General features: G+C 38.9%; 2 protein-coding genes across 7 annotated transcripts; one reads left to right on the forward strand and one right to left on the reverse strand.

The window, feature by feature from the left end:
- Positions 1-3,023: 3,023 nt before the first annotated feature.
- rab6ba (RAB6B, member RAS oncogene family a) lies at positions 3,024-71,027 on the forward strand. Of its 2 annotated transcripts, none has more exons than XM_028444790.1 (8): positions 3,024-4,012; positions 33,081-33,139; positions 55,892-55,945; positions 56,211-56,337; positions 59,145-59,256; positions 68,190-68,283; positions 68,369-68,435; positions 70,476-71,027. In XM_028444790.1, exons 1-8 carry the CDS (start codon positions 3,766-3,768, stop codon positions 70,538-70,540), a joined length of 825 nt encoding a protein of 274 aa, XP_028300591.1. In that variant the 5' UTR covers positions 3,024-3,765; the 3' UTR covers positions 70,541-71,027. The 2 variants fall into 2 exon arrangements, with proteins under 2 accessions (XP_028300591.1, XP_028300592.1); XM_028444791.1 differs by having other exon boundaries at positions 3,029-4,012; positions 56,232-56,337.
- Positions 71,028-87,131: 16,104 nt separating this feature from the next.
- Positions 87,132-121,894, reverse strand: LOC114462116 (ras GTPase-activating protein-binding protein 2-like). Of its 5 annotated transcripts, none has more exons than XM_028444764.1 (23): positions 121,775-121,894; positions 120,984-121,102; positions 120,817-120,898; positions 120,494-120,667; positions 120,052-120,142; positions 119,015-119,143; positions 118,717-118,835; positions 118,128-118,281; positions 117,840-117,968; positions 117,523-117,641; positions 114,821-114,974; positions 114,533-114,661; positions 114,216-114,334; positions 111,514-111,667; positions 92,607-92,735; positions 92,309-92,427; positions 91,721-91,874; positions 91,433-91,561; positions 91,116-91,234; positions 88,420-88,573; positions 88,132-88,260; positions 87,815-87,933; positions 87,132-87,375 (listed from the first exon to the last, which is right to left on the reverse strand). In XM_028444764.1, the coding sequence occupies exons 2-23, from the start codon at positions 121,070-121,072 to the stop codon at positions 87,301-87,303; spliced, it is 2,769 nt and encodes a 922-aa protein (XP_028300565.1). In that variant the 5' UTR covers positions 121,073-121,102; positions 121,775-121,894; the 3' UTR covers positions 87,132-87,300. The 5 variants fall into 5 exon arrangements, with proteins under 5 accessions (XP_028300565.1, XP_028300566.1, XP_028300569.1 ...); XM_028444765.1 differs by having other exon boundaries at positions 120,984-121,080; positions 121,775-121,889; XM_028444768.1 differs by lacking the exons at positions 91,433-91,561; positions 91,721-91,874; positions 92,309-92,427.
- Between the last annotated feature and the right edge of the window lie 22,285 nt (positions 121,895-144,179).

The following is a 144,179-nucleotide window of genomic DNA, read 5'->3' on the forward strand; positions in this document are numbered from 1 at the left end:
AAATTCAGATGTTTAAATCTGTGCGTAGGACTGGATCCATACACTTATCCTTTCAACATCTTAATCAACATGGATGTGATGCAATTCATGTTGAAATGAGATTGCCTCTGGGATTCCCTTCAGCTGATCAGAAAAAGCTGCGATCTTACCACTAGTAACAGGAAAGAAGAGATTTTTAAACATTTTAGACCGACAGCAACATATAAGACGAAGATGATTCAACAGTGAAGATACTTGAATTAATATAAAAATTTATATAGACACAGTTCGCTAAATGGTTGACTGTGTTATGAAGTGAAAATTATATACTACTACTACTGCTAATAATAATAATAATAATAATAATAATAATAATAATAATCACAAAATATGACGATCTGATTTGCCAACATCAGGCTTAATGTTTGCCTCCATCTGATCATCAAACACTCTGTGAATGTGTAACAGATAAATGGGACGCTTTGGTACTAAAGCGATTTATCAAAGTGAAGTCAGTTTACCGGTACGTCAATCGCCAACTCCACCGCCTCCGCCCGATACGACCGCCCCACCCGCGACACAAATACACGCGCATGCGCACACCCCGTGGCCTAGACACCCTAGTGCACATTTGGCTGCGCTTGCTGCTTTACGCATTTCTCCCGCTGACCCTGCTGCCCCCACTCTGTTCAGGGTAAGGGATATGACCTGATGGCTCCTCATTGGCCTGTGATGCACTGGCTGGCGGAGATTTATCAGGTGCTGCATGCCCCCCACGTGGGTTTGGCCCGGGGGCTCGCCCTTGGGGGTCCCCTGTCCTGCGATGGTGCCCTTGGATTCCGGCGGGCCTGGCCGGGGGTCTTCCAGGGCGGGTGGTGCAGGCCGCGCCCTATCATGCCTGCAGGTGTGGCACCGGGTGGCCCCGGCTTGGGCGGCGCCCTAAGAGCTGGACTTTGCGGTGTGGCTGGGCCCTTTGGTGGGGGGGGGGCTGTCAAGGGCTCATCGCGCCGGCGGCATCAAGGAAAGGAGATCTGGCACGCTCTGGGGTGCTCGGTCGGTGCGCCTGGGGGCCGGCGGGGCAACTTGCAGCATCCCCTTGGTGTCCTCGGCAACTATGGGCGTGGTCATCGTCCCTGGGGGCACTGCTCTTGGTGCTGCTTCCATTCCCTGCTGGCTCTGGCCCCACCAGCAGGCCACTGTTTGGCACGGCTCTGGCCGTCTGCTGGGCGTGGGCCTTGGCTCCTCTGCTGGGGTCTCGGGCGGGGGGCTCTCTAGGCCCTCCCTTCCTGGGGTTGGGTGCTTGGATGTGGGGGGGGGGGTGGGGGGCGGGATGCTGGCGGGGGGCCTTGGGGATGGGGATTGGGGTCGGTGGCGGGATGGGCTGGGTGCTCGGCTGCTTGGGGCTTCCTCAGATGTGTGTGTGGGGGGCGGTGGCTGCCTCTCAGCCTGGGATCTTTGGGGCGTCTGGGAGGCTGCTCAGCTGGGGGGTGGGGCTCCCCTCCCTGGCCCCCACTCTTTCTGCTGGCATGGCTGCATCCGGGGGCCCGGGGCAGTTCCTGGGTTTGCGGTAGCGGTTTTTGCACATACTGTATACTGGTATAAGATGCACTGGCACGCCTCGGGATGTGGGATAAAACTCATACTGGGCTTAATTTTAGACACGTTAATCCCAAATACCTGCTTTAGGTACTACCACTCACTCATTCCCCCTGTCCACAGCCACCACCATTATAGCTAAGCTTCACACTTGTCACTATACTGGCTTGATTACACAACATAATAAGCACAATATGTTCTACAACTTCACATCTCACCCTCACTGTAAAATAATCTATTCCCCCCCACCCACCCACCCACCCCTCCACTTAGGTGTAACACTGCTCTCCCTTTTTATATCCTCCCTATAATTATTATTATTATTTATTTTTTTTTTTTTCTCACCTTGTCTGCACATGCTGTTGAAGGTTAACACTACAAGAAGTGCAATCTTTTAACAGCAATGCATATTTTATTATTGCAATTAAATAAATGAATTTATTTCATTGCATAATTGTGACCATCACCAGCCCTCCCTAATTGTGGTTGTGTATATTGTGCTTATTGTTGTGTTATCAAGCCAGTCTGGTGACCAGTGTGCGGCTTAGGAATAATGGTGGTGGCTGTGAGCAGAGGAGGAAGTGAGTGGAAGTTACATAAAACAGGTATTTGGGAACAACGTGTCTATGGTTGAGCCCAGTATGAGTGTTATCCCACAGCCCGAGGCCAGTGCGTCCATGACAAATGTGATTCCAAGAGCCGCTACTGCAAAACCCATGAGCCGCCCCCGGGCCCGAAGAAGCAGTCGGGCCAGCAGAAAGAGCGAGAGATCTAGGGGCCCCCGGCGACCACCCCACGGCCAAGCAGCCCCCCGAACGCCCCCAAGGTCCCAAGCCGAGAGGCTGCCATTGCCCCCCCCATACACACCCGAAAAGCCCCCAAGGAGCCAAGGACCCAGCGCACCACGCCACCGACTCCAACCCCCAACCCCCAGGACCCCCAGCCCCCCCCCCCCCCACCACCCACACCCCCGCGCCCAGCCCCCCGAGGGGAGGGCCCAGAGAGCCCCCCGCCCGAGACCCCAGCGGAGGAGCCAAAGCCCACGCCCAGCAGACGACCAGAGCCACGCCGAACGGGCAGCCGGCGGGCACCCGCCGGTGAGCCCAGAGCCAGCAGGGACCCGACCCCAGGCCAGGAGGACCCGGAATGGATGCAGCACCAGGAGCAGCCCGCCCAGGGCGAACGACCACACCCCAAGCCGCATAAGGCACCAGGGGGCCGCTGGGGGTCCCCCCGCCGGTCCCCAGGCACCCCAACCTAGCCCCCCCGGGCGCCCCAGATGCTGATGCCGCCCGCGCCACGAGCTTCAGTTCTTTAAAGCCAGGGCCCCCTCCAGAGGCCAAGCCAGACCTCCCTATAATTAAAGATTTCTTACCCTTCCTTAGGGAGGGCTGGTGATGGTCACAATAAAGCAATAAAATAAATCAATTCATTTTATTGCAATAACAAAACATGCATTGCTGTCTCATAATGATTGCACTTCTTGTAGTGTTGACCTTTGACAGCATGTGCAGACAAGTAAAAAAAAAAAAAATAAAAGAAAACTTTAGGTTATTCATATGCTGTGTCTGGTTCGTGCGGTACATACTTACATAGACATGACAGGTTCGATGTTTCACCAGACAACTCTTCTGGCTTGGGAGAGTGAGAAGAGGTGCTTATTTTGAATGATGTAGTGCAGTCCGCCTCCACTATTTATAGTAGGTGGGATTACCTGTCGCGGACGAATACGTTTCACCAGCCAATCAGGATTGGCGTAATGAGATAGTTGTTTCTGAGGGCTGCAGTGGAGCGTGCATCCCTAGTGAGACGTCTCACTCATATTACTCAGAGAACCGTGGTTATGTAAATAACTTAAAGGTATTGATTTATTTTTTGTTAATGAAGATAAAAATAACATCTTGTCATGTCTTTAACCACATTCCATAATAAAAACATAAATTGGCAGTGGTAAAATAAATGTAAAAGCGTTTCAGGTTCATTTAAAAAAAATGTGCATTTATTGCTCTTATTGGTATATTTGGAAATTAACATGTTAAAGGAATAAATGTTATGTAAAAATTTTAAATACTTCTTTGATTATTATTATATATACAGAATTATTATTGTTGAGTTGGGAACCTTTCCACTTCATGACGTCATTTTATAATATTTTATTTTTTGCTGCCAGTGAGACGAGTATATTGGCGCATGCGCACAGAGCTTATGAAGTGTCACAGCCACAGAGAGAGAGAGAGAAGAGCAGCTTCTCCTCCTCTTTCCTTCCTCCAACATGTCGTGCTGCTCCAACCGGGTCTAGCCAGTCCTCCTCCTCCTCCTCCTCCTCCTCCTCTTCCTCCCTCCATCCTTCTCTCCTTCCCTCTAAACATGTCTGTGAGCAGTGACTTCGGGAACCCTTTAAGGAAATTTAAACTGGTTTTCCTGGGCGAGCAGAGCGGTGAGTTATGTGTTCAAGTTTATTATCTATGCTTGCCCGCGCGTCCCTTGTTGTCTCATTGGACTTTTTAAACCTGTCCATTAACGGACTGTGTGGAGGTCTGTAAAGTTTGATTTATGATAGCTACAGTAAATGTATTAGTTTATTATAATTTATTTCATTAGTTACAATGTAAATAGTTGATTTTTTTTTATAGTTAAACCATCACCTATTTTTATCAATGGTTCCCAACCAAGGGTATGTGTACCCTGAGGAAACACAAAAATAGAAGCATTTGTCCAATAATTCCCAACATCCATCAACCTTATCCATCTGTAGTTGGGAGATACAGTAACTCTTTAAAATACATTCAAATGTAAAGTATCAGATCTGGTGATGGTGAGTTTTTGACAAACAGAGTGTGTGTGTGTGTGTGTGTGTGTGTGTGTGTGTGTGTGTGTGTGTGTGTTGTGTAGACACACCCAGGTTGTCAGCAGTGATGCGATCTAAAGTGAGTGCTGCAGTCTCTGTCCTGGCTTTGTTCCTTTGATGTTGCTCTGCTAATAATCCTTTGATACATAGATAATTGATAATAGATCCCAGTGTAAGATCCAGTAAAACCTGGAGTAGATGATGATCTTCTGTCCTCAAGCCCACACCCTCATTTTCTTTCTTTCTTTTTTTTAAACTGTGAAGCAACAGCTTTGTTTACAGTGATTATGTAGATCTATGTGAAGTGATCTAGATGTGTTTAGATCAGGGCAGCTCTGTTTAATGATGATCTCATTAGTCATTGTTCAGACACTGTCTTGGTCAAAGGAAACCTCTGAGAATGTCACTCAGCTCATTGCTCTGATTGTTCCAACTCCATTAACACAAACCTGATTTTCATATTTCAGTTTGTTAAAAGTGTTTCAATAGTTTTATACTTTAGCACCAGAAGCAACTTAATCATGTTAAGAACCCAAACATAGGAAAGGAAGGAACCATGAGGGGAAAACCTCATGTAGTATCAGACTGAGAGTAAAAAGTGAACATGTGATGTGATGGACATGGACTCTCAGCAAGAGAGACTTTCACTAAGATACGATAAAATCAAACATCTCTTTTCAAAACAAAAGCGTCCTTTCTTGTCTTCTATACGTTTTTAAATCCTTTTGTAAATAGGGCTCTTGTTTTGAAGTAAACCGGAAGTTCCATCAGTAGTATGATTGCAAAAAATATCAGAATCTCCAAAATGTGTGAATGAAATGTGTCTACGTGAGTTTTATGGATCAAATGAGCACATGATATTCTACTTGGTCACTTTCTCACTTCAAATGTTTTCAGAACTTTCAAAGTAAAGGTGGAAAATAGAACAGAGATATTTAGCCTCAGTGGGATTCAGTGTTTTAATGCTGTAGGTTCCAAATGCATCTTGGGAAACTTAAGTGGGAACACTTATTATCCTACTCATACTTATAGTATATACTCATTGAGGTTGTAGTGTATATCATCACAGTGATAAGTAAGTAAATAAGAACCCCTGAAAAACTCTGGCACTTGTTTTCTGTATTAAATCCATTCCCCTGTATAAGGACCAGATACTGAAGAAAAGCCATATGTGTGTGTGTGTGTGTATTGTTTTATTAATTTATTAATACTGATTGATTCGTGGCTCTCATCCTCCTGTTTGTTTGGTGGGAGGGGCTTGATTGACTCTTATGATGTCTATTTACTGCTAATCAAAAACTTAAAATAGCAAAACCTACCAAGTACAAATCAAAGGTGAACAATAATCAAAACAAGACAAACAGAAGAAACAGTTGCACTGCAGACAGGAACAGGTGGAGTGTGTTCAAACACTCCTGAAGTGGAGAGTGAAGGTAATCAGGACATGAGGCACACCTGCGAGGAGACAAGAGGGAGAAGGGAATCCTACTCGTTCTTTCTGCTCTTACACACTGATTAGACAGGACGTGTTGAAACCCACAATACTAAGTGGGGCTACGATATATAGTGCGACAAGATATCGCGATTTAAAAATGTCACAGTATAATTTGTCAATGGTTGAGGGTGGGTGGGTGGAGTCTGTTTTGCATTTGATTTACAAAGTGGCACTGTTTGCACTTAAAATAGGAAAATGTGGTCTTATTTACAGTATGTCATTATTTATTTGTTCTGTCCTTTGAGGTAAAAATGTCACACCCAGAGTTAATATGTAAGTACGTCTTAAAGTTAAATAAAAACTGCATTTTTTTGGTCTTTTTCCTTTTTTTTTTAAAAAAAAACACATCACATTGTATTGTTTTCATGAGCCCTGTATCTTATCATACGTATCTAAGGCTGCAATGATTAGTCGACATAATCAATAATGTCGACTACAAAAATTCGTCAACGCGGATTTTGCATCATCAGCGCTTCATTTAATATTGTAAATTTATGATAAAATCCAGCCTGTGATACTAGTGTTTATTATGAACAGTAAACCTCTTGAAATATGTGATTTGTATAACATTAATTAGACATGTCTTACCTTGTAAGGACTCTTTCAAACAAGATATTATTTATTATTGATTGAAGTCAAAGAAACTCTGTGATTGGTTTAAACCTCATTACCTCATAACCTGCAGGTTCACTCCAGCTTTTTAAAGTGACTTATTTACATTCTTTGTTTACTATTACTGCTCATTTCAACACAACTTGCACTTTAAGTTTGTGATACTTAATTTATTCATGATTTTATTGTGATTTTAATGATATTTTATGTTTTAAATATAACAACTACATTACAAATAAATGTTTTATGTCATTGTTTAAATCTCTCTCTCTGTAAAACATGCTGACACAGTACAACAGGGACACGTTCACAGATGGAAGCAGGTTCACTAAAAACCCAGTCTAAAATAAAATAAAAAAATAATCGTGACTAGTCGACAAATTGAAAAAATAATTGACAGTTGCATCTCTATATGTATTGTATCGTTACTTATATCGTCCCACTCTAACACAATCCCCATGAACCACAAACAGTAATTTATTTATTTATTTTAAACAAACAAAATAATAAAAGCTCTGAACTAACAGAACACATAGAAAAACTGAATGAGATTAAACCGAATGTACGAGTGAAAACATATTTGAGGAAACTAAACACCTGTGACTGTGGTGTGTGTGTGTGTGTGTGTGTTTATCCTTTGTCTGGGTGGTTTCCCTCCAGCCGTCTCATTCTGACATGTTCCCATTATTTATTAATGTGCACGGCTGGACTTAAGTGTGTCAGATATAAGACTGTGTGAGTGGACAGCTCCTGTATAATGTCTATAACCTGGGTATGTCCCAGGATAATGTCTATAACCTGGGTGTGTCCCAGTATAATGTCTATAACCTGGATGTGTCATGTGTCCCAGTATAATGTCTATAACCTGGATGTGTCATGTGTCATAGTATAATGTATATAACTTGGTGTGTGTCCCAGTATAATGTCTATAACTTGGATGTGTCATGTGTCCCAGTATAATGTCTATAACCTGGATGTGTCATGTGTCCCAGTAAAATGTCTATAACCTGGATGTGTCCCAGTATAATGTCTATAACTTGGATGTGTCCCAGTATAATGTCTATAACCTGGATATGTCCCAGTATAATGTCTATAACTTGGATGTGTCCCAGTATAATGTCTATAACTTGGTGTGTGTCCCAGTATAATGTCTATAACTTGGTTGTGTCCCAGTATAATGTCTATAACCTGGATGTTGGATATGTGTCCCAGTATAATGTCTATAACCTGGATGTTGGATGTGTCCCAGTATGTCTATAACCTGGATGTTGGATGTGTCCCAGTGTAATGTCTATAACCTGGATGTTGGATGTGTCCCAGTATGTCTATAACCTGGGTGTGTCTCAGTATAATGTCTATAACCTGGATGTGTCCCAGTATAATGTCTATAACTTGGATGTGTCCCAGTATAATGTCTATAACTTGGATGTGTCCCAGTATAATGTCTACAACTTGGGTGTGTCCCAGTATAATGTCTATAACCTGGATGTTGGATGTGTCCCAGTATAATGTCTATAACCTGGATGTGTCCCAGTATAATGTCTATAACTTGGGTGTGTCCCAGTATAATGTCTATAACCTGGATGTTGGATGTGTCCCAGTATAATGTCTATAACCTGGATGTTGGATGTGTCCCAGTATGTCTATAACCTGGGTGTGTCCCAGTATAATGTCTATAACCTGGATGTGTCCCAGTATAATGTCTATAACTTGGATGTGTCCCAGTATAATGTCTATAACTTGGATGTGTCCCAGTATAATGTCTACAACTTGGGTGTGTCCCAGTATAATGTCTATAACCTGGATGTTGGATGTGTCCCAGTATGTCTATAACCTGGGTGTGTCCCAGTATAATGTCTATAACTTGGATGTGTCCCAGTATGTCTATAACCTGGGTGTATCCCAGTATAATGTCTATAACCTGGATGTGTCCCAGTATAATGTCTATAACTTGGATGTGTCCCAGTATAATGTCTATAACCTGGATATGTCCCAGTATAATGTCTATAACTTGGATGTGTCCCAGTATAATGTCTATAACTTGGGTGTGTCCCAGTATAATGTCTATAACTTGGATGTGTCCCAGTATAATGTCTATAACCTGGATGTGTCCCAGTATAATGTCTATAACTTGGATGTGTCCCAGAATGTCTATAACCTGGGTGTGTCCCAGTGTAATGTCTATAACCTGGATGTGTCCCAGTATAATGTCTATAACCTGGATGTGTCCCAGTATAATGTCTATAACTTGGATGTGTCCCAGTATAATGTCTATAACCTGGATGTGTCCCAGTATAATGTCTATAACTTGGATGTGTCCCAGTATAATGTCTATAACCTGGATGTTGGATGTGTCCCAGTATAATGTCTATAACCTGGGTGTGTCCCAGTATAATGTCTATAACCTGGGTGTGTCCCAGTATAATGTCTATAACCTGGGTGTGTCCCAGTATAATGTCTATAACCTGGGTGTGTCCCAGTATAATGTCTATAACCTGGATGTGTCCCAGTTTAATGTCTATAACCTGGGTGTGTCCCAGTATAATGTCTATAACCTGGGTGTGTCCCAGTATAATGTCTATAACCTGGATGTGTCCCAGTATAATGTCTATAACCTGGATGTGTCCCAGTATAATGTCTATAACTTGGATGTGTCCCAGTATAATGTCTATAAAGGAAAGTCATCAGTAATGTGTGCTGTTTACTACTTTACCGTATGTTGTATATACTGTTTATTGGATCACATCACATTCCTTATCAGTGGGATTTGACTCATGCATGTTTTTCTACAGGTGAGATTTATTAAAAGTAAATAATTTAAAACATTTCTGCCTCTTTCTATATAAAAAACATTTGATTTTTCTCACAGATTCAAAATGTAATCATCTCTCACTGCTGAGTCATCACAACAGGATCCTCTAAAGTGGGCGGTGGCTTTAGTGGTTTGATGCATCATTACAGAGGAGCTCGAACTGTGAGTGTTTGGCTCCGCCTGCCAGGAAGTAAATACAGACACAGACACAGACACAGACACAGACACAGACAGACTAACTTTCCTCTTGTGTTAGCTTTCTGTTAGCATCTCTTATGCTAACGGGTCTTAAATCAGCTGTAAACAAATATCTATCATCTAATTTATTTCCTATCTCCTGGTTACCTTGTTAGGCTCCTTAATCAATGAAAATATAAGTTTTAATATATTTTCTGTGGACATCTGAGCCTTTTTTTGTGTCCAGTATTCCCCTCAATTTTTCAATTTTTTTAAAATAATGAAAGGTGTGAAAGCTTGATATGAAACATATTTAAATAACTGCATATGTGTAGAACTGTACATTGAACTGTAACATGGTTCCCCAGTTTTGTGTTAAATTATAATTGACAGTTTTATAGAATTTTCAAGGCATTCACAATTACAAAGTCAATGATCTGAACTCAATTACAAATTAATTACAATTACGACAGCAACAGATTTTTTAAAACTACAATTACAATTAAAAGTATACCAAAATTGTAATTATCAATTACGCGATTACAATTATAATTGACCCCAACCCTGCTTTTTGATTGATGACATTATGAACTGAACTCTTCCTACTAACAGATACATATTCTTTAGCTAAAGTGCAAACATTCTAATGGAGTCAGGAACCCTTTTAAAGGCAACACAAGTATAGAAACAGTCCAGGAACAATATATTTAGTAATAATAATAATAATAAAAATAAAAATGTGTTAAATGTGTTTGGATTAATTTTAGGTTTTTCTCGAGAAAGATGAACAAGTCAACCTTTGATGTTGGGAGTAATCTCTGAGCATTTAAAGTATCCACTAACCTTTTCAAACCCACGTTGTCAACAACAGAAAACGAGTGGAACTGAGCGACGCCTCTTGTTATTTCAGCTGTTCTGAGGAGCTTTGGTTGTAAATTCTTCCTTTAGAACGAAACCAAAATGTTTCCATTCCTCTTGTAGCCGCTGCATCGTGCACAGGTTCTTCAAACTCCTCCGTTTCTACCTTTCTCTGCTGGCTGCCACCATCCGCCATGTTTCCTTTAACCTCTGACCTCACACTGTCGCAACTCGCCATTGGCTCAACCGCCTGTAGCCAACCTAAAACATACTTTTTTTGCGCAATTGCTCATTAATTTTCAGCGTGACATAACGACGACGATATCAAGGCACCTGTAATACTGCCGTATCGCGATATCGTCAATACCGTACCATTCCTACTACCAAACCATTTTCCCACACAGACGGCACAATGAGTTGAAGAAGTGGCAACATTTTCAATAAAGAGGAAGTATAAGATGTTTTCTTGTATTTCTTTTGTATTTGTATATTATAACTTTCATTCATTCTGCAGAATGTACGATACATGCAGATTTATGAGGTCATTAATTGAATTGCATGCTAGCAGAGCAAACCCGGGGACTCAGATTGTTTGTCATCATGGAAAACAGACGGAAACATAGAATTCACGTTCTGAAACACAAGAAGCAATCTGAGAAAGGTCATTCTTTCTCTCCTTTTGTTTAAAGACAGGCCCCAATACGACAGAAGTGGATTAGAGACAATTTTGATGGAGAAAATTATTTTGGTCAAATCAAGAATAAAGTTGAAATGTCGAGAATAATTGGGAATATATTGGGAATTTTTGTCATTTTTTATATCGTGTAGTGAGCCCTATATCATATTCCATATCGTATCGTGAGTTTACTATTTTGTTACACATTATTTATATTCTCTATTGTACTACATTTATTGTGTTTTTTATCACTGAAGTGATTTACTTACTAAGAGATCTCTTAAAGGCATGGTAGGTGATTTTCAAAAACTAGCATGATTTTGAATGTAGCGTCCCTGACAGCTTCGCCTTTACCCCCCTCTCCTCTGTGCTCCGTCTCACTCACATGCATGCTCACAGCTGCTGCAGAAGAGGAGCTCAGATCATCACTTGTATTGTGTAGAAACTTCATTGTTTCATGTCTCATTCAGCAGTAAGTAAACACTAAACCTTATCAAAAATTTTACCAAAAACTCATGTGAGGGGTTGAGAACGAGCAGGTAGACAGGGAGACGTGATTGGTTAAAAAAAAAAACGATTTCTTTTTTTCCATTGGTGGAAGTTATTACAGGTTTACAGCTGCTACAGATGATGGATTTTCTGCGTTCCTTTTTCAGAGCACATAAGATCTTAGTTTCTGTCAGGACATAAAGAGAATTTCAACCAAAAACTTAAAAAGTGTATCTGGAGGAAATCGTCTATACCTAGCTTTAAACTGGACATTTAGCTGCTTTGCATTGAAAGAATCCAGAGTCCAGTGACTGTATGTATACAGTATGTTTATATCTGCTACACAGCTGAGTAGGCGTGTTTCTGAAGGCTCTGAGGAAAGCACAGCCTCAGTCATACATTCTGCTGCCCAAGCAGAGAAATGGAGAACATAATCCGCTCCGTGTCCCTTTGTGCACAAAAAAAGATCTAGGATGAAGTATCTGACAACTGAAGTGATGAAACAAGTGCAGCTTTTACACTCCTGTTTTACAGATTCACTTTTACAAAAACTGTATAAAGTTTCAACCAATTAAGTCCAAGAGAAGAACACAGTGAGATAAGCCTACGCTGTATCTCTAACCCAGCAGGGGATGGGACACTCCACTGGTTTCAGCAGGTCTCGCCCTGTGCAGAGATGGATTATCTGCAACCTTTGATTGGGTCTGCACCAAAAAGTGGGCAATTTTATATTTACAGTCCATGTCACACACACACGCACGCACACACACACACACACATACACACGCACGCACACACACGCATGCACGCACGCACACAGTAACAAAATATGTGCACTTTTTTATATATATCAAAAAAAACACAAATTAAAAGAACTTTTTAGAACAGAAGCAATATGATGAAAATTGTATGATTAAGAAATGGGGGTGGGATTAAATAAGTCTTTCTACTTCCCACTCTGTTTTGAGCAGACATATTATTACAATTATAAGTGTTCATGGATCTTATCTATTATTTTGAACAGCTCTAATTGTTTTTCTCTGTTAGAGTTTCCTTTTACACGGTTTTTTTTTTGTTTTCTTGTCCCTGCTCGAAAAAAACAAATAAAATGAAATGAAATGAATGATTTTACACATTGGGGCATAAACTGGTCAGGATATGACACACGGATTCTGTTTATAACTTTTCACAGGTGCAATCAGGGCGTTGAGGGGGTCTGGTTTGGGTCTCTGCTTTTTGCAGGTGATGAGGTCCTATTGGCTCCGTCGGGCCGTGACCTTCAGTTGAGATCTCGTTTTTTCTGATGAAATTAGAGACTTTAATCTTTCAGAATCTGGTGTCAGATTTTAGATATTATTAAAATATTCTGTGGGTCTTTAAAAATCAGTCAAAATGCTCTAAAATGGGCTGGCAGTGAATGAGTTAAACAGAGTCTGAGATCTCCAATAAAATGATTCTAAATTCCCGTCACTCAGGGTGATTTCATTAAATATATTTCAGGATTGAAACTTTTTCCTTGATGTGGGTGATGCGGGAAAAAAAAATTTAAAAAGGTTAATTATTTAATGTTTGCATTTATTCACCAGTTTCTGATATTGATACACAAATAGAAACACCAACATCCTGGAGCCTTCTGTTTACTTTTTGCTTTTTCTCAGAATTACTCAACTCTTAATATGTAATCATCCTATAGCATCACATAACCTTTCTTTTCTTTTGAAAGTCAATCCTATGCTGCATTTATGTGTTTTTCTTTTACAGTTTTTATGCCTGAAGCATCGCACAGAAGCTCTCGGTGAGAATTTTAGAGAAGAGCGAGGCTGAACATTTATCAAATCTGTTGAACTCGGTACAAGTGTTAAAGCTGAAATGAATCATCAGCAGACGTCTTGTAGGAGAACAGGTGGCACAATTTGTTGGGTTATTATAGCAATGGTCGGCATCTTGACTGCCACTTAAGCTTGTTTACAATATCTGCATTTAGGTAGAAAGGAGCTCTCCAAAAATAGCTTAGTTCATCTTAAACAAGATGGTTAGATAACGTATAACAGTAGGGATGTCCCAATACAACCTTTTCACTTCCAGACCAATTTTACTGCCTTATTGGCCGATTCAATATCAGCTTGAATCAAACACCCTTTTATTATTTATTACATATAATTTAATCTCAAACATAAGAATATTTTATACGTAACTGAAGAGAATAAATAAAAAATAACCTTAATAACTCTAATAAAAACAGATCAGGACATCCTTACTTACGTATAAGATGTGTACACAGTGTACGGTTACAATATTCTTATATGCACACAGTGGTCTTTAAAATCAAAGTATTACATCTTCATTCAGTGCTGTAATAAATCATAAATGCCGATAGTCCGATATTAACATTTTTTTTTTTTTAAATTTAGACTGACTGGACAATTTGGACCAAATACTTGATTAAACAAAAATACGCTCTCAGCTAATGATACAAAGCTGAAGCTAACCTCTGTAAACAACACCTGATGTTTGTTGTTGTCCAGAATCTCATATGCAGTGTTGGGAACGTTACTTTCAAAAAGTAATTAGTTATAGTTACTCACTACTTGTTCCAAAAAGTTACTGAGTTAGTAACTGAATTACTCTATAATAAAAGTAACTCATTACCAAGGAAAGTAACTATTTGCGTTACTGTTAAAAAAAAAAGTTTTTATATGTCAAATAATTCAGAGTTTTTAGACGCGTGTCGTGAAGTGCTTCATTAAATCTGAGTTGCTTACAACTAGAGATGTAACGATTAATCGCAAGGCAGTTAAAAATCGATTCATAGGTATCACGGTTGATATCGATTTTCTGAAAATTGAATATATATATAATGAACACTTCACATACACGTTCTTGCCTTTGACCACAATCAATATAAAGTAGTGTTTGTATCGTCACCTTAAAAATAACAACTTTTCATCAGACTGCTCCACGCTCGCCATCTCTGCTGATTCATTCATCCTGCAGTGTGTGTGTGTGTGTGCTGGCACATGTGTAAAAACACTAACTCTGATTGGCTACTATGAAACATGACGCCGCCTTAGCCAATCATAATCGCTCACCTTGTTTTTAACCCACCTCCTCACTACAGCTGCGTAAGAAGCCAGGGATGCATTTATTCAATCAATACATGTAACGCACCGCATTTAACGTTCAGTAACGATAACGCTGTTGTAACGGCGTAAACGCCGTTTTTTTAAACACTGTTATTCCAAACACTGATTATATGTGTCAACCATCCTCCCACCCTGGGATACTGACTGACTAAAGGTCCAGATACTTCAGATACATACTTTCATACTGGAGCGTACCTAGGGCCCTATTCTTAAGTCTGAACTTAAGTGTTTTTTCTCGTGCCTGCAGTTACGCGCCTCTCTCCTGTGGGTGCGTACTGCTGATCACCTCCACGATGCGGCACGGAGAAAATATAATGAAATGTAACACATTTTGTCCTGTTTAGAACATATTAGAAATTCTGATGGTCAATCCTTTAGCGCAGTGGTTCTCAAACTTTTTTGCCTGTGACCCATTTTTTAAAAATGTCAAACCATCGCCTCGTATATAAACTGTGAGAGAAGCGAAGTTGTGCATAAATTAACATTTCTGACTATTTAATCACCATTTCTGCATAAACCAGCAAATTAGTTTCATTGATGTGTTATTGAAAACATATACATGTTTATTATTTACAAATCACACCAAATAAAAGCTTTTAGGCAGAGTTAACATGCTATATCATTGTTTTTATTTTCTGTCATCAGTAAAACATAGCCTACATTTAATTACCTTTAAATCAGGCAAAAATAAGTGCATTTTAGGCAGTTAAATTAGCCATAAACTTATTTTTAGGAACTAAATATAGGTTCTTTCAGTTTTAACTTGTTATTCAAATCATAATTAAGGCTAACAAGACACAGCCCACTGTCTCCAAATCCTTGTTTCTGATTGGTCAATCCCATACATGGGGGAGCGGGGAGGGGAGGGGCCATTTCTACGAGCATGAATCAGTTTTGCTACAGACGTCTCGCAAAATGTGTTGCAAAACTCAAGCAGCGCAGATTCACACGAGAAAAGTAGTTTGTGCATCTGTAGCCGGTGAGTTGTGGTTGTAAAAAATGTAATTAAAAAACATGTGACTAAATGTTAGATTACAAGTTTGCAGCTGTAATTTTATGTGTAAATATCAGTCTGTACATTTTTTCCCAACATTTGTGACATTAAATTTATTTCACGTGTGTGGATTTTTTATACACACATAACATTTTACAAGCTCTCACATTTTGCAACATATCTACCATCATACTCCTCCACTTCGAACAAGATCTCATCCCCAACCCAGAGAAGGTACTCCAAAAATATATATTTTAAATCAATAATAAATCAGGTTTGAGAGCGTCTGTTGTTTTGAATAAATCCTCACATTGAGGAGGAAAGCTGTACAGAGTGTTGAACTTAAAACCACATGATGGTCTTTGTCTGTTCCATATGGGCATAAACACATGATCATACTGGAAAGGTTTTTTCAAAAGACCATCTGCCTCAGAGAAGGAGGAAATGAATTTCATATTTTGTTAAGTGCATTGAGATGACTTTGTTGTAATTTTCGCCTCATAAATAAAGTTGATTTAATTTGATTTGATGTTCTGAGAGCATTTGCCATTACTTTACAGAGTGAACCCTGAGTGGAAATGAGAGCGTTGACGATGTTGTTTTCATTCCTGCTGCTGTTTCCTGTCCTGGTGAGAATGAAAATCTAATTTCAACATTCAAGGCTGTTGGTTTGTCTGAAGCCCTGTGGCTTGAGAAAGACGGATGAGTTGTGTCGTCTTGTTTCCTGAGGCGATCACACAGAGCTCAGCAGTCATAGATCTCACACACTGGTGCTCAGCCATTGTTCTTAGCGTGCATTCCTTTCTGTTTATTTTGCAGTTGTCTGTAGTAAAGTCAAATAGTTCATTAGGCTGAAAAAAAGCTGGACTGGCTTTGAGAGGCTTTTTGTGCATTAGAGAATCAGATTTCTATAAAATAAAATGCATTAACCTTATAAGATCTATATATACTATATATACTTTTTCTATATATCTATTTATACTTCCAGATTCATAAACACTTTTTAACTGAGTGCATTCAGGGTAATGAACGCAGTAATCACACCCTGTTCCATTGTTTCAGTCATTCTTCAATGTGCAATATATATATATATTATTCCCATTGTTGCTGCAATGCTCTCCTATTGTACATTTTATTTTATTTTATTTTCATTTCATATTTTTTCTAGCTTATTGTGCTTTTATTTTATTATTTACTCTTGCACAACCAGAGTTGTCCTTTAATTTCATTGTACATTATGTATGATGACAATAAAAGCATTCTATTCTATTCTATTCTATTCTATTCTATTCTATTCTATTCTATTCTATTCTATTCTATTCTAAGCTACTAATGAAGTCTAACAAGCATTTGTTCAGCAATAGATCCTGATACAAGGGTGCACAGTGATGAGGTGAGAGCAGGTGCACGTGCGCGCACATAATAGCCAATGCAAACCTGATGAAATGTTGAAATATGTATATTTGCAATCATAGGATTTGGGGATAGAAGTGAATGGGAGAGTCCTATTGAGACCAGAGTTAGTAATTATCACAAATCCTTGATATCACGTCAAAAACTCGAACTAGTTCACTAGTGAGCTGCAAAAACTCTGACATGTTAACTAGTCAATCAGCAATTAAAGTCTCTAGTTAAAGCTGCAGTTTGTAGAATCCTCTCTCCGCTCCGTTTTGAAGCCGAAATCGAAACTCCCTTACGGGTTTTTTTGTGAAAGCTCTTTGCATCTTTTTCTCATTAGAGACAAATGTAGAGACGTTATCTTGTGTTATTGGAGATTTTTCTGGTGTTTTAGAGCTCGTCCCCACCATAGAGCTCACAGAGTCGTCTGCACTGATCCCAGCTGGCTGCCGCTCTGAGCTGACTGACAACCATCACTTCGCATCCAGACTGTAAAATTAATTCACCTTGAATAAACTTCTCTGAGGTTTACATGCGATTTATCCCGTCTTTTATCACTCCCCCTCTGACACCAGTGTGTGTGTGTGGCGGACCCTCCACAGTCACTGGTATCCATGAGGACACAAAGCGATCCATTCCACCTCAGTGTGTTTGTGCCTTTAAACTGTTGCTTCTACACCTCGCTCTGCCTTTTTCCTCTTCATTTGCTGTGTAACTGTTGTGTCTAACGACGCGATGGAGACTTCTGCTTGGACGTCCGTCATTACACTTTTACTACTGAGGATTTGTGAACGCGCCTGACTTCATTCGAGCAGCCAATAGTAACGCCAAAAACAGCTCATTGAGCACACTTGTTTTAGAAAGATCTCTGAAAGGTAGTGATAAGACATGTGACACACTATTGTTATTAACCTCATATTTAGGTCAGAGTTGTGTTTATTTTATTTGTATAGTTGGTGCAGGTATTAATAAACAACATTGACACATTGCTGCTTTGATTCTGTTGCACATTTTAAAGTTGTTATGACTAAAAGCTAAGGCAAGTCTTTCACTTTTCATTTTTCAATTTTACAATTTATTTTAAAGACATCAAATGGCAATATACTTCTAGTCATGTTTTGCTTAACTTGACATCATATTTTGATCATTTTTGATATTTTATATATACATGTTTGACCTCGGCGAATGGACATCTGTACATAACAAATCATTTATTTTCTACAAGTTTTCCAATTCAATTACTTCTCATTAATTTAATTATTCTCATTAAAGCCTTCCTCAAAAATCCAATTATTTAAGACGGACGTGTTTTTGCTGCTGTTTTTTGTGTGTTTCTGTGTTGTTTGTGTGTGTTCGTGCAGTCATGTTATGTATTTTGTTGATTAATTTATTTTGAGATTTTTTATGTGTGTTTTTGGAGTCATTTTGTGTATTTTGTTTACTTGTATGTGAATTTATGAGTTTTTATCTCATTTTGTGGGTTTTTGGACACATCTCGTGTTTTCAGTTGTTTTGGGGGCCGCACTAAAGTAGTCTGAGGGCCACATGTTGCCCCCAGGCTGCTTGTTGCCTATGACCCCTAAAGTTTACTGTGATAACTATAAACCATAAGAGTGAATGTGTACTAATTCCTCTATTGATGAAGTTGTGTTCTGCCTACTTCCCTGAGTCGTGGTGGATACGTTTGTCAATGATCAGGCAGACTTTTCTCCCCCTGTGACCAAAGAAAATTATTCAGTAAAATATTTATACAAATTCAACTGTTGGTCCAATCTTGACTGTCTGAACTTTGTTTGTAAGGGCACAACCAGGACCATAAGCATGTAAAATGGTGTGTGTCCTCCATAAAGCAGTGATATGTTAAACATGTTTGTTAGAGTGGTGGATTTCTTTCTAGACCATAGGTTGCAGTGTATGCAATGTCGGCCATAGAAAGCTGATTACGTAGAAACAGGCTTCAACCTCCTCGGACCTTCCTGTGATTTTTTATGATTTTTTTTACATTTTGTGAAAAAATATCTAATGCTCACACGTACAGTAGGTGGCGCAGTGTCTACAGTCAGTTATTTTTTATTGTTACGTGTTAGTTGCAGTAATATTGTATGGGTGAAATTTCAACTGAAATAATGTGAGATTACATGTTTGGCATGTCTTCTACACTCAGCCACTTGTTTTACAGGGAAAATAGTAAATGTGTGATGTTGTCACAAAACATCTTCATGCATGTGAGGTAGGGCTGGGCCATATGGGCCAAAATTCATTTCTCGATATTTTTTTCTCGAAATGGCGATATACCATAAAAATCTCAATATGTATTTTTTAACTCAAAGTCTGAACAGAAAGACAATTCTGGGTTAAATTTGCTAATGCAAAATGCTACACAGGCACATCAGCTGCACAATATGTGCCACTTTTGACTTTTTCTCCTCTAAGGCAGTGTTTCTCAAATGGGGGTACGCAATGGCACTACAGGGGGTACTTGTGTGAGCACTAGGGTTGGGTAGGCAGGGCATTGCAAATAGAGACCACCAATGTTGACACCAATGATAATTTCATATGTTTCTGCTGGCAAGTTTTAATCGAACAAAATCAAAAATGTTTGTGTTGGAAACACAGAAACACGGAGAAAATGACAACAACAACAACTCAGAACAACCTCAGTGAGGTGTATCCACAAAGTAAATCCAACCATTCACTGTGAAAATACAAACAATGTTCTGACCTTACCTTTGCTGAAGGTCTGGTAGCTCAGCAATGTGCTTTTGAGAGTGGGTGTGGCTTCCTCCTGGCTCCTCCTCCTGCCTTACAGCGGAGTGAGACTGTGCAGCGTCTCTGCCGTACCAGGAAATAGTGCTGTTTAGTCATTTGGGCTAAGAAACGCACAAAATGCTGACACTTTCAAACTTATAGGTACTGTCGGAAATGGAAAAATAAATAATTTATAATTATATTATAATTAAAACAAATAATCAAAATATCAATTCACTCTTGGGTAGGCACTGCCTACCTTGCCTACCCTGACTGCACGTCACTGAACAAAATACACAAAATGACACCAAAAATACACACACTAAGAGAGAAAAATATTATTATTAACCCACAAAATGACAACAAAGACACTAAATGAGAGACAAATACACAAGATCACGACAAAATACACAAAAATAACAGAGAAACATACAAAACGACATAAGAAACAACCAAATGACACCAAAAACACACACACTGAGAGAATAATGTAGATAATACCAACAACACCAAAAACACACAAAATGACGATAGAAATGATCTTGATTAGAACATGAAGTGAAAATATAAGCGTCAGTCTTGGTCCCTGCACACCAGGTGGGAGATGACCATAAATGATAAAAATGATAGAAATACATCTATTCAGGAGGCACTAAATACTGTTAAATGCCACTTATTTATAAAATTAGATTGTTTAAAATGTGTGTAATCACTCCATTACATCATAATGATCTATAGTTATTTTTTCACAGAATTTTGAGAAACATGTTCTCGTCGGAAAAAGCTGGTACTTGGTTTTAAAAATTAGAGAAAAGGGGTAAGTTTGAGAACCACTGCTCTAACGGACAGCATGTGTGAGTGAGTTCTGTAATGTGGCTTGTTTAGGTGAAGGTATGGGTTAGGACGCACTTAGTGATCATCTAACTGAGCTTTTCATGCTTTTCTGAGAAGTAGAGAAAGCAGCGACTCTTAAATTTGTAATGTTCTATATCGCAAAAAAATAAATCTCAAAACCCGCTGACTCTCAAAATATTGCTCAGGTTTAATGTGAGGTATTTCTGTGTCATATTTAATTTAGAGGCTCAGAGGCCTTAGTTCTGTTCCCTTACTCTGTATGTTCTGTTCTGTTACTCTGTGTGTTCTGTTCTGTTACTCTGTATGTTCTGTTCTGTTACTCTGTATGTTCTGTTCTGTTATACTCTGTATGTTCTGTTCTGTTACTCTGTATGTTCTGTTCTGTTACTCTGTATGTTCTGTTCTGTTACTCTGTATGTTCTGTTCTGTTATACTCTGTGTGTTCTGTTCCATTACTCTGTGTGTTCTGTTCTGTTATACTCTGTGTGTTCTGTTCTGTTACTCTGTATGTTCTGTTCTGTTACTCTGTATGTTCTGTTCCATTACTCTGTATGTTCTGTTCTGTTATACTCTGTGTGTTCTGTTCCATTACTCTGTATGTTCTGTTCTGTTACTCTGTATGTTCTGTTCTGTTACTCTGTATGTTCTGTTCCATTACTCTGTATGTTCTGTTCCATTACTCTGTGTGTTCTGTTCTGTTACTCTGTATGTTCTGTTCTGTTACTCTGTATGTTCTCCAGGACATTGTGCTGTTCTATCCTGTTAATATATTCATATAGAACTACTTACTTCCCCCTTCTTTTTTATTCTGTGCTAAATATTAAATCAGTAGCTCTCTCCAATGGGCTGAGCTCTCATCCTGGTGTTGTACAAAGAAGGACAGGAACATTTTTATTTTTACCCACGACATAGCGAGTCAAAGCTGGGCTCACGCACAAAGCTCTGGTCGAGTTCTGATTGGTTGTGAAGATGTTTCATGGTGTCAGAATCTGGGTGAGCTGTAGAGGTTTGATGACAGAGAGCACGGCTGCTGTAATGTCAACCTAATAAACAGAATAAGTGTTTTCTACAGGTTAGTACAGCAGATCTGATTATCAATATAACTTCTGGGGTCATTAATTATTAGTAACATATAAATGACAGCAAAAGCAGCAAAGTAGTTCATCATCACTTCATCTGTTTTCAGTCGTGGTGAGACTCAATAAAAATGTTTTTTCTAAAAATGTAATTGTTTAGAGACTCTGTAATTAACTAAATAATCTTGATTAATCTAAATTAATCTCATTACAATATTTGACTCAAGAACCATTTTTCTTAAATAAATTGATTATTTTGGTATATCATTGGATCAATGAAAACAATAAATGAGCTTTAACAACTAAATAGTGTTTATTATTTCCATCACTGAGTGCTAATATAATGTTTAATATGAATAAAGAATATTATGATTGCATTGTTCACAAAGCACTAACTTAAATTAAACTAAGATATATTCATGCTTTTCTGAGTTTTGTAAACTTTCTAAAACAAATGTGTTTTTGAATTAAAATAAAAAAATAGCACTTAGTCCAGAACATTCCAGAGAAATATAAACTGAACAGTGTAAAGACAGTTAGAATATCTGTGGATATCATGAAATAAACAGAGCAACTGATGAAGCTGATGAATTTAGTTTGAAATAGTCTTTTTACATAAAAGCTGATAAGTTGGGTCAGATAATGCTGTCTGTAGCAGCACTTCTAGCCCCGCCCACATCCTCTACCACAGAGTGGTCGACTGTCACTACAATCATTTATCACTGACTTTGTTCATTTGTCACTCATGGATTTATTCATTTTGGCTCCAGTGTGGATTGGAGACACTGTGTGCTCAGAGCATGTTGCAGATAGCACTGTCCGAGTGTCCTTGCTAATTGTCCGTGCTAGCTGCTACATGTTTAGCATTGAGGTGCTAGCTGAAGCTAGACGAGCTCTTTCACACAACTGTGCTTTAGTTTTCCATCCAATGTTTTTATTTAAGCTAAAATTTAAGTCCACAAAGCACAGCAACGACTTCTCCTCTGGCTCTCCTGTTTCTTGTGTTGTGGGCTGTGCATCATTAATACGGGTATACCCGTGTTATGGTCTGAGTTTACAGCCGTACTGAGATTCTATTACAATCTCAGTACGTGACTGCTACGTACTGAGGTGTACCCGTGCTGGATTATCCATGCACAGAGATTGTTGTATTGATTTAAAAAAAGCTTAAAACATTACATCAGTCAAACCATCAATATAACATCAACCAATGATAAAAAAAAAATAATATATGATTGTCATAATCAGATTTATATGAATACAACAGCTTATTATTATAAAGTTACATTAAGTTAACTGTTTTTTTTTTTTAATTGCAACGTATATTATAATCATGTTTTTTTGGAGAATTATTCCTATTCGTATTGACATTGCTGCATGACACACTATTACTTTACTCAAATTGTTGACTAAGATTGTCACTCAGATTTCCATACTGAGCTTGCCATGGGAAATTAGTAAAAGGAAGAATAAATTCTTAAAAAGTATATTCCAACGTGCTTTATTTTTATCCAAACAGAATACATGTAATAATAAAAAAAACTGCATAAAATAAATTATAAAACATTTTCTTTTTTTCTGGTGTCACGGTCTGAGTTTATTTCCTTACTGAGATTATAACCCTAACCCTAACATAATCCAATAAACAAAGAAAACACGTGTGCGTTCACTTTGAAAACAAAAATAAAGAAAAATTTATTATTTTTTTTCAGCAAAAATTCATTTTTCGTTAGTGCACATGTGCGCGCCTGTGCATACATGCGCATATACAATCTCAGTACGATGTGAACTCAGACCATGACACCGGTAGTGCGCATGCTCATAATCGATCTCAGGACGAGGTAAACTCAGACCGTGACACTGGGAACTCGTCCAATAAGAAAGGATTTGATTTTTTTTTAAAGCGATTAACTGTATTACTTTTTTTAGTGCATTATTTTTTTAAATAAATAATTCATCGTAATTAGCGCGTTAAATTCCCAGCCCTAGTTTTCAGGCCTTCCTTAACGATGGTGATAACAGTGTAAAATGTGATGTTCTCACCTCTTGACTGCAAACAAGATGTTTAGTGTATAAAGTTACCATGATAACAAAGGTTATTCTGTAAGACATGTTATAGTTTCAAACCAGCACACTGTAACCTAATGCTAGCAATATTAACATGTAATGGAGGCGCTTACAGCTAAATGTATGCAAACAGCCTAAGTATAGGACTGGAGGGCCGACATAAATCACTAGTACAACTACATACAGCAGATGAAGAGATACAATTGACTGATTAACTCTGAGTGCAGTGAGATTAAATACATTCTGGACTTCAATCTAAAGTGCTTGTGTGAAAAAGCTGCCTTTTTAACATGTCTTTTGTGCACTTATCCATCTCTTTGCCACTAATTGACACACTCCTTTCTGTAGTTGTACAGTTGAGATGAAGCCTAATGTGAGTCCAGCTGTGCAGGACCTTTACCGCATCATTAAACTGTGCTTTGAGCTTTGAGCCTTGATGAGCTGTTGGTGGAGTCGTGGTGGTGGTGAATGCGTGGGTTGGAGCTCAGCAGGTGCTCAGCTGGTCCTAATAATTGGCCTTTGGGTTTTTAGCTTTGAAGCTCCACAGTCAGAAGAGTCTTCATTAAAAAACAAGTCTCTAATTGGAAGCGTTCGACAGAGGATAGCCTGCCTGTGTGTGTCAATAGTTACTGACTTATGGTGTCTGCATAATGGTTATAGATTCATCTGTTTGTTACTACTGTATATCATCAATGGAGTCTGCAGAGTTTATGTACCAGGATGTTTTTACACAGATGTGTTCATTACAATAAGTAACTAGAGCACAAACCTCCGTCAAGGCCTAAATATCCTCTTTACCAACTATTGGCAGCAGTGACGTGCCGTGACCACTAGGGTTGGGTAGGCACGTTGCAAATCGAGACCACCAATGACAGTTTCATATGTTTCTGCTGGCAAGTGTTAATTCAATTCAAATCAATTTTATTTGTATAAAGCAATTTCCAACAAAGTCATCTCAATGCGCTTATCAAAATATAAGATTCATAATAAGAAAGAAAAAACCCAACAAGATCCACATGAACAAGCATTTAGCCATCTAACAAAATAACATCATAAACACCATTAAAGAAACATAAACAATTATTTAATATAGCCTCCATACTCTCCCAACAAGATATATCTCATGACACGACAGCACATCTGTTGTTTGTGTTGGAAACACAGAAACACGGAGAAAATGACAACAACAACAACAACTCAGAACAGCCTCAGTGAGGAGCATCCACAAAGCCAATCCTTGTACCATTCACTGTGAAAAGTATGAAACATGTTCTGACCTTACCTTTGCTGAAGCTCTGGTAACTCAGGTGTTGGTCTCCATATTTTAAAAGCTGTTGTTTTTCCTCAAAACAAAGTTTCTCTATCATCTCTAGCGCTGTCATCCTGACTGTAGTGTTATCCCGCCCACTAGCTAGAGAACGTAGCAGCAGCGGTCACGTGATATCAATTCACTAATGTACTGTGAACTTACGTATAGCATTTAGCATAGCGCGGTTACGTCCAAAGGCACCTAAATGGTTGTCATCTTGGGGACCTGACTGCGCATGCGCAAACACGCTATGGGAACGGAAGAAGAGGAGCAACGTGCCTTTGGGAGGGGGCGTGACCTCCCTCTGCCTTACAGCGGAGTGAGACTGTGCAACTGTTCCAGGAAATAGCGCTGTTTAGTAATTTGGGCTATGAAATGCACAAAATGCGGACACTTTCAAACTTATAGGTACTGTAGGCTATTGGAAACGGAAAAATAAATAATTTATAATTATATTATAATTATAACAAATAATCAAAATATCAATTCACCCTTGGGTAGGCACTGCCTACCTTGTCAACCGTGACAACACGTCACTGATTGGAAGTTATCTGGATCAGTGGTTATCAAACTTTTCTGGCTTTGTCTGACTAAAACATTTTGCTTAGAAAACTACTTAAAAACAAATAAATACCAGTTTTAGGTATAACCACTCACTTCTTCCCTGTGATCGCGGCCACCACCATTATACTTTAACTGGGTACTGTCTCCCACTTCAATTTCTCCACACTTGTCACCAGACTGGCTGAATGATTACACAACACAATAAGCACAATATGCACAACTATAACATCACATTTCACACTCACCTTAAAACAGTTAACTCTTCCCCACGCCTTCCATTTTCCTACCCTGACTCCCTCTTCCCTGTTCTCTTTCCCCCACCTACGTGTAACACCCTCTCTTTTTACATCTTCCCTTTAATGAAGTATTTTTTACCCTTCCTTGGGGGGGGCTAGTGATGTCACAATTATGCAATAAAAATAAATTCATTTATTTAATTGCAATAACAAAACATGCATTGCTGTCTATAAAAGATTACACTTCTTGTAGTGATGACCTTTGACAGCATGTGCAAAGTATATATATATATTTAAAAAAAAGCTATAGATCATAATGATGGAATGAACGAGTGATAACACACATTTTAAATAATCTCATTTTGTAAATAAGTGCAGTATTTAGTGCAGTGTTTCACAACCTTTTTTGGATTGTGACCACATTTCAATATCAAGAATTTTTGGCAACCCCAAAGACATTTTTTCTATAACTAGTTTTTGATTGGTTGAGCTCAGATATTTTTTTTTCACTGCATTTTAGTTGAACTAGATTTATATTTTACAAAGTGAAAGTATTGAAATACAGTTGTTTAAGATTGTGTTGTTTAAAAAAAAAGAATGATAATTAAAAAAATAAATAATGTGAACTCACTGTGCAGCGCTGTGGGGATGGGCCGGTGTGACTGGGCGTGTCCTATCTGCTCCAGGAGCAACGCTTAAAGATCTCATATCATGCTATTTTTCACCCATCTCCATTTGTTCTAAGAACCCCAAAAACATAGTATTTGAGGTTTATTTTCCCAAACTCGTCTGTTTTCCAGAGTTTTAGCCTCTGAAAAGTCACTTTCTGACCAACTCTACTCTGCATAAAGGCTGCTTTGTGTCCTACTAATGCATATTAATCAATGGGCGTGTCTATAGATGGGACACTGACATCATCCTCCCCGCACGGTGACCTAGGGCCAGAGGACGGCCCGTCCTCCTCCCACTCATTCCGTAGCCGAGCTCATGCTGCTTTATAAACACGAGACAGAGCATGGGGGCGGGGCGTTCACCGGTACATACATAGATTGTAGAAAATACATACATAGCACTGCGTGAACGATGCTGAAATGCTCACCTTCGTGGGCGTGTCTGTTTACATGTCAATCACGGCAGAGGGCTTCCTGGAGGCGTGGCTTCTTCAGCTGAGTGGCACGTTAAATTTGTCATCGAAGTGAGAACACGTCATCAAATTGGAGCGAGGTGTTTGGTCTCGCAATGCAGTAAGAAAGGAACAAATCACCCTCTAACTAACGATTGAGGGAATCAATGAAAAAAAACCCTTTGGGCATGTGTATGAAGCCCATATAGCACTTTATCATGTTTAATGCACAGAAAAGTTGATTTAGCGTAACATGGACCCTTTAAAATCAAGGCAAAAACCTGGGGGTTTAGTTACACTTTAAGTAGATTTACTTCTTTAATGTCCACCACTGGTCAGCAGACAAGCGTTAATGTCGAGCTCTGCCTTAAATGTGTTTACACAGAGAGAGAAATGAATAAACATGGGCTGCAACAATGGTTTATCTGTTTTTGATTCATGTGATCAGTGGGTTTATTGAAATTCCTACAAGACCCATGTTCTACTAAAACCTGATAAATAAATGAAATGCCCTGAGAGTGACCCAAAGTTCTGTTTTATTTCACAATGTGTTTTAGGAAAATGACGACTCAGCAGGATGTTCAGAAGGTTAGATCAGAACTCTGCTTCCTAATGTACTAAATGCAGAAAGCCTGCAGTGACAGTGACAAATAGTAAGTGAATTACTCAGTTGAGTAATTCAGTAGAAGCATGAAAATAACTAAATATGTTTTATTTTTTTATCACATGCTGGCCCTCAAAGCAAGAAAAACATCTCAAAATATACAGTTAAAACTAGTATCAAGGTACAGTTTAGCATTTAGCATTCTTTTCATCACATTTGATAATAAAAAACCTTCAGTGCGAGAGGTAATGTGTATCACACTCACAAATGTGAGGGAGTCAGTATCAAGTGTAAAAAACTATTACCACCAATTAATCCCCTATATAATGACCTGTACATTTTTGGGGCAATGCTTTATGGGGGTTGTAGTGCTTAGCTTAATGTGTCCATCACAATTCAGCAACTAAAAAACTATATTTGCTGTTAACTGATCCTGCCTTCACTGAACCTTTACCTGAAAATCATGGTTTTACACAGTTCTCTCTCTCTCTCTCTCTAAAAAAAAAAAAACATTCATATCGAAGCAGGTTATTAAACACAAGGACTTTAAATGTCTTCAATTTCTGTGTGGCAGGTTTATTCATGTTTAATCTTCTTCAGGGTCTTTATTATGATGCTCATTCTCTTTGAAAAGTATTGCAAAACTCACTGTATTACGTTGGTTTTGTTTCAAAAAGAGACCTGGACAGTCATGCACTTCATCAACTTCTTTACTGATAAAATTCCAACAATTAGAAACAAAGCTAATGTCCCCCCTGCAGCAGTGCTCAATAATTTATTAAACAAAGCAGCTCCTGAAACAACCCCAGCTTTTATTTACATAGTTTCACTCCAATTGTTCTATCTGAACTGACCTCAATAGTTAGTGCTTCTAAAGTAACCAACAACCTGTCTTTTAGATCCAATCCCACCTCCACTATTTAAACATATTTTTCCACTAATCAACACTAATATGATGAACTGGATAAACACATCTCTAGTAACAGTTTATGTACCACAGGCCTTTAAAACCGCTGTAATCAAACCTCTCCTTAAAAAACAATCCTTGATCCAAGTGACTTGTCCAATTATAGACCAATATCCAATCTCCCTTTTGTTTCCAAAATTCTTGAAAAAATTACCGCAGGTCAACTCATACCTGTCAACTCCCAAACTCCCATATTTTACCTCTATTTCCCACCACTGTCCCGTATTTGTATTATCCCATACATATCCTGTATATTAATGTAGTAATAATTAAAAGATACATAAAAACATTATTCTGCCTCTTTTAATTGAACGTTGTCACTAGCCTCACAAGAACTGCCACGTGAAGTGCCCTGAGTGGGCCTGAGTTCTTGTGGGATTAGAGCCAACAGCGCTGACAAACCCGGAAACAACTGAAGAGAGATGGACAAATGTAACAAGACGTTGTGGTGAAAAAACAAAGAACTGGTGTAAATATGTTGTGAAATGTGACAGAGAGTTTACCTTCCTAAAGAGCAGCAGGATGGGACACAGTTACACGTTCTGTAAGATTAATAACTGAGATTTTAACGTCTCTCATGGGGGAAGGAACAACATAAGCCCCACAAATATACACTGCTTTCAAAAAGTGCTAAAGGATATAAAGTCTGTAATAAATGTGTTTAATAAGTCATTAGTGAATACCAGAGAACCACATGAGTGAGCCTGAAAAATTAAAATAAAATATGTAATAAAAATAAAATGTAAATTCCTATTTTAAAGAAAACACAAGTGAAATTAACAGTAAACTTGCAATGTGTTGACTTACATGAACTAAGTATATTAAATGTGCTTCATATAGCCATTAATAATTTCATTTAGGCTGTTTTATAATTTAGGAATTAGAGCTGGGCGATATATCGAGATTCAAGATGCATCGGATTTTCTATTTTGGCGATATAGAAAATTACAATATCCCATAAAGCACATAGCTTATTTTGTATCAAATGCCTAGAAGTAGAACAGGAGGCAGAGCATTCAGCTACCAGGCTCCTCACCTTTGGAACCAGTTCCCAGTCTCAGTACGAGAGGCTGCTACTCTCTCCACCTTTAAAAGTAAACCCAAAACCTACTTATATGCTAAAGCGTATACCGTATTATAGCGTTAACCTAACCACTAGGCACAAAGCCCTAAACCTAAAAAAATAGGAACTGAAAACTAAGATTATATAGTAGAACACCAACACTATATTCAAACACAATCCACCATCTACACATACAGTAGCTCTAATGGGCTGCAAAGGGTTGTAGCCAACCCCCCACTTCTGAACCTCATTGTAGACCCATCACACTGCTTACACACCATTTACACTGATGTCTACCCCATACTCATTCTCATTCCACTCACACATAGTTTAGAACCAGGTGTTTTTTCAATGCTCAACTAGTCTGGAACACTCTGATGTTCTAGTTCTTTCTCCTGTTCCGTTCTTCCTTCTGTCCACTATTCCCATCCAGTCGAGGCAGATGGCTGCCACCTCTGAACCTGGTTCTAATGGAGATTTCTTCCTGTTAAAAGAAAAACTGTTAGATTTTTCTTCCCACTCTCGCTAAATGTTTGATCATGTGGATTTGTTGGGTTTTTTCCTTTTTCCTTTTTATTACAAATTTTATATTTTGATAGCGCATTGGGATGACTTGTTGTAATTAGCGCTATGTAAATAATTTATAGAATTGAATTATAGGGGAGCGAGACGTGACTTTTTTATTGTGTTGTAGAGACTGATGAACTGATCTGAATGATTTGTGATGTTTTTACCGCTGATCTGATTTATCAGGACTTGTTCATTTCGCTGGTATCCACCTAAAGCAGGACAGCTATGGAGCTAAATGAGCGTTATTAGCATGTAATCATTAGCATGATCAGCAGTTGTACATCAGATCATGCCAGGTAGATGAAGGTACAGACGCATGTAGTTATTCTCCCTGATTAAAACTCTATTTATAAACTAGTACGCACCCATTTCATTAACTGGTAGAAGACAGATTAGGTTCACCAACAGTGTTAGGATTTTTCCATGTAAATAATGAATGACTGATGAATGATTTGCCAATGCTGTCCCTATAACTAAAAGGGATAATCAGCTCCATGTAGTTTGGTCATTGTCTGATGGGCTTGATCTCGACTACTTTAATTTTTTGCATCAGAGTTTGAGGTAGATAGTAGATCTAATGCAGCGTCCCCAACCCTTTTTGCCCCACAAACCAGTTTAATATCAGACAATATTTTCATGAACCGGCCTTTAAAATGTGGCTTTTTTTTATTTAATTTTCTAAATATAATAATAAAGTTGAATCCACTGTGTATACAACTTTATTAACAAGGTTAAACAAGCCTTCAACATAAGATATAAATAATAAACAAATATAAATTGCATGAAACATACAACTCACCATAACGCTAAATCAGTGGGAGCCCTGAGCTTGTTTCTCTGCAACGAGATGGTCCCATCTCGGGGTAGTGGGAGACAATGACACTCAACGTGTGATGCTTCTGTTCATGAAGTCTTCTCTGTATTTTTGTTTTGGTTGCTGTCACTGCGGAAAACCCTGCTTCACACAGATAGGATGTCGGAAACGGCAACGGGGATTTCAGAGCTGTTGTGGCGATCTCAGGGTATTTTTCCATGACTTTACTCCAAAACACCAGCAGAGTTGGAGTCTCAAACATACTTTTAAGGCCTCTGTCATTTGCAATCTCTAGCAGTTGATCTTCTTGCATTGAGATGCTAGATTCCCCTGGTTTGTTGGAAAATGGGTCGCGGATCCAATCCTTGGCAGTACGTGGGTCTTTAGTGGTTGGGAAGTAAGCGCTTGAACTCTTTTAAAAGCAAAGACAGGTGAACGTGCTCCAGCTGGGAGAATGACAGCTGAAGCTCAGTCTCTACCAAAACCCCCGCTAATGTTTGAAACATTAGTCAAATACATCGTCCCCACAAATCCAGTTTAACTTTAAATAAGGTTACTTTATCTGCCAACTTGAAGAGAGTTGTAATTTTCCCCTGAAGTGACAGATTGAGTTCATTGAGTAGGTTGAATACGTCACACAAGTGACCCATGAGTTTTACTGGGCTTTATTTACCGCCGAGTAGTTCCTACTGCTTGTTTACAAGTTTATAAACATTGTTTTATTATTGTCCATAGTTCCTGTTATGAACATACAGTATACTGTATGTACATCTGAATGAGGTAACCTTTAAATAATAATATTAATAATTATAATAAATAGATAAATAATGAATGTTAACAATGTCAAAAATAATCTTTCAAACATTAAAAATAAGTTAGTTTTGTCTTTTGTAGTGTAATTACTTGTGACCCACATTATCAGCTGGTTAGAATTACTTTGTACTATGATTTCATAGTACAAGCAGTAGGAACTAATTACCGGTAAATATACCCCAATAAAACACTGGAAAACATAAACCAGGAATAAATATTTTCTCCCTGGTAAAGATAGTAGCTCTAACTACTGCTACAATGATAAACTTATTAACATTACAGCCTGTGCAGCAGTACGGGGGAAATGTACTATTCGGTCTACAGGAGCAAACAACCAAGTGTAGTGTGCAAACAAAATGACAACATTACAATGCACTGTGTTGATAGGTACCAGTAGGTGGGTTATTACTAAAAATGTAGGCTGCCTGGCACAAGGTATGAAATTAGGAAAATATTATTAAAGTATCATACTTTAATAGATTAAGATGCACAGTAGCTGGAAATACATAAAAAACACATCCTTTCTTTTTCAGAGAGAAGTTTGTAAGTAGACATACTGTATGTAGGGAAACTATGGGTTTATTTATCTTTAGCAAACCTTTAAATATTACTCAAAACAAAACCTTAAAAACTGCAATGCAAACAGAAGTTTGAAACAAAAAGTTTCAGTTTTATTGAAAACAATTCCCAACTTAAAGTGTAAACAGTTTCCTTACAAACACAAATGAAATTGAATACATCAACACTAGAATCTTGGTAATAGCATTTACACATCAAAAAAGGCTACAATAGCTCAAGGACTCAAATCTTTGCTTTTTAAAGGCAGTTTATGGAATTAGATTCTCATCTTGACGAGTGTAATTGCTGTCACAATGATATTCATTTGTTGCTTTTAAAACTCATTGAACCGTTACATTTTCCCAGAACTCTGCTTCTTTACTGTGTCCCACATGTGTTTTATCCCTGATACCAATAGCAACAGTAGCAGAGTCACAATTACATGGTGCCTTGATGCCCCGACTGACCTCTTTGTCACCCTCATACTCTCTAATGAGCTCCCTGGACAGCAGTGACATGCATGACAGACACCACAAGCACCAGTAGTCCCACTGTGGGCTTTTAATGGGAGTGTGTATACACTCAGATGGAGAAGCTGACGTTTAATTTCTACACTTTGTCTTTGTCTTCTTGCAGTTGGAAAGACGTCTCTGATTACTCGGTTCATGTATGACAGCTTTGACAACACGTATCAGGTGAGTGCTGCTGCAGACACACACATCCATCTATTAAAGCAAGAACCGTCTGTCTGTCTGTGGAGCACATACCTCCCTGACGCAGTGTCTGTTTGACCTGAAACTTTTTAAAAAGCTTGCACACATGCCGAGTGTGTGCATCCATTATCTTGGACTTATTTGGGAACGTTTATTTTCATTTTATTTTCAGATACTAGCAAAGTAGCATGTGCATGTCCCATAGAATTAAACCTGGGAAATCACACACGCTATTTTATTTTGCACCCACACATTTACCCCTTTATGCAGAGTACAGAGTGACGCATTCTCACACCACATGCCACACTTGACATTTCTCACGCTGATACTTCCCCATTCAATACTCTTATTTATTTTTTTTGTGATAATGAACTTTGGTCCTCACGGCTTGCCGTAGCTCGAGTAACTTTGATTGACTGACCGAGATAACCAATCCCAGACCAATCCATGTCTCCTGGTGCCTAAATCTAACCAACCACGGCAGGCATCACACAATAATAAACCAATCAGAAGCAACGTAAGGCGGGTCTTGACGAGCAGTGTCTAATGACACCTCACACAACACACCGACTCGTCAACTTGCTTTCAGAAAGAAAGATCTAGAGGACAGACTGTCTGAAATGGTATGTAACTACTCATTTTATTCACTGTTTATATTGCTGTGTGTGTGTGTGTGTGTGTGTTTGTGTTATAGTGTTAGTTTACTCGTGTAAAAAACTAACACTGCATGTGTTTTCTTCTCTTACTAGCTCTGTGTAGCAGAGCTGCTGCTGAGGCATTCTTAAAGAGACAGTGTCCTAAATGTGATTTACTTTAAAAACTACTTTCAACAACTCAGAGCTGCCCTGAAAGAAGCAACACTACATAATTTAATCACATTTCAGCCTTCATGAAGGAAAAAGTCAAAAGTGACACAAAATGTAATTATTGTGCTGCTAGTGGTTAATAAAAGGGTCTTTGTGGCTCCACTGACTTTGACCCATTATTGTTTTTTTTGTAAAACTATTGATAAAAAATAAATGGTTTATATCACCTATTGCCATTTTGAGGAAAAATATAGAGATATGAATATTGGTCCATATCACCCAGGCCTAATGTAACCACAGCAGTAACGTTTTATCTTGTAAAGGATATGATTGTCTAAACTGTGTGAAATGAGGCGTTCAAACACTGCTTAAAGTAAGATTTTATTAATATGAGTGTGTTACCTCAATAACAAATAGAAATCACTAGACTGATGTGATGCCTTGTTATGTAGCAAGTGATGCTAGTGCTAATGCTACACTACTTTAGTTAAACAAAGTAAAAAGACTGTGTGTGACTATAAGAACATGTCAGCCCTTTTGTTTGATGTTAATTGTACTTGGAACCAGTTTGATTAATTGCTTATATACAATTTAAAAAAATATTTGAAAATTACCTTGTCTTAAATGATCTTTTATTCCTTTTTTCCATTTAGGATGATGATTTTAAGTAAGTGAATTGGTTTGTTACATTGGTAAATAACTTTAAAAATAGTCTAAATGATTTGAATGACAAAAATTGTATTTGTGATTGTGATTTTACAAAGAATAAATCGTGATATGATTTTTTCCCCCCATATCGCCCACCCCTACGTGTGTGTGTCTGTACTAGACATTAACTTAAATGAACTAAAACTCTTATTCAGCTACTACCAGTGTTATGAACACTGCTAGCAGCTGAATTGCACTTGTAGGTTATATCAGCATAAATACATAGTAAATAAAACAATTGCCTTGTCTAATGTAATGTTCATTTGAACTGTTCTTATGATTATTTTTGTATGTAATAGTGTATTTCTATGGACATTGAGTCTGCTGCTAAGACATTGATTCAATCAAAAATCACTTGATGTTTTAATGTTTTTTACATGATGATCTTTTTAATGACCTCCTTTCTGTTACAGACAAGGAGAGCTGAGATAAAGGTAGCACTGCCTTGGCCCACAGTGTTTTAAGTGGGAGCCCCCTGCCTCTGTCAAGGCATCAACATCTGTGACAAACACCTACAACATGAGACATGTCCCCAGATAAATGATGGAGAGTTGGTTGAAATGAAATATTGACAAATAAATGTATTTCGTCAAAATTCTTGTTATTTTTCATTTCTAATTTCTGGTTAATTAAAACTAGCATTAAGAGGACACAGTGCAGGGAGAGCTGCTGGCATGGAGGTAATGACATCAGCCTTAAGGTAGAAATCAATGGTAAAACAGGCCAAAGCCATGTTAAAAAAGACACTTTTTTTTACCCGAACGCGTCAGGTCTCAAGTCTCACTCTTATCATTTTCTGAAACTTGGCAGCCCTTTACTCATTTGACCATAATTGACAACTCTACTCAAGCCCCCGCTATATGAATACATACTTCCGACTGGTATTGTACTAATCCTTATAAAGCAGGTGTCCAGAGTGCCCCATGATTCTAATCATTCTATGTTTACCTTTTATTTACCAAATAAATATAGCAATATGAATGATATACTTTTACTAGCCACACAGTAAAAATACAGCATCTATTAGCAACTTTTCCAAGCTCCCCTCCCCTAAAAAAAAAACTAAAAACATGTCACTAACACAATATTCAATAAGCCACTAAAATATAGTAAGAAATGGATATGGAGTCAATAGGTTATTGCGAAGAAAAAAGAAAGCTTATATAATAATGCAAGAATACAGTATAGTATAAGTAATAGTATAGTTTCCAGGTGAAAAAAAACAAGTGTACATAATTTACATTAGGGGCCAAACATAGTTTGTAGCCAGGGCCCAAAATGTGGTGCTACGTCCCTGCCTCCGCACATCAACTTTCTTTGCATCGATGTACAACTTTATTATAAAAGTTTAGTGGTGCATGAATGTAGAAAAGAAACTTTCACTTTAGAATGAAGATTATCACACTTCCCAGTGATTTAGTAATTATAACTCTATTCTTATCACCGTCCCAATACAGAAACCAGTTTGAGCCGGTGCCAGTCTCCACCAACACCCAGAAACCTTAAATAAAACCGGCAGCTTTATTGCTTCACAGTATCAGTCTGGATAGTTATAAAAAGAATGGTTATTCTGCCTTTGAGCTCCCACTGTGACATGGAGTGTGTCTCAGTGTGTGAGTGCTTGTGTGTTCTTATCTCATCAGGATCTGTGTGTGTGTTCACTGGTATGAGCTGCATTATTATTATTATTATTATTATAGGGATATAATATAGCCTCAGACACACTATGAATGTTACTGCCGATTAAAAAAGGAACATTTTAATATATGTGAACTTTCAGGAGAAGTATAGAAGTTGATATTTATGGTCTGTGAATATTACTGTGAGGAATATGACAGAACCAATAATATTTGTAGAGAAATATCCATGAGGGTGGAAGCCTTCTTCAAGCATATCCAGAGGGGTATTCCATAAAACGGGTTATGTTCAAACTCTGAGTATGTTCAGGCTCAAATGAGGGAAACTCTGAGTATCTCATTCCAAAAAGCGAGGTATGTTCTTCTCTGAGTATGTTACCCGGGAAACATTGTCCGTGAACTAAACCTGGTCGCTGGCAGGTTTTGTCAAAGAAACCCTGGGTTTCTACCTGGCTCCGCCCACCTGAACACCGTTTCTGAACACTTTAATGAACCTTAACACTTTTCTCTGAAACACATTAGTAACATCACACACCACAGACGTGTTCACATCATTAATGTTGTGTTGCTTCACGTTTTTTTTTTTGTGTGCAAACGGTAGTTTTCTTTATAACATTGTGGATGTATGTTGAGGTTGATCTGCATTAAAACATCTACTGATGTCTGTAGTAAAGTTCTCTGAATACAAACCTGTGGATAATATAAAGGAGGAGATGATAATTTAAATAAATCCACTTTAAAGGCTCAATTGTTGTTTTATATTGTTATACAGTTAAATCTGTAGATCATGCGTCTTTGAAGTTATGATGTCACAGTGAAGTGTGACGCTGTGCTTGTAAGTGACAAGTTGCGGGTTCGTGTCCCACTTCAGTGTTTTTTTATGACATTTTTTAGGACGTCGAGATGACTCTGGTGACAATATTACATAAAAAATCAATATAAATGATGCTATATCAAGTGGCATTTACTGTCTTTATATCCAGTGTAACAGGAGGACTATCTATGCAGTCATCCTATGCAGCTGACACGTCTCCTCAGACACATTTTATTTATATTATTCACCGCTCGACACGTCACTGAAGCAATAAAGTGATGAAGTGACCAAAAAGTGTGACTAATTATTGGTGATTTAAGCCACTATAGTTACTAAAGACTGAACACACCTTTAGAACAGGCTCATATTCATCAAACAACGGCTTATTTCACCCATTACGGTGAATAAATCACTATTTTCCGTTTGGTTGCCATGGCAGCTCGATTAAATCTCTGATCCATTGATGATGGCTTTTTGTCGCGCGCGTGCACTTAAGTAAACCAAGTTTTACATACTCAAGGTTGATTGACCCACTTCATACCAGCTTTAATGGAATCAGATACCCAGAGTTTCCCATCGCGGGGTATGTTGACCCAGAGTTTATGGATAGACTCAGAGTTTGTTAACCCGCCTTTATGGAACACCCCTCAGGAAAAGTGGTGAACCAATCATGCACCAATTGATACTTTGTGGAAGTCGACAAGAATGAGACGATCAGACATAATCCTCTTTGACTTAAAACACTAGTAGCCCTACAAAATCCACTAGATTTTTTTCCCAAATTCCATGTTTTCTACAGTTATTTATTTTTTCTATTCTGTTTTTTAGAAGTAGTAATACAATTTATGCAGAAAATATGAGTTGTCAACTCCTGGAAGGAAACAAAATAAATACAAATAAAAAGAAAACCATAATTAAACCTAGTGTTGTGTTCAAGACCACACTATCTGAGACCAAGACTTGCCCGAGACCAGAATGCACCGAGACCAAGACAAGACCAAGACTTTCGGGAGCCGAGACTGAGTCAAGACCAAGACCATAAACATTATTTTTTTCAATTTAAAAAAATCTATAAATAAATACAATTATGACAAGGTTCGACAGTTAAATAACATTCTCTCTTTAATTTTAGTTTATTTTAAATACATTTGATGGACAAAAAAGGTGCCTGCAAAAAATTAACTAAAATATTAAAACTACTACTGCTACTGATAAATTTACAATTATTCTACATATTTGAAAACAAGATTTTTATGTCAGCTGAATGTACAGCAAGTGTTTAAAAGCATTTCTGCCAAGAAATAATGATTCTTGATTCTGATTCTTTGAGTTGTGCAGGTCAACAGGTCACAGATTTCACAAGATATTTTTTAGTTTACACAGGTTATTTTTATTAATTCACTTAGTTGATATAGTTTAATTTGGTTGCTGTAATATAACTAGGATATTCAATTAACAAAGGTTTCCAACTGTAACTGCAAAAGTGAAACTTTCTGAAATAAAACTACAAACAAGTTGTCAGCAGTGTAAAAATCATAGATCTACAGGTAGATGTGAAACTAAATAAAACAAACTCAAACCCTGGAACAGTCATGTGACAAATTAATCAATTGTTCTTGTTGAGAATTATTATTATATTTTGATACAGTGGAAACAGAAACTATAAAAAAATAATTATATTGTGAACCTGTTTATATTGTGGGGAACATATTATATACACACATGTAATTGGAGTCTAAAGCCACAAAAAAAAACACCACTTTAAAAAGAAAATAGACTAATATAAGACCTCTTTACAGTTATTTGACTCATTCTATGCTAGTGCAACTCTGCGACGATGACGCGCTGGTGACGACATAATCCAAGATGGCGGCGGCCCGGACTACAGCCGACATTATGTAATAAAGCCTTAAAAGACATGGATATAATGAAAAGAGTGGATGGACAGAGGCATAAACATGCAGACTTTCACACGGACACACACGGACTTATTAAACACACACAGACTTATTAAACACACACGGACCTCAGTACACACGGTAAACGGAACAGGCTTCACCTCTCGGCTGGCACTAGGACCCAGAAGCAGAGTAAGTGCGTCCCCTATCCAGCCTTCACAGGCTGTAATATCATCAGTTTATTATTTTACCAGTTGTTAGAGCTACTGTTTTTATCAGGGAGATAATATTTATTACTGCTGATTGTTTTCTGGAGTTTTACTGGGATTTTTACCGGTGATTAGTTCATATCTACCTTACGCTCCGCGGTCCAAACTGACACCGTAGCCACACACGTATGAGTGTGTCACACACGTCACTCAGTCACATTAAGGAAGGTTGTGGTCATGGTGGATTAAATAATGAATAAAGGATTGTTTTATCCCGTTCTTCTCCATGTTATTATCACATTATAAAAAAGTTTAAAAATAGCAGGAATTAGTGCTGGTCTCGAACGGTCTTGACGGAAAATCCCGAGTACGGGCAGCCCGAGTCAAAATGCTTCAGAGTCCGAGACAAGACCAAGACCTTTAAAATTTGGTCTCGAGACCGGTCTTTACCACCACAACACTAATTAAACCAAAATGTATGTAAAAAATCAAACTTATCAAAAATAGTTTCCGGACTTTAAAGGCGACATATCATGCTAAATCCACTTTTTTAGCCCTTAAATGAATTTTGTTGTATATTTAGAGTGTTTAGAAGTACAAGTAGTCCAAGCTCAAAGATGCCGAAGTTACGAGAGGATAAGTCAAAATGTTGGGTTGATGGATGTAGTAACCCACAACGTCTCCCAGCATCAGAACCTTTTCAAAGTGCCTGGTTGAGCTTTATTTTTCACGGAAATGTACCCACATCTGTGGGAAAGCACAGTGCGCGAAGCACTTCAAGGATGACTGCTTCATCAACCTCCACCAGTATAAAGAAGGATTTGCTGAAAGACTTTGTCTGATTGAGGGTTCAATTCCTTCTATCTTTGGAGACGACGAACAGAGCACTTCGGTAAGCTGTAAATAACGCTAAAAAGTGTGATGATAAGACATCCCTGTCATTGTTTTGTTAGCATTAGCAGTTGCATCGTCTTCATATGTTAGCACTGTGTGCTCGTTTTAGATCCTTGATGATATGGTCTACATGATTTAATTTAAGTCTAAAGTTTTCATTAGTCATTTCATTTTGCCGTTATTGTCTCCGAAAAGACTGTAATAAAATGCATTTCGTGACGTTAGCTTGGCGCTAGCGTTAGCTCGGTGCTTGTGTCACTCGTTAGGGTTCTGCAGGTTCATCATCTTCATTTTCATCTCGCTCCGCTGGGTCAGACTCTGGCTCGAACATGTAAGGCTGGATGGACAAGTCTAACGTTGTTGACATTTTGTAAATAACGTCTGAATAAAAAGTTTATGCGCCGCTACATAGCCGTATCTCTTCTATCAAACTACAAAAATGGCCGAACAGGGTGGAGTTGAACCGAGCGTCACTTCTGCAACCTGGTGAGGGGGCGGGGTATGAAGTGTCTCATTTGCATTTAAAGAGACAGTACCAAAACGAGTTGCTCTCAGAAGCACATCAGAAAAGGGGTATAAAAGGGGTGGAGCTATAATAATGAGGAATTCAGACCCAAGCATTGTTCTGCTTTATATAGACCACAACTGTATGGATTTAAAAGCATGATTTGTCTCCTTTAAGCCGCTACTTTTTTCCCACGCGTTGAACCCTGCGGCTTAAACAATGACGTTGCTAAATTGTGGATTTTTTCTGGTTTTACAAACTTCCTGCCGCCAAAAAATTGATCACATTAGACCAATGAAATTATCGTTAAGGTGGACCAAGGAAACCATTAAATGGAGCACGCTCCCACTGAATCATTCTGGTCAGTTATTTTGTCATGCACTCACCCTGGACTCTAGGGGTGAGTATTGACAAGGATGTTGCAATACGATACATATCATGATACTTGGGTCACGATACGATATTATCACGTTACATCGCGATATTCTACCCAGTTAATATCAAAATTAAATGTAGAGATGAAAAATCAAGTTGCTGTATATGTTCATCAGAAGATAATTTTCATTCAGAGGATAAATTGAGTCAAAACTATTTGCTTCAAAACATCCTATTTATTATTTATTATTGGTGTTTTTGCACATTTTCATTAAAAAAAGAAAATACAGTGTTTATGCCATCATTAAATAAAGTGCAATAAGTTTCTTTTCACTGAAACTACTGTGTAGAAGTCTCAAAGTAACCATGACAACATAATGGCGACATTGTAACTATAAGTGAGAACATTAAGGATAAATCACCCCGAGTTACTGACAATGCACAAAAATATTAAAAAATAATTTATCCTATTGTGTCAGTTTAAACACTGATCTGAACAGATTATATGAAAATAAAATGTTTGTGTATACATAAATATTGCAGGTATTACACACCGTCAAAAAATCAAGTGCATCTAGTAATCATTGCAACAGACTGAACGCATTGTAACCACTGAAATAATGCACAAATACACAAAATATTGATTGAATATAAAAAATATATAGTAATAATAATAATAATAATAATAATAATAATAATAATAATAATAATAATAATAATAATAATAAATAAAATAGATTTTTTAAATTAAAAAAAAGATTTAAAATTGGCACCCAAAAAATCTCCAACAACTAAAAGGCCTGTTCTTTCTGCGCTGTACCAACTTTATTGAGAGGGAGTTAACCCCAGAGGAGGATCTGCCTTCGGCCCTGAAGAGTACCGATCTCCCCTGTGTCCCCCAACCACGGTTAGGAGACGAAAACAAGAAAGGTTTCAACAGGAACAATAAACGGCATAAAGTTACCAAATAAAATGTTAAGTTTATTCAGAAGCGAAGACGTCTCCATTCAAGAGTCTGGAATATACATGATTCATGTGGAGATTTAAAGGTGTTTAGCATTAAGGTGCTAGCTGCTACATGTTTGGCATTGAGGTGCTAGCTGCTACATGTTTGGCATTGAGGTGCTAGCTGCCGCATGTTTAGCAATGAGGTGCTAGCTGCTACATGTTTTGCAATGAGGTGCTAGCTGCTACATGTTTAGCATTGAGGTGCTAGCTGCTACATATTAGCATTGAGGTGCTAGCTGCCGCGTGTTTAGCAATGAGGTGCTAGCTGCTACATGTTTTGCAATGAGGTGCTAACTGCTACATGTTTAGCATTGAGGTGCTAGCTGCTACATGTTTAGCATTGAGGTGCTAGCTGCTACATATGAGCATTGAGGTGCTACATGTTTGGCATTGAGGTGCTAGGTGCCACATGTTTAGCAATGAGGTGATAGCTGCTACATGTTTTGCAATGAGGTGCTAGCTGCTACATGTTTAGCATTGAGGTGCTAGCTGCTACATATTAGCATTGAGGTCCGAGCTACTACATATTAGCATTGAGGTGCTAGCTGCTACATGTTTAGCATTGAGGTGCTAGCTGCTACATGTTTGGCATTGAGGTGCTAGCTGCCGCATGTTTAGCAATGAGGTGCTAGCTGCTACATGTTTTGCAATGAGGTTCTAGCTGCTACATGTTTAGCATTGAGGTGCTAGCTGCTACATGTTTAGCATTCAGGTGCTAGCTGCTACATATTAGCATTGAGGTGCTAGCTGCTACATGTTTGGCATTGAGGTGCTAGCTGCCACATGTTTAGCAATGAGGTGATAGCTGCTACATGTTTTGTAATGAGGTGCTAGCTGCTACATGTTTAGCATTGAGGTGCTAGCTGATACATATTAGCATTGAGGTCCGAGCTGCTACATATTAGCATTGAGGTGCTAGCTGCTACATGTTTAGCATTGAGGTGCTCGCTGAGGCTAGAAGAGTCTTTCTTTCTCAATTTGCACACAAGCTTATTTTTTCCATCCAGTGTTTTTATAAGCGGAAATTAAAGAAAGGTTCCGCGCTGTTTGGACTGCAAAAAAACCCATTAACAGCATAATTTTTCCTGTAATTAATTAATCTTGATTAATGCATTAAAGTGACAGCCCTAGTTTAATTTCTCTTTAAGAGGTGGTGGTGCAGAGCCCTGAATAATAAAAAAAAACAAATGTACATCTCTATTTTATGTGATGTTTTCTCTGCAGGTGACCCGACTCTTTTTTGTTAGTTGAGAACAAAACGCCTGCTTGTTTGTTTCTATTTTTTCATGTGAGTGTATTTCCTGCTGTTCTTCACTGCTCAGCACTTGAATGGCATTTCCTTTCTCCCCTGGTGGTCTGACAAGTTACCGTGTTAATTAGGATTCATGGTGCATTCGATGAGCGTTTAAGCCACTGCTCAGCGAGGAATGCTTTAATTAAGCTAACAAAGGTGAAGCAACACGACAACTGAAACCTGCAGTTGACTTCTGTTCTGCTGGAAACATTCATAATGCCAGGCTCATGGGTTGTGCTTTTTATATGTGCAAAGTGAAGTCTAGCAGCAGAGCGTTAGTCAGCAGAACATGGTGGTGGCATTAGTCAGCAGAACATGATGGTGGCGTTAGTCAGCAGAACATGATGGTAGCGTTAGTCAGCAGAACATGGTGGTGGCGTTAGTCAGCAGAACACGGTGGTGGCGTTAGTCAGTAGAACACGGTGGTGGCATTAGTCAGCAGAACATGATGGTAGCGTTAGTCAGCAGAACATGATGGTAGCATTAGTCAGCAGAACACGATGATGGCGTTAGTCAGTAGAACACGGTGGTGGCATTAGTCAGCAGAACATGATGGTGGCATTAGTCAGCAGAACATGATGGTGGCATTAGTCAGCAGAACATGATGGTGGCATTAGTCAGCAGAACACGGTGGTGGCGTTAGTCAGCAGCAGGATGAGAGCTTTAAATCAGGCATTCATGTGAGAGAGACAGAGACGGGCGTTCTCGTTGCCTGACAGCACATACTAAGGAAGCCGGGGGCCTCTGGGGGCTGAAGGCTTTTCAGCTGCACTGGAGCTGTCAGTCAATACTGCTTACTCGGCTCCCAGTGCCTCTGCGTGTTCTGAATAATGATCTGAATTAATGCTGCGTCTGCTCCAAACTAAGGATGTATATATTACCATGCTGAATTACAGCTTCTTATTTACTATTTAAATTTTTGGTATAATTTCTTTGCATCATATTGAATCGCATCATATCGCACAAAATCGCATTGTGTAGAATTGAATCGCCATCATATCAATATCAAATCAGAAACAGAGGTGTAACGTATCACATCGTATCAAAGTCAATGTATCGCTAATGTATCGTATCGCTGGTAGTGTATCGAGGTGCGTATAGAATCATCGTCAATGATGGAGATCCATATGCTTACTCCAAACCCATTTACTGCTAAGTCTTACATGTCTGCATTTAGATAAAATGCTCCTCAGAATGTATTTAAAAAAATTACTTTTATATTCAAACAATTGCTCATATTTCAGATGAGTTGCATATATAATAGTAACATGAAAGCTTAGAAAGTACTTTGTTTTTTTAGGCTGATTATATAAAATTATAATTATGTACACATTTTGTTTTGGTTTTCGTCATAGTCTTTTGACTAAAATGCAACTCATTTAAGTCCAAATTTAGTCATCAGGACTATTTCAGTTAGAGTTAACTAAATGACAATAAAGTTTTAGTCGACTCAATGTGTAACTGCGTGTTCGGAGCATGTTGCAGCTAGCACCATTAGCATTGAGGTGGTAGCGGAGACTGGAAGAGTCTCCACCGGATCTGGTGATCGGCAAACTTTTCTTGCACAATTTGCAGACAACTGGGCTTTTTTATCTATACGGTGTGTTTTTTCTTTTTAAAACTACAATTAACGTCCACAAAACACAGCAACGACTTCTCCTCTGGTTCTCCTGTTTCTTGTGTTGTGGCCTCTGCATCAGTATTGTGGGTATACCAGGAATGCAATGAGACAGTTTCTGCGCTATTTGGAGTGCAAAAAATAACTATTTTTTTTAGTGCGCTATATTTTTGTCATTAATTAACCAAAATAACATGAATAAATCCCAGCCCTAGAGATAATGCATACCTAAACATCTTCTCTTCTTCTCACTTCCAACTGTCTTTGAGATGGAATAATCTCCAAACCAAACATAATGACAGCGCTTGATATTTTCTCATAAATCTTCTCTTTTCAGTTGTGGTCTCAGCTTTTGTCACACATCACTGTCTCTACACACTCTAGCCTTTCTGCACCTTCTTCTTCACCTTGTTTGTGCTTTTGAGGTGAAAACTTTTTCAATGCAAGGCAAATGTATTTGTACTGTGCATTTCAAACACAATGCAATTCAATATAAAAGGGTAACAAAGAGAGCATAACATTAAAAAATCAATGAAAACATTAAAATATTATTCATGAGTGTGCACTTGGCCTTCAAATGTATTCAGTTTGTGATCATTTCACGCGTAAAATTAAAACATCTTTTAGTTTATTGTTCAAATCTAAGGATAAAAAACAAAAGTACTTAAGTAATATCTTCCAGCAGAACCAACATAACCAGCTGTACCCAGTCATCTAACAATATGCGCTGGGTAAAAATTCACTAGGACATAAATTGTTTCTCAGGATCTAATTTGTTCACATGTAGTTGTCTTTAATAGAGTCTATATTTAAAGGTGCAACTGAATGAAAGTTCCCAGTTTGATAATGTTGACCAAAGAAATTGCATTGGCGCGTCGTAACTTCCATCGTCGTGGATACGGATCAACATGCATGTTCTCACTCATTCACACTCTGAAGGGATGAAATGCTTCATTAATACAGCAGCATATCACAAGTACCATAAACCGTTTGAAAGCTTAGAATCTTCTGTTTTTAACCATATAAACCATTCTAAGATACAAGCATCACAGCAAACACTAAATTATATTGTTTATACATAAACAAGCTGCAATGGAGTGGCGCCCTGTCCAGGGTGTACCCCTGCCTAGCGCCCAGTGTGTGCCGGAGATAGGCACTGGCAGACCCCCGCTACCCTGAAGTAGGACAAAGGGTGTCTGAAAATAGATGGATGGGCATAAACAAGCCAGCACTCCTCACCTTTAAAGTGATGCCATGCCTGACTGTATCCATATATTCCATCAAAAATGGTCTCAAAATATTCCTCAGACAATCAAAAATCCAATAAATCCCAGCATTTAGTCCAAAACACAATAAACCTGCTGTAAAAAAGTAGCTCTGCCCTGATTTCTTTTTACTTTTTTTTTTTTTTAATCTCTGTGAGGCTGAACCGTCTCATTAAAAATCACTATTTTTAGATTAATGTTAAAAATTCATGATAAAATCTTTCTGCTTCATTTCTGCTGCAGTACCATACATGACCTGCTGGGTGCACATTTACATTGTGAAGAAGAATTACACAACAGAAGAAGAACCAAGTCACATGACTCAAGCACCAAAAAATAACTTGTATTTTTAAAAGAACAACAAATTAATTCATATAGATTTAGTACAATCGCTGTGTTTTATGACACTTTTATGGCAAACTGTGTGTGCTTTTAGGTTTATTTGAGCTTACTTTGTCAATAATAAGATAATAAAATTATATATTATTATATATTATATCATATACATTAAAAATAAACCTAATGGGTTTTTATGCAGACCTGGGTTGTCCTTGTACCACATTTGAAACATTAATTTATTTATTTTATGACCCTAATACTTAATGATTAGAAGAATAGTCATCATACCTGTCAAGTATCCCGTTTTGGCCGGGAAACTTCCGTATTTTACCCCTCTTTCCCGCCATCTTCCCGTATTATTATTTTCCCGTAAATATCCCGTATTTTAATGTAATAATAATTAAAAGATGCCTTACTAAACTGAACGGCGTCACTGGCCTCACGAGAACTTCCACCTGAAATGGTCTGGATGGCAGCTCTCGGGAGATTAGTGCCGACAGTGGCAACAAACCCGGAAACAACTCAGAACAGAGATGATGAATGAAGACGTTCTGGTGAAAAAAACAAAGAACTGGTGTAAATACGTTGTAAAATGTGACATAGAGTTTATCTTCATAAAGACCATCAGGATGTGACACAGTTACACGTTCTGTTAGATTAATAACTGATATTTTAACGTTTACCACAGCGGAAGGAACCACGTAAGTCACCATGAAAAATCAGCCAATCACAAGCACCACAAATATACACAGCTTTAAAAAGTGTTAAAGAATGTAAAGTCTGTAATAAATGTTTCTAATAAGTCATTAGTGAATACCAGAGAACCACATGAGTGAACATGAGAAATTAAAAGAAAAATATAGACCTACCAGATTATAATCACATTATTGTATTTAGTAAGTGGTTGATAAGTGGGTATTTTAGATTTCTTGTACACCTATCTTAAATTATAAGGGATACTGGAGCTTGGTTGGGTGGGTGGGACGACTCGTAGTGGACGCCAGAAAATGTCCCTTATTTTCAAATCCAAAACTTGACAGGGATGAAGTCATTTCTCCTGTTAGTATCAGATCCAAAGACGATGAGAAGATTTTTAACTCATTTATCATCAGCTCGTATTCAAATGTCATGTTGTAGTGACTGTTAAAGGTTTAATCCTCAGTGTTGGAGAGCATTAAGGCTACGACAAGGATGAAGAAAAAGAGAGCCAAATATTTAGTTTTGGCTTTTTACGTTTCCGTTTCAAACACAGACTAGATATGATAAACAACACATATATTAATGATATAATAATAGAGTTGAATTTAATTTAATTCATATGAAGCTTTGACCCGAACCCGACAGAACAAAACTGAAACCTACAGACATTTGGTAGTTATATCCGTGCCCGACCCAAAATTGACAATTAAAAGCTATTTTTTTTCCTCATACAAATGACATATTTACACTTGTTTTAGTGGTAAGCCTGCTTTTATTAACAGACAACTGTTAATAAAACATCAGATCAGCGCACGCGGTACCCAATGCATGTCAAACACAGGCGCAGTGCGCGCCAGAGACAGATGATCTATTTACACAATCCACGTATCAAATATAAGGATGATCCATGTTCTTGTGCAGAAAAAGGATTGATTAAAAAGTGGATGCTTTAGGTCTTAATTGTGTCCCTGATCATTTCTGCTCCACGGTGAACAGAGGACAGAGTCGTGCTGCTGCGCTCACTACAACTGTTACTACTGTAGTGACGTCAACGCATCAAATGCGTGTTAACTCCTCTTTGTTCGTTCACATTGAAAAAAATTTGATCTGTATCTGATTCAGGACCACATATGAAAGTGGTCTAAATCTGATTTGAAAAGATCAGATATGGGTCATATTTGAGTGTTCACACTGATTTAAAAATCAGATCTGGTCACTTGACTCCCAAATAATTGGATTTAGGCCACATTTGCCCTCAGTGTGAACGCATGACACCAGTCCTCCCAGTTTGTGCTTTCTTTTTTTCTTTTTTTTGGGGGGGGGGTGTTGCTAGGTGAGATGACATTGCCAAGGAAACAAGCACGTGCTCAAGTTACTGATGCCCAGATTAAATGAATTTAAAATTGTGTCCCAAAATAAGCACATGAAAATTAAATTCAAGCATGCTTAAAGATGTCAACTTTAAGAAACTAAAAAAAAAAAGAAATACAAGATTTCCTTGATATAAATGACAATGGAGAGGTGTCACCTCCTATCCTATTCTCTGGGATACACTGAAAACTGTGGTAGAAGACAAAATTAGCAATAGATTCATACAAGAATAAAATAAGGAATACAAAAATGGAAGACTTGCAGAGCAAATTAAGAGAATTGGAAATTAAACACAAACAACCTTCAACCTCTAATGTCTTCCAAGAAATTAAAAAGATTAGAAATGAAATAAATGATCTACGTAGCTACCCAAGATATTAGGAAAAAAATGTTTCTAAACAGAAATACAAAAAAAAAAATTGCAGAAAATACAGTCACTAAAATCAAAGATCCTAAAACAAAAATAATAAAAACTAAACTACAAGAGATCCACAAAGCATTTGAGGTATTTTATGTCATGTTCTGAAGTCCCTGGAGGAAGTGCTAACGGCATCGACAGATTACTAAACTCATTGAACCTGCCAAGCCTGACCGAAGAACAGAATGAAAAGATGACAGCAGATATATCACAAGTGGAAAAAGGCCATTGGCCGATTGAAATCAGGTTCACATCACCAGGTTCAGATGTCTATACGGCTGAATGGGACAAGGAAAGCTGATACATAACGATCAAACAGGCTTTATAAGAAACGCAAGACAATATACGTAGAACTCTTCTGTTATAAACCACTCTGTGAATTGGGATTTTCTTTATGAGATATTACACAAGTTTGGATTACATAACACAGTTATTGAAACCATCAGGGCTTTGTATACAAACCCAACTGGAAGGTTAAAAATGAATGGCTACTTGTCACGTTAGAAAGAGGTACACGACAGGGTTGCTCGTGGTCTTCACTCCTGTTTGCATTATATCTAGAGCCGCTGGTCCAATCTGTGAGAGATAATCCTCATGTTGAGGGTATAACTATCGGAGAAAGGGAGCACAAGATAGCCTGTTAGCCTGTTATGCAAACGATATTTTGGTGTATTTAGGACGTCCGACAGACTCCCTCCATAAACTTATGTAGCTATTTGAACAATATGGCCGGCTTTCTGGATATAACATAAATATCAGTAAAACTTTCATACATTTACCACCCACCTGTAGAGATAACAACTCAGTACCCCATGGTGTGGCAGGATGAATCCTTAAAATACTTGGGTATTAATATATCCAAAGACGGTAACACTTTAGTTTAGGGAACACCTATTAACCATTATTAGTTGCTTAATAAATGCAGATTAGTAACATACTGACTCTTAATTAGTCATTATTAAGTACTTATTAATGCTTTATTCTGCATGGCTTTATTATACAACCAATAAGCCATTAACTAAGAGTTTCCCCTCAATAACCTCAAAAATGATTACTTATTAGTAGTAAGTAAGGAAATTGTTGTATGTGAATTATGATCTCAATATGCTAGGGTTAGAGTTAAGAGTTAGAGTTAACCCTAATCCTAATCCTAACCCTAACCCTTATTCTAACCCTAACCCTGTTTTTTAAGTGTATAATAATGCATTAATAAGAAAAAAGCATTAGTAAGTACAATATAAGGCATTAATAAGTACTTAATGATGACTAATTAAGAGCCAATGCATTACTAATGCTAATAAGCAACTAAATAATGGTTAATAGGTGTTCCCTCAACTAAAGTGTTACCCAAAATACTTAATAATTTAATGACATTCCATTAAATAGAAAGATAAATAAAGACTTAAAAAGGTGGAATTTAATTCCGTACTTTAACTTGGGCTCACAGATAGAATCTATTGAAATGAATGTCTTACCAAGAGTACGATACTGGTTTCAGACGCTACCAATACAAATTCACCAAATTCAATTTAATGAATGGTACAAGATGATATCAAGATATATATGGAGGGGAAAAAAAAACAAAAGTCTGCTTTAAGACATTACAATTGAGCAAAGAGAAGGGAGGATGGGGCCTGCCATCACTGAGGGATTACTTTCAGGCGGCACAGATGAAGACACTGATAAAATGGTGTGACAACTCATATACTGCTCAGTGGAGAAATATAGAGGAGAAAACCTTTCCAATACAACCAACTCTGGCTGATAGAAACAGGAAAAAACATATTGACACTGCAGTGGGTTTAATGCACATACTTTCTGTTTGGAAAATGTGGTTAAAGAATATAAATTGGAAAAAGATATTATGATGTTAAAATGGTTTGCATATGATTCTGACTTTCCACCAAACAAACTGGATTCATGATTTAAATTCTGGGCCTCTGAAGGGATAATAACCTTAAAGCTGCACTATCTGATTCTTGAACCATGACAGAGGGGCATGGCTGAATTCGAACCGCAAATCCCGCCCCCCATTCTGATAATCCCTCCCAGTCTCCTCCTCACTTGAAGTACACAAAATCGCGCACAAGAGCTGAACGTGCACTATTGGTAAAACATGTTGCCATGCAAAAGGATGCACACAGAATATAGGAAAATGGAACATTAGATTACCTGTCTAGAAGGAAAACAGCCACTTGCGCATCCAAAATTAGTCCAAGTCTGAAAACAAATGTGCTCGCGCTTCACTATATATCACGGCAGCCAATCTAAATCCTGTGATTGGAGCTGGAGGGGGTGACTGCCAACATTTTGTCTTCTGGGGTTTTTTCAATAATGATCACTTTCAGCTTCACATTATTTTTGCACAAACTCACCTCCAACTTGGATGACTATTGAACAACAATCCATTCCAGATTTGCCCCTTAATAGTTATATTTATTCAGCCAATTTAAAAACAGACTAAGAATCCATTTTTAAAAAACACTATTATCATGTGGCTTAATGTACATAAACATATTAACGATCCTTTATCATTATCTCAATTCACTCCCTTGTGTAATAATGAACACTTCACACCTGGCAAACAGGATGGAGGATTTAAATTATGGAAGGTGAAAGGTGTTCAAAGTTAAAGATTTATAAATGATTACTTTTACGATATACTATATGATGCTAATAATTAAAGAAAATAAATAGAGTGTCCCAGCTTTAAGCAAGTTAATTAAAGCTTCGATACACAAAAACGTAAATACGCTCTGGAGAAACAAGACTTCTATCGATATCTACAAATACGTCACTATATAGACACAAATATAGAGGCGGTGTCAGAGGTCAACATGAGCTTATTGAAACTGTTCACAAATTCATTTGATGGGAAAATTAATAAGAAACTAATTTCAATTTTATATAAAAGAGGGATGGACTGGAAACTTCAGTGGAAACGCACAAACTCACAGAGATGGAAGGAATATGGATGGAAAACTGTGATAAGATACTTTATTACTCACTACGATGGAACGTTCCCTATCTGTTGGACAAAATGTGAAGAACGTATTCTCTGGGACTGCCCACTTATTAGACAGTATTGTAGGGATGTTATTCCTTTTAATATGAAAACTCTTTATGTAAACTCTAACTAAACGATGGTTATCACAGGACACACCCACCCTTTCAGAGTGGTGGAATATAACTCTTGACATCAATAAAATGGAACAGATGACAACATTTGTAAATCAAAAACAATACCAGTTCTTGGCATTGTGGGAAAAATGGGTTGTGTTTATAAAAAATAAGAAGCCTGACTTAATCTCGAGTTAGAATATGTATAGTTCATGTACTGGTTACTACATGAGGTTCTTTAATGTACTTATCTTTGTTAAGGTGTTAAGGTGCTAGCTGTTACATGTTAAGCATTAAGGTGATAGCTGTTACATGTTTAACATTAAGGTGATAGCTGCTACGTGTGTAGCATTAAGGTGCTAGCGGCTACATGTTTAGCATTAAAGTGCTAGCTGTTGCTTGTTTAGGAATAAAGTGCTAGCTGTTGCATGTTTAGCATTAAGGTGATAAGTGCTACATGTTTAACATTAAGGTGATTACTGTTACATGTTTAGCATTAAGGTGCTAGCTTTTACTTGTTTAGCATTAAGGTAATAGCTGCTACATGTTTAGCATTAAGGTGATAGCTGCTACATGTTTAGCATTAAGGTGATAGCTGTTACATGTTTAGCATTAAGGTGCTAGCAGCTACATGTTTAGCATTAAGGTGCAAGCTGTTACATGTTTAGCATTAAGGTGATAGCTGTTACATGTTTAGCATTAAGGTAATAGCTGCTACATGTTTAGCATTAAGGTGCTAGCTGTTACATGTTAAGCATTAAGGTGATAGCTGTTACATGTTTAGCATTAAGGTGCTAGCTGTTACATGTTAAGCATTAAGGTGACAGCTGTTACATGTTTAACATTAAGGTGATAGCTGCTACGTGTTTAGCATTAAGGTGCTAGCGGCTACATGTTTAGCAATAAAGTGCTAGCTGTTGCATGTTTAGCATTAAGGTGATAGCTGTTACATGTTTAGCATTAAGGTGATAGCTGTTACATGTTTAACATTAAGGTGATAGCTGCTACGTGTTCAGCATTAAGGTGCTAGCGGCTACGTGTTTAGCATTATAGTGCTAGCTGTTGCATGTTTAGCATTAAGGTGATAGCTGTTACATGTTTAACATTAAGGTGATAGCTGCCACGTGTTTAGCATTAAGGTGCTAGCGGCTACATGTTTAGCATTAAGGTGCTAGCTGTTACATGTTTAGGATTAAGGTGATAGCTGTTACATGTTTAACATTAAGGTGATAGCTGCCACGTGTTTAGCATTAAGGTGCTAGCGGCTACGTGTTTAGCATTAAGGTGCTAGCTATTACGTGTTTAGCATTAAGGTGATAGCTGTTACATGTTTAACATTAGGGTGATAGCTGCCACGTGTTTAGCATTAAGGTGCTAGCGGCTACATGTTTAGCATTAAGGTGCTAGCTGTTACATGTTTAGGATTAAGGTGATAGCTGTTACATGTTTAGCATTAAGGTGATAGCTGTTCCATGTTTAGCATTAAGGTGATAGCTGCTACATGTTTAGCATTAAGGTGATAGCTGCTACATGTTTAGCATTAAGGTGCTAACTGTTACATGTTTTGCATTAAGGTGATAGCTGTTATATGTTTAACATTAAGGTGATAGCTGTTACATGTTTAACATTAAGGTGATAGCTGCCACGTGTTTAGCATTAAGGTGCTAGCAGCTACATGTTTAGCATTAAGGTGCTAGCTATTACGTGTTTAGCATTAAGGTGATAGCTGTTACATGTTTAACATTAAGGTGATAGCTGCCACGTGTTTAGCATTAAGGTGCTAGCGGCTACATGTTTAGCATTAAGGTGCTAGCTGTTACATGTTTAGGATTAAGGTGATAGCTGTTACATGTTTAACATTAAGGTGATAGCTGCCACGTGTTTAGCATTAAGGTGCTAGCGGCTACGTGTTTAGCATTAAGGTGCTAGCTATTACGTGTTTAGCATTAAGGTGATAGCTGTTACATGTTTAACATTAAGGTGATAGCTGCCACGTGTTTAGCATTAAGGTGCTAGCGGCTACATGTTTAGCATTAAGGTGCTAGCTGTTACATGTTTAGGATTAAGGTGATAGCTGTTACATGTTTAGCATTAAGGTGATAGCTGTTCCATGTTTAGCATTAAGGGGATAGCTGCTACATGTTTAGCATTAAGGTGATAGCTGCTACATGTTTAGCATTAAGGTGCTAACTGTTACATGTTTTGCATTAAGGTGATAGCTGTTATATGTTTAACATTAAGGTGATAGCTGCTACATGTTTAGCATTAAGGTGATAGCTGCTACATGTTTAGCATTAAGGCGATAGCTGTTACATGTTTAACATTAAGGTGACAGCTGCTACGTGTTTAGCATTAAGGTACTAGTGGCTACATGTTTAGCATTAAGGTGCTAGCTGTTACATGTTTAGCATTAAGGTGATAGCTGCTACATGTTTAGCATTAAGGTGCTAGCTGTTACATGTTTAGCATTAAGGTGATAGCTGCTACATGTTTAGCATTGAGGTGATAGCTGCTACATGTTTAGCATTAAGGTGCTAGCGGCTACATATTTGTGCTACCGTTTGCACACAACTGGGCTTTTGTTTTACATACAATGTTTTTATTTAAACTAGAATTAACGCCCACGAAACACAGCAACAACATCTCCTCAGGTTCTCCCGTTTGTAGTCTGTGCGTCAGTGTTATGGGTATACCAAGAACATGTGCAATGAGAAAGGTTCTGTGCTGTTTGGAGTGAAAAAAACTAAAAACAATAACTTTGTTGAAGTTTTTTGTAGTTATTTTTCTGTCATGAATTAATCGCAATTAACGTGTTTAAGTCCGAGCCCTAATATTATTATACTGTTTATAAAGGAATGTCATTCTTTGCACTTGTGTGTTTCTGGAGCTCTTGATGAGTTGTGCTTGGCAGTGCAGCAGAGAGGCTGACTACAGGAAGTAAACACACTGCCATCTGCCTCCTCACAATGTGGGAGCGTTGTATTCAACTGCATCATAAAGATGATGATATCATGCATCTCATCAGACTGCAAATATCTCAATATCTGAGGACAGTTTTACAATAAAACTGATAAATGGAGTAGTCTGCATTTAATCTACCAGGGATTTATACTCAATATATATATATATATATATATATATATATATATATATAGTTCTATGTCTTACAGATCAAGTTTACCTGTCACTTCTCTTGAGGATGATTTTACCTTTTAAAAAAAGATTAAATCTAGGGGTACACTGACTGAAAAAAAGTTCAGACGCCCACACCAAAAATATGACTACCAATATATTCATTGATTAGGAAGCCTAACAAGGTAACCTAGAAATTAAAAACAAGTGTGATGATACATAATATTTTTAGTGTATTTTACAGCTGATTTAAGACATTGGTCAAACTGACCCGTTAGCATTAGAGATGCTAACAGAAAGCTAACACAAATGGAATGAGACGTTTTATGGGCTTATTTATTAAAGACTCAGTAATTGTGATTAATTGTAATTGAAGTTTAGTAATTAAGAACACAGTATAATTGACTTTTAAGGAAAAAATTATAATTTTAAATGTAATTGGAGAAAATAAAAAAATCACTGTAATCATAATTGAGCATGGATAATTAAAGATGTAATTGTGTTTAGAAAATGTAATTGATCCAACCCTGTAATCTACACAACGTACTTTCTTATTCAGCTTCTGCATCTTCAATGTGCTGCTCCTCAGTGTTTGTCTTTGGTTTTAAATCTCTCCATATTCAGGCCACAATCGGAATCGACTTCCTGTCAAAGACCATGTACCTCGAGGATCGAACGGTAAGGACCTGGACTTCAGCTGCATGGTGTGTGTGTGTGTGTGTGTGTGTGTGTGTAGTCTTTGAAGTTGTGGTGATTTACATTAAACGTGTGGGTTTTTTTCTCATGAATTGTGAGGCATCGATCATACGTCAGTGCGACCTTGAAGCTGAACGCTTAGCCTGTGTAGCTAATGTGTGTGTGTGTGTGTGTGTGTTGTGCGTGTCCAAAAGGAGCCCAGTGTGTGTTGGCTCTCTGACTTGCTGAATAACCTCAGCCTCTTTAGCTTTCCTCGTGTGAACCGCAGGTGAGGCTGCAGCTGTGGGACACGGCTGGTCAGGAGCGCTTCAGGAGCCTCATTCCCAGTTACATCCGGGATTCCACTGTGGCCGTGGTGGTCTACGACATCACAAGTCAGTGTCTATTCAAACATGTCTATGTTGGTCAAATATAAATCTGCTTCAGTTCATTTGTGATAACTCCATATGTTGAGTTGTCTTGAAGATGGGGGGTGCGTGTGTGTGTGTGTGTGCTGCCAGTTACATGCCCCACACTCACGGGTTGGAATTGTTTTAAATAAAACACCCGGAAATGAAAGACATTTACCCTTTGAAACATTTTTTCTTTTTTGCGGCCCGCAGCACGGGGAATGGAGACCGTTGGCTATGTTTATATTAAAGGTTTAATTCAGAATTAAAAGGGCAGTATTATGAAAAAATGACTTTCTAATGGTTTTGCTACAGTGATGTACATTCCTTTAGCCTCATTCAGAAGGACAAAGTTGTTTCTTCCCTCCCTTGTTATTCCACATTTTGTAAAAAGTCAGCTCCAAACGGGCAAGTTTAATTTTTCTCACTACTTGACATCACGTAGCGGAAACTCCTCCTCCTGACAATCCTGGCTCCTCCTACCCTATAAGAATGTTAGCTCCTCCCTCTCAAACTACCTCACAGGTAAAACAAACACTGTGGTTTAATATAGAATATATATTATACTGTATTGTCATATATGTAAAGCTACATACACAAAATATGTTCTCTGCATTTAACTCTTTCCTGAAGAGCAGTGGGCAGCAATGGTGTAGAAGCCGGAGCAGTTCCATTTTTAGTATCCGTTATACAGCCTTGTTTCACCTTTGACATAATCTGACGTGTTTGTGACCCAATGCAATGCAGCGGTTGGACAAAACAGTGGACTATCACCTTAAATGGACTATTCCTGTAATAATTAGTGGAGAGGATGGCAAGCAGCTCTGATGAGTGTTTGAAGGAGCTGAAACAGCTGATTGACTGCACTGAATATGCATAAGTAGGCCTCAGAACAGCCAGTTTTTAGAACTCCTCAGAAAGTCACTTTAACTCTGGAAAAAAGGTGAGTTTAGGAAAATAAACCTCAAATACTATGTTGTTGGGGTTTTTAGAACAAATGTAGATGGGTGAAAAATAGCATAATACTGGACCTTTAATGTGAAACAGTATGTTATGGTCCAAATGCTGCTTCAAAACTAAAATCAAAATAAAAGTAAAAATGGTTATTATTATGGGATCTTCTTTGTTGTAGCCAACAAAAAAAGGTTTGTGTGCTTTTTCCTGACAGACGTGATACGTCACGTTCGCCCCCTGTCCAATCAGAACCCTTCTCAATCCCCAGGCCTAAAGCAGAATTGAATAAAGGCAAATAAACCTGTTTTCCATGTAAACCTCAATTTGAAATTACTATTTCCATTTAAACACAAAGCAAAACAATTTAATTCAGAATAATTCATTTTGAATGAAAAAACATGATGTAACTGTGGCCGTAACAGCTTTTAACCCACAATCCTGACAATAAAACCGTATCAAGGCTAAAGGTGCGTTAACACCGAACGCCACTTCATCAACTACTCTGGTGACTACATTACAATGAAAATCAATGTAAATGACTCAATGTCAAGCAACCTCCTTTTAAACAATGTGACTCATATCTGCGCGATCTGAGACGCAGGAAGTTGCTCAAAATTGAAAGTGTTTAACTATTCAAGCGACTCTGAGTGACATTGTGTTACGACATCCACTCGACAATGAGTTTCTACCTACGTCCCTCCCCTGGTCGTCACATCACTGGGGTAGATGAAGTGATAAAGCGAGTAAAAAGCGCGACTATGTTCAAGCAACTCATCACGGGTGATTTAAGCAACTATAGTCGCTGTAGTCGAATTCTGTGTGCGCACTCCTTAAAGGTGCTCAAACTGAAAGCAAAATCAACGACGATAGTGGAATTGTGTGTCACGTCGCTTGAAGGGAGGTCGCTTGACGTCGCATCATTTACATTGATTTTGAAGGTAATCTAGTCGCCAGAGTCGATTATGAGCTTAGATTTGTGCCACTGGAAACTGAATTTGAATATTTTGTACAAAAATGAGTGACACTATACTGTATATTTTAGAGAGTTATGTGAAGCAGCAGGAATGTTTGTGTTCTTTGTTAAATGTTGTATATAAAAAAGTACATATGTGTATTAACGTATTTCTTTTTTTGCATTATTAGAAAAAAGGAAACTCAAATGTACTTGTTGAATGTTTGCATTTCTTTTGCGTGTATTATTGGAAAAGGTAACTTCAGTGTTATTAATGTTGGGCTTATAAGCATTTTTGCTTCTGCCTGTTTCACTCTTGTTATATGTTTTTAAATTGTGATTTATGTTTGAAGAAGAACTTTAACTTTTATTAAATAATTAATACTGTAATAGGGAAAACACACAGAAGTAGCATGAAGGTGCAGTAACCACACAGAGGATAGATGAATAATATTCATAATATTCATCCTACCTCTGATTTATGTAAAAACATGGCTGATCCTGTCCTCTACAATCTACAATCCATGTTCTTATTTTTTTTTTTTATTAAACCTTGTACAGTTTTCCTTTCAATGTGGTATAACTGTAGTCGACTCTTGCATCCACAATAGGAGCGCTCAATGTCAACGTGGACGCTGTAGAGGCTGGAAAGTGCTTTGATTTATTGAGTAGATTCACTGCTGTGTGCATCATACGCTATCTACTATCATACATCTATAGAGCAGCTGATGATTCATAACGCTCGAACATTTGGATTTAACCGTTTATTCACAATAACAACTAGGAATTTAAATGGGGTCTTAACAGGTTTATTTAAAGGAAACAGTTTTTGGTCGGTTTGACTTTTTATTTGAACATATGTTGTTATGTATTTATGTTTTAACAGACGTCAACTCGTTCCAGCAGACGACCAAATGGATCGATGATGTGAGAACAGAGAGGGGAAGTGATGTCATCATCATGCTTGTTGGCAATAAAACAGACCTGGCAGATAAAAGGTATGGGAATTGAACAGGAAGTAGAGACATACTGTAGATCAGACATAGGCAACTGGTGGCCCTCTGCCTAATTTTATGTGGCCCCCAAAGTAAACGTACAAAACAAAAGCAAGAATACTTAAAAAAAAAAATACAAATAATTCCAACATTGCAGAAAAATACAGTAAAATACAAAAGAAAAACACAGAAAATACACAAAACTACAATAAAAATGAACAAAATGACAACAGTAAGACACAAAATAAAATCAGAAAAAATTTAAAATTACAGAAAATGACAACAAAATACACAAAAAGACAAGAAAAACATAGCTGTGCTGTAGATTCTAGGTTCCCAAAGTGGGGTACGCAAATTGTCATTGGGGGTACATTAATAAAAATATGAAATTTGAAACTAGAATATAAATGGAACAGCAGTCAGGGGCCTCAATGCATTGCCACAAATGACGCATTAGCCGATGTAAGACTACCCTCTTGTGATGACAGAGAAACAATTGTCAAAAAAGCGCAAATATGACGAGAGCTACATTGCTTTACCGATTTACATTCCTTACAGATTATTATTATTATTTTTTTTAATTATTATTCATTATTCCTCAATGAGACAGAAGAAATTCAGAGAGAAATTTAACTGTACGGCTACATTGTATGTCATTATATCAGTAGTTTCCAACCTTTTTTGGGTTGTGACAATGTTGTTGCCAGGATTAGTGCACAAAGTGACAAGTTACATTTTATATGAACTAGATATATATTTAAGAAAGTGAAAGTATGTAATACAGTTATTGTATTTGGCAATTGTAGGAGTTCTTTTTATTGTCATTTTTCTTCCACAACTCCTTAGTCCTGGAACTCCTCCTAGGCTATTAATGCAGCACTAATGACACGTGTGTCATCTCATAGGGGCAATGTCAACGATGTGCAGTTTAGCTTTTTTGCAGCCAAAATGTCAAGATGAAGGTAGCGTTAAGTGTCAAAAGCCAAAAATGTCCATATCTTTATGAATATTTATTGTAAAATCTTGATGCTTACATTTCTGAAAAGCTCATCTCAAGAGGAGTATTTTATTTCATTTGACTGAAGCTGTACGACCTGCCAGTAAAAAGATTGGTAGAGGTCAAAGTTCATTATGTCTCAAAAAATAAATTTTTTTTTCCTATAAGCCACAAATTGAGATACAGTGCTCAGACTGGTACCATTGAACAACATTTCCTTTTAATGTGAGGCCTTGATCTTCAATCAAGGTCATGTTTAAGGTCAAGGTCAGTCTTCTGTTTTTCCTGCATTATTACTTTCAATTTAATTAGTAAAAAGAACAAATTTGTCAACAAATCCAAATACAGGTCATTTTTGCCAATTTTTTCAATTTTCATTTGCCAAATTTGTATTCGCCTTGTGAATACAGGTCTTGCCTCGTTTAAGATTGTTTTGTGTGTGGTGTATATATAATCAAAACATTTTGAAAATACATTTTTAATCAGTATTTTGTATTCATTATACATTACGAGACATTGAATTTGAATTTCAAGCGACCCCACATGGGGTCACAGAAGGTTGTTTTTTAAGTTTGCAGGAGTAGGGGGTACATGGGTTCACGTTAAAGGTCTGAAGGGGTACAGGACTGTGAAAAGTTTGGAAACCACTGCTGTAGATAGACCAACACATTGTGGCCCATAATTGTAAAGTGGAAGGAAAATGCTACATGCTGGTCAAACTATTTTAAGACTGGGATGTGTCTGAGATAAAAGCTTGAATCACTTTCTCAAAGTGTTTAGGGGAGAAAAAAGGTTTGACCTTTTGTCTGGATTCTAAGCAAAAAGAAACAAGCTTTAATTTAATTTGATTTCATTTTTAAAAGTGAGGGTGCTGTCAAAAATCACCCCCAGATTTTTAGCAGCAGGCTTGATGTGGGGAGGCAGAGAGCCAAGATTAATACTGACTTGAGGGCAAGCTGATCTACACGTTACAACTTCTGTTTTCTTCAATTCAAATAAGGAAAATATGAAACATCCAACTTTTAACTGCCTCTCCAGAGGTCGGCAACCTTTATCACTCAAAGAGCCATTTGGACCTGTTTCCAACAGAAAAGAAAGCCTTAGGAGCCACAAACCCTTTTGACATTTAAAATGAAGATAAAACAGCATATATCGTTTTTGTTTTTTTTAGATATTAAATATTTTGATCTCTAGAAAAAATGTATGGTCACTAGGGATGTAACGATTAATCGTAAGGCAGTTAAAAATCGATTCATAGATATCACGGTTGATATCGATTTTTTGAAAATTGAATCGCAGTACTTTTTTAACCAGCAGAGGGCACTATCCACAAGTGTAGGCGGCGGGCGGAGTCTGCTAATACTTTCTTTCTGGCCACCTTCTACTCTTAAATATGTTAATAAATGATTTATTACCCCTTTAGCACCGAAAGAATATCTGCAATATTACTTGAATATCTGTAAAAGTCACGTTTTTCTATTAGCTCTGTCTGCTAGCATAGCTTCTCTTCTTCACTGCAAGATATCTGCATGCCAACCGACCACTGTGTTACCAGCGCCCTCTGCTGGTCCAAACAAATAGAACCAGAATTTAAATTAATAGGCTTCATTTTCATTTCTATTATTCCTTTATTTGTTTCATTCAAGATTTATTTTTAGTTAAATTACATTGTTTTGAATAGTTCATCAAGGGATTCTTTTGACAATGAAATATAAAAGGAAAATAATACAGTATTTTCTAGTTTTTTTGCCAAAAAAAAAAATTGTCTACAGTCCCATTTTGTAAAATAAATTGTGAGAGAATCGTATCGTGAACCCAGTATCGTGAATCGTATCGGGAGTTGAGTGAATCGTTACATCCCTAAAGGTCACTTTGTGAAAATTCATGGGTTTGAACCCCACAAGGGGACTTTTCTTGAACATTTTGTGACACTTACTCTAGCTTGAGTATAAAAACGTATTCACAGCTCTTTCATGGGGTGTGGCCAGGGCAGTCCCCAAAAAGTGATTCAGTGAGGTTTAGGTTATATGGACAGTGTTTCAGTTTTAAACGATATAGATTGCTCTCCATTAAATTCTGAATCCCCCTTGATGAATATATAGACAAACCTGATTTTTATTTATTTTTTCCCACAAAGCCACAGGGAACCACAGCAGAGGGATGAAAGAGTCACACACGGCTCCGGAGCTATGGGTTGCAGATTTTTGCTGTAGACATTCCAGCAGACACTTAACAGGGGAAGTGAATTTAGGTTTTAGCGGTAAATAGATTTGTGTGTTGCTCGCATAACAATGGAAAGAAATGCCATATTTATTTTTTTAAAAACAGACCTAACAGGCGCATGTATATAGAAAAAAGAATAGGGCCTAGGATGGACCCCTGAGGCACCCCACAAGTGAGACCAGGCAGAGTACACTGAATTAAAATCAAATGAGCAACTGGAACCAATAATTATAACAGGATAAATTTGATCAAAGAAACCACAAACCCAAATATACTGTGTATGCATTTAAAACTAAAAATAATTAGTGAACCATCAGTGCCTAGTTTGTAAATCATCAGGTCTCGGAACACAGGCCGTGTGTTTTTCCAGCACTAAGAGATAGACAAAAATGTCATGGAATACATTTTTTAAAGCCTCTTTTGCTAAGTAAATGGGCCAAAGACATCACGTGAACACAGACAACCAATTTACCTAAATGTTTAATAAAAGAATGATGAATCAGTGTTAAAGAAGCACAGACAATCGCCCGTTACGGAGCATCTGCCTCTCGTGCTGAGTGACAACTGTCAAATCTGCTGTTTCAGCACCAAGGACAGCGCTACATCACTGCTAATTTAGCCACTCATCACAAAGGTCAGAACACAAAAACCCACAAATACAAAATATTTACAAAATGTTACAACCATAACATAATAAATAACTAATGAATCAGCAGCACAGGAGAAAATGAAAATAAAACGTGTGCTTACATTTTATTGGTCTAAAACAGCAAAAAAAAAACAAAAAAAACATATGGAGCCCTTTGTATCCTCGCAACTTTTTTACATTTTTAAAGTCGAGGCCTGCCTTGTCTCTCATAAACCTATAGCAGCAGATCATCTTAGCTTTGAACTGAGCCTCAGTCTTAATGTCCATATCAGAACTTTAACCGTGGTCTCCTTCTCTTCTCGCTGTCCCTGAGTCCTCCTCATGTCCCCTGGATAGGTCTCCTCCTGTGTCCTGTTAGTTGGAGGCAGGTTCTCCTGTATCAGCATCATCGCTACAGGTGCTGCTACTCGCTACGCTAACTGTTGCTACTCGCTACGCTAACTGCTGCTGTGTTGCTGCTCAGAAACAACCTTTATCTCAGGTTTAGCGACACTTATTGGCATAAAAAGCTCTTTGAATCCCACTGCCTTTTTTAGCCATTTTCTACTGTCTTCTAAGCTGACAGAGAAACTATTTTTCCGCAAAAACACACTTTAGACATAGCGTTGGGGGCGTGGCTTGACTTTCTTCTTTGTTAATCACTCGCGCTCAGGATTTACATTCAATTTTGTGTGAACAATGACATTTCCAGTGATTTCAACTTAATAAAAGACACAGCTGTCCAAATATAACACTTTAAAAATGTAATAAAAACACCTAAAACCAAGTGATGTGCTGAGAAAATATCTGGGAGGAGCTCCAGATTTTGCTGCGGCAGAATCCGACACAAATGAAGCTTTGCTAATATGACGGTTGAGTGTCATTGGTTCACTCACTTGAAGACGTCAGACTGACTGAAGCATCACTTCCTCTGAGAGCAGACGACAGAACGATTAGATCTGAATAAACCTTGATTAAAAGCTACAACTCATTTTCTCAGCACGACTCAAGCTCTTTGTAGATTTATCATCAGCGTGGAAATCTTTTGTGTTGCAGATTCATTTTTTTATGAAATGATATAAACCACTGATGAGTTGGGTTCTTCAGTGTCAGTGGTGGTGTTTGGTTCTCTTACTGGGATCAGCTGCTCTGTGTTGGACGACTCAGGAAATAAAACATTGCATGCATGCGGGAAATGTTCCAGTCATTTAGTCCCTGCTAGCACTTCTGCATTGATCTCCAGGGATGTTCTTATGTATTCGTAAAGTGTGCGTAGGAACAGGATGTGAAAAAATAAGAGAAAGCAGCAGAATAGATATACAGTGGATGACAAAAGCTGAAAATGAAGTGTCAACTGAACCATAAAATTACTAGTGTCTTGGTCTCAAGTTTTATTAATGGTGTATGTGTAGGAAATGTAGGTTACAGAGAAATGTCTGATGTAGAGCAGTCAGTGAGACATGGAGATTCAATTACAAGCCTTAAAGGGATAGTTCGCCTATTTAAGACATGACGTTGTATGCAATCCTCACCAGCACTATAGTGCATACACATTGTCTCACTCAGTGGTCACCTCCCTGGTCCGAGTTCTGGCCGCTTGAAGTTGTTCAAGAAAGTAGTCCCGGTTAGTTTCCGGGCCCACAAAACTGTGCGTTTTTAATAGAAAAAAATATATGCGTTTGAAAGCTTGATTCATTTACATCACAAAACCGCCCACAAAAAAAATTCATACCTCCAGTTTTAATCGGCACTATTTTCTCTTCCGTTTCCATCAATCCGCGCTGCCGTCAACGTCATCGGTGCGCCTAATCCCATCAGCTGTTGATAGCGCAACTCGCGGACAACATGTCTGACTCCGAAACTTCCGATGATGAATGAAACAGATGATGAAGAAAGTAATTTTGAACTTGAAAACGATGGAAGCTAAACGGTGATCCCGGCACATTTTTGTGGTCACAACCTGGGAATTTACAAGTTCGTACCATTGTTAATGTACGTACGTTTTACTTTCTCTTGCTTCCATCGTTTTCCAGTTTCTGATATAACTATGAGACAGCTTTGGCTGGTTGCCATCGGCTATTCTGCAGGAGCGAAAATATCCAGTACAAAGGATTTTCGTGTGTGCAGTGCTCACTTCAGCGAGGACGATTACATCCCCAACCGAGGAAACAGCAAAAAACGCATTTTGAATACTGCTGCTGTACCAGTACCACGGGTAAGCTCTATTTACTAACTTGATGATGCATACGACACCTTGATTTTGAAGCTAACGTCAGTGTTTAGGCTACACTGAGCTAACCGGGGCAATGATAGCATCGACAACAATCGACTATTTGGTGAGAAAATCTGCAAATGTCTTTACTAATGAATTGAAGTCTCTATATAACACAACAATATATGATGCCTCGCTATTGCTGTTATTGTCTGTAACGTGTGTTGGTATCATCGTGCTTATAAGTGTGCTTGAAGTCACATACAGTTAGGGCAGTACTGTATGGTAAACAATCTGATGTTTAGATTCCAGTGGAAATCACGTTAAAATTACTTTCTTCATCATCTGTTTCATTCATCATCGGAAGTTTCGGAGTCAGACATGTTGTCCGCGAGTCGCGCTATCAACAGCTGATGGGATTAGGCGCACCGATGACGTTGACGGCAGCGCGGATTGATGGAAACGGAAGAGAAAATAGTGCCGATTAAAACTGGAGGTATGAATTTTTTTTGTGGGCGGTTTTGTGATGTAAATGAATCAAGCTTTCAAACGCATATATTTTTTTCTATTAAAAACGCACAGTTTTGTGGCCCCGGAAACTAACCGGGACTACTTTCTTGAACAACTTCAAGCGGCCAGAACTCGGACCAGGGAGGTGACCACTGAGTGAGACAATGTGTATGCACTATAGTGCTGGTGAGGATTGCAGACAACGTCATGTCTTAAATAGGCGAACTATCCCTTTAAACCTCTTTGTTAATAATTGGGCCATCTGTTTTAGAAGGAAGATATTGAAAATAATTACTTAAAAGCAATTTATTTTTGATTATACAGAAATGTCTGTGATGCTCATTATCTTTGCTTGTTCACAGTAGGTACGCAGAAAGGAGAGAGCAGGTAAAGACAAACGATAACTAATGTGTATTAGCACAGATAAAGTCATAGTGTGCAGACCTCATACATCAACCAATCAAAGGGATTTCTTCTGAAAAACTGGAGAATGTATTCACAAATGTCGAAGGTGTCGACTCAATGAGATCAATGTTCTGAATTTTCCTGATATAAAACAAAAGATGAGAGGACACTTTTGAACTTTTTCAGAACGTTGATTATAGTTTATAATGTACCATACGACAGTTCTGTCAAACTCGAGAAGAAAAATGAGAAGAAACTGAACATCACGGACTTCATTTTGTTCTTCCTGACGTAGAACAGGGATTCTCAACCTTTGGGTGGCAAGACACTGGGAGGGGGTCATCACATGTCTCCAAGAAACAGAATATTTGAAAAATAAATAAAAAATGTAGCCCATTTTTGCTGACTTTTACAATTTTTCTGCAACTACCCCAAACTTGCCATATTTTAACCTATTTTCATCACTTTTTCTTGACATATTTTTGCTACATTACACCTATTTCTGCCACTTCTACATCAAAAGTGAATGGCTTTTTCTGAACATTTATTGCCACTTTCAAGACATTTTCAGCACTTATGAACCCTTTCCACCGCTTTTCCACCTAATGTCACATGTATGCCCAGTATTGTCACATTTAACCTCTTTTCACCATATTTCATGCATATTTTTTCCAATTTAACCACAGTCACGATTTATCATGCCCATTATTTGCCAGTTTAAACTAATTGTTAACACACATTTTTTCAATATTGACACCTTTTTACCACCTTTTCTGTCCATTTTTGGCCACTCTAATTTGCTTCTTTTAATCAATTTTTGTAATTTTTAAAATCCCATTTCACCACCTTTTCCACCATTTTTGGTCACTTTTAACCCATTTTATTTGTGATTAAAACAAGGATTTACATCTTTAAGATGATTCTAATAATAGTAAACTTTGTTTGTTTGTAGAAAGATGTCTGAATGGCTGAAGTCCAGCGTCACGATCCTGGATTTCTAAACTTAATTAACAGCCAGGAGAAGAAGAAGATATTCACTGTCCACTCAGAACACTTTGAATTAAAATATGCTCAAAGATGATTATGATTTTTGACCAAATGATGCCAAAAAAAGTTATATATTGTAGCATTAATGCATGTTTGCTACATTACTCCCATTTCTGCCACTTCTCCTTCAAATTTCAATGCCTTTTCTGCACATTTTTCCACTTCCAAGACATTTTTGGCACTTATGAACCCTTTCCACCACTTTTCCCACCTAATGTCACATATGTTGATTCATTATTGTCACTTTTCACCATATTTCATGTTTATTTTACTTTCACGATTTGTCATGCCCATTATTTGCCAGTTTAAACTAATTGTTCCAATAATGACACTTTGAACCCTTTTTCTGTCCATTTTTGGCCACTCTAATTTGCAAATTTTAACCAATTTCTATGGTTTTTAAAATCCCATTTCATTACCTTTTTCACCGTTTTTTTTTGTCACTTTTAAACCATTTTTATTTCTGATTAAAACAAGGATTTACATCTTTGATATAACTAAATACTATGGTGCAAATAATAATAAACTTCCTGGATAACAGTGGATATAATTCAGATGAATAAATAAATGTGGTTATCACAGATTCATAGAATAATGGACCATCATTTCACTGACTTTATGGATGGATCCCAAAAATCTCTCCCCTTTATTCCCCCTTATAGATGGTCCTGTCTCCACATGACTGTTCTTCAATGTTCATGTCTGTGTTCAACCACCTTCAGATACAGTGGGGGTTTATTTTGGGGGTCGCGGCCTGAAAAGGTTGAGAACCACTGACTTAAAAGAGGGAACATAATCTCTATTTTTAGGACAAATATAGATGCCTTTAACCTCTTTTTTCTCTAAACATTCAGTCATCTGATTAAGAAACTACATTACACTGCAGTGAGAGATGATGAATCTTTTGCTAACAGGCAAATCACCATCGAGGACGGTGAGCAGAGAGCCAAAGAGCTGGGTGTGATGTTCATTGAGAGCAGCGCCAAGACAGGTTACAACGTCAAACAGGTGAGTGTGTCTGCAGTCATTCACATCTCCCACACCAGCACACACATCTTCTTGTACTGTGTGTTCTGTTTCCGTTCCTGTCCAGCTGTTCCGGCGCGTGGCAGCTGCTCTACCAGGAATGGAAAATATGCAAGAAACCAGCAAAGAAGGCAGTATCCTTTGTGCTCACGTTTCTTCATTAAAGCATAAAAATCCCTTTTTCAAAGCTGCCAAAATGAATTCAGAGAACATATTATAATCCTGACGAGACCGCTGGAGCTACAGCAGCACCAAACACAGGTGGAGCTCTCCATTATTACACAGCTGATGGAAGCAAACAGAGCAGAACCAACGATCACTCAGACAGTGTGCAGGCCTTAGCCTTCAGTGAGAGTTTTAGATCACACTCTTATTGACTGTGCTGTTAGAGGAGGTAGGTTCAGCAGCATTTCACTCTGATTTCCTCCTCATGCTGCTGCATTGATTTTTCCATCCGGTTTGTGTCAGATGTAATTAATACTGAGGGGAAGTAACTCAGAACTGCAATTTGATGCTTTAAGTTGTTATAAGGACAAGAGCAGCACAACATTAGGTACAGAGAGCTGTAAAGTCACCAAAGAAAATTGAAACAGAGCCTCAGAGTGCTAACCTTAGAGAGTGCTAACCTTAGAGTGCTAACCTTAGAGAGTGCTAACCTTAGAGTGCTAACCTTAGAGTGCTAACCTTAGAGAGTGCTAACCTTAGAGTGCTAACCTTAGAGTGCTAACCTTAGAGAGTGCTAACCTTAGAGTGCTAACCTTAGAGCGTGCTAACCTTAGAGAGTGCTAACCTCAGAGTGCTAACCTCAGAGAGTGCTAACCTCAGAGTGTGCTAACCTTAGAGTGCTAACCTTAGAGTGTGCAAACCTCAGAGTGCTAACCTTAGAGAGTGCTAACCTTAGAGAGTGCTAACCTTAGAGTGCTAACCTTAGAGAGTGCTAACCTTAGAGTGCTAACCTTAGAGAGTGCTAACCTCAGAGAGTGCTAACCTCCGAGTGTGCTAACCTCAGAGTGTGCTAACCTTAGAGTGCTAACCTCAGAGAGTGCTAACCTTAAAGAATTCTAACCTTAGAGTGCTAACCTTAGAGAGTGCTAACCTTAGAGTGCTAACCTTAGAGAGTGCTAACCTCAGAGTGCTAACCTCAGAGAGTGCTAACCTCAGAGAGTGCTAACCTCAGAGTGTGCTAACCTTAGAGTGCTAACCTCAGAGAGTGCTAACCTTAGAGTGCTAACCTTAGAGTGCTAACCTTAGAGTGCTAACCTTAGAGTGCTAACCTCAGAGAGCGTTTGTAATGTTGTAATAGTCGAAGCCGGTCTTTTTAAAGTCCTGGTTTTGTCTCGGACTCAAGAACATACTCACACTGGCCTGACTGTTCCATCAATTCCAGTAGAGACCAGCACTACTTGTCATTACTGTCCTCCAACTTCATTAATGTGATTCAGGAGTAAGGAGAAGCACTGTGAACTGTTCCCAATTATTGTAACTTTTAGCGTTAGCGTTAGCTCACTGATTAGATATCTTGTCCAGTGTCTTATGTGTCGACACCTGCAAACACTGGGACATCAGTCCATCTTAGTTCTCTTCAGAAATGAATCTGAACACTTACTTTAGGTCTCATTCACCTGACAAATAAATGAAATCATTTACAGAAATTTAAAATAATGAACTTATCAGTGGCTTTTAATACAAGGACTTAATTTTTGCAAGAATTTGGTTGAACAAATTTGTAAAGATTTGATATGTTTGTATGTTGTAGACTCCTAGCTTTTGTCTTTTAAACTTATTTAAAATTCCTAAAAGTCTTGGTCTTGTCTTGGCCTCAGTGGATTGTGGTCTCGGGCAAGTCTTGGTCTCATATAGTGAGTCTTGTATTTCCCTAACTTTAAACTAATGTAATGTTTAATATTTGAAGTCATTCAGAAATGGATTCAGGGCCGTAGTTTGATGACGTGGTTCCATCAAGTGTTAAAAGTGCAGGTCAGTTCGTTTTTCTTTACCAAGATAGTCGCTAATGCTAATGCTCACCCACGCTAACCCTAAAATGTTCAGTTTTGGTAGACGATCCACATTAATTTGACTTCCTAAAGCTAACAGAAAGTGAATGCAGCCTTTTTGTTGAACTCGTACCACTGTCCTCATCATCACAGCGAAGCTTCCTTAATGTTGGTCCTCAGTGATCGACATCAAAATGGACGAACAGCAGGAGCCTCACGCCACCGAAGGAGGATGTTCTTGTTAAAACGTTGACTTCACGTGTTGTTGTGTTGCCTCCTCTTTGTTGACGTTGGCCTCCTCACCTGAATGTCAGACATGTGGCGACAAGCAAATGTGAATTTTATTCTAATTTATTCTACTACGTTAACAAAAATGCCAAAAAAAACCCCAAAAGGTATTTTACTGTAACAGCAACAAAGAAGACAAGACAAGAAATGCTTCCATGAAACATATTTTAGAGATCAAAGCAAGTTTCTTCACTTTTATTTTGTAATTTTGTATTTTTAGGGAGTTTTCTTGGAAAATGGTGGAATTTAATTGAAGGGGAGCACAATGTTTAGACATTCTCTAAACTAGGAGTTCTTAACCTTGGGGTTGCGAGATATTGGGAGGGGGTCGCCAGATGCCTTTTAAAAAACTAAGAATATTTTATAAACAATTTGAGCTCATTTTTTCTTATGTTTACCCTTTTTTCTGCAACTACACCAAACTTGCCATATTTTAAACTATTTTCATCACTTTTTCTTGCCACATTTTTGCTCCTTTTAACGCCTTTTCTGCACATTTTTTCCACTTTCAAGGCATTTTCAACACTTATAAACCCTTTCCATCACTTTTCCACCTAATGTCACATATGTTGACCCATTTTTGTCACTATTAACCTCGTTTCACAATATTTCCTGCTTATTTTTGCCCATTTAGCTACATTCACAGTTTTTCATGCCCAATATTTTCCAGTTTAAATTGTTTGTTTGTACTTGTAAGCCAATATTGACACTTTTAACCCTTTTTACCACTTTTTCTATCTGTTTTTGGCCACTCTCATCTAATTTTCAACTTTTCACCAATTTCTGTTGTTTTTAAAATCCCATTTCACCATCTTTCCACCATTCTTGGTCACTTTAAACTTAAATTTTGTTTCTGATTAAAACAAGGATTTACATCTTTTAGATGACTATATACTAGGTCACAGATAATAATAAACTTCCTGGATAACAGTGGATATTATTCAGATGAATAAATAAATGTGGTTATCACAGATTCATAGAACAATGGACCATCATTTTACTGACTTTATGGATGGACCCCAAAAATCTCTCCCCTTTATTCCCCCTTATAGATGGTCCTGTCTCTACATGACTGTTTTTCAATGTTCATGTCTGTGTTCAACCACCTTCAGCTACAGTGGGGGTCCCGCTCTCTGGGACCTTTATTTTGGAGGTTGCGGGCAGAAAAGAGGATGAGGACCACTGTTGTAACCCATGTGTATATGTAAATGTATTCTAAACTTCTGTGTCAGTGAAGCCATAGTTTGAGAACCATTGTGTTTAACTCCCACACTGCTCCAACCCATACAGAACACCTTCAGTCTCTAACAGGCATGCCTCCCTCGTTCCACACGTAACCACATCCTCTGCAGAAGCACTCACTGCAATCAGAAAGATGACTAAAAACACACAGGACAGCAGCCCTTCAGGACTGGCGTTGTCTGCTCTAATGCATGCCTAGTTTCTGTGCAGAGGTTCAACATGTCAACACATCAGTGATGGATGAACTGTGACCAGTCCAAGTCTCTGGTGATCAACTACATTTGTAAACTGGACATTAGCGTATTGTATCGTGTGTGTGTGTGTGTGTGTCACAGACTGAAACTGCTGCCGCATTGTGAATAATATTTCTTTATTTGTGTATATGATCGTTTGCACAAGTGAAGAATCCAAACCTTAGACGTGGAGCAGAAATCATGGACTCTGCATCTCATGAAGAAACCAGATCTTTCTTTTAAACTCCACACTGGCTAGTGTGAGAGGTTTGATCGTCCATGCACTGCCTGATTGTCACTGACGTGTAAAAATGGTGCTCAGTGCTGCTGTCGATTGTATGTTCGAACCCTCGCTGTTCAGTTTAGCACCAGATTATTTGAAATGCACTTTCTATTATGTTGTAGACTTAACGTGTTAATGTGAAGTCTAAGAAACATGATTAAAAACTGAACAAACAACTTGAACTGTAAAAATATTGTGTCTGAAAATGAAAAAAAAGGTTAGTAGCGGTTGTTAGAAGTCACGGTTGTGGCCAATTACAATCTTTAATTACAATTACGTTTTCAACTATCCCTGTTCAATTACAATTAGGTTGACCAGCATTTTTTCCAATTAAAATTGAAATTACGATTATTATTTTTCTCCTGAAAGTCAATTACAATTACGTTCTCAATGACTAAAGTTCAATTACAATTACTCACAATTACTGAGCCTTTAATAAACAAACCCATAAAACATAACTTTCCTCTTGTGTTAGCTTTCTGTTAGCATCTCTAATGCTAACGTTTCAGTTTGACCCATGTCTTAAATCACCTGTAAAATACACTAAAAAAGTATTTATCATTTAATTTGTTTTTCATCTTTCAGTTTCCTTGTTATGCGTCCTAATCAGTGAAAATATTGGTGCCAATGCCAATTACAATTACAAAGTCAATTATCTGAACTTGAGTACAATTCAAATATGATTATAGCAGCAACATATCACAGTATTTCTGAAACAAGTGGAAGAACGTAAATAGTAACTAAACCCCAAACCCACTTTTTTCTGCTGAATACATATGTAGTGACTGCCCTCTAAGGGTTGAACGCTGCTATTACTATTGAATGTTGCTACTGGCTAAGACAGAATTTTTGGAATACCCTGCATCATCAACTTTCACTTTTGGCCCCGCCCCTCCTATATAAGCTGAGAGGAGGGAGGAGGGTTTCCTCCAATCACAGCCCTCAGTGAGCATTGATTTGTCCAATCACCTTGACACCAGTCAGTCAGTAATGATGAGTCACGATGACTCATGAAACACGGGAAAAAAGTGGTGCGCAAAAGAGGAAGGAAAGAAAGGAATAGGATGAGAGTAAAGCTAAAATGACCAAATTAGACAAGTTCTTTACTCAAACCCAGGTAACAGTGAGCATCCCGCTGGCGGCTCACGGTAACTTGCCAGTTAGCTCCACTGAAGAGCAGGCATCATTGACACTAGCGCCGCGTCCCACTTTTCCAAGCACCGCAGCCTCAGAGGTCAGACTCGACTGACTTGGCTGTGCTGGCACCAGCGGACCTGTTGCGGGGATTATTCAGCCCGACTAATTTTACTGAGTACGACTTTACTCTGCCTCCTGACGCCAAGACAAAAAGCTATGTAATAGCCTAAGATGAGCATTTAATGAGTGAGCACAGCTTCTCTTTGTTTTTGTACTATGCAGTGTTCAGGCATTTATATATATATAGACAGGCAACGGGTCTGTTTCACAGCTCACTCTTTATTATACTCTCGGCAACCATCATAACAACAACAAAGACGCTTCCGGTCTCCTGCTATCTCTCGTCCTCCGGGAACCGGTAACTATAAGCCTATACATTCCTGCTGTACATCAGCTCCCGGTACATCTCCCATCTTTTAGTTGTTTAACTTTTTATTTGAATTATTATTTGTTATGGGCTTAACTTAAAGGGGACATATTATCCTATTTTTCACCCATCTCCATTTGTTCTAAGAACCCCAAAAACATAGTATTTGAGGTTTATTTTCCCAAACTCACCTGTTTTCCAGAGTTTTTGCCTCTGAAAAGTCACTTTCTGATCAGTTCTAAAAATCAGGCTGTTTTGGGGCCTACTTAGTACTTGTGCATATTTATGAGTGCGAGTGTCTACAGATGCTGACTTTCATGCCTCCCTTGTTTACGTGTTCACCAAAGCGATTTTATTGTGTTATCCACACAGTGTTGTTATTGTTTTCAGCCAATAACAACACTGCACATTACAGTAAAACACATGGATATTTAAGCAGCTATTGTTATTGTGAGTCCGTCTCAGCGCTTCAGGGACCGTGTTCATCTCACCAGCAAACTCTCACTCAGTGTTCATCTGCTAAGTCACTTTCTTCTCCTCTTCTGCTCTTTTAACTACAGGAATAGTGCATTTAAGGTGATAATCATTTGTTTTGTCCAACCGCTGCGTTGCATTGTGTCACAAACACATCAGATCAGCGATACAAGGCGATATAACAGGTACTAAAAATGTGTCTGCTCCCTGGTGCTGGACCGAAGCACGAGATGCGCTGGAAACCACAAGAGGCGTGGCACCGGCAGCAGGCAAGTTCTGTATTTAGTTTTACCGCTAGCCATCACTCCTTTGCTAGCGAGAAAAACAATGGCGGACTTTTGCAAAAGTTTTCATCAGATTGGGGGTGGAGGGTATTTTCTTTTCCGATTTCACTTGTGACATCACAAATGTAAAAAAAAATTAAATGAAGCAATTTTCTCTGTGTTGTAAGACTTACACAGACAAACAAAGGACTTCATGGATTTATTTCACATTTTGTGTGCCGTGTGGCCACTCAAGTTACCTCATTTGTGTTCAAAAAGACAGACTACAAAAGTGGATTTTTCATAATATGTCCCCTTTAACACATCCCATAAACAACTCTAACATTACACACGCATCAGGAACAAGAAATTTGAATATTCCACATTTGAACAATCACCTTTTTCCTCATCCTCCTCATTTTTTATTTTTTTTTTAATATTTGTAATATTTGTAACAGATCCTGTAAACATTTTTTATAAATTTTTTCCTGAAAATTACACATCCATAGTAACACATTAGAAATGTTTAAACATCAAACTTAAAATTTCTCTAGGGGTCAGCTGTGCAGGGTTTATTCTGCCTTGGAAAACAAACCACAGCTTTCTTGTCATTGTGGGAGTCTCTGGAATAACTTTGATGTGAGATTGGCTCCTCCTCAGAGTTTCTGAAGGTGGTCTACGTGGTAAGATGTTGGCGCTTGAGCCGGACCCCTCACTGTACCTGTTTCCTTTGTGTTCTTCACCCAGACCCTTTGTCCTGGTCTAAGCTCTTGGTTCACCTTCACTTTGTGTCTTTTATTGAACCAGAAGGCCTGTTTCATTCAGGCAATCAGTCGTCAGAGGTCTGCTGTTGACAACTGCCAAGACTTCATACAGGAACGTTCGTAGGGAGGAGCAATCAAGTTCTTTAGCTGACTGTTCCAAGATGGATGTCAAGACACTTCTGATTGTGTGGATTTGTCTTTCCCAGACTCCACCCATATGACTTGAGGCTGGGGTGTTCATGATGAACTCACATTCAAGTTCTTTGAGTTTATCCTGATCCATCTCTTTCATTGCTCTGGCAAACTCATGCCGAGCTCCGACGAAGTTTGTTCCTTGATCACATCTTATCTGGCGCACATTTCCACGAATTGCTATGAATGAACGCAGGGTGTTGATGAAAGCATCGGTAGTCAGATCATCAAGCATCTCAATGTGCACTGCTCAGGAACACATGCAAGTGAGTAACAATCCATAGCGTTTTAGTTCTTTCCTTCCTTCCTTAGCATAAAAAGGCCCAAAACAGTCTATCCCACAGTATGTGAAAGGAGGTGTTGTTTCCATCCGGTCTTCGGGGAGATCTGCCATCCTTTGCTGTTCTGTGCACCTTCTGAACTTCCTGCATTTGTGGATATGGGATGACACTGCTTTGCTGCAGTCTAGGATGCATATTCCATTGGATCTGAGTGCATTCATGGTCATTCCTCGACCCTGATGGAGTACTCTTTCGTAATAGTGCTTAACAAGTGTCGTTGACACGTAACAGTCTCTCGGAAGAACTGCAGGGTGCTTCATATGTGGATGTAGAGCAGCATGGGTTAAGCGGCTTCCCACTCTGAAGATTACTTGGTCATCGAGGAATGGACTTTAGCTGTACAACTTCTTGCCCTTGTCTTTGACTCGTGTCTCTTTGTGACTCTGAAGGCACTGTATCTCGTTTGAGAAGGCTGCTTCTTGAACCATCTTGATTATTGTCAGCTCTGCTTCTCTCCTTTCCTTTAAACTGGTGACTTCACAGGACCTTGGCTGGAGACCCTTGATTTCCTTTACATGTCGCTTGAGTCTGGCGATAGCTATCACTATTGTGGACCAGTTGGAGAACTTGGTCAGGTGGTCCAGCAGAGACCTTGTTTCTGTCACCTGGATGTTGTGGACCTAGACCTTCTTGAGTTCTGGGTCACTACTTGAGATTTCCCCAACCATGACTTCTCTATTTGGTAGCTCTTTCTGACACAGGAATTTTGGGCCTGTGAATCAGTTTGAAGATGCAAGTTGCAACTATGGGCGTGGTCGCTGTCCCTGGGGGCACTGCTCTTGGTGCTGCTTCCGTTCCAGGTCCTTCTGGCCTGGGGTCTGATCCCTGCTGGCTCTGGGCCCGCCGGCGAGTGCTCGCTGGCTGCCCGTTCGGCGCGGCTCTGGCAGTCTGCTGGGCGTGGGCCTTAGCTCCTCTGCTGGGGTCTCGGGCGGGGGGCTCTCTGGGCCCTCCTCTCGGGGGATGGGTGCTTGGGTGTGGGTGGGTGGGGGGGCGGGATGCTGGCGGGGGGCCTTGGGGTTGGGGGTTGGGGTCGGTGGCAGGATGCGCTGGGTGCTCGGCTGCTTGGGGCTTCCTCAGATGTGTGTGTGGGGGGCGGTGGCTGCCTCTCAGCCTGGGATCTTGGGGGCGTCTGTGGGGTTGCTCGACCGTGGGGGGGTGGCCTGGGGCTCCCTGGCCCCCACTCTTTCTGCTGGCCTGGCTGCATCTGCAGGCCCGGGGCAGTTCCTGGGTTTGCGGTAGCTTTTTTTTGCACATATACTGGTATACGATGCACTGGCACGCCTTGGGATGTGGGATAAAACTCATAATGGGCTTAACTTTAGACACGTTAATCCCAAATACCTGCTTTAGGTACTTCCACTCACTCATTCCCCTATCCACAGCCACCACCATTATCGCTAAGCTTCACACTTGTCACTATACTGGCTTGATTACACAACATAATAAGCACAATATATTCTACAACTTCACATCTCACCCTCACTGTAAAACAATCTAATCTCCCCACCCTTTCTATTTCCTACCTTGAGTCTCTCCTCCCTGCTCCTTGCTCCCTTTCCCCTCCCCCTCCCTCTCCACTTAGGTGTAACACTGCTCTCCCTTTTTATATCCTCCCTCTAATAAAAGATTTCTTACCCTTCCTTAGGGAGGGCTGGTGATGGTCACAATAACAAAACATGCATTGCTGTCTGATAGTAATTGCACTTCTTGTAGTGTTGACCTTTGACAGCATGTGCAGACAAGATAAAAAAAAAAAAAAATTAAGATGCAAGTTGCTCTGCTGTGAGACCTCTGGAGGCGTGGTCTGCAATGTTTTGTTCAGAAGCCACATATTTCCATTGTGTGGATTCTGTGCTTTGCTTGATACGTTCCACGCGGTTTGCTACAATCACATGAAATCTTCTAGCTTAATTGTTGATGTACCCAAGCACAACCATTGAATCAATCCAGAAGAATTCTTGTAGGAACTCTACTTCCAGTTCCTTCTTCAGCATGTCATTGATGCGGACAGCCACCACTGCTGCTGACAACTCAAGTCTTGGTATGGTTGTGAGTTTAGTAGGTGCAACTCTTGATTTCCCCATGACCAAAGAACAGTGGACTTCACCTGTTTCACTGACTGCTCTGAGGTACGAGCATGTGCCATAGCCCAATATCCTGGCATCGGAGAAATGGTGAAGTTTGTAGTGCTGTACCTGCTGTAATTCTGCTGGATGAACTTGATGGTGTTGTCACTGAAGTGTCCTTGTCCTTCAGCTGCCCGGTGCTGGAGTCCATACTTCGCACAACCAGGTGATGAAGCTGCACCTAACAGATAAACTTTCATTCTATAGGTTGAAGGTTGGGCTTCAAGGTTTCTATTTTCCCACCATAGGAAGCGAAGGTAATCTTGGTCTTCTGCCTTCACATGAACCGGACCTTTTCTGAAACGACAGGGAACTCCCACCAAAGAGTTTGTTAGCTTTGGACCAGTCAGCAGGTAATCATTCAAGGATGTTTCTTGGAACTTGGTGGAGCAATCAAAGACGACATGTATGTTCCTGGGCTTTTGTGGATGATACACTCCATGATGTGGGATGTACCAGGCTGGAGCTTTGTGGATGTCTTCTTCTGGAATCCTTTCTGCACCTCCACGGCTATAATCTCATCCATGAAGGTCTTGTAGTCCTTGCAGTATTGTTAATTTCTTCTTAGCTTTCTTTCTAGGCACTTGAGACGATGAATAGCACACACCTTGTTATCAGGTAAGTTGGGTCTACCTTTCTTGAATGGTAGTGGCATTTCATAATGACCGTCACCCTTAAGTTGGATGCCCTCTTCCATTTGTGATAGGAATCTAAGATCTTCTTGTGAGATGTGACTGACATCCGAGGTTCTCTCCACAAAGTCAGACTCCAGCACCTTGATGACGTCTGTAGGTAAGATCACTTCCTTGATCTGTGTTCTGCAGACATAGTGGACTTCACCTTTAAGACTTGAAGAGGACTCTGGCATTACTTGCTTCACTATAACTTGGTGGCTTACTCTAATTGCATCTCCTTGGTCAAGACATGGGTTGCCATAACCAACCACACACCATCCTAGATCTGTTTCCTGTGCGAAAGGCTGATTTTCTTCACCAGCTATCACTTGTTTTGGCACGAGGGCTTGAGGACAGTTGTAACCGATTAGCAGGCCAACGTCACAGCTTTGGTGAGGAGCAAGCTCATCTGCAATGTTTTCAAGATGAGCCCATGCCTTTGCAGTCTCTGGTGTGGGGATGTGGTCTCTGTTCGCAGGGATGAATTCTCTGGAGTAGGTTGCTGGCAGAGGGATCAATTTGTCTGAGTAGAACCCTCTTGCTCGAAGACCAGTCAGTTTCTGGCAGGACAGAACTGTGCTTCTTGAAGCTAGATTGGAGAGTTTCAGCTGAACTGATTCACCTTTCGTGTTAAGTGCCTTTACAGTCTCATCAAGGATAAAGGTAGTGTCGCTTTGTGTATCGAGAAGTGCATACACAAAAACTTCACGATTTGGCTTAGTAGTGGCGGACACCCATACTGGAATTATTGTGGATGTATGAGTGTCAATAACCTTCTGAGTGACTCTATGAGATGTTGCTTCGCGTAATGTACTCAGTGTTTGCTCTTGTGGCTGATCAGACTTCTTTTCCCTTGACTGATCATGATTCTGTGTCACTTCAGGCCTTGTTTGCATCCTCTCCTCCTTGGTGCGGTTGTCATGCAGGCAAGTTGGATGTCGTTTCTCACACGTTTTGCAGATGCTTCTGTCCCCACAGTCCTTGGAGCGATGGCCAAAACACAACCTCTTCTCTTGAAAGAACTTGACTCTTTCTGTGGTTGTCCTTTTCACAAACTTACGACATTCTTGTAGATCATGACCTGCTTTCTCACAGAAGATACAGCTTACAGCATTTGACTCATCTGAGCTGGTTACTGAGACCTTTGCTCCTGGACTTCTGATCTTTGAAACCTTGTTCTTCTCTCCTTCACTTTGTTTCAGAGCATGGGATGATGTAATTGGATTGCGAGCAATTTTGGCTTCATGTGTGAGAAACTTAACAAACTGGCTGAAGCTTGGGAATGTGTGACTTTCTTCTTCCACTTCTGTGACTTTCCGGTTCCATCTTGAAGTCAACCAGTCTGGAAGTTTAGCTAGGATCATTAAGTACATCAAGACCTCTGATCTGAGACATAGCGGACTCACAGCTGCGAAGGAAGTCAGCAAATTCTTGTAGTTCCAGACTGCCTTTGGCACTTATCTTAGGCCATGCGTCGATCTTGTCTCTGAAGGCCTTGGCGATGAGGAATGGATTGCCATATCGCTCTTCTCAGATGTTCCATGCTGCATGGTAAGCTGACTCAATTCCGAGGATGAAGTAGCTCTCGATCGCTTTCTTGGCAGCTCCACTCACATACTTTCGAAGATAGTAAATCCTTTCTTCAGCTGGTATATTATTTCTGTCAATCAGTATCTGGAAAGACACTTTCCAGTCGTTAAATCTCAGTGGGTCGCTATTGAACATTGTTGGTTCCGGTACCGGAATGTGACCGGCACTGATTGACTCTGTAAATACTCTGATCAGAGCTGCTGTGTTGTCCTCTTCCTTTGGTTGAGCTACAGCTTGTGATGGAGAATGGTGTTGCAGTGGGCTAATGTCATGCTTCACCTTTATGGAGCCATTTTGGTGGAGCAGCTCATTTATTTCTTCATCTGAGCATTTACTGTGTTCAGATGTTTGACTAGAATGTTCACTTTCTTCATATACTCTCTGCCGAGTTTGGCAGCCTTCAGTTTCTTGATTGTCTCTAGTCGTTCTTATTCTCTGCGTTTGGCTTCCAGCACTCTTTGTTTCTCTGCATTTTCAACCTCTTGTTTGGCCTTTAACTGGGCAGCTTCTGCTTCCAGTCTCTGCAGTTCTTGAATATGATGTTCTTGCTCTAGTAGCACTTCCAGGGTGGCTTCATTGGCAGCAACTTCAGCAGCTGCACTTCTTCTGCTGGCAGATGTACTATGAGAATGAGTGGAGGACTTGGTGTGCGTGAGCTAAGATTTGTTTTGACAGACCTTGTCTCTTTTGCATCTCTTGTAATTAGAATATTCACCGCATCTTTAATGATTTTTTGTGTTACTGTTTCACAGGTGTCAACTCGATGACGTGTGTCGTGTTCAGGAACACTGATGCGTCTCAACTCGTCATAAGCAGCATTCAGGCTCATTGCAGCATTCCATTAACTTGCGGACTCTTTGGTCTCTTTGTGGCTCTTGGGAGTAAGCACGGTTGTCAATTCTTACGCCATCAGACGCTGATGAGACCATGTCTGTGCAGTGCAGCTGCTCATCTTTGTCAGCACGTTCTGTGACAGTCACTTGTGGCTGCATATCCGTGTGGCTCTGCTGAGCATCCGCACCTGCACACATTCTTTCACTCTCAGACATCTTACTTGGATACTGTGTTGTCTTCAGGGGCGAAGTCTTCTCACTGCTCTCTGCTGCTGTCTTGAGGAGCGTTGAGTTCTCACTGTACCTCCCTCGAGTTGTAGTTATAGATGATAGCACAATTGTTCTTTGTGGCTACTGATCTGAGTTTATTAAACTCCAACTCCAAACCCAAAACCGTGAGAACTAGAGACAAATAAATAAAATAAATACACAATTAAACACAAATCACTTAAACTTAATAACTAAACAATACACATATGGCATCTAAAACATAAATTTCTTATTATCAATGCCTATGAAATATGCTATTATATCAAGTATGTACAAACACTTATAAACTATTATTAACACATCTCAAATACATCTCTCAACTATTTATATATATAATGAAACCTTCACAACTATATTCATAAATTAAATGTCCCAAACCATGCTTTTAGATGCATCTTTAAACCTATTAGCATCAGCACCGCTAGCATTAGCCCCATTAGCATTAACGGTATTAGCATGTAAATCTTCAACTAAAATCACTCAAAACACAGACAATTACTAAAATATACATACCTCATTGGCCGCACTACACAAACAGAGGGTAGGTCTCAAGCTGAACACCTCTCTAACCACAATAAACACTTTATACACCTCTAAACTTGAAGAAAAATACAGCTAACTCTTGTCCGTCCACCCACTAAACATGTCCCTCCGGAAACAACCCCTGACATGCAGTTCCACCCAGGATAACACTGTCTTTGGGGGGTAGGAACTTAAAATTCAAGATGTGAAAAAACTAATAATACTATACTGCTAATGTGATGCAGTTACATATATATATATATATATATATATATATATATATATATATATATATATATATAGTTCTCATAATACATGTGAGCCGATGGCACACACTATACAACTTTGCACAGTACATTAACTGTGAATTGATTATACCTCAAATAGACTAATGGGTGACACTTTGCGTGAAGTTTCATACACAACGGCTGACATTACGCTGTCATTATTATGACACGACACCTGTCATTAGCATGAAAAAGGTGTCATGAAGGCTGTCATTACGTGTCGTTCATTACTCTTCTAACCCTAACCCTTCGTTACTGTAACCCTACCCAACCTCACTAGATCCCTCCACCTAACTGAGCCTTTGCTGCCTTTGAGCCTTAACCTTTCTATTACTTTTATTGTTGTTTCTTTATTTTTCTGTATTCTGTAAAGCAGCTTTGAATCCAAAAAGTTGATGTCTTATTAGAGTCCGGAGGCCATGAATGGCCATAGGAAAACTATTGTTCCTGTGTTTATTAGGGTCCAAAGGCCATGAATGGTCGTAGGAACCTATTGTTCACTGTTCTTGTATTTATTAGGGTCCGAAGGCCATGAATGGTTGTAGGAACCTATTGTTCATTCTTCTTGTATTTATTAGGGTCCGAAGGCCATGAATGGTTGTAGGAACCTATTGTTCATTCTTCTTGTATTTATTAGAGTCCGAAGGCCATGAATGGCTGTAGGAACCTATTGTCCTTGTGTTTATTAGGGTCCGAAGGCCATGAATGGTCGTAGGAACCTATTGTTCACTGTTCTTGTATTTATTAGGGTCTGAAGGCCATGAATGGCCGTACAAACCTATTGTATTTGCTCTTTTTTCATATTATTATACATTTCTGTTTTGTCCCTTAGAATGCCCAAAGTCTCACCAAAATTTGCATGCACCTCAGGCCTGCTGAACAAATAGATGTTTTGGCGCAATGAAAAAATTTGCTAAAAAACGCGTGCACGGAACGCATTATAGATGCCAAAAATGCGACGGAACCGCACGACCAGCAGGTTTTCCCAATTCATATGAAATATATTGTGTTGTATTTTTGACACTAAGATGAGCAAAAACTTACATTATGACCATGCCCAAAACCAAGCAGGAAGTCAACCATCTTTGGTCAAAGAATGGCATTTCGCCCTGGAAACGCATTTGCACGAATTAGTCTGAGGAGCTCCATGTGATTCACTTTAAACTCAACCAGATCACTTAGGACCCACTGAAGAATTTGCATATCCTTAACGGTTTGGTCGTGCAACGCAATGCAAAAATGCGCACCAACTGTGATGGACCCGCACAACCAGCAGGTTTGTCCTATTCATACGAAATTTGCCACATGTATTCTTGAACACAGAATGAGCAAAAAGTTATGCATGACTTTGCCCAAAACCAAACAGGAACTCGGCAATCTTGGTGTATAATGGCGTTTCGCTCTTGTGCAAACTAGTCTGGGGTCCTTCACTCGATTTGCGTCAAACTCGGCCAGAACACTTAGAACCCACTGAAGATTAAAAATCATCAAAATAATTTGCATATCTCTTAATGGTTTGGTCGTGGTGCGACTGGCGCCATTTAGCGTGTCATAATAGGAAAATGTATATAACTCCGGAGGAACCCTGGTCGATGGTCAAAAGGCGGTAAAAACACTGTCGCACATTTGGAATTTTATCACACATGACTCAAAAAAAGAAAATGGAAAAATGGACCAAGGAACATTTCTTCAAATATCAGCCCTTCTTCCTGCAGACTCTTTGCTGACACTCATCCTCCCCAAAGAACAGACATTTCACATAGATAACAGGGATGTAACCTGACACCCTATACCAGTGACATCTTTTTCAACAATGAAGATTGAAAAGGAAGAAATGAAAATAAAGCCTGTAACACCATTCAACGCTTTAAAGGTAGAACTGCGATTTAAACAAATTTCAGACATGTGACCTCAATTTTAACCATTTTTCTACAGGAAAGGCACTCATCGTGTGCCTCCATCTGACATGTTTAATCACTAATGTAACCACCTTTAAAGGGAAATGTTTATAACTCTTCGTATTCCATGCTCATTGATCAAAGTGTTTTAGTCCTCTTTTGTTATGCTTAAAGCTAGAAAAAATTCAAATCAGTCATTTAAGGGATAATCAATTGAAAGTCATTTTTCAAGGGTTCATACAATCGGCACACACCAAACCTCCATTTTAGCCTGAACATGGTAACACCCTATCTAGTTTTATGACCCATTGTTTAAAAAGCACATGTGGGACAGCCCCACCATCTTGTCTTCTTCACAGGAAAGGTAAGCCTCCTGTTTCTTTCTGCCAACCAATCAGGTCTCACTCACTTCTGTACTGCAGATATGTTTTAACCAATCAGATAACCTCCTGACATGTTTATAAAAGGCCTCACTCCCAGTTCCAGCTCTCTTTCCTCAGGCTCAGTTCCAATAATCTCACTCTTGCTCTCACCTCTGTCTAGTCCACCTCTTTGCTTCTGACTGAAAGAGTCAGAAGTTTTTCAGTTTAGTGATGCAGAATTTTTGAGAAATTGATTGAACTTTTCTCCAGTCAGGAAGTGGCAACTAGCCACTTCCACAATGACTAACTTTAAGTTTTACCTCCATTTTTTAAATTAACCAAGCAGTTTTTTTATTTTATTTTTGGAGCTAATCAATTTTTATAGCCTTCCATGAGTAACCTTTAAACGAACTCTAGCATCTTTGATTCGAGAACCTGTTAGTTAAACTACCCGTCGACGTACGTACCAGGAGTGGTGCCGTGTCGGAAAACCAGAACCCCAGCCAGGCCGACTGTATCCCGCGGGCTCATACAGTGAATGAGCGGAAAACTTCCTCGGAAAAACGCAGGAAAAGCTTTTTCCCACTAACTGCTGGTTACGCAGGAGCTGTCATCATCACGCCTGTTGAAGGAGGGTAAACTGCACGCACACACAATTCTGGCAGAAAGGTGGTTCATAACTTAACAAATTCTCTAAATCGAAAGTTCTAGATTCATAGTCCATAATTTTCATTTTGGTAAAGTTTTAATAATTTCATTACATTAACTTTCCATTTTCCTTCTTCCTCTTCCTCCTCCGCAGAGCGTTAGAAAATCCCTATGAATCCCAAATTCACACGAACATCTAAAACACTCAGAATGTGTATATACCATACATCCGTGTTAAAATGTACACTTTGTGTGATACCTGTCACGGCAAATTTGCGGTTGACCTCATTTGGAGACATGATTTATTGCTCTGGTTGAATGATGGAGTCCAGTCGAAGCATTGATGATTAAAAAAAAGATTTATTATAAACTAAATGAAAAAGAACACAAAAGAAGAAGTGTCCCATCCTGTTGGTAGGAAAGGCGGTCAGAAACAACGCAGGATGGTCAAAAAGCTCCGGCCAGAGGAAAAAAGCAAGACTGTCTAAAAAGTTCTTCACATACACATTTCTACACCGTTTAACCGTCCTACCACCCGACAGATAAGAGAAAACCAACAGGGAGGAGGTCAAGTCAGTTTGTTCTGTTCGTTCGGAGATGGCGCTCCCGGTAGAAATGAAAAGTCACAACTTAAAGCCTTAAAAAGAATAAAGTCTATGAGTAAATGCATTTGTAAACATAATTAACCAATTTTGCCCTTCCACACCAATGAGTCAAAATAACTGTGAATAATTGTGAAACTGCCTAATTTATCATCATGTTAATAGCCTGTAAAATAAACATGTACATATTGTAAATGCTGTCTTTTTATCGACATTTAAACTTTTATTAAACCTCTATTCTGACGTCAAGAACCCACTACAAAAACAGGGAACTGTAACAATTAATTAAAATAAAGTGATCTAGGACACTTAAAACTCAGTTCTAGATGGGACCTCTGACAACAAACATATTAAAAATTAATATTTTTGAATATTAATCACCCTTTGTTCCCCTACAGCTCTCAAAACCAAAGTTCAAAATGCTTCATATTTAATACACATGTTGACTGTCCATCCTTAAACAAGACTCAATGTCACAATTACCCATCATGCCTTGCATTCTCAGAGGGTGCTGCTTTTAGTGGCGTTTGACGCTAACAGCTCTAGCAGAAAGAAAATATGTCGCGTTGACTTCAAGAATAGTGTTGGATTAATTTTACAAGATGGGAGCAGGTCTCTGATGAAGAAAAAACAGGCTGTGATCAGTGGGAGGAGCCTATAATGTCTCTTTCATTTTACAAATAAGGAAAAATATGTATATTCACTTGTCATCATGTCTATCCAGCAGTAATCAAGTGTAGTTTTTAGGTCAAAGATGTGAAAAGTACATTGGTGACAGCAGACAGGCTGTGATTGAGGCCTCGCCCAGTAGGTCATATTGCTTTGAGACAGAAACCGGTATCTCCAGCTGCTTTCCAAGGAAGGATGTCAGTGTAACATGACAAAAGTAGTCATTAGTGCATATTGATGAGTGCATTATGCAACTTTGAAGCCTCTCAAAAGGAAAAAAAGGAAAAGGCTTTTCCCTGGAGCTGTATGAATTTTGCATCTCACCATTTTCAAACAGTAACGGGCAGCAAACTACCGTATAAAATGTGCAACAGAGGGACTTCATGGAGAAGCACCCCAGTTAAGTCAAGGCATATAATCTTTTACCCCAAATGATGGTCTGTTTTATTGGAGTTTAGGAGTCTCGTCAGTCCCTTCTAAAGTTTATGAATTCTTGAGATACCTGGGAAGGAAGCTCAGCTCAAGACTTGAAAGCAAAATTTGTTTGCTCATTTTTTGTGTTGTCTATATCATAAACAACTGGTTGACAGGCTAGGTCACATACCAAAGCAAAGAAGGAAAAAAAACACTATATAATAATTTTTTTAGATGAAGTTTTTATGTCTTTAACAAGAACAATCAAAAATCACATTAGACTTCATCCACTCTGTTGGCAATGCTCTTTTCAGTGGTGCTGGGTCGTGAAGCGACATTCTCCCTGACCACCACGGCCTCTTCCAGAGCCCATGATCAGTTAAGGGGCCATGCCACCTTGGTGTCATGTTCACGCATCTTTCTTCTTCTCTCGTGAACCTCCGGGTCCTCGATCGTTACGCCTCATTTAGCAACGTTCACGGAATGCCCTCGTCGTCTTCTCGTCCACATTCAGATTCACCTCACCTCGGAACATTAAGGGCTGCAGAGAGATAATCCATGTCAGTATATTTAAAATAAACCTTTACATATGGCCGCTTAATTCACCACCCACATCATTCACTGGTTTAAACTGGAGCTAATGTTTCTTGTCCTGAAGCATTGCTGTGTCATTTGTCATTGGTGAATCAAACTACATGAAAAGTATTACAGTTTAGAATTTTCTGATATTTTACAGCTGGAAAAAAGATTTAATCACGCACAAAAATGATCAACTCCTGGAGAATAAAGCATTAGGAAAAAAAAAAATCACATTTTAAATGTCATGATACAATATTAATTCAATGTAAAACAGTGAATAGATTTAAACATTTGATGCACCAGGCTGGCCAATCCCAACTACACCATCCAATTTAATCAAGAACCAAACCACCACCATGTGAATAAAAGTAGGTCATGAATTTTGATAATATCCCTTCTACCTTCGCCTCCAGGATTCTCTGAACAGGATCAGAGTCGTCAAAGACCACGAATCCAAAGTTGGGCAACTTTCTACCAACAGCCCTGGTTTTAATCCGCAGCTCCACCACATTTCCATATGCTGTGGGAACACAGAAGCAGGACAATTCAATAACAATTTATTAGAAACAAAATGTGGTGGCATTGAATCAAATAATTTGGAAAATATTTTACTACAAAAATGTAACTGGTTCAACTTGTCTCTCTTTTTTTAACCTCATGTACCAAGTATATCTTTATTTAAACTAGTAAAACTACTGGTGTTTTAAAAAAAACTTACTCATGAAGAATTCCTTGAGCTCGCTCTCATCAATGTCATGTGCAATGTTTCCAACAAAGAGCTGGTGACTGTCAGGATGTCGAACAATACGCTTGTAGTCCGTATCCCCAAGTTCACCATCTCTGCCACCTGCCAGTCAAAGCAACAAGAGGAAGAGAAATTACACACTGGGTCATTTCTGTTGTGTTAAAAACAAGATAAATATTCCTTAAGACGCTAAAAGGAATATTTATCTTCATTAACAAAACTCAGGTGGGGTTTTTCCTGTTTGTGATGGTGGTCTCCTACCGTTGTGCTGACGCATCATTTTGCTTCCCACAATGACTTGTGAACCTCTGGGTTCCCGATCGTTGGGCCTCATTTCGCGACGTCCTTGTTCACGGAATGCCCTCGTCGTCTTCTCGTCCACATTCAGATTCACCTCACCTCGGAACATTAAGGGCTGCAGAGAGATAATCCATGTCAGTATATTTAAAATAAACCTTTACTAATGGCCGCTTAATTTTACACCCACATCATTCACTGGTTTAAACTGGAGCTTTGAAATTTATTTGAGGAAAACCCCTTGAGATGTAGCATCTCGTTTTTGAGGGGGACCCAAAAAACATACCAATTCACAGACGGCACAATATGAAAGTAAAATAACTAATTAGGACAAATAACACAGTATTGCTCACAACCCACAATCTCCCACAACCCCACATCTCAGTTTAAACATATACATAGATATACAACTACATTTACATTATATAGATCCACATTCATAATATATTCAAATAGAGCATACATATAACATACACAGCAATACACATACATAAGCATAGCTATACACACAAAGGCACATATAGCTTATGAACAAAGCTATACATTACACATCAATCTCCTTCTTTCTATTGACTGTGTTGACATTCTGTTTTTAAGTACCTATATAGAGCTGTTCTAAAGGAGCCTAAGGTGGTCAGTGACCTGAGTGATGGGGGCAGATGGTTCCCGTCTGAGGTAGCTTTAAAACAGAAGGATCTCCAACCAACCTCTTTACAGATGGGAGGAACCATAAAAGTTAAATACTGGGAGAGTCTCTATTGATAAGTTGGGGAAAATTGAACAAAATAACATTTTAAATATGGTGGTAAGGAAAAATGGATACATTTAAAAATAAATTGAAACCAGTGATATTGCTGTCTTTTGTTGGGCTGTAGCCAGTAAAGCTTATCATAGAGCTCACAGTGATGAGTTCTGTATGGACATTTTAAAATAAATCTACACAAAGAGTTGAACATAACATTAAGTGAATTTAGATGGATGTTATGTGTATTTTGATAAACTATATCTGCATAGAGGGTATGAAAATGGATGGATCCTGCCCATAATTGCATAGTCAATTATGGGTAGAATAAGATGAGAGATTATTTTCTTTTTACTTGTAAAGTAAAACAGTTTGAGGACTGATAGAGAGGCATTAAACAAGAATACGTGCTTTTTAATACATAATCAATATGCGATTTAAAGTTTAACTGGGGTCCAGACACAATCCAAGATACTTGCCAGAGGTCTTCTTTGTCATTGGGGAGCCATTTTCAAAATTGATATTTAAGTCATCAACTTGGAGTAAATGGCGAGTCCCAAAAAGCATACAAAATGTTTTTTCATATTGAGTTTTAGGAAATGTATTTTTAGCCAGTATAGGATTAAGTTGAAATCTGTCTGTAATTTGATTTGAAGTTGAGACAATTTAGAATCTGAAAAATAAAGTGCAGTATCATCTGCATATAAATTAAATTTGCAATGTTTACACACTTGAGGGAGATCATTAATAAAGATGGAAAATAAAAGAGGACCAAGAGTAGAACCCTGTGGCACACCTTTTTCCACGAGACAATGACCAGATTGTGAATCTTTAAAAACTACAATATGACGTCTGTTATGGAGATAAGCATTAAACCATAAGCGGGCATTCCTGTTAAGACCTATTGCATAAAGTTTATCCAATAGTAAGTAGTGGTCTACCAGATCAAAGGCTTTTGACAGGTCAAGAAATATAGCACCTGTGTATTGGTTATGATCAAAGGAGGAGATCACATCATTAGTAAATTTAACTAAAGCTGTTGTTGTGGAGTATCCAGAGCGGAAGCCTGATTGAAAAGGAGATAAAATATTGCAATGATTGAGATATTCATATAATTGTTGAAAAATTATTCTTTCTAATATTTTTGAAACTGTACAGATTAGAGAAATTGGACGAAAATTACTTAAATCAGTGTGATCTCATCCCTTGAATATCGGAGTCACTCTTACTGTTTTCCAGATAAGTGGAATAAAATTGGTGTCTAAGGACATGTTGAACAGATCAGTTAATGGATACATTAAAATACTGGATCCAAGCTGAAGAAATTTGGCTTCCAAGCCATCTGGACCAGCACGACTATTTTTTAACTCAGAGATGGCTTGAAGTACATCAGATCATTGAATTCAAGTAAAGGAAAATGAGGAATCAACTGGGTTTAAAGGACTAAAAGAAGCTGAATAATCAGAGTGGGTGGCACTAATTTTTCCTGTCCTGAAGCATTGCTGTGTCATTTGTCATTGGTGTGTCAAACTGACTCAGCAGATTTCTAAAACATGATTAACTTCAGCTGCAGCTTATCAATCGTTCTGTGTAAAACTGTTTTATATATTAATGATGATTTGTAACATGAACATTTTGTAATGTACTACAATTTAATATTTTCTGATATTTTACAGCTGGAAAAAAGATTTAATCACGCACAAGAATGATCAACTCCTGGAGAATAAAGCATTAGGAAAAAAAAATCACATTTTAAATGTCATGTTACAATATTAATTCAATGTAAAACAGTGAATAGATTTAAACATTTGATGCACCAGGCTGGCCAATCCCAACTACACCATCCAATTTAATCAAGAACCAAACCACCACCATGTGAATGAAAGTAGGTCATGAATTTTGATAATATCCCTTCTACCTTCGCCTCCAGGATTCTCTGAACAGGATCAGAGTCGTCAAAGACCACGAATCCAAAGTTGGGCAACTTTCTACCAACACCCCTGTTGATAATCCGCAACTTCACCACATTTCCATATGCTGTGGGAACACAGAAGCAGGACAATTCAATAACAGTTTATTAGTACCAAAATGTGGTGGCATTGAATCAAATAATTTGGAAAATATTTTACTACAAAAATGTAACTGGTTCAACTTGTCTCTCTTTTTTTAACCTCATGTACCAAGTATAATTTTATTTAAACTAGTAAAACTACTGGTGTTTTACAAAAAACTTACTCATGAAGAATTCCTTGAGCTCGCTCTCATCAATGTCATGTGGAATGTTTCCAACAAAGAGCTGGTGACTGTCAGGATGTCGAACAATACGCTTGTAGTCCGTATCCCCAAGTTCACCATCTCTGCCACCTGCCAGTCAAAGCAACAAGCAGAAGAGAAATTACACACTGGGTCATTTCTGTTGTGTTAAAAACAAGATAAATATTCCTTAAGACGCTAAAAGGAATATTTATCTTCATTAACAAAACTCAGGTGGGGTTTTTCCTGTTTGTGATGGTGGTCTCCTACCGTTGTGCTGACGCATCATTTTGCTTCCCACAATGACTTGTGAACCTCTGGGTTCCCGATCGTTGGGCCTCATTTCGCGACGTCCACGTTCACGGAATGCCCTCGTCGTCTTCTCGTCCACATTCAGATTCACCTCACATCGGAACATTAAGGGCTGCAGAGAGATAATCCATGTCAGTATATTTAAAATAAACCTTTACATATGGCCGCTTAATTTTACACCCACATATTCACTGGTTTAAACTGGAGCTAATGTTTCTTGTCCTGAAGCATTGCTGTGTCATTTGTCATTGGTGAATCAAACTACATGAAATGTACTACAGTTTAATATTTTCTGATATTTTACAGCTGGAAAAAGATTTAATCACGCACAAGAATGATCAACTCCTGGAGAATAAAGCATTAGGAAAAAAAATCACATTTTAAATGTCATGATACAATATTAATTCAATGTAAAACAGTGAATAGATTTAAACATTTGATGCACCAGGCTGGCCAATCCCAACTACACCATCCAATTTAATCAAGAACCAAACCACCACCATGTGAATGAAAGTAGGTCATGAATTTTGATAATATCCCTTCTACCTTCGCCTCCAGGATTCTCTGAACAGGATCAGAGTCGTCAAAGACCACGAATCCAAAGTTGGGCAACTTTCTACCAACACCCCTGGTTTTAATCCGCAGCTTCACCACATTTCCATATGCTGTGGGAACACAGAAGCAGGACAATTCAATAACAGTTTATTAGTACCAAAATGTGGTGGCATTGAATCAAATAATTTGGAAATTATTGGTTCAACTTATCTCTCTTTTTTTAACCTCATGTACAAAGTATATCTTTATTTAAACTAGTAAAACTACTGGTGTTTTACAAAAAACCTACTCATGAAGAATTCCTTGAGCTCGCTCTCATCAATGTCATGTGGAATGTTTCCAACAAAGAGCTGGTGACTGTCAGGATGTCGAACAATACGCCTGTAGTCCGTATCCCCAAGTTCACCATCTCTGCCACCTGCCAGTCAAAGCAACAAGCAGAAGAGAAATTACACACTGGGTCATTTCTGTTGTGTTAAAAACAAGATAAATATTCCTTTTTGCATCTTAAGGAATATTTATTTTCATTAAAGGTACAGTCTGCAACTCCTATAAAAGTGACTTTTTGTCATATTAGCTAAAGGTGTCACTATGTAAGGACAGCTTTACATCAAACTAGTAGTTTGTGTGAAAAAACAGACTCATTGAGCCCCCCCTGCTGCTCCTGCAGCCTTTGGCAGATTGCCAGAATGCACCGCGACTGAACAAAAAGAACCAATCAATGGACTGTCTGACAGCCGTTGCTCACAGTCCCCGCCCCTTTCCTGGGGCTGGAGCGCCGTCTTTTTTACAGTGTATGGTCTGGAGGAGTAGAAGATGGAATTGCTGACTTTTCTTCTTGAAAGATAATTACTGCTGCTTGATTTACATTATGTTTGTTAGACTAGAAATCTGTGGTGAATGTGTTTGTTCATGTGCGCGCAGCAGCCTCCACGTGAGCTGCTGTAAGTGACACTGTGTTGTTGCTGCTGCTGTTGAGGTTTGCGCACATTGAGAGAGAGAAGCGCTGCAGTAATATGATTTTATCAGAGCATGTTATATTACTGTGATGTTGCTGTCTGGCTAACGTTAGCTTGTTAGCTCTTCTGAAAGAGGGACTTTAGAAAGTTTGGAGGCAGGGCAAGAGTGCAGCGGGGAGGGAGGGGGAGAGATGGATCTGCGAATTGCGTGCTGCACCTTTAACAAACTCAGGTGGGGTTTTCCTGTTTGTAATTCTGAAGGAACACCATCTACCTCTGATTTTAAGAACAGGAATGAGGAAAACGAGTGTAACACGCTGAAATTAAACATTAGGGATAATTAAAAAAATAATAATGAGCATCTTACCTTCATCAAGCACTGCATCAGAGTTTTCAAACACTTCATCCTCATAGCAGAAGATGTTGTTGAGAATATAGAACTTTTTGTCAACCGAACTCTGAAAAAATTCATAGTACAAATGTTAAAATGAATAGTTACAATCCAACTTGTTTATCACAAATGACCCCATGACCACTGACGTCACCAGTCCCATTGGTCTACTTAATCCACACAGTGATCAATAGATTAATTGAAGCCTTATTTCTTCTAGCGTGCTCTAGTATATTTGATTAACTATGGCTTCTCTTTCCAACCATTGTCAAGCTGTATAGACAGGGCATTGGATTTCTCACACAAAATTCCACTGTTCAGTCAGAAATAAAATGACCACATTGATAAATGTTGTGTAAAACCAGAATGGAACTAGATTATTTTTCAGGTGAACAAAATTGTGCATAAAAATACTCACTTCTGGAACAAGAACAAGCGTCTGCCTGAACGTCCTCATTGGTTGGCCACTGTTGGACAAGTCTCCAAGCACCTGTACAACAATTCCATCATTCAGAATGGCATGGGCAGCCACGTGCCTGATGTTTGTGTGGCATTCACTGAACTGCAGTGACTTGATTTTCTCATAGATTTCCTAAAAGACAAAAAAGGCACAAAAAGAATTTACAATCAAAAATAAAATCCACTTTCATCATTTATAAATCTTACACCTTCTTGTTTAAACATAGCAGTGATAATAAAACACATTGAATCACAATTAATTCAAGATCTGGCCAAACCTACCTTTTGTCCATACACAGCTTCAGCCAGGGTTCCATTTGGATCAAATTCACCATGAACATAGGAAGAATTACTCCTATATAACCTATTTAAAAAACAAAACAAAACAACAACAACGTTTTAATTACTTAATCTGGTAATTGATGATTGCATTTGAAGCCTTTATTTACCTGTGCATCATATCTGGATTTTTGTTTAGCAGCAGATAATATTGCCTCACAAACTCTTGCCCTAAAAACAGTGGACTTGGATTCTCCATCTTCGTTTCTTTGGTAAACAATGTTAGGTGCTGTAAAAGAAACAAGTGAGAGGGGGGAAGACATCAGACATCATCAAATAGTCTAAAACAAGTCCAATCAAATACAACAATAATCATAGGATAACTGATCATTAAGGTTGGAGGATTTTTTTTTGTATTAAAGATCATTATAGAGTCTATGGAAAGAAGTAGGTTGTTGTTGTTTTTCTCATCAGTACAATCACAGATTAGTCTACAAACCTAAATTTGGGGTTCTGACTGGCAGCATAAATTTGCACTTTTTGTAAAACATAAATGCATAAATGTGGGGGCAAGCTAGTGAGGTTTTTGAGCCCATTAGACGGCATTTTGATCTGTTAGAGGTCATGTTTGTTCAAGGACTCATTTTAAGATGCATTCAAATTAACCGTCTCTATGGGGCGCCACGTGTTAAGTTACGAATAATGAAATAAACAGAAACTTTTGCAACATTTGGCAAAAAAACACATTTAAAAAACATGTAAATATACGTCAATGTTAAATGTCTAAAGGTTAAATATAAACATGAATGTTAAATCAAAATGTTAAATCAAAACATTAAATCTGAATATAAATGTTACATATAAATGTCACAGGTGAACAATTAGGCAATTAGGCTAACCTGAAGCTAGCTGCTAGCCAGCCACCAAATATCAAAATGAACATAGAAGATTGTTGACTTACCTTGTGAAAGAACAATATCTATCTATGTAAACAAAGATATTGTAATAATAAATTACGAGTAACCAACAGTAAACTGTTCAGTGATGAACTAATGTAGCTCTGTTGTGTCAGAAAGTGAAGATTACTGTAAATGACTTTTATCCTAGTTAGCCAAGAGAACACATCTACAATGAAATCACACACATAAAAAAAGAACTCATGATACATGAAAGCCATCAGAAAATGCTTTGATGTTTTCCTTATGAGAGAACTCATAGCTCATTGGTTGTTTGTGTCACATGATATCATTGGCCCATTTAGTTAGCAAAAGGTGCTTTAAAAAAATGGGTAACACTTAACAACAAGGGTCCCTCATTTAACGTTTTTTCATGTATTATTAAGCATTCATTAACAGTTAAATAATGTTTAAATATCCATTATAATGTATTACTTATCATTAATTAACATAATAGTAAATGCATAAATAAGCAGTTATATAATGGCTACTGCTCAGAGTTAATTAATACATTATTAAACATTAGTAATTGTTACATAATACAATTAGTTATTATTATTAATTAATTAGTTTTTCTTATGTATCCATTACATAGTATTAATTAATACATTACTTATTATATTAGCAAAACGTTAATAATGTGTTTCTATGGACTGAATAAACATTAAGCCTAATTGTAAAGTGTAACATATGCATTTCGTAACCTTTATTAGTTAAAATGTAGTTGAAGCAATCACATAAAAAGTGTGAAATAAAATGTGAAAATACATTTTTCACATTTTATTTAAAACAGATTATCACAGATAACATCTCAACTCATACAGAGGAGAACTTTGAACAAACATCTGTCTGTCTGTGTTAGTCTCCATACTGTCTGTCTGTCTGTCTGTCCCTGTTAGTCTCCACACTGTCTGTCTGTCTGTCTGTCTGTGCTAGTCTCCATACTGTCTGTCTGTCTGTCTGTCTGTGTTAGTCTCCACACTGTCTGTCTGTCTGTCTGTCCGTGTTAGTCCTGGCACAGTCAGTACGAGTTCTGTTTCAGTTTTTTTCCTCTCACAATAATTGAATCAATTACATACTTTTCTATATCATACAGATCCAGTGAGAAAACAAACTGCTTTGGGGGTCAGGCATGGAGGCCCCGGAGTAAAATTGGAGTGGAATGGTCCAACTTTTAAAATAAAAATCTGCATCCTGCTCCCTGCTGGAGAACACATACGTGCACTGCTCCCAACTTTTACTGTTGCACTTGTATTTGGTGCTTTTTACATCAAAACTCTTATTTTAAACAGATTTCTGATAATTGTAAATGTTTTTTTAATGTTTTACCTCAAATTCTGATTAAATTTTTCATATTGAATGTTTAATTATTATTGAATATATTACATATTTATTTTTCCACATTGGTGACGTGGTTATGACATTTCAAATTGATTGTCTGGGGAAGTTCCGCCTCAATTTAGTAAAAATAAATCGGTGCCTGAATGGAAACATTTTGAGCTTTTAACAAAACAGTGTTGCAAAATGGGTATAGTGGATATAATGGTCATTAATGATTATTGGTGATTATTATTAATTAATTAATATATATATATATATATATATATATATATTAATATATAAATTTCATTTAGAAAAAGGGGTGAGAGCTATGCTTCTTCTCACTTGTTTTCGAATATGTCACTTATTTATTTTTTCTGTGCTTCATTATTTTTTTGCTTCCTCAAAATCTTCATTTCTATATTATGTTGTGCTATTAATTTGTTAAATAGCAATCAGGAAGCCTTGTACTATTTACATATTCGGAAATAAAATTATTATTTTCTTACAGAGGCTACAGTGCAATTGACGAGATAACTTGTCATTTCAAATCCAAACACTCAGTGGTCTCAATGTTCTCAAGAACATACTCACACTGGCCTGACTGTTCCATCAATTCCAGTAGAGACCAGCACTACTTGTCATTACTGTCCTCCAACTTCATTAATGTGATTCAGGAGTAAGGAGAAGCACTGTGAACTGTTCCCGTTTATTGTAACTTTTAGCGTTAGCGTTAGCTCACTGATTAGATATCTTGTCCAGTGTCTTATGTGTCGACACCTGCAAACACTGGGACATCAGTCCATCTTAGTTCTCTTCAGAAATGAATCTGAACACTTACTTTAGGTCTCATTCACCTGACAAATAAATGAAATCATTTACAGAAATTTAAAATAATGAACTTATCAGTAGCTTTTAATACAAGGACTTTTTGAATTTGGTTGAACAAATTTGTAAAGATTTGATATGTTTGTATGTTGTAGACTCCTAGCTTTTGTCTTTTAAATTTATTTAAAATTCCTAAAAGTCTTGGTCTTGTCTTGGCCTCAGTGGATTTTGGTCTCGGGCAAGTCTTGGTCTCATATAGTGAGTCTTGTATTTCCCTAACTTTAAACTAATGTAATGTTTAATATTTGAAGTCATTCAGAAATGGATTCAGGGCCGTAGTTTGATGATGTGGTTCCATCAAGTGTTAAAAGTGCAGGTCAGATCAGGCATGTGTAATAGTAATCGAGCTGTTTGACGTATATTGTTCGTTTTTCTTTACAAAGATAGTCGCTAATGCTAATGCTCACCCACGCTAACCCTAAAATGTTCAGTTTTGGTAGACGATCCACATTAATTTGACTTCCTAAAGCTAACAGAAAGTGAATGCAGCCTTTTTGTTGAACTCGTACCACTGTCCTCATCATCACAGCGAAGCTTCCTTAATGTTGGTCCTCAGTGATCGACATCAAAATGGACGAACAGCAGGAGCCTCACGCAACCGAAGGAGGATGTTCTTGTTAAAACGTTGACTTCACGTGTTGTTGTGTTGCCTCCTCTTTGTTGACGTTGGCCTCCTCACCTGAATGTCAGACATGTGGCGACAAGCAAATGTGAATTTTATTCTAATTTATTCTACTACTACTTTTATTTTGTAATTTTGTATTTTTAGGGAGTTTTCTTGGAAAATGGCTGAATTTAATTGAAGGGGAGCACAATGTTTAGACATTCTCTAAACTAGGCGTTCTTAGCCTTGGGGTTGCAAGATATTGGGAGGGGGTCGCCAGATGCCTTTTAAAAAACTAAGAATATTTTATAAACAATTTGAGCTCATTTTTTCTTATGTTTACCCTTTTTTCTGCAACTACACCAAACTTGCCATATTTTAAAATATTTTCATCACTTTTTCTTGCCACATTTTTGCTCCTTTTAACGCCTTTTCTGCACATTTTTTCCACTTTCAAGCCATTTTCAGCACTTATAAATCCTTTCCATCACTTTTCCACCTAATGTCACATATGTTGACCCATTTTTGTCACTATTAACCTCTTTTCACAATATTTCCTGCTTATTTTTGCCCATTTAGCTACATTCACAGTTTTTCATGCCCAATATTTGCCAGTTTAAATTGTTTGTTTGTACTTGTAAGCCAATATTGACACTTTTAACCCTTTTTACCACTTTTTCTATCTGTTTTTGGCCACTCTCATCTAATTTTCAACTTTTCACCAATTTCTGTTGTTTTTAAAATCCCATTTCACCATCTTTCCACCATTCTTGGTCACTTTAAACTTAAATTTTGTTTCTGATTAAAACAAGGATTTACATCTTTTAGATGACTATATACTAGGGCACAGATAATAATAAACTTCCTGGTTAACAGTGGATATTATTCAGATGAATAAATAAATGTGGTTATCACAGATTCATAGAACAATAAACATCATTTTACTGACTTTATGGATGAACCCCAAAAATCTCTCCCCTTTATTCCCCCTTATAGATGGTCCTGTCTCCACATGACTGTTTTTCAATGTTCATGTCTGTGTTCAACCACCTTCAGCTACAGTGGGGGTCCCGCTCTCTGGGACCTTTATTTTGGAGGTTGCGGGCAGAAAAGAGGATGAGGACCACTGTTGTAACCCATGTGTATATGTAAATGTATTCTAAACTTCTGTGTCAGTGAAGCCATAGTTTGAGAACCGTTGTGTTTAACTCCCACACTGCTCCAACCCATACAGAACACCTTCAGTCTCTAACAGGCATGCCTCCCTCGTTCCACACGTAACCACATCCTCTGCAGAAGCACTCACTGCAATCAGAAAGATGACTAAAAACACACAGGACAGCAGCCCTTCAGGACTGGCGTTGTCTGCTCTAATGCATGCCTAGTTTCTGTGCTGAGGTTATTTTATTTTTTTATTTTATTTATTCAGTTCATTTCCGACATGGTTGCATTCACAGAAATTCATTTGACATTCAGAGCAAAATCACATCATTGTTTTTTTTTTTTTTTTTTTTTTGTCCTTCTGCATGCCGGAAAGGGCGACGGAAAAAAGCATTATGCTTATCCTTCATCAACATGTCAACACATCAGTGATGGATGGACTGTGACCAGTCCAAGTCTCTGGTGATCAACTACATTTGTAAACTGGACATTAGCGTATTGTATCGTGTGTGTGTGTGTGTGTGTGTGCGTGTGTGTGTGTGTGTGTGTATTTGTGTGTGTGTGTGCGTGTGTGTGTGTGTGTGTAGGCATACATGGTTTACAAGACCAATTTTCAGGTTTACTCACCAGCATTCGTAAACATAAACCTTTATAATGTTTTAAATATTGAATATTAATTGTAAAAGTCATTATAAATATATGTGTGAATACTTAGTTTATAGTGTAATCAGTTAATATAGTTGTTATAATGTTATGACCCGCCCCCTTCCTTTCTGAGCTTCACACATATTGGTCTCATAATGCAGGTTAGGTTTGTGAGACCATGACGTGTGTCTAACAGCGCCCCCAGAGGCTGCAGGAGACATTGCAAGTTACACACATTTGCGAAAAAATACACACAATTTCCCGCCAATAATACACACAAGGCGGGAAAATCATCAGCTGGTTGTAATCCAGTGTGAACCAGCCAGCACTGCAGTTAGCTGCTAAGCTAATTCTGTCATCACAGGTTCCTGGCTATAGCACTTTAGCTAGAAGCTAAGCTAATGCCCAAGCCTATTCATGACTGCCTTGAAACATTTCCCATCATGCTTTGCGCTTTCTACTGGCGCCATTTACGGTAACTGTGGCTCACCATAATAGAAAAATGCATATAACTCTAAAATACAAAGTTCAAAATGCCTCATATTTGATACACATGATGACTGTCCATCCCTAAACAAGAATCAATGTGAAAACTACCCATCATGCATTGCGTTCTTGACTGGCGCCATTTAGCACGCCATAATAGAAAACTCGCTATAACTCTCATTTACATTGTTCAAACAGCCTCATATTTGACACACATGATGGTTGTCTATCCCTAAACAAGACTCAAAGTGATCATTACCCATCATGCCTTGCGTTCTTGACTGGCGCCATTTAGCACGCTATAATAGAAAACTTGCTATAACTCTCATTTACAACGTTCAAACAGCCTCATATTTGATACACATGATGACTGTCTATCCCTAAATAAGACAATGTCAAAAATACCCATCAGCGTTCTCAGAGGGCGCCGCTTTTAGAGGCGTCCGACGCTAACAGCTCTAGCAAAAAGACGATATGTCGTGTTGACTTCAAATTAGTGTTGGATGAATCTTATAAGATGGGAGCAGGTCGTTGATGAAGAAGAAACAGGCTGTGATCAGTGGGAGGGGCCTATAATGTCACTGGAAAATCCTACGCCATCACATCTAAATGCTGTATCTTGGTTATTTTTCAAAAGATTTGCATCAAAATTTTTAACTGGTTTTATCTTCATACTGGGTTTTTAACTAATACTACTGGGTAAACAGGCCTTCTAATTGGTTTTACTAGTTATACTGGTTTTTTGTGTTCTACTACAATATCATTGCTATTGCTAGACTCATGCTAGGTTATTGCTACGTTAATGCCATTGTTAGGTTCATACTAATGCTAAGATATTGCTAGCTAATGTTAATGCTAGGTGAATGCTATTGCTAGGTTCATGCTAATGCTAAGCTATTGCTAGCTAGTGTTAATGCTAGGTGAATGCTATTGCTAGGTTCATGCTAATGCTTGGTTAATGCTATTTCTAGGCTAATGCTATTGCTAGGTTAATGCTATTGCTAGGTTAATGTTATTACTAGGCTAATGCTAATGGGCAAATGCTAATGTTAGCCCAATGCTAATGCTAGGTTAATGTTAATGCTAACTTAATGTTAATGCTAGATTTATGCTAATGCTACCTTAACGTTAATGCTAAATGTATGCTAATACAAAGCTATTGCTGTCTAATGCTATTGTCACACTAATGCTATTGCTAGGTTAATGCTATTGCAAGGCTAATGCTAATGCTAAAACATTTTAAATGCAATATGTCAGCTGTTTTTCTACCAATTTGCACCAAATTTGATCAGACCGAACCCCGATCCCCAACATTGGGATATGCGACCTTGGGTTACCAACCCCGGCAACTTCTTTGAACCCTAAGACGCTGCTCGCAGCTTTAATTTTAGCTGTATTTTAGACCAGGTCTGGCTGATTCGATTGATGTATAACAGAAATAGGCAACTTTTATAACAGCGGGGCCACACAAATGTATTTGTTTGATCGGAGGGCCACATGATCAACATTCATGTCAGCATTTAGTATAATGAGCAATATTCTGTGTATTTTTGTTGTTGGCATACTCGTTTTCAGGCATTTTGTGAATTTCTGTAATCCTTTTGGGTATTTTTCCTGTAAAATATATTTTGTATCTATTATATGTTTTTTTAAGTCATATTGTCTGTGTTCTATAATTTGTGTTTTTTTGGAGTAATTTTTGTTTATTTCTGTTGTTGTTTTGCTTATTTGTTAGTACTGTGGGTTTGCAGAGTCATTTTTGTGTTTTTCTAGTATTTTTGTGTAATTTTATTGTCATTTTCTATATTTTTCTGAGTAATTTTGTGTATTACTGTTGTCGCTTTGTTCATTTTTGTAGTATTTTCTGTGTTTTTCTCTTGTCTTTTTCTGTATTTTTCTGCAATGTTTTAATGCTTTGTGTTTTTTAATGTGTTTTTGCTCTTGTTTTGTATACATTTACTTTGGGGGACGTATAAATATTGCTCGTGTGTCAAATTTCACAATGTTTTCAAGTTATGCCTTTTGTCATTGAGGAAAAAAAGTAAATATTGTGAATCTGTACAGTATAACAGTAGATATTTGATGAGTGAGTTAACAAACGTACAGACCCTTCAAAAACAAAAACACAAAAACAGAACCCAAGCTGTTTGAGGTCCAGTGTGAAATATCCACAGTCAGTCATGATTTTGGGTGCAATGTTCTGTTCTCTTCCTCACCCGTCTTCCTCCAAACACTTGGACCTTGATACCTGAATAAAAGACACAGTTTACTTTCATCAGAAAAGAGAACCATGTACCACTGACCAACAGTCCAGTCCTTCTTTTCCTCTTTTTTCTGCAAAAACTGAGAAATAAATGGTGATTTCTTCACAGTATTCTAATTTTTTGAAATCCTGTTTTTGTGGGTTTTATGAGCTGGAAGCCTAAATTATGTAAAATTAAACAAATAAATACTTGAAATTGTTAAAATTGTATGCCCTGAATCTATAATCTATGAAAGTTTAACTTTTTGAATGGGTCTTTGGAAACCAAAACACTTTTTCATGATATTCTAATTTTTTGCAAAGGGTCTGTACTTATGTCATTTCTTTAAGAAAAAAAATGTGCCGGGCTCCTACCAGACAGGCCTCCTACATGGACACTTCACATCACTCACTCCCAGCTGGTCTGGCTCACCCACTTGTTGCACCATACTCACATACCCAACCCTTGGGGGGCTGGATGGTGGGGCTGGGGGTGGAGGGGGGCTACTAAGTAGTGGCGCGGGTGCGGCACTCCCACCTCTGGCTGCCCTACTAATCCCTCCAATTTTAATTACACCTCAACACACCACCCCCTGGAGGGTGGGACCACCACTTCCACCCTCCGGAGCTATTGCACCACATACACATATATACACATAGGCTGGATGGGGAGCACCGCTCCCCTCCATCCACCCTTTTTTAATAGCACTTTATACATTCACTAAACACATGCATTCACTCAGGGGATAGGGAAGTGCCTCTCCATTCCCCAATGGAGAGGCACTTCCATAACAGGGTGGTGGGTAAATTCACACATCTGGGCCTGTCGGGTGGGGGCCCGGCCCCTCTGTTGATGGCTGGGCTACCGTGTGGGGATCGGGGGGTGCGGTCGGGCGTGGCGGTGGGTCTCTGGGGGGCGTGGAGGAGTGTTGCTGGGGGCTCCCTTTGCGGGGTCTCTCCGGGCAGTGCTGGCCTGGTGGGGCGTGGGGTGCCCCTTCCCTGCGGGTGGGGCTTGGCGCTTGTCTCGTCTCCTGGTTGCCTTGGGGGCGTGCCTTACGGCGTGTGGCTCTGGGGCGGCTTGCCTCGCCGGTGTGGGGGGTGGGCGCGCTGGGGGGTGCCGGCGTCTGCGCTGGGGTTGGGGCGGGGTTGCTTGGCGCTCCGGGGTGGTACTCTTTGCTGGGGGGCGGCTCTAGCTGTTCCGGGGGTTGAGGTCGGTATCGGCCACTTGGTAGGTCTGTCCTGCTATCTGCGGGCTGGCGGGTGGGTGGGTTCTGCGCCTTTGGCTGGGGACTGCTGCTCCGCATCGGTTGTGTGCCGTTGGGGTCCCTCTCTCCTGGCGGCCGCCAGTCGCTCTTGCGCCGGGGGGGGGCGGGACCCGAGCAGCTGTCTTTGTGCCGTCTGGGGCTGTGCGGTCTTGTTGGGTTGTGGCCTGTTCGTGGGCTGGGGGTGGGGGGGTGCGCGGGGGTCTGGCCCTTGGGCGTGCCCCCCGCGGGGGTCTGGCTTGGGGGCTCGCCCTTGGGGGTTCCCTGTCCTGCGGTGGTGCCCTTTGGGGTCTGGCCGGCTGGCTGGGCCGGTCCTGGCGGGGGTCTTCCGGGGCGGGTGGTACGGGCCGCGCCCTGCCATACCTGCGGGTGCGGCCCCGGGTGGCTCCGGCTTGGGCGGCGCTCTGTGAGCCGGGCTCTGCGGTGTGGCTGGAACCTTTGGTGGTGGGGGCGGGGGCTGTCTGGGGCGCATCGCGCGGGCGGCATCATGGAAAGGCGATCTGGCGCGCTCTGGAATGCCTGGTCGGTGTGCCTGGGGGGGGGGCAGCTTGCACCATCCCCTTGGTGCCCTCGGCGACTATGGGCATGGTTGTCGTCCCTGGGGGCGCTGCTCTCGGTGCTGCTTCCGTTTCCGGGTCTTTCTGGCCTGGGGTCCAGACCCTGCTGGCTCTGGGCCCACCGGCGGGCGCCCACCGGCTGCCCGTTCTGCGCGGCTTTGGCCATCTGCTGGGCGGGGGCCTTGGCTCCTCTGCTGGGGTCTCAGGCGGGGGGCTCTTTGGGCCCTTCCCTCGGGGGGTTGGGTGCTTGGGTGTGGGTGGGTGGGGGGGCTGGATGCTGGCGGGGGGCCTTGGGGTTGGGGGTTGGGGTCGGTGGGGGGATGCGCTGGGTGCTCGGCTGCTTGGGGCTTCCTCAGATGTGTGTGTGGGGGGCGGTGGCTGCCTCTCGGCCTGGGATCTTGGGGGCATCCGGGGGGTTGCTCGGCCGCGGGGGGTTGCCTGGTGCTCCCTGGCCCCCGCTCTTTCTGCTGGCCTGGCTGCATCTGCGGGCCCAGGGCAGTTCCTGCGTTTGATGTAGGGTTTTTTTTTTTGCACATATACTGGTATACGATGCACTGGCACGCCTTGGGATGTGGGATAAAACTCATACTGGGCTAAACCTTAGACACGTTAATCCCAAATTCCTGCTTTAGGTACTACCACTCACTCATTCCCCCTGTTCACAGCCACCACCATTATAGCTAAGCTTCACACTTGTCACCATACTGGCTGGATTACACAACATAATAAGCACAATTTATTCTACAACCTCACATCTCACCCTCACTGTAAAACAGTCTATTCTTCCCCACCTTTTCTATTTCCTGCCTTTAGTCTCTCCTCCCTGCTCCCTTCCCCCCCCCCCCCCCCCTTCCCCCTCCCACTCCACTTACAGTGGGGCAAAAAAGTATTTAGTCAGCCACCAATTGTGCAAGTTCTCCCACTTAAAATGATGAAAGAGGTCTGTAATTTTCATCATAGGTACACTTCAACTGTGAGACAGAATGTGAAAAAAAAATCCAGGAATTCACATTGTAGGATTTTTAAAGAATTTATTTGTAAATTATGGTGGAAAATAAGTATTTGGTCAATAACAAAAATTCAACTCAATACTTTGTAATATAACCTTTGTTGGCAATAACAGAGGTCAAACGATTACTATAGGTCTTTACCAGGTTTGCACACACAGTAGCTTGTATTTTGGCCCATTCCTCCATGCAGATCTTCTCGAGAGCAGTGATGTTTTGGGGCTGTCGCCGAGCAACACGGACTTTCAACTCCCTCCACAGATTTTCTATGGGGTTGAGGTCTGGAGACTGGCTAGGTCACTCCAGGACTTTCAAATGCTTCTTACGGAGCCACTCCTTCGTTGCCCGGGTGGTGTGTTTGGGATCATTGTCATGCTGGAAGACCCAGCCACGTTTCATCTTCAAAGCTCTCACTGATGGAAGGAGGTTTTGGCTCAAAATCTCACAATACATGGCCCCATTCATTCTTTCCTTAACACGGATCAGTCGTCCTGTCCCCTTAGCAGAAAAACAGCCCCAAAGCATGATGTTTCCACCCCCATGCTTCACAGTAGGTATGGTGTTCTTGGGATGCAACTCAGTATTCTTCTTCCTCCAAACACGACGAGTTGAGTTTATACCAAAAAGTTCTATTTTGGTTTCATCTGACCACATGACATTCTCCCAATCCTCTGCTGTATCATCCATGTGCTCTCTGGCAAACTTCAGACGGGCCTGGACATGCACTGGCTTAAGCAGGGGGACACGTCTGGCACTGCAGGATTTGATTCCCTGTCGGCGTAGTGTGTTACTGATGGTAACCTTTGTTTCTTTGGTCCCAGCTCTCTGCAGGTCATTCACCAGGTCCCCCGTGTGGTTCTGGGATTTTTGCTCACCGTTCTCATGATCATTTTGACCCCACGGGATGAGATCTTGCGTGGAGACCCAGATCGAGGGAGATTATCAGTGGTCTTGTATGTCTTCCATTTTCTGATAATTGCTCCCACAGTTGATTTTTTCACACCAAGCTGCTTGCCTATTGTAGATTCACTCTTCCCAGTCTGGTGCAGGTCTACAATTCTTTTCCTGGTGTCCTTCGACAGCTCTTTGGTCTTGGCCATAGTGGAGTTTGGAGTCTGACTGTTTGAGGTTGTGGACAGGTGTCTTTTATACAGATAACCAGTTCAAACAGGTGCCATTAATACAGGTAACGAGTGGAGGACAGAAGAGCTTCTTAAAGAAGTTACAGGTCTGTGAGAGCCAGAGTTCTTTCTTGTTTGAAGTGACCAAATACTTATTTTCCACCATAATTTACAAATAAATTCTTTAAAAATCCTACAATGTGAATTCCTGGATTTTTTTTTCACATTCTGTCTCTCACAGTTGAAGTGTACCTATGATGAAAATGACAGACCTCTGTCATCATTTTAAGTGGGAGAACTTGCACAATTGGTGGCTGACTAAATACTTTTTTGCCCCACTGTAGGTGTAACACTGCTCTCCCTTTTTATATCCTCCCTATAATAAAAGATTTCTTACCCTTCCTTAGGGAGGGCTGGTGATGGTCACAATTAAAAAAAAAAAAAAAAAATCTGCTTTTTACTGTTGGGTCAGACTTGGATGAGAAAATGTGGCCCGATCCGCACTATAAATGTGACACGGTTATTTATTTACTCGTCGTTCATGTGACTGTTTACTGCAAGACCTGTGCACATGCCTCTGCGTACATCTGTCGACAAGTACACTCATCTATATACTACTGGTGTACTAAGTATATACTTTTTGTCCACATTTTAGTTTATTAATGTATACTTAGAGTATACTTTAATAAACTACAATATTTTTTACTAGTTTACTTGTTATGCTTTAAGCATACTTAGAGGTTTGCTTAATATATTTGTAGCATACTATCTATATACTTGAAATATGCTTCTTAAAGTCAACTCATTGCAGTCTACTTACTGTACGTTCACTAGACTACAATAAACTTGATCAATAATGTCAAGTCAAATGTTTCTCTGTTTTTGAACATGTTTTTAAGGTACATAAAGTTAATGCAGTTGAGCACACAAACTATTTACTGTAAACTTTTAAACTCCAGCACTATATGATGTTGAACATGTAAGTTTATAACAAGGGTTATATCTCAAAGTAAATGTGTGTAGTGAAAAACTTTTTTATTCTGCTAAATGAAATGTAAGCAAAATGACTTGACCTTTTTCTGTACTTGGATCAAGATACTAAATAGTAATATTTTGTGGTAGAAATAAGTAAAAAAAAAAAAGGATACTAATGTACAAGTATAAGCTTTAAGTGTAAGTCTAAGTTCAATGTACTTAGTCTTAGCTTTTACTGAAAAGCATAAAGAATAGTCTAAGCATTCTTCATTATACTTTTCTTAAGTATATAAAACATAGTATATAAAAAAGTACATTTCAAGTACGCTGTTTCAGTTTTAGTATAAAATAAGTACACTTATAGTACAAGTATAAGCTTTCGTATTAAAATGTAAGTCTAAGTATTATTGTACTTAGTCTTAGACTATTCTTTATACTTTTCAGTATAAGCTAAGTATACTTCACTATACTTTTTTTAAGTATATAAAACATAGTATATAAAAAGTACATTTCAAGTATGCTGTTTCAGTTTTAGTATAAAATAAGTACACTTATAGTACAAGTATAAGCTTTCGTATTAAAATGTAAGTCTAAGTATTATTGTACTTAGTCTTAGACTATTCTTTATACTTTTCAGTATAAGCTAAGTATACTTCACTATACTTTTTTTAAGTATATAAAACAGAATATAAAAAGTATACTTCAAGTATACTGCCTCAGTTTTAGTATAAAAAGGTATACTTGTAGTACACTTGAATAAACTACTTTATGGTAAGGGTCCCACAGTCTTAGTCAAAGAGGTTTGTCAGTACACTGTGTCAGTGAAGATTAAAACACAGGAAGTGCTTTAAAATGACCTGAAATAATGCTGACTCACTGCTTCTGTGTATGACTAAGATTCACTATGGCTTGTGTGTTTTTTGTGTTTACATGATCATGGTGTATGAGACCAGTGTTTGGCATATGAGGACAGTCACACACACAGTCAGTGTGAACCAATACTTTAGTACAAATACTTGTGTGTGTGTGTGTGCGTGTGTGTGTGTGTGTGTGTGTATGATGTGAATGTGTGTAAATGGATGTGTATTGGATGTGTATGTGTGACGATGTGAGTGTGTGTGTGTCTCTCACCAAAAGGGTGCCTTTGTGTCTAGCCTTGAGGGATAAGATGTGTTTTGGGAAGCATGTGGCTGACCTCGACAAGAGAGCAGAAAACATGAGACAGCAGAAATGAAAAGTCACAACTTAAAGCCTTAAAAAGAATAAAGTCTATGAGTAAATGCATTTGTAAACATAATTAACCAATTTTGCCCTTCCACACCAATGAGTCAAAATAACTGTGAATAATTGTGAAACTGCCTAATTTATCATCATGTTAATAGCCTGTAAAATAAACATGTACATATTGTAAATGCTGTCTTTTTATCGACATTTAAACTTTTATTAAACCTCTATTCTGACGTCAAGAACCCACTACAAAAACAGGGAACTGTAACAATTAATTAAAATAAGGTGATCTAGGACACTTAAAACTCAGTTCTAGATGGCACCTCTGACAACAAACATATTAAAAAATAATATTTTTGAATATTAATCACCCTTTGTTCCCCTACAGCTCTCAAAACCAAAGTTCAAAATGCTTCATATTTAATACACATGTTGACTGTCCATCCTTAAACAAGACTCAATGTCACAATTACCCATCATGCCTTGCATTCTCAGAGGGTGCTGCTTTTAGTGGCGTTTGACGCTAACAGCTCTAGCAGAAAGAAAATATGTCGCGTTGACTTCAAGAATAGTGTTGGATTAATTTTACAAGATGGGAGCAGGTCTCTGATGAAGAAAAAACAGGCTGTGATCAGTGGGAGGAGCCTATAAGGTCTCTTTCATTTTACAAATAAGGAAAAATATGTATATTCACTTGTCATCATGTCTATCCAGCAGTAATCAAGTGTAGTTTTTAGGTCAAAGATGTGAAAAGTACATTGGTGACAGCAGACAGGCTGTGATTGAGGCCTCGCCCAGTAGGTCATATTGCTTTGAGACAGAAACCGGTATCTCCAGCTGCTTTCCAAGGAAGGATGTCAGTGTAACATGACAAAAGTAGTCATTAGTGCATATTGATGAGTGCATTATGCAACTTTGAAGCCTCTCAAAAGGAAAAAAAGGAAAAGGCTTTTCCCTGGAGCTGTATGAATTTTGCATCTCACCATTTTCAAACAGTAACGGGCAGCAAACTACCGTATAAAATGTGCAACAGAGGGACTTCATGGAGAAGCACCCCAGTTAAGTCAAGGCATATAATCTTTTACGCCAAATGATGGTCTGTTTTATTGGAGTTTAGGAGTCTCGTCAGTCCCTTCTAAAGTTTATGAATTCTTGAGATACCTGGGAAGGAAGCTCAGCTCAACACTTGAAAGCAAAATTTGTTTGCTCATTTTTTGTGTTGTCTATATCATAAACAACTGGTTGACAGGCTAGGTCACATACCAAAGCAAAGAAGGAAAAAAACACTATATAATAATTTTTTTAGATGAAGTTTTTATGTCTTTAACAAGAACAATCAAAAATCACATTAGACTTCATCCACTCTGTTGGCAATGCTCTTTTCAGTGGTGCTGGGTCGTGAAGCGACCTTCTCCCTGACCACCACGGCCTCTTCCAGAGCCCATGATCAGTTAAGGGGCCATGCCACCTTGGTGTCATGTTCACGCATCTTTCTTCTTCTCTCGTGAACCTCCGGGTCCTCGATCGTTACGCCTCATTTAGCAACGTTCACGGAATGCCCTCGTCGTCTTCTCGTCCACATTCAGATTCACCTCACCTCGGAACATTAAGGGCTGCAGAGAGATAATCCATGTCAGTATATTTAAAATAAACCTTTACTAATGGCCGCTTAATTCACCACCCACATCATTCACTGGTTTAAACTGGAGCTAATGTTTCTTGTCCTGAAGCATTGCTGTGTCATTTGTCATTGGTGAATCAAACTACATGAAAAGTATTACAGTTTAGAATTTTCTGATATTTTACAGCTGGAAAAAAGATTTAATCACGCACAAAAATGATTAACTCCTGGAGAATAAAGCATTAGGAAAAAAAAAAATCACATTTTAAATGTCATGATACAATATTAATTCAATGTAAAACAGTGAATAGATTTAAACATTTGATGCACCAGGCTGGCCAATCCCAACTACACCATCCAATTTAATCAAGAACCAAACCACCACCATGTGAATAAAAGTAGGTCATGAATTTTGATAATATCCCTTCTACCTTCGCCTCCAGGATTCTCTGAACAGGATCAGAGTCGTCAAAGACCACGAATCCAAAGTTGGGCAACTTTCTACCAACAGCCCTGGTTTTAATCCGCAGCTCCACCACATTTCCATATGCTGTGGGAACACAGAAGCAGGACAATTCAATAACAATTTATTAGAAACAAAATGTGGTGGCATTGAATCAAATAATTTGGAAAATATTTTACTACAAAAATGTAACTGGTTCAACTTGTCTCTCTTTTTTTAACCTCATGTACCAAGTATATCTTTATTTAAACTAGTAAAACTACTGGTGTTTTAAAAAAAACTTACTCATGAAGAATTCCTTGAGCTCGCTCTCATCAATGTCATGTGCAATGTTTCCAACAAAGAGCTGGTGACTGTCAGGATGTCGAACAATACGCTTGTAGTCCGTATCCCCAAGTTCACCATCTCTGCCACCTGCCAGTCAAAGCAACAAGCAGAAGAGAAATTACACACTGGGTCATTTCTGTTGTGTTAAAAACAAGATAAATATTCCTTAAGACGCTAAAAGGAATATTTATCTTCATTAACAAAACTCAGGTGGGGTTTTTCCTGTTTGTGATGGTGGTCTCCTACCGTTGTGCTGACGCATCATTTTGCTTCCCACAATGACTTGTGAACCTCTGGGTTCCCGATCGTTGGGCCTCATTTCGCGACGTCCTTGTTCACGGAATGCCCTCGTCGTCTTCTCGTCCACATTCAGATTCACCTCACCTCGGAACATTAAGGGCTGCAGAGAGATAATCCATGTCAGCATATTTAAAATAAACCTTTACTAATGGCCGCTTAATTTTACACCCACATCATTCACTGGTTTAAACTGGATCTTTGAAATTTGAAATTTATTTGAGGAAAACCCCTTGAGATGTAGCATCTCGTTTTTGAGGGGGACCCAAAAAACATACCAATTCACAGACAGCACAATATGAAAGTAAAATAACTAATTAGGACAAATAACACAGTATTGCTCACAACCCACAATCTCCCACAACCCCACATCTCAGTTTAAACATATACATAGATATACAACTACATTTACATTATATAGATCCACATTCATAATATATTCAAATAGAGCATACATATACATACACAGCAATACACATACATAAGCATAGCTATACACACAAAGGCACATATAGCTTATGAACAAAGCTATACATTACACATCAATCTCCTTCTTTCTATTGACTGTGTTGACATTCTGTTTTTAAGTACCTATATAGAGCTCTTCTAAAGGAGCCTAAGGTGGTCAGTGACCTGAGTGATGGGGGCAGATGGTTCCCGTCTGAGGTAGCTTTAAAACAGAAGGATCTCCAACCAACCTCTTTACAGATGGGAGGAACCATAAAAGTTAAATACTGGGAGAGTCTCTATTGATAAGTTGGGGAAAATTGAACAAAATAACATTTTAAATATGGTGGTAAGGAAAAATGGATACATTTAAAAATAAATTGAAACCAGTGATATTGCTGTCTTTTGTTGGGCTGTAGCCAGTAAAGCTTATCATAGAGCTCACAGTGATGAGTTCTGTATGGACATTTTAAAATAAATCTACACAAAGAGTTGAACATAACATTAAGTGAATTTAGATGGATGTTATGTGTATTTTGATAAACTATATCTGCATAGAGGGTATGAAAATGGATGGATCCTGCCCATAATTGCATAGTCAATTATGGGTAGAATAAGATGAGAGATTATTTTCTTTTTACTTGTAAAGTAAAACAGTTTGAGGACTGATAGAGAGGCATTAAACAAGAATACGTGCTTTTTAATACATAATCAATATGCGATTTAAAGTTTAACTGGGGTCCAGACACAATCCCAGATACTTGCCAGAGGTCTTCTTTGTCATTGGGGAGCCATTTTCAAAATTGATATTTAAGTCATCAACTTGGAGTAAATGGCGAGTCCCAAAAAGCATACAAAATGTTTTTTCATATTGAGTTTTAGGAAATGTATTTTAGCCAGTATAGGATTAAGTTGAAATCTGTCTGTAATTTGATTTGAAGTTGAGACAATTTAGAATCTGAAAAATAAAGTGCAGTATCATCTGCATATAAATTAAATTTGCAATGTTTACACACTTGAGGGAGATCATTAATAAAGATGGAAAATAAAAGAGGACCAAGAGTAGAACCCTGTGGCACACCTTTTTCCACGGAGACAATGACCAGATTGTGAATCTTTAAAAACTACAATATGACGTCTGTTATGGAGATAAGCATTAAACCATAAGCGGGCATTCCTGTTAAGACCTATTGCATGAAGTTTATCCAATAGTAAGTAGTGGTCTACCAGATCAAAGGCTTTTGACAGGTCAAGAAATATAGCACCTGTGTATTGGTTATGATCAAAGGAGGAGATCACATCATTAGTAAATTTAACTAAAGCTGTTGTTGTGGAGTATCCAGAGCGGAAGCCTGATTGAAAAGGAGATAAAATATTGCAATGATTGAGATATTCATATAATTGTTGAAAAATTATTCTTTCTAATATTTTTGAAACTGTACAGATTAGAGAAATTGGACGAAAATTACTTAAATCAGTGTGATCTCATCCCTTGAATATCGGAGTCACTCTTACTGTTTTCCAGATAAGTGGAATAAAATTGGTGTCTAAGGACATGTTGAACAGATCAGTTAATGGATACATTAAAATACTGGATCCAAGCTGAAGAAATTTGGCTTCCAAGCCATCTGGACCAGCACGACTATTTTTTAACTCAGAGATGGCTTGAAGTACATCAGATCATTGAATTCAAGTAAAGGAAAATGAGGAATCAACTGGGTTTAAAGGACTAAAAGAAGCTGAATAATCAGAGTGGGTGGCACTAATTTTTCCTGTCCTGAAGCATTGCTGTGTCATTTGTCATTGGTGTGTCAAACTGACTCAGCAGATTTCTAAAACATGATTAACTTCAGCTGCAGCTTATCAATCGTTCTGTGTAAAACTGTTTTATATATTAATGATGATTTGTAACATGAACATTTTGTAATGTACTACAATTTAATATTTTCTGATATTTTACAGCTGGAAAAAAGATTTCATCACGCACAAGAATGATCAACTCCTGGAGAATAAAGCATTAGGAAAAAAAAATCACATTTTAAATGTCATGTTACAATATTAATTCAATGTAAAACAGTGAATAGATTTAAACATTTGATGCACCAGGCTGGCCAATCCCAACTACACCATCCAATTTAATCAAGAACCAAACCACCACCATGTGAATAAAAGTAGGTCATGAATTTTGATAATATCCCTTCTACCTTCGCCTCCAGGATTCTCTGAACAGGATCAGAGTCGTCAAAGACCACGAATCCAAAGTTGGGCAACTTTCTACCAACACCCCTGGTTTTAATCTGCAGCTTCACCACATTTCCATATGCTGTGGGAACACAGAAGCAGGACAATTCAATAACAGTTTATTAATACCAAAATGTGGTGGCATTGAATCAAATAATTTGGAAAATATTTTACTACAAAAATGTAATTGGTTCAACTTGTCTCTCTTTTTTTAACCTCATGTACCAAGTATAATTTTATTTAAACTAGTAAAACTACTGGTGTTTTACAAAAAACTTACTCATGAAGAATTCCTTGAGCTCGCTCTCATCAATGTCATGTGGAATGTTTCCAACAAAGAGCTGGTGACTGTCAGGATGTCGAACAATACGCCTGTAGTCCGTATCCCCAAGTTCACCATCTCTGCCACCTGCCAGTCAAAGCAACAAGCAGAAGAGAAATTACACACTGGGTCATTTCTGTTGTGTTAAAAACAAGATAAATATTCCTTAAGACGCTAAAAGGAATATTTATCTTCATTAACAAAACTCAGGTGGGGTTTTTCCTGTTTGTGATGGTGGTCTCCTACCGTTGTGCTGACGCATCATTTTGCTTCCCACAATGACTTGTGAACCTCTGGGTTCCCGATCGTTGGGCCTCATTTCGCGACGTCCACGTTCACGGAATGCCCTCGTCGTCTTCTCGTCCACATTCAGATTCACCTCACCTCGGAACATTAAGGGCTGCAGAGAGATAATCCATGTCAGCATATTTAAAATAAACCTTTACATATGGCCGCTTAATTTTACACCCACATATTCACTGGTTTAAACTGGATCTTTGAAATTTGAAATTTATTTGAGGAAAACCCCTTGAGATGTAGCATCTCGTTTTTGAGGGGGACCCAAAAAACATACCAATTCACAGACAGCACAATATGAAAGTAAAATAACTAATTAGGACAAATAACACAGTATTGCTCACAACCCACAATCTCCCACAACCCCACATCTCAGTTTAAACATATACATAGATATACAACTACATTTACATTATACAGATCCACATTCATAATATATTCAAATAGAGCATACATATACATACACAGCAATACACATACATAAGCATAGCTATACACACAAAGGCACATATAGCTTATGAACAAAGCTATACATTACACATCAATCTCCTTCTTTCTATTGACTGTGTTGACATTCTGTTTTTAAGTACCTATATAGAGCTGTTCTAAAGGAGCCTAAGGTGGTCAGTGACCTGAGTGATGGGGGCAGATGGTTCCCGTCTGAGGTAGCTTTAAAACAGAAGGATCTCCAACCAACCTCTTTACAGATGGGAGGAACCATAAAAGTTAAATACTGGGAGAGTCTCTATTGATAAGTTGGGGAAAATTGAACAAAATAACATTTTAAATATGGTGGTAAGGAAAAATGGATACATTTAAAAATAAATTGAAACCAGTGATATTGCTGTCTTTTGTTGGGCTGTAGCCAGTAAAGCTTATCATAGAGCTCACAGTGATGAGTTCTGTATGGACATTTTAAAATAAATCTACACAAAGAGTTGAACATAACATTAAGTGAATTTAGATGGATGTTATGTGTATTTTGATAAACTATATCTGCATAGAGGGTATGAAAATGGATGGATCCTACCCATAATTGCATAGTCAATTATGGGTAGAATAAGATGAGAGATTATTTTCTTTTTACTTGTAAAGTAAAACAGTTTGAGGACTGATAGAGAGGCATTAAACAAGAATACGTGCTTTTTAATACATAATCAATATGCGATTTAAAGTTTAACTGGGGTCCAGACACAATCCCAGATACTTGCCAGAGGTCTTCTTTGTCATTGGGGAGCCATTTTCAAAATTGATATTTAAGTCATCAACTTGGAGTAAATGGCGAGTCCCAAAAAGCATACAAAATGTTTTTTCATATTGAGTTTTAGGAAATGTATTTTTAGCCAGTATAGGATTAAATTGAAATCTGTCTGTAATTTGATTTGAAGTTGAGACAATTTAGAATCTGAAAAATAAAGTGCAGTATCATCTGCATATAAATTAAATTTGCAATGTTTACACACTTGAGGGAGATCATTAATAAAGATGGAAAATAAAAGAGGACCAAGAGTAGAACCCTGTGGCACACCTTTTTCCACGAAACAATGACCAGATTGTGAATCTTTAAAAACTACAATATGACGTCTGTTATGGAGATAAGCATTAAACCATAAGCGGGCATTCCTGTTAAGACCTATTGCATAAAGTTTATCCAATAGTAAGTAGTGGTCTACCAGATCAAAGGCTTTTGACAGGTCAAGAAATATAGCACCTGTGTATTGGTTATGATCAAAGGAGGAGATCACATCATTAGTAAATTTAACTAAAGCTGTTGTTGTGGAGTATCCAGAGCGGAAGCCTGATTGAAAAGGAGATAAAATATTGCAATGATTGAGATATTCATATAATTGTTGAAAAATTATTCTTTCTAATATTTTTGAAACTGTACAGATTAGAGAAATTGGACGAAAATTACTTAAATCAGTGTGATCTCATCCCTTGAATATCGGAGTCACTCTTACTGTTTTCCAGATAAGTGGAATAAAATTGGTGTCTAAGGACATGTTGAACAGATCAGTTAATGGATACATTAAAATACTGGATCCAAGCTGAAGAAATTTGGCTTCCAAGCCATCTGGACCAGCACGACTATTTTTTTAACTCAGAGATGGCTTGAAGTACATCAGATCATTGAATTCAAGTAAAGGAAAATGAGGAATCAACTGGGTTTAAAGGACTAAAAGAAGCTGAATAATCAGAGTGGGTGGCACTAATTTTTCCTGTCCTGAAGCATTGCTGTGTCATTTGTCATTGGTGTGTCAAACTGACTCAGCAGATTTCTAAAACATGATTAACTTCAGCTGCAGCTTATCAATCGTTCTGTGTAAAACTGTTTTATATATTAATGATGATTTGTAACATGAACATTTTGTAATGTACTACAATTTAATATTTTCTGATATTTTACAGCTGGAAAAAAGATTTAATCACGCACACGAATGATCAACTCCTGGAGAATAAAGCATTAGGAAAAAAAAATCACATTTTAAATGTCATGTTACAATATTAATTCAATGTAAAACAGTGAATAGATTTAAACATTTGATGCACCAGGCTGGCCAATCCCAACTACACCATCCAATTTAATCAAGAACCAAACCACCACCATGTGAATAAAAGTAGGTCATGAATTTTGATAATATCCCTTCTACCTTCGAATCCAGGATTCTCTGAACAGGATCAGAGTCGTCAAAGACCACGAATCCAAAGTTGGGCAACTTTCTACCAACACCCCTGGTTTTAATCTGCAGCTTCACCACATTTCCATATGCTGTGGGAACACAGAAGCAGGACAATTCAATAACAGTTTATTAGTACCAAAATGTGGTGGCATTGAATCAAATAATTTGGAAAATATTTTACTACAAAAATGTAACTGGTTCAACTTGTCTCTCTTTTTTTAACCTCATGTACCAAGTATATCTTTATTTAAACTAGTAAAACTACTGGTGTTTTAAAAAAAACTTACTCATGAAGAATTCCTTGAGCTCGCTCTCATCAATGTCATGTGGAATGTTTCCAACAAAGAGCTGGTGACTGTCAGGATGTCGAACAATACGCCTGTAGTCCGTATCCCCAAGTTCACCATCTCTGCCACCTGCCAGTCAAAGCAACAAGCAGAAGAGAAATTACACACTGGGTCATTTCTGTTGTGTTAAAAACAAGATAAATATTCCTTAAGACGCTAAAAGAAATATTTATCTTCATTAACAAAACTCAGGTGGGGTTTTTCCTGTTTGTGATGGTGGTCTCCTACCGTTGTGCTGACGCATCATTTTGCTTCCCACAATGACTTGTGAACCTCTGGGTTCCCGATCGTTGGGCCTCATTTCGCGACGTCCACGTTCACGGAATGCCCTCGTCGTCTTCTCGTCCACATTCAGATTCACCTCACATCGGAACATTAAGGGCTGCAGAGAGATAATCCATGTCAGTATATTTAAAATAAACCTTTACTAATGGCCTCTTAATTTTACACCCACATCATTCACTGGTTTAAACTGGAGCTAATGTTTCTTGTCCTGAAGCATTGCTGTGTCATTTGTCATTGGTGAATCAAACTACATGAAATGTACTACAGTTTAATATTTTCTGATATTTTACAGCTGGAAAAAGATTTAATCACGCACAAGAATGATCAACTCCTGGAGAATAAAGCATTAGGAAAAAAAATCACATTTTAAATGTCATGATACAATATTAATTCAATGTAAAACAGTGAATAGATTTAAACATTTGATGCACCAGGCTGGCCAATCCCAACTACACCATCCAATTTAATCAAGAACCAAACCACCACCATGTGAATAAAAGTAGGTCATGAATTTTGATAATATCCCTTCTACCTTCGAATCCAGGATTCTCTGAACAGGATCAGAGTCGTCAAAGACCACGAATCCAAAGTTGGGCAACTTTCTACCAACACCCCTGGTTTTAATCCGCAGCTTCACCACATTTCCATATGCTGTGGGAACACAGAAGCAGGACAATTCAATAACAGTTTATTAGTACCAAAATGTGGTGGCATTGAATCAAATAATTTGGAAATTATTGGTTCAACTTATCTCTCTTTTTTTAACCTCATGTACAAAGTATATGTTTATTTAAACTAGTAAAACTACTGGTGTTTTACAAAAAACCTACTCATGAAGAATTCCTTGAGCTCGCTCTCATCAATGTCATGTGGAATGTTTCCAACAAAGAGCTGGTGACTGTCAGGATGTCGAACAATACGCCTGTAGTCCGTATCCCCAAGTTCACCATCTCTGCCACCTGCCAGTCAAAGCAACAAGCAGAAGAGAAATTACACACTGGGTCATTTCTGTTGTGTTAAAAACAAGATAAATATTCCTTTTTGCATCTTAAGGAATATTTATTTTCATTAAAGGTACAGTCTGCAACTCCTATAAAAGTGACTTTTTGTCATATTAGCTAAAGGTGTCACTATGTAAGGACAGCTTTACATCAAACTAGTAGTTTGTGTGAAAAAACAGACTCATTGATCCCCCCCTGCTGCTCCTGCAGCCTTTGGCAGATTGCCAGAATGCACCGCGACTGAACAAAAAGAACCAATCAATGGACTGTCTGACAGCCGTTGCTCACAGTCCCCGCCCCTTTCCTGGGGCTGGAGCGCCGTCTTTTTTACAGTGTATGGTCTGGAGGAGTAGAAGATGGAATTGCTGACTTTTCTTCTTGAAAGATAATTACTGCTGCTTGATTTACATTATGTTTGTTAGACTAGAAATCTGTGGTGAATGTGTTTGTTCATGTGCGCGCAGCAGCCTCCATGTGAGCTGCTGTAAGTGACACTGTGTTGTTGCTGCTGCTGTTGAGGTTTGCGCACATTGAGAGAGAGAAGCGCTGCAGTAATATGATTTTATCAGAGCATGTTATATTACTGTGATGTTGCTGTCTGGCTAACGTTAGCTTGTTAGCTCTTCTGAAAGAGGGACTTTAGAAAGTTTGGAGGCAGGGCAAGAGTGCAGCGGGGAGGGAGGGGGAGAGATGGATCTGCGAATTGCGTGCTGCACCTTTAACAAACTCAGGTGGGGTTTTCCTGTTTGTAATTCTGAAGGAACACCATCTACCTCTGATTTTAAGAACAGGAATGAGGAAAACGAGTGTAACACGCTGAAATTAAACATTAGGGATAATTAAAAAAATAATAATGAGCACCTTACCTTCATCAAGCACTGCATCAGAGTTTTCAAACACTTCATCCTCATAGCAGAAGATGTTGTTGAGAATATAGAACTTTTTGTCAACCGAACTCTGAAAAAATTCATAGTACAAATGTTAAAATGAATAGTTACAATCCAACTTGTTTATCACAAATGACCCTGTGACCACTGACGTCACCAGTCCCATTGGTCTACTTAATCCACACAGTGATCAATAGATTAATTGAAGCCTTATTTCTTCTAGCGTGCTCTAGTATATTTGATTAACTATGGCTTCTCTTTCCAACCATTGTCAAGCTGTATAGACAGGGCATTGGATTTCTCACACAAAATTCCACTGTTCAGTCAGAAATAAAATGACCACATTGATAAATGTTGTGTAAAACCAGAATGGAACTAGATTATTTTTCAGGTGAACAAAATTGTGCATAAAAATACTCACTTCTGGAACAAGAACAAGCGTCTGCCTGAACGTCCTCATTGGTTGGCCACTGTTGGACAAGTCTCCAAGCACCTGTACAACAATTCCATCATTCAGAATGGCATGGGCAGCCACGTGCCTGATGTTTGTGTGGCATTCACTGAACTGCAGTGACTTGATTTTCTCATAGATTTCCTAAAAGACAAAAAAGGCACAAAAAGAATTTACAATCAAAAATAAAATCCACTTTCATCATTTATAAATCTTACACCTTCTTGTTTAAACATAGCAGTGATAATAAAACACATTGAATCACAATTAATTCAAGATCTGGCCAAACCTACCTTTTGTCCATACACAGCTTCAGCCAGGGTTCCATTTGGATCAAATTCACCATGAACATAGGAAGAATTACTCCTATATAACCTATTTAAAAAACAAAACAAAACAACAACAACGTTTTAATTACTTAATCTGGTAATTGATGATTGCATTTGAAGCCTTTATTTACCTGTGCATCATATCTGGATTTTTGTTTAGCAGCAGATAATATTGCCTCACAAACTCTTGCCCTAAAAACAGTGGACTTGGATTCTCCATCTTCGTTTCTTTGGTAAACAATGTTAGGTGCTGTAAAAGAAACAAGTGAGAGGGGGGAAGACATCAGACATCATCAAATAGTCTAAAACAAGTCCAATCAAATACAACAATAATCATAGGATAACTGATCATTAAGGTTGGAGGATTTTTTTTTGTATTAAAGATCATTATAGAGTCTATGGAAAGAAGTAGGTTGTTGTTGTTTTTCTCATCAGTACAATCACAGATTAGTCTACAAACCTAAATTTGGGGTTCTGACTGGCAGCATAAATTTGCACTTTTTGTAAAACATAAATGCATAAATGTGGGGGCAAGCTAGTGAGGTTTTTGAGCCCATTAGACGGCATTTTGATCTGTTAGAGGTCATGTTTGTTCAAGGACTCATTTTAAGATGCATTCAAATTAACCGTCTCTATGGGGCGCCACGTGTTAAGTTACGAATAATGAAATAAACAGAAACTTTTGCAACATTTGGCAAAAAAACACATTTAAAAAACATGTAAATATACGTCAATGTTAAATGTCTAAAGGTTAAATATAAACATGAATGTTAAATCAAAATGTTAAATCAAAACATTAAATCTGAATATAAATGTTACATATAAATGTCACAGGTGAACAATTAGGCAATTAGGCTAACCTGAAGCTAGCTGCTAGCCAGCCACCAAATATCAAAATGAACATAGAAGATTGTTGACTTACCTTGTGAAAGAACAATATCTATCTATGTAAACAAAGATATTGTAATAATAAATTACGAGTAACCAACAGTAAACTGTTCAGTGATGAACTAATGTAGCTCTGTTGTGTCAGAAAGTGAAGATTACTGTAAATGACTTTTATCCTAGTTAGCCAAGAGAACACATCTACAATGAAATCACACATATAAAAAAAGAACTCATGATACATGAAAGCCATCAGAAAATGCTTTGATGTTTTCCTTATGAGAGAACTCATAGCTCATTGGTTGTTTGTGTCACATGATATCATTGGCCCATTTAGTTAGCAAAAGGTGCTTTAAAAAAATGGGTAACACTTAACAACAAGGGTCCCTCATTTAACGTTTTTTCATGTATTATTAAGCATTCATTAACAGTTAAATAATGTTTAAATATCCATTATAATGTATTACTTATCATTAATTAACATAATAGTAAATGCATAAATAAGCAGTTATATAATGGCTACTGCTCAGAGTTAATTAATACATTATTAAACATTAGTAATTGTTACATAATACAATTAGTTATTATTATTAATTAATTAGTTTTTCTTATGTATCCATTACATAGTATTAATTAATACATTACTTATTATATTAGCAAAACGTTAATAATGTGTTTCTATGGACTGAATAAACATTAAGCCTAATTGTAAAGTGTAACATATGCATTTCTTAACCATTATTAGTTAAAATGTAGTTGAAGCAATCACATAAAAAGTGTGAAATAAAATGTGAAAATACATTTTTCACATTTTATTTAAAACAGATTATCACAGATAACATCTCAACTCATACAGAGGAGAACTTTGAACAAACATCTGTCTGTCTGTGTTAGTCTCCATACTGTCTGTCTGTCTGTCTGTCTGTGTTAGTCTCCACACTGTCTGTCTGTCTGTCTGTCTGTGTTAGTCTCCACACTGTCTGTCTGTCTGTCTGTCTGTGTTAGTCTCCACACTGTCTGTCTGTCTGTCTGTCCGTGTTAGTCCTGGCACAGTCAGTACGAGTTCTGTTTCAGTTTTTTTCCTCCCACAATAATTGAATCAATTACATACTTTTCTATATCATACAGATCCAGTGAGAAAACAAACTGCTTTGGGGGTCAGGCATGGAGGCCCCGGAGTAAAATTGGAGTGGAATGGTCCAACTTTTAAAATAAAAATCTGCATCCTGCTCCCTGCTGGAGAACACATACGTGCACTGCTCCCAACTTTTACTGTTGCACTTGTATTTGGTGCTTTTTGCATCAAAACTCTTATTTTAAACAGATTTCTGATAATTGTAAATGTTTTTTTAATGTTTTACCTCAAATTCTGATTAAATTTTTCATGTTGAATGTTTAATTATTATTGAATATATTACATATTTATTTTTCCACATTGGTGACGTGGTTATGACATTTCAAATTGATTGTCTGGGGAAGTTCCGCCTCAATTTAGTAAAAATAAATCGGTGCCTGAATGGAAACATTTTGAGCTTTTAACAAAACAGTGTTGCAAAATGGGTATAGTGGATGTAATGGTCATTAATGATTATTGGTGATTATTATTAATTAATTAATATATATATATATATATATATATATATATATATATATATATATATATATATATATATATATATATATATATATATATATTAATATATAAATTTCATTTAGAAAAAGGGGTGAGAGCTATGCTTCTTCTCACTTGTTTTCGAATATGTCACTTATTTATTTTTTCTGTGCTTCATTATTTTTTTGCTTCCTCAAAATCTTCATTTCTATATTATGTTGTGCTATTAATTTGTTAAATAGCAATCAGGAAGCCTTGTACTATTTACATATTCGGAAATAAAATTATTATTTTCTTACAGAGGCTACAGTGCAATTGACGAGATAACTTGTCATTTCAAATCCAAACACTCAGTGGTCTCAATGTTCTCAAGAACATACTCACACTGGCCTGACTGTTCCATCAATTCCAGTAGAGACCAGCACTACTTGTCATTACTGTCCTCCAACTTCATTAATGTGATTCAGGAGTAAGGAGAAGCACTGTGAACTGTTCCCGTTTATTGTAACTTTTAGCGTTAGCGTTAGCTCACTGATTAGATATCTTGTCCAGTGTCTTATGTGTCGACACCTGCAAACACTGGGACATCAGTCCATCTTAGTTCTCTTCAGAAATGAATCTGAACACTGACTTTAGGTCTCATTCACCTGACAAATAAATGAAATCATTTACAGAAATTTAAAATAATGAACTTATCAGTGGCTTTTAATACAAGGACTTTTTGAATTTGGTTGAACAAATTTGTAAAGATTTGATATGTTTGTATGTTGTAGACTCCTAGCTTTTGTCTTTTAAACTTATTTAAAATTCCTAAAAGTCTTGGTCTTGTCTTGGCCTCAGTGGATTGTGGTCTCGGGCAAGTCTTGGTCTCATATAGTGAGTCTTGTATTTCCCTAACTTTAAACTAATGTAATGTTTAATATTTGAAGTCATTCAGAAATGGATTCAGGGCCGTAGTTTGATGATGTGGTTCCATCAAGTGTTAAAAGTGCAGGTCAGATCAGGCATGTGTAATAGTAATCGAGCTGTTTGACGTACATTGTTAGTTTTTCTTTACAAAGATAGTTGCTAATGCTAATGCTCACCCACGCTAACCCTAAAATGTTCAGTTTTGGTATACGATCCACATTAATTTGACTTCCTAAAGCTAACAGAAAGTGAATGCAGCCTTTTTGTTGAACTCGTACCACTGTCCTCATCATCACAGCGAAGCTTCCTTAATGTTGGTCCTCAGTGATCGACATCAAAATGGACGAACAGCAGGAGCCTCACGCAACCGAAGGAGGATGTTCTTGTTAAAACGTTGACTTCACGTGTTGTTGTGTTGCCTCCTCTTTGTTGACGTTGGCCTCCTCACCTGAATGTCAGACATGTGGCGACAAGCAAATGTGAATTTTATTCTAATTTATTCTACTACGTTAACAAAAATGCCAAAAAAACCCCCAAAAGGTATTTTACTGTAACAGCAACAAAGAAGACAAGACAAGAAATGCTTCCATGAAACATATTTTAGAGATCAAAGCAAGTTTCTTCACTTTTATTTTGTAATTTTGTATTTTTAGGGAGTTTTCTTGGAAAATGGTGGAATTTAATTGAAGGGGAGCACAATGTTTAGACATTCTCTAAACTAGGAGTTCTTAACCTTGGGGTTGCGAGATATTGGGAGGGGGTCGCCAGATGCCTTTTAAAAAACTAAGAATATTTTATAAACAATTTGAGCTCATTTTTTCTTATGTTTACCCTTTTTTCTGCAACTACACCAAACTTGCCATATTTTAAAATATTTTCATCACTTTTTCTTGCCACATTTTTGCTCCTTTTAACGCCTTTTCTGCACATTTTTTCCACTTTCAAGCCATTTTCAGCACTTATAAATCCTTTCCATCACTTTTCCACCTAATGTCACATATGTTGACCCATTTTTGTCACTATTAACCTCTTTTCACAATATTTCCTGCTTATTTTTGCCCATTTAGCTACATTCACAGTTTTTCATGCCCAATATTTGCCAGTTTAAATTGTTTGTTTGTACTTGTAAGCCAATATTGACACTTTTAACCCTTTTTACCACTTTTTCTATCTGTTTTTGGCCACTCTCATCTAATTTTCAACTTTTCACCAATTTCTGTTGTTTTTAAAATCCCATTTCACCATCTTTCCACCATTCTTGGTCACTTTAAACTTAAATTTTGTTTCTGATTAAAACAAGGATTTACATCTTTTAGATGACTATATACTAGGGCACAGATAATAATAAACTTCCTGGATAACAGTGGATATTATTCAGATGAATAAATAAATGTGGTTATCACAGATTCATAGAACAATAAACCATCATTTTACTGACTTTATGGATGAACCCCAAAAATCTCTCCCCTTTATTCCCCCTTATAGATGGTCCTGTCTCTACATAACTGTTTTTCAATGTTCATGTCTGTGTTCAACCACCTTCAGCTACAGTGGGGGTCCCGCTCTCTGGGACCTTTATTTTGGAGGTTGCGGGCAGAAAAGAGGATGAGGACCACTGTTGTAACCCATGTGTATATGTAAATGTATTCTAAACTTTTGTGTCAGTGAAGCCATAGTTTGAGAACCGTTGTGTTTAACTCCCACACTGCTCCAACCCATACAGAACACCTTCAGTCTCTAACAGGCATGCCTCCCTCGTTCCACACGTAACCACATCCTCTGCAGAAGCACTCACTGCAATCAGAAAGATGACTAAAAACACACAGGACAGCAGCCCTTCAGGACTGGCGTTGTCTGCTCTAATGCATGCCTAGTTTCTGTGCTGAGGTTATTTTATTTTTTTATTTTATTTATTCAGTTCATTTCCGACATGGTTGCATTCACAGAAATTCATTTGACATTCAGAGCAAAATCACATCATTGTTTTTTTTTTTTTTTTCTTTTTTTGTCCTTCTGCATGCCGGAAAGGGCGACGGAAAAAAGCATTATGCTTATCCTTCATCAACATGTCAACACATCAGTGATGGATGAACTGTGACCAGTCCAAGTCTCTGGTGATCAACTACATTTGTAAACTGGACATTAGCGTATTGTATCGTGTGTGTGTGTGTGTGTGTGTGTGTGCGTGTGTGTGTGTGTGTGTGTGTATTTGTGTGTGTGTGTGCGTGTGTGTGTGTGTGTAGGCATACATGGTTTACAAGACCAATTTTCAGGTTTACTCACCAGCATTCGTAAACATAAACCTTTATAATGTTTTAAATATTGAATATTAATTGTAAAAGTCATTATAAATATATGTGTGAATACTTAGTTTATAGTGTAATCAGTTAATATAGTTGTTATAATGTTATGACCCGCCCCCTTCCTTTCTGAGCTTCACACATATTGGTCTCATAATGCAGGTTAGGTTTGTGAGACCATGACGTGTGTCTAACAGCGCCCCCAGAGGCTGCAGGAGACATTGCAAGTTACACACATTTGCGAAAAAATACACACAATTTCCCGCCAATAATACACACAAGGCGGGAAAATCATCAGCTGGTTGTAATCCAGTGTGAACCAGCCAGCACTACAGTTAGCTGCTAAGCTAATTCTGTCATCACAGGTTCCTGGCTATAGCACTTTAGCTAGAAGCTAAGCTAATGCCCAAGCCTATTCATGACTGCCTTGAAACATTTCCCATCATGCTTTGCGCTTTCTACTGGCGCCATTTACGGTAACTGTGGCTCACCATAATAGAAAAATGCATATAACTCTAAAATACAAAGTTCAAAATGCCTCATATTTGATACACATGATGACTGTCCATCCCTAAACAAGAATCAATGTGAAAACTACCCATCATGCATTGCGTTCTTGACTGGCGCCATTTAGCACGCCATAATAGAAAACTCGCTATAACTCTCATTTACATTGTTCAAACAGCCTCATATTTGACACACATGATGGTTGTCTATCCCTAAACAAGACTCAAAGTGATCATTACCCATCATGCCTTGCGTTCTTGACTGGCGCCATTTAGCACGCTATAATAGAAAACTTGCTATAACTCTCATTTACAACGTTCAAACAGCCTCATATTTGATACACATGATGACTGTCTATCCCTAAATAAGACAATGTCAAAAATACCCATCAGCGTTCTCAGAGGGCGCCGCTTTTAGAGGCGTCCGACGCTAACAGCTCTAGCAAAAAGACGATATGTCGTGTTGACTTCAAATTAGTGTTGGATGAATCTTATAAGATGGGAGCAGGTCGTTGATGAAGAAGAAACAGGCTGTGATCAGTGGGAGGGGCCTATAATGTCACTGGAAAATCCTACGCCATCACATCTAAATGCTGTATCTTGGTTATTTTTCAAAAGATTTGCATCAAAATTTTTAACTGGTTTTATCTTCATACTGGGTTTTTAACTAATACTACTGGGTAAACAGGCCTTCTAATTGGTTTTACTAGTTATACTGGTTTTTTGTGTTCTACTACAATATCATTGCTATTGCTAGACTCATGCTAGGTTATTGCTACGTTAATGCCATTGTTAGGTTCATACTAATGCTAAGATATTGCTAGCTAATGTTAATGCTAGGTGAATGCTATTGCTAGGTTCATGCTAATGCTAAGCTATTGCTAGCTAGTGTTAATGCTAGGTGAATGCTATTGCTAGGTTCATGCTAATGCTTGGTTAATGCTATTTCTAGGCTAATGCTATTGCTAGGTTAATGCTATTGCTAGGTTAATGTTATTACTAGGCTAATGCTAATGGGCAAATGCTAATGTTAGCCCAATGCTAATGCTAGGTTAATGTTAATGCTAACTTAATGTTAATGCTAGATTTATGCTAATGCTACCTTAACGTTAATGCTAAATGTATGCTAATACAAAGCTATTGCTGTCTAATGCTATTGTCACACTAATGCTATTGCTAGGTTAATGCTATTGCAAGGCTAATGCTAATGCTAAAACATTTTAAATGCAATATGTCAGCTGTTTTTCTACCAATTTGCACCAAATTTGATCAGACCGAACCCCGATCCCCAACATTGGGATATGCGACCTTGGGTTACCAACCCCGGCAACTTCTTTGAACCCTAAGACGCCGCTCGCAGCTTTAATTTTAGCTGTATTTTAGACCAGGTCTGGCTGATTCGATTGATGTATAACAGAAATAGGCAACTTTTATAACAGCGGGGCCACACAAATGTATTTGTTTGATCGGAGGGCCACATGATCAACATTCATGTCAGCATTTAGTATAATGAGCAATATTCTGTGTATTTTTGTTGTTGGCATACTCGTTTTCAGGCATTTTGTGAATTTCTGTAATCCTTTTGGGTATTTTTCCTGTAAAATATATTTTGTATCTATTATATGTTTTTTTAAGTCATATTGTCTGTGTTCTATAATTTGTGTTTTTTTGGAGTAATTTTTGTTTATTTCTGTTGTTGTTTTGCTTATTTGTTAGTACTGTGGGTTTGCAGAGTCATTTTTGTGTTTTTCTAGTATTTTTGTGTAATTTTATTGTCATTTTCTATATTTTTCTGAGTAATTTTGTGTATTACTGTTGTCGCTTTGTTCATTTTTGTAGTATTTTCTGTGTTTTTCTCTTGTCTTTTTCTGTATTTTTCTGCAATGTTTTAATGCTTTGTGTTTTTTAATGTGTTTTTGCTCTTGTTTTGTATACATTTACTTTGGGGGACGTATAAATATTGCTCGTGTGTCAAATTTCACAATGTTTTCAAGTTATGCCTTTTGTCATTGAGGAAAAAAAGTAAATATTGTGAATCTGTACAGTATAACAGTAGATATTTGATGAGTGAGTTAACAAACGTACAGACCCTTCAAAAACAAAAACACAAAAACAGAACCCAAGCTGTTTGAGGTCCAGTGTGAAATATCCACAGTCAGTCATGATTTTGGGTGCAATGTTCTGTTCTCTTCCTCACCCGTCTTCCTCCAAACACTTGGACCTTGATACCTGAATAAAAGACACAGTTTACTTTCATCAGAAAAGAGAACCATGTACCACTGACCAACAGTCCAGTCCTTCTTTTCCTCTTTTTTCTGCAAAAACTGAGAAATAAATGGTGATTTCTTCACAGTATTCTAATTTTTTGAAATCCTGTTTTTGTGGGTTTTATGAGCTGGAAGCCTAAATTATGTAAAATTAAACAAATAAATACTTGAAATTGTTAAAATTGTATGCCCTGAATCTATAATCTATGAAAGTTTAACTTTTTGAATGGGTCTTTGGAAACCAAAACACTTTTTCATGATATTCTAATTTTTTGCAAAGGGTCTGTACTTATGTCATTTCTTTAAGAAAAAAAATGTGCCGGGCTCCTACCAGACAGGCCTCCTACATGGACACTTCACATCACTCACTCCCAGCTGGTCTGGCTCACCCACTTGTTGCACCATACTCACATACCCAACCCTTGGGGGGCTGGATGGTGGGGCTGGGGGTGGAGGGGGGCTACTAAGTAGTGGCGCGGGTGCGGCACTCCCACCTCTGGCTGCCCTACTAATCCCTCCAATTTTAATTACACCTCAACACACCACCCCCTGGAGGGTGGGACCACCACTTCCACCCTCCGGAGCTATTGCACCACATACACATATATACACATAGGCTGGATGGGGAGCACCGCTCCCCTCCATCCACCCTTTTTTAATAGCACTTTATACATTCACTAAACACATGCATTCACTCAGGGGATAGGGAAGTGCCTCTCCATTCCCCAATGGAGAGGCACTTCCATAACAGGGTGGTGGGTAAATTCACACATCTGGGCCTGTCGGGTGGGGGCCCGGCCCCTCTGTTGATGGCTGGGCTACCGTGTGGGGATCGGGGGGTGCGGTCGGGCGTGGCGGTGGGTCTCTGGGGGGCGTGGAGGAGTGCTGCTGGGGGCTCCCTTTGCGGGGTCTCTCCGGGCAGTGCTGGCCTGGTGGGGCGTGGGGTGCCCCTTCCCTGCGGGTGGGGCTTGGCGCTTGTCTCGTCTCCTGGTTGCCTTGGGGGCGTGCCTTACGGCGTGTGGCTCTGGGGCGGCTTGCCTCGCCGGTGTGGGGGGTGGGCGCGCTGGGGGGTGCCGGCGTCTGCGCTGGGGTTGGGGCGGGGTTGCTTGGCGCTCCGGGGTGGTACTCTTTGCTGGGGGGCGGCTCTAGCTGTTCCGGGGGTTGAGGTCGGTATCGGCCACTTGGTAGGTCTGTCCTGCTATCTGCGGGCTGGCGGGTGGGTGGGTTCTGCGCCTTTGGCTGGGGACTGCTGCTCCGCATCGGTTGTGTGCCGTTGGGGTCCCTCTCTCCTGGCGGCCGCCAGTCGCTCTTGCGCCGGGGGGGGGGCGGGACCCGAGCAGCTGTCTTTGTGCCGTCTGGGGCTGTGCGGTCTTGTTGGGTTGTGGCCTGTTCGTGGGCTGGGGGTGGGGGGGTGCGCGGGGGTCTGGCCCTTGGGCGTGCCCCCCGCGGGGGTCTGGCTTGGGGGCTCGCCCTTGGGGGTTCCCTGTCCTGCGGTGGTGCCCTTTGGGGTCTGGCCGGCTGGCTGGGCCGGTCCTGGCGGGGGTCTTCCGGGGCGGGTGGTACGGGCCGCGCCCTGCCATACCTGCGGGTGCGGCCCCGGGTGGCTCCGGCTTGGGCGGCGCTCTGTGAGCCGGGCTCTGCGGTGTGGCTGGAACCTTTGGTGGTGGGGGCGGGGGCTGTCTGGGGCGCATCGCGCGGGCGGCATCATGGAAAGGCGATCTGGCGCGCTCTGGAATGCCTGGTCGGTGTGCCTGGGGGGGGGGCAGCTTGCACCATCCCCTTGGTGCCCTCGGCGACTATGGGCATGGTTGTCGTCCCTGGGGGCGCTGCTCTCGGTGCTGCTTCCGTTTCCGGGTCTTTCTGGCCTGGGGTCCAGACCCTGCTGGCTCTGGGCCCACCGGCGGGCGCCCACCGGCTGCCCGTTCTGCGCGGCTTTGGCCATCTGCTGGGCGGGGGCCTTGGCTCCTCTGCTGGGGTCTCAGGCGGGGGGCTCTTTGGGCCCTTCCCTCGGGGGGTTGGGTGCTTGGGTGTGGGTGGGTGGGGGGGCTGGATGCTGGCGGGGGGCCTTGGGGTTGGGGGTTGGGGTCGGTGGGGGGATGCGCTGGGTGCTCGGCTGCTTGGGGCTTCCTCAGATGTGTGTGTGGGGGGCGGTGGCTGCCTCTCGGCCTGGGATCTTGGGGGCATCCGGGGGGTTGCTCGGCCGCGGGGGGTTGCCTGGTTCTCCCTGGCCCCTGCTCTTTCTGCTGGCCTGGCTGCATCTGCGGGCCCAGGGCAGTTCCTGCATTTGATGTAGGGTTTTTTTTTTTGCACATATACTGGTATACGATGCACTGGCATGCCTTGGGATGTGGGATAAAACTCATACTGGGCTAAACCTTAGACACGTTAATCCCAAATTCCTGCTTTAGGTACTACCACTCACTCATTCCCCCTGTTCACAGCCACCACCATTATAGCTAAGCTTCACACTTGTCACCATACTGGCTGGATTACACAACATAATAAGCACAATTTATTCTACAACCTCACATCTCACCCTCACTGTAAAACAGTCTATTCTTCCCCACCTTTTCTATTTCCTGCCTTTAGTCTCTCCTCCCTGCTCCCTTCCCCCCCCCCCCCCCTTCCCCCTCCCACTCCACTTACAGTGGGGCAAAAAAGTATTTAGTCAGCCACCAATTGTGCAAGTTCTCCCACTTAAAATGATGACAGAGGTCTGTAATTTTCATCATAGGTACACTTCAACTGTGGGACAGAATGTGAAAAAAAAATCCAGGAATTCACATTGTAGGATTTTTAAAGAATTTATTTGTAAATTATGGTGGAAAATAAGTATTTGGTCAATAACAAAAATTCAACTCAATACTTTGTAATATAACCTTTGTTGGCAATAACAGAGGTCAAACGATTACTATAGGTCTTTACCAGGTTTGCACACACAGTAGCTTGTATTTTGGCCCATTCCTCCATGCAGATCTTCTCGAGAGCAGTGATGTTTTGGGGCTGTCGCCGAGCAACACGGACTTTCAACTCCCTCCACAGATTTTCTATGGGGTTGAGGTCTGGAGACTGGCTAGGTCACTCCAGGACTTTCAAATGCTTCTTACGGAGCCACTCCTTCGTTGCCCGGGCGGTGTGTTTGGGATCATTGTCATGCTGGAAGACCCAGCCACGTTTCATCTTCAAAGCTCTCACTGATGGAAGGAGGTTTTGGCTCAAAATCTCACAATACATGGCCCCATTCATTCTTTCCTTAACACGGATCAGTCGTCCTGTCCCCTTAGCAGAAAAACAGCCCCAAAGCATGATGTTTCCACCCCCATGCTTCACAGTAGGTATGGTGTTCTTGGGATGCAACTCAGTATTCTTCTTCCTCCAAACACGACGAGTTGAGTTTATACCAAAAAGTTCTATTTTGGTTTCATCTGACCACATGACATTCTCCCAATCCTCTGCTGTATCATCCATGTGCTCTCTGGCAAACTTCAGACGGGCCTGGACATGCACTGGCTTAAGCAGGGGGACACGTCTGGCACTGCAGGATTTGATTCCCTGTCGGCGTAGTGTGTTACTGATGGTAACCTTTGTTACTTTGGTCCCAGCTCTCTGCAGGTCATTCACCAGGTCCCCCGTGTGGTTCTGGGATTTTTGCTCACCGTTCTCATGATCATTTTGACCCCACGGGATGAGATCTTGCGTGGAGACCCAGATCGAGGGAGATTATCAGTGGTCTTGTATGTCTTCCATTTTCTGATAATTGCTCCCACAGTTGATTTTTTCACACCAAGCTGCTTGCCTATTGTAGATTCACTCTTCCCAGTCTGGTGCAGGTCTACAATTCTTTTCCTGGTGTCCTTCGACAGCTCTTTGGTCTTGGCCATAGTGGAGTTTGGAGTCTGACTGTTTGAGGTTGTGGACAGGTGTCTTTTATACAGATAACCAGTTCAAACAGGTGCCATTAATACAGGTAACGAGTGGAGGACAGAAGAGCTTCTTAAAGAAGTTACAGGTCTGTGAGAGCCAGAGTTCTTTCTTGTTTGAAGTGACCAAATACTTATTTTCCACCATAATTTACAAATAAATTCTTTAAAAATCCTACAATGTGAATTCCTGGATTTTTTTTTCACATTCTGTCTCTCACAGTTGAAGTGTACCTATGATGAAAATGACAGACCTCTGTCATCATTTTAAGTGGGAGAACTTGCACAATTGGTGGCTGACTAAATACTTTTTTGCCCCACTGTAGGTGTAACACTGCTCTCCCTTTTTATATCCTCCCTATAATAAAAGATTTCTTACCCTTCCTTAGGGAGGGCTGGTGATGGTCACAATTAAAAAAAAAAAAAAAAAATCTGCTTTTTACTGTTGGGTCAGACTTGGATGAGAAAATGTGGCCCGATCCGCACTATAAATGTGACACGGTTATTTATTTACTCGTCGTTCATGTGACTGTTTACTGCAAGACCTGTGCACATGCCTCTGCGTACATCTGTCGACAAGTACACTCATCTATATACTACTGGTGTACTAAGTATATACTTTTTGTCCACATTTTAGTTTATTAATGTATACTTAGAGTATACTTTAATAAACTACAATATTTTTTACTAGTTTACTTGTTATGCTTTAAGCATACTTAGAGGTTTGCTTAATATATTTGTAGCATACTATCTATATACTTGAAATATGCTTCTTAAAGTCAACTCATTGCAGTCTACTTACTGTACGTTCACTAGACTACAATAAACTTGATCAATAATGTCAAGTCAAATGTTTCTCTGTTTTTGAACATGTTTTTAAGGTACATAAAGTTAATGCAGTTGAGCACACAAACTATTTACTGTAAACTTTTAAACTCCAGCACTATATGATGTTGAACATGTAAGTTTATAACAAGGGTTATATCTCAAAGTAAATGTGTGTAGTGAAAAACTTTTTTATTCTGCTAAATGAAATGTAAGCAAAATGACTTGACCTTTTTCTGTACTTGGATCAAGATACTAAATAGTAATATTTTGTGGTAGAAATAAGTAAAAAAAAAAAGGATACTAATGTACAAGTATAAGCTTTAAGTGTAAGTCTAAGTTCAATGTACTTAGTCTTAGCTTTTACTGAAAAGCATAAAGAATAGTCTAAGCATTCTTCATTATACTTTTCTTAAGTATATAAAACATAGTATATAAAAAAGTACATTTCAAGTACGCTGTTTCAGTTTTAGTATAAAATAAGTACACTTATAGTACAAGTATAAGCTTTCGTATTAAAATGTAAGTCTAAGTATTATTGTACTTAGTCTTAGACTATTCTTTATACTTTTCAGTATAAGCTAAGTATACTTCACTATACTTTTTTTAAGTATATAAAACAGAATATAAAAAGTATACTTCAAGTATACTGCCTCAGTTTTAGTATAAAAAGGTATACTTGTAGTACACTTGAATAAACTACTTTATGGTAAGGGTCCCACAGTCTTAGTCAAAGAGGTTTGTCAGTACACTGTGTCAGTGAAGATTAAAACACAGGAAGTGCTTTAAAATGACCTGAAATAATGCTGACTCACTGCTTCTGTGTATGACTAAGATTCACTATGGCTTGTGTGTTTTTTGTGTTTACATGATCATGGTGTATGAGACCAGTGTTTGGCATATGAGGACAGTCACACACACAGTCAGTGTGAACCAATACTTTAGTACAAATACTTGTGTGTGTGTGTGTGTGGCCCAGTTATGGTTTATAAGGACAGAGTGAAACATACAAGGTCATACAGTAAAATACACTATGTCACATCACAGTTTTACATGATTTTAAATATTGGCATGACAAAAGCAGTTTTAGAAAAATTTCACCATGTTTTTATCAACATGTGTATTTTCTTATTGAGGAAATACAGTAAATATTGTGAATCTGTACAGTAATGTTGAGATGATCTTTGATGAGTGAGTTAGCAGATCTTAGGAATTTCACCTCATGATTGTCATTTTGTATCATAATTTAAATTTTTCATCTAATAAATTTACTTTTTTATTATGCTCGTTTTCATTAACTGTTATTTATTTATTGATAGGAAGAGGTGTGTTTGCATTGGCGCCAATTAATAAAGGCTCATTAATTTTGGAGAAGACTGCAGCATGGAATGAGTTTACATACTGTACATCTTCAAATATAAAAGAACAGATAATTGGTTAGTAAGCTGAATTGCAGGATGTTTTTCTTGATCAAAAGCCAAACTTCATATGACCAGTGTTGTTCTATGAAAAAATGTAACTTGTTACCGTTACCAGTTACTTAATTCACAAAGTAACTCAGTTACTATTACTTTGATTACCAAAAAGTGATGCGCTACTGGAACAAGTAACTTTTGAGTTACTTAGTAATTGTATTATTTTTTGGGTCATTAGTGTCTGTACAGCTTCACATCAGTGCCTCTGATAAATGAAATGTTATTGTATCCAACCCTACAGTTCATAATCATTTACATTAACAGAACTAAACTCTGCTCAGTATTAATCTTTACAAACACCAATCTGACTCAAACACTAAGTATTCTTTCAATACCAGTTTATTTACCTGAGACCAGCACAAACTGTAAATGTTACAAAGAATTGTGAAATAAATAAAACACAAAACAACCTGAATATTATTAAAAATCAAAGATCAAAAATTAAAATGGCTTCAGCATCATAAAACAGTTGTGTTTAGCCTTAGAATGTTCCCTTACAGCTTTAGTACAAAAACTAGAAACAATGTACAACATAAACACAAAAAACATTCTAAAATAAATAAATGAAAGCAATCTGAATTAACATTCGGAATACATTTTGACCAACTCTGCTTTACAAAAACTGCTATAAAACAACCATAAATGATATTCATATAAAGCACAAAACCGCTGCTCAAAACTGCAATTTTTCAACCTTAGTACAGTAATGTAAAGTAAGCTGTGCATATTCCAGTTGCACATTCTGCTGTTGAAAATGCTTATAAATAAATAAATAAAAATAAATGTGGAAAAACTAATTCACAGTATTTTTCTCAGCTACACAATGCTAAACATATCAGTCTAATGAGCTACTGTTAGCGGTGACTCAGCAGTAGCGACAGGCTGCTTATTTACAACAACAAACCGTGCAATAGATTGGCTGATCTGTCCCTAGATAACGGTCACAGTCCATTAAAATCCATACGCTGTTGTTTTGGTGCAGAGGCTTCCCTCACGTCCATCAACGCAGCATTAGCTTAGAGCTTGACTGATGCATCTTTTGGTAAAATGATGCGCGTATTTCCACTCTGAGAAACTCGTCCTGCTCTCGCATTGACTCACCATGATTGGTGCACGTGATGTAAACAGAAACACGCTGACAATGCTTCTTCTTCTTCTGTTTTACCTTGGTTGGCATGGCATCCCGCAAAAAAAATGTAGCGCCACTGTAAACAGGAAGTACACTGCAGCTAGCAAAATAACGGACAAACGCACCATATTATAATGGTAACTGTGTTATTTCTTTTAAAAATATTGCATTAGAATATTAGTTACTGTCAAAAGTAACGTTAACACTGCATATAACCTGTGTTTCTACTATGGCGCCGTGAGCTTTGATATTCATGTAATCATTAATATGGCCTTACAGCTCATATCAGAACAAAAATTAGATCCATGGGGTCAAAAGAACTGAAAAAGAGCTGGAGACAGCTGTAGCAAAACACAGATCTGGACAAGGTTGTTTGTTGGTGTTTTTTGTAAGAGCTCAGAGGTCTCCATAATTCTGGTATGGAAGATGTTTGGGTCAACCAGGACTCTTCCTACAGCTGACCGTCCAAACAATCTGAACAGCTGGGTAGAATAGCCTTGGTGACAGAGGCAACCAAAAGATGACTGACTGAGTTCCAGAGATCCTGTGAGGAGATGGAAAAAGTTTCAGACCACATGAAAGGCAGGATAGGGTTTTTAAAAACACACCTGAAGGACTCCTATACTGTGAGTAACTCTGTGCTGCCTTTTTATTTGTCTATCACTGAGGAGAAGTTTTCATTGGTCCACTCTGCCATAGAGCCCAGTTTTAGTGCAGAGCTGCAGCAGTGGTTGTAGGCCTGGAACTTTCTCCATCTCCACACAGGATCTCTGGAGCTCAGTCACAGTCTTCTTCAGGTTCTTTGTTTCCTCTCTCTCACTGAGGTCCTTCTCCCCCAACTGCTCAGTTTGGCTGGATGACCAGTCCTGGTTGACCTGAACTTCTTTCATATCAAAATTTTGGAGACTACTGAGCTTTTAGAAATTATAAATGCAGATAATTTTTTTATAGCCTTCTCCATATCTGTGCCTTCTACAACTCTGTCTCTGAGCTCTTGGGGAAGTTCTTTTAACCTCATGAATCTCATTTTTGCTTTGATATACAGATACATATATTTAGACAGGAATTCAGCTGGACTCCACAGCTGGACTGTGATGAAGGTATAGAACCATCTATTTTTTTTACATGAAGTTGTAAGACATCCTCACCTTCGGTGCCAAAAACAGTGACTTTTCCCCCTGCGTCCTGTGAGCAGAGCTCTGTCCTGGTTTTGGTGTTGAAGTAGGTCTGGCTAGTTTACTGGGGGTCTAGAATTAGTTTAAAAATATAACTAAATAAGAATTTTTCTAGACAAATTATCATAACTCTTCCACAATATAAAAAATAAATAATATATTGGCCACAAGGAGTTGCCGTTGTTGATCTGGGCTGCTATGGCATCAGCCGTTGCTGGACCCCGGACAAATCTGCCAGCCCGGACACCTTTGGTACTTACATTGGCAACATCTGGCAGGGGGACAGCCAATGTAAATCAGCCTCTGGCTGCAATTATTTACTTTTTTTTTTTTTTTTTCTTATATTCAATGTTGCACATTGTCCCGTTAAAATAAAATAATTGAAATTGAAATCTCTTAATTGTGATAGCAAATGTTCTTTACAATAGTTACGTCAATATGTAACGCTACACAAAAAAATTAGGGCTTCAAATTGACGCTGTGATTGGTAAAGGTTATCGCGCCAAAAAATCCTAATAGAACCTCTAACGTCAACCACATTTTTATGGGTGAGTAAAGCTCCAACACCAACAACTGCTGCATTTGTACTCTATATTTTGTGCTGTCTTACAACAGTATGTGTTTGTCAAGTTTCGTACTCTTCCTCAACATGCCAAACTTGAAAGGCCTAGAAAACGCAGATAACTCAGTTCATTTTCCTTTTCTTTTTGAATTAATTTTGTTAATTCAGATGGAGGTTCAGTTTCAGGTTCATAACATTAACAAATTATAAAGGAAAAACACAATTACTGTATTATCAGCTTTCATTGAGGGTTCGAGACTGCGACCAAAATGGTAGCATATGCAAGTATATTTTCAATGTGTGCTAGTGGAAATTTTATCTGGTCGCATCTGTGCGAGTTTGTATAGGGTGACGTTATTTTATACGGAGCGGCTGAGCGCCTCATCACATCCCACAGAGTGCACTTCTCTTTCTCTCTTTCTTCGCGCTGCGGGATTACCGTAAAACCATCTATAAACAGGCACTGCAAATTGGCTGGCGGCTAGGTTGACCGAGGATTTTGAAGTGGAGGCTGGCTTAACCTCAGTGCTGCAGGTGAGGAGACGGTGCACGCTCACGCATCTTTGCTGCGGGTAATGCTACGGTGAATGCACCGACTATAAACACCAATGTGCTCCTTTGGAGTGCGAGTGGTCCGTGAACGGAGCCAGGAATAACGAGTCCTAAAACTTCTGTATATAACATTGTGTTCATGTAAACTGAGATGTGTAAGAACTTGAAGATGCAAGATACTATTGTAGTTCTTGATGTCAATTAATTTTATTTCAAAGTATTTTTAAGTTATTTTTAAGGTATTTTTTGGCTCCAGGAGGACTTTAATCCAGGTGAGATGAGGTTAAATGGTTCCTTGCAGAGTATAGGTTGCAGACCCCTGACCAGAGGAAGAGGGTTAGGAAACCCCACTATCAGAGCTGGACCCTCTGAATTTAATTCATGGGGTGAAACAATGCAGATGCTAAATTGGTTATGCTACTGTTAAGTTATTTCAAGTACAGCATTTCTGCAAAATAAAAAAACAGAATACATGTAACCTGTTGTTATGCTTTGCTGTTATTTAAAAATTATATAGAATAAATGACCTGTTATTTCAGCCACTGCTTGTTGCAGAAAAACTTAATATTGACACAAAAACATTAAAACTTTTAGCAAATATCTCTCGAGTCATTGTCAATCTTTACATCAGACAAAACTACGGTACGCCAGTTAAAGGAGACATATCACGCTTTTAAATCCTGCGGAACTGCAATGCTTGGGTCTGAATTCCTCATTATTATAGCTCCACCCCTTTTCTACCCCTTTTCTGATGTTCTTCTGAGAGCAACTCATTTTGGTGCGGTCTCTTTAAATGCAAATCAGACACTTCATACTCCGCCCCCTCTCCAGGTTGCAGAGGTGACACTCGGTTGAACTCCACCCTGTTCGGCCATTTTTGTAGTTTGGTAGAAGAGATACGATTATCTAGCGGCGCAGAAATTTTTTTTTTTCACACGTTATTTACAAAATGGCAACAACAGAAGACTTGTCCATCCAGCCTTACATGTTCGAGCCAGAGTCGGACCTGGCGGAGCGAGATGAAAATGATGATGAACCTGCAGAACCCGAACAAGTGAGCTAACACAAGCACCCAGCTAACGCTAGCGCCGAGCTAACGCTAGCGCCAAGCTAACGTCACAAAATGAATTTTAATACAGTCTTTTCTGAGACAAAAACTGCAAAATGAAATGACTAATGAAAACTTCAGGCTTAAATTAAATCACGTAGGCCATATCATCAAGGATCTAAAACGAGCACACAGCGCTAACATATGAAGACGGTGCAGCTGCTAATGCTAACAAAACAATGACAGGGACGTCTTATCATCACACTTTTTAGCGTTATTTACAGCTTACCGAAGTGCTCTGTTTATCGTCTCCAAAGATAGAAGGAATTGAACCCTCAATCAGACAAAGTCTTTCAGCAAATCCTTCTTTATACTGGTGGAGGTTGCTGAAGCAGTCATCATTGAAGTGCTTCGCGCACACAAAAATGACCATACCCACAGATGTGGGTACATTTCTATAAAAAATAAAACTAAACCAGACACTTTGAAAAGGTTCTGATGCTGGGAGACGGTGTAATGAAGCGTGTGGGTTACTACATCCAACAACCCAACATTTTGACTTACCCTCTCGTAACTTCGGCATCCTTGAGCTTGGACTACAAAATAAAAGCGAGAAATAAAAATGGTTGTTGGTGTTGGGCCTGGAGTCGATGTCCTAATTTGGCAGTTCCGCTGCAAATACTGTGACGTTATTGTTCAAAAAACGTAATAGAGAATAGAAAAATCAAAACAGATTGAAAAATATGACCAAAACAGAATATAAAGATATCAACGGAGCACCTGAAGAGACTAATTTGAACTTGTCTGTACTTTTAAACACTCTAAAAATACAACAAAATGCATTTAAGGGCTAAAAAAGTGGATTTAGCATGATATGTCCCCTTTAAGTCAACTATTCATCAGCATGCATGGCTATGCTGTAATAAATCAATTTATTTTATTGCAATAATAAACATGCATTGCTGTCTGATAATAATTGCACTTCTTGTAGTGTTGACCTTTGACAGCATGTGCAGACAAGATAAAAATAAAAAATAAAAAAATGAAGATGCAAGTTGCTCTGCTGTGAGACCTCTGGAGGCGTGGTCTGCAATGTTTTGTTCAGAAGCCACATATTTCCATTGTGTGGATTCTGTGCTTTGCTTGATACGTTCCACGTGGTTTGCTACAAACACATGAAATCTTCTAGCTTCATCGTTGATGTACCCAAGCACAACCATTGAATCAGTCCAGAAAAATTCTTGTAGGAACTCTACTTCCAGTTCCTTCTTGAGCATGTCACTGATGCAGACAGCCACCACTGCTGCTGACAACTCAAGTCTTGATATGGTTGGGACTTTAGTAGGTGCAACTCTTGATTTCCCCATGACCAAAGAACAGTGGACTTCACCTGTTTCACTGTCTGCTCTGAGGTACGAGCATGTGCCATTTGCTGGCATCGGAGAAGTGGTAAAGTTCGTAGTGCTGTACCTTAAAATTTGATGGAACGTAGCATCTTGGGATTTTAATGTCAACCAAATTTCCCAGGTAAATGGTAAATGGACTTGATTTATGTAGCGCTTTATCCCCACACTGAAGAAGTCTCAAAGCGCTTTACATATCAGCTCATTCACCCAATCACTCTCACATTCACACACCAGTGGGACAGGACTGCCATGCAAGGCGCTAGTCGACCACTGGGAGCAACTTAGGGTTCAGTGTCTTGCCCAAGGACACTTCAACACATAGTCAGGTACTGGGATCGAACCCCCAACCTCTCGATCAGAAGACGACCCACTACCACCTGAGCCACGGTCGCCCCGATGCCAACCTTCCCATTGGGGTCGTAGGTCATCAGGTAAGGGGTCATCCCAACTGAGCTTATCCTGACACATTTGTTGTAGGATCTGCTTGCCCAATAGGGTGCCACAAATCCAAGTGGGTCATATACTGAGGCAACTGTGGACAAGACTCCTCTTCGGGTCAGTGAATTCTCTTTCATAGCCACTCTGAACTGAAACTCATCAGAATCCACACACCACTGCACACCGAGTGCTCTTTCCATGTGCAGCTCACCCAGTGCCATGTCTTTGTCCTTAGCAGTTTCAGCACATTCTTCTTTGGGAATGGTCCCTAAGACTTCCTTGTTGTTTGACATGAATTTGTGCAGATGAAGCTTGCCTCTGCTGCAAAGCTCTCTTGCTTCTGTCGCCAGCTGGATTGCCAGTTCTTCTGATTCTACACTTGACAAGCCGTCATCAACGTAGAAATACTGGAATCATGGATAAAACCACCGTGCTTATTGGTGGCAGGACCAAGAGCACGAGCACCAAGAAACGGCAGAGTGGTGACATGGTGAATGAAGATTCTTCAGTCTGCACCTGGGTCACAAACAGAAGGGCTTGTGACCTCTTCAATCACAGCGGAAAAGCTTGTAATCGGTTTTTCTCCCACGACGTCCTCAAGGTTGGATTTTAATTGTTTCAACAGACCATATGCCTCTTCAGAAAGGCCAGCTTTTGTGACCCCCCGAGGTCTTTTCCTTTTGCTTTTCATTTGCAACTTTCAAAGCAAACAAAAGCTCATCAACACACTGCTCCCGATCCGGAGGAAAGGAAACGCTCCTTGGCACTGCTCCCGAAGAGAAGAAACAGCTCCCGAAGGCGCACCTCCTTACTGCGGTTCCTCGATCATGGGGTGATGTCGGCTCTCCCTCCGTTGGACCAGTCACCTCTGGATCAGGGTCGGCTGATGTTGGCACCTTCCTGTAGTGTGATGCGTGGATCCACGTGGCTCGCTCTGCGACCTTCACAGTCATGTGGGTGGTCAGCTGAACTCAGAAAGGGTCGGTCCACCTCCGGTCGGTCCACCTCCGGTCGGTCCACCTCCGGTCGGCGTGTAGATGATCACGAAGTCATTAGGCCGAATATTGTGTAGATGATCGGTTATTGTCAGAGGAAGGGTAGTCTCCACACACCTGGCAACCTCTCTTGGGATCGGTTGGTACCTGAACAGAAGAAAAGAGGGGAAAACAAAACCAAAACCGAAACAAAACAAACAAAACAAAATAAAAAATAAAATAAAATAAAATAAAATAAAATAAAATAAAATAAAATAAAATAAAATAAAATAAATGAATAAATTGATAAATGAATAAAATAAAACTAGTTTAAAAAGAAGGGGTGTTAGGGTTAGTTAACTAACTAAATGAGTAGCTGTATTGCTTTGGCACTCAGTTATAGCTTGCAGGAAGGCAGAGACAGGTCAGAGGTCAGGATCTGAGTGCTTTTCAGATCCTAAAAGGTGCTGTTGCACAATCACACAATCGTTAGGTGTGGGTTAGTGAGCTTTTAGTCATGCCGAGCTCAAAGTTATCTGTAGCCCATTCACATGTGAATGGGAAAATATGAGGCTGAAAGAAAGCAGGAAGTATTCATTCGATTCTCCTTTCCTGGAGCAAGGAGAGGCTGGACTTGCAGTGATTCTCAAACTGTGGTACGTCTACTACCAGTGGCACGCTGATACCTGGTGAGAAGCAACAATTTGAGAACCACTGTTAACAAGGGCATGCAAGTCGGATGGAGAAGGACATGCAAGTCAGACGAAAAAGTGTGGAGCGTGACTACATGTCTTCTCAAGATGAATGCAAACAATTGGGAGACATGGAGATGTGAGAAAGCTAAATAAATTTAACCAAATAAATAAATAATGTTATTTATTTATTTAAATTGTTTGTTTTGTTTTTCTTTGCTATCTCTTATTTATGAAGGAGAAATCTTTTTCTATCCTTTATTTATTCTCAATAATGTTAACACTTCACACCTAATAACATAACCTAATTATTTTATAGAGCTGAATTTGTCAGTTCATTTATTTCTAAATTGGTGGCAAAAGTGTCTCCTATTCTGTGTCTGAACTAGAGTTAAGCAAGATTATTGGCCCTTTTAAGGTTAGACAGAATTAAAGTTAAGTTGAGTCGAACAATCATATTGTCTTTTGCTCTCTGCATTTATCCCATTCGTAGGAGTGACGAGCCCTCGCACGGTTTGGAGAGCTTCCTTAAATGCTCAGAAGTTACTTAACTTTAAACTATCTCATTTATATCAATCAATTATTAAGAATTTCAGGACGAACCTCTTTAATCTTAGGCGACCCAGATTGGGCCTCCAACCCAATATTGAGA

This window comes from Gouania willdenowi, chromosome 4 (assembly GCF_900634775.1).
Source record: "Gouania willdenowi chromosome 4, fGouWil2.1, whole genome shotgun sequence".
Lineage (NCBI taxonomy): Eukaryota > Metazoa > Chordata > Actinopteri > Blenniiformes > Gobiesocidae > Gouania > Gouania willdenowi.

Coding starts and splice junctions, on each gene's coding strand:
- rab6ba (XM_028444790.1), top strand. CDS start 3,766: ATGCGCACAGAGCTTATGAAGTGTCACAGCCACAGAGAGAGAGAGAGA. Junction 33,140..55,891: donor GCTTTGACAACACGTATCAG/GTGAGTGCTGCT, acceptor CTCCATATTCAG/GCCACAATCGGAATCGACTT. Junction 68,436..70,475: donor AGAAACCAGCAAAGAAGGCA/GTATCCTTTGTG, acceptor GTTGGTCCTCAG/TGATCGACATCAAAATGGAC.
- LOC114462116 (XM_028444764.1), bottom strand. CDS start 121,072: ATGGAGAATCCAAGTCCACTGTTTTTAGGGCAAGAGTTTGTGAGGCAA. Junction 91,875..92,308: donor AGAGAATCCTGGAGGCGAAG/GTAGAAGGGATA, acceptor ATCTCTCTGCAG/CCCTTAATGTTCCGATGTGA. Junction 88,574..91,115: donor AGAGAATCCTGGAGGCGAAG/GTAGAAGGGATA, acceptor ATCTCTCTGCAG/CCCTTAATGTTCCGAGGTGA.